Genomic DNA, 115,779 nt, shown 5'->3' on the forward strand with positions numbered 1-115,779 from the left:
AGGGAAATAGCATGCCCATTTTACCACAAGTTGATATGGTTCCTTGGGGTCTTAATGAAATGTCTCTAATATACTTTGGTCAAAATACCACAAGGATCATATAAAACAGCACCCTTTTTACCCTGTATAAAACAGCCCTCCACAGATTGACCTGTTTTGAGTGCCTGAGCCAGCTCCCCCCTCCCACCTCTCCCCTCCCCCCTCCCCCCTCCTCCCTCCTCCACGAGATGCGCTCGCCTAAGGTTTTGTGCTACCCATTAGCTTAAAATAAATATGGCTACTGGAGACGAAGATACAATCTTGGAACCATATCGTTTTGAACCAGAGTCAGACCCTGAACAAGAAGAGGCTCCCGAAGAAGTTCGAGAATTTAGACGTTTCTGAATGGCAAGTAAACTTCTTCTACGTCTCTTCTACGGTCTTGTTGTCGGTGTCGAGAGCATCGCTAGTGACTCGAGTACGTGAATAGTGTGCGTGTACGAGTATGTAACAAATACAGTGTGTTTATGTAAGTTAGTGTTTGCGGGAAGTGTTTACGTAAATGCAAGTAACGGAACGCCATTAAGCTATAATTGCTACATGCTACATTGCTACATGTTATCTGACAACAGTAATTAACCAAGCAGTAGGTGTAGGACATAACGTAACGTTTTTACCTCCATTAATTAGCGTTTAAACATTGTTTTCTCATTAAATCGTTGTATTTGGTGACTTATGTATGTAATATTATCACAACATTCAAATACACTTTACCTGCAATGTTTTCACTTTTTAAAAATTCTTTATTAATACAGGTGTATTTGTGCCAAGTGTGATCAAATGCCTACAGAGCCTGAGAATGTATGCTGCAGGGAGATACCACAGGTAGAATTATTTATGAATGACATTGAAATTATGCAGTCATCACCTGTTGTATATTCCATGTCACTTACACTTTCAATATTCAAGGTTACAAGAAGACTACTGCAGCTTCAGAACCAACCAACGTGCATGGTCGATCATCCGGGCCTTGAACCTGTGTGCTTGAATGTGTTCTCACTACAGAATGCATTCAACATCTATAGGGCAGACTATGGACCTTTACATCTAAGAGGAATAGAGCAGTAAGTTGTTTTTTTTTATGCATGAGTCATCAGTCATTTCTGCAATACAAATATGACTGAGGAAGAAAATACAATAAATTACTCTTCCCTCTGTCTTACTTTGCTTACTGCTCATCTTACACGTGTCAATTGCTGACATGTAACATATCAAACACTAAAAGCACACAAAACTGTTTCTATACACTTTTATTGTCAGAAAGATTGCTAGAAAGAATGCAACACAGCTTTTTAAACATAGTTATTAAATGTACTAGGTGGTACATAGGTAATAAATACAAAAAATACCAAGTATAATAAAAACATTGATTATAAAATTAGTCAGTAGCCATACTGTAAACAAAGGAACACTGTATATATGTGTCACCATTTGTTCTCTAAATACAATGTAAACTTTGCTCAGCCGTTACAGGTATTTGGCGTACAGAAGCTTTGTTAGCTGGTGTTGGGGCTATCTGGGCCGGAGAATCAGGGTGGTCCTGCCCTCCTGCGTGGTGCTCCAGATACGCAGAGTGTTCCCTGATGCTCAGGGAAGGTATACGGGGTTCAGACCTGCCCTTGATTGAACCTCGACACATAGCTGGCTATAACTTCCCGCTTGTCAGGTTTCTCATACTTGGCAGAGAGATCCTCGGGTATTGGGATCTTCAGCACCTCATTCAGATATGGGGCCGGGTCCTGAAAAACCTTGTGAAAGATGAGGTCCAACAGGTTATCCACGTAGTCTGTAATACAAAAAGAAAGTTTTTTTAATAATCAAAACCTGTTACAATGTAGCACATTTTGAACTTTTTTGTATTTATATTGTCTTTCTATAATTATTTTGTAATTATATTATTCTATTTATTATGAAGACCATTTAAAGACAGCAGTTCATTTATATGTTATTTATGTTTCACATACTGTTGTACATTGTTTGACTTTGTGAAATTTTAAATAAAGCCTGTGACACTCACGGAAGGTTGGATCTGCTTTCACCGGCTTTGCTGTGCACTCGCCCTTCTTATATTTTGGGAAGTTCACTGTAAATAGCGGCTCACCAGCTGAAGTTGTTGCTTGGGGACGCCCAGCATTTTCATTGAAATGCAGGGCTGCCAGGTAGAGTCTTTGGGGAGAAAATAATACTTATAAGAGCATGTGTGTATGCGTGTATAATTGTTTGTAAAATACATAATAGCTATACATTTCTTTTAAAAAATGATCGTATTGTTACCTGCATAACATTCCAAGAAAAGGAAAGACAACATTTTTTGGCGCAAAACGCAGAATGACGCTGTGGAAAGACTCCAACGACGAGGTCTGGTAGTGAGGGCTCAGCTTCCCCACATCTTTCAGAACCCTCTTGCTACTCAACACCTTCTCTAATCTGTAGAAGGCTGGTGTCCCTGTAAAAAAAAAGGGGGAAAAACATAACTATAGATTCAAAGTGATTATGGCATTTGTTATTTGTTTTGTTTTACACATACATATATACATATACATATATATATATTGTACATGTATATAAACACAAGCCTTACATTTACAATGCAAATTGGGTGAACATACCTGCTGTCAACCATTTGCTGTTGTCCCTTGAAGTGTGTTGCGGATGCAAACACTGGGGGAAAACAGGGTCTTCATGGGAGTGGATGTCTTGGACATGGTTAAGGATGGAGGTCCACTTTGCCACTCTCTCTGGCCCTGATGTTGACGTAGCGGCTGTCCAGTAGATGTGGTTTTTTATGCTGCGAAGCCACTTCTTCAGTTTCTCACATTCTTTGTTCTGTGAAATCTTGACCAGTTTCTTGGACAGTCCTAACAATAAAAAAAATATTTTAGTCATGCACAGACATAAGTATATAAGTATATATTCAATACAAAATTAATCCCCACATAAGCTCTAAATAATATTCCAAACAGGGCATGCCTTCAATGTATTGTGTGAGTGAGTGAATTAATTACAAAATTGCCAATTATGCGAAATGTCTTCTCTGATTATAGAATAAGGAAATCAAACCTTTGTGATAATTATTTATGTGCTCCATGACTTTGATAATGAACAAAAGTGCTGTGTGGAGAAAGCATACCTAGATTAACCAACATAGAGTTTTCACATGTGAACAGGGACTTTCTTAGCCTGATGAGCCCCCTGGTACACAGACACAGGAAATAATACCTTTTTCCATGTGCCAGACATCGTAGTACTGTGTGATGTTGGCCTCCCTCAGGAATTTCTGGATTTGAGGGTGGCGGTCTGTGACAATGCTCTCCAGAATCACACCACGTGCCTCCAAGAGAGCAAGGCTCCTTTTCAGACCCTCTTTCTCCATGTGGTAACTTCCTCCAACTTCATTGCTCTGATTATAAAGGAATGGTTAACCAGCTTTATTTTTGGACTTTGTTCACATAGAGAACAATGTCAGTGAATTTATTTCATTGCATTTTCATTATTTCAGTAGTCATGACTATCTTCCTCCCTCTGTTTGTGACCATGCCAAGGTTTTTGTGAGCAGCCCAGACTTACTGTCTGTGGTGTTATTCACACCTACCCCCCTTCAAAGCTTTAGCTAATTGTTGTTGTTCACACGTTGCATCCCCCAAAGTGACCCTCCAGACAGACTCCTGTGGATAATCTTTTATGTCATTGTTTAGATGTGCTTATTCTCCAGCCCTGTAAATAGTCATAGGTTCTGTTAGCTAGTGCTGTGTTGTACATTTCCAAGAACATCATGTTGAAGCAATATTGCTATGCACTTTCTGCTGCATGCACTAACCTACTGAGACTTTCTAAAGTTGGCAGTTCTGAATAAACAGATTATCTTCACCAGTTGTAATGAGTTCCCTGCATACTCCATTAGTACATTCATCTAATTCGGGTTGAATCAAGACATACTGCTTTTCCATCCGAAATTTGCCATGGAAATATGACACATTTTCAATAACGTAGTTTAGTTTACACATTGGAGTTTATGTTACTCACCTGAACCAGCTGCAGATCAATAACAGTGTTGGTCGTCAGGTCCATCACCGTGTAACTGCCAAACTTGGCACAATGTCCTTCAAAAATACATGTAATTCTTTTACTTTATATGTCATTTCACATGTCATTGTATGATATGTTTTTTTCTTAGTAAACCTTTGTCTAAACAAAGATATTTTCATAAAAAAGTAACAGTCAGTATTCCGTACCTGGTGAGTCAGCCCTCAAGTCACCACCTAGGATGACTTTCTGTTGCTGACATAGCTGGTCCAACATGCCATCCTGCGCTGTTTTCCAGCTGTGAACGATTGCAGGCTCTATGTACAACCGGGCGTGCCTTCGAAATGTGGCATAATGAAACATCCTCAACTGCATTGCCCGGAAGATCTGAGGTCAAAAAAGACACAGGACTCTTTTCTTTAGTAATGCTTTTCGTATTGTGTGTGTATATACTAATGAACTAATATATATAATTTCACTCCACAAATTCAGATGATAATATTATATGTTCAATTAATTACTACAAGTGAATTAAGTTGTGAATTAAGGTAAAGTCAATTAACAATTACCTTCTCAAGTTTGAAGAAAGAGGCACCAGTGGCATACACTGCAGCTGAGAGTTGGATGTTCCCAACAGGAGTGCTACCAAGAAGAGGCTGACTATTCCATTTTCTGGAGAACTCACAGTGTGTGCACTGCTGTTCTACAGAGAGGAATGTCCCAACCCTTCTTCTTCGCACATCTGTCACCCGCCGACACACAGGGCACACCTCAAACAGCTCCATGAGGCAGTTTTCATAGACAATATATGTGGGTGTCTTATGAACAGGGTCAGAAGATTCAATTCTATTAGAAAGACAAAGATTTCACAAATAAATCAACTTCCATGCTGCTACAGTTAAATTAATTGTAGGAATGTAATCCATCTGATTATTAAAATGTATTTAAATGCATTAAATATTGAGTCACTCACGTCACATCTGCTGATTCAGTCAAGACTGTGACCGAGTCATCAGGATCATAGGTAGCATCCTGTGGCTGTCCGAAGTCCATACTTGAACTTACCTCAAAAGGGCTGTCCTCTTCCTCCTCCAAGCGAGGTCTCTTACTTGGCCTCTTTATTGGTGTCGATGTTAGGAATGGCTGTGATGCTTTGAAGGCCACAGCTGAGGTTTCAACACCGACATCAGTGCAGGGCATATATTTCTGTGTAGCTATGATACATAAAAACATACATTCAGTATCCTTGGAGTCACACCAAATTAAACAATGACAAGTTGTTACAATTAAAACACAGAGACACAATGAATGACATGACGAAGTAACTGAGGGTAAACAAACCTGTACTTTTGTAGTGAGGTCGTAGAGTTTTCACAGAAAGCTGCGTGGCAACTGTGCACATCTTTGGTGGATCCGTTTGGCAGGCTACATGACATACCCTAGCACACGGTCCAGATGTGCTTGCCTAAACAACAAGAGCAGCAATGTTATGCATGTTTTTTCCTGAATGTCATAAAAAGCAAAACACTCCATACTGTAAATAAAAGTTAAACAAATTTTAAAAAATCATGTCATTGACCATTATCCTTGCACTGCCATGCATACAAAATTAACTAAAAGCAAATAAATCTCTTGCATTTGAAGAAATGTAGTGTCATTACACCTAGTATAATTTTCACAACACAGAAGTGTAGGTACAATAACATTGGAATACTATGCATGCTCTACTTGCATTTTTCTTCGAAATCATTATGAAATAATCATATAGTAAATAGTATTTTTAACTTGTGCTGTACTATACACAAAACCCTAAAATGCCCCACAGTGACAAACTGTTTTGGTAAATGCAGGTGAGTCTCTTAGCTGCTAATCACGTCGTTCATGAACAAATAAGTGCCCATTTAACATGTATGACCCCATCATTGTTGTGTCGAAAGGTATCAACAGGAGGGCCTTGAATCATATATGTAGGCGGATTATTAACAACTCCCTCCACCCCAACACAAAGCCTTTTCACAAGGGAATGTTTTTTGGATGAGAGAACTATTTCTCATAAAGACATTATATACTTCGACACAAATTCCACTCCATAGACATCCAAACGAACTATCTACTGTATAAGTAAGCATCGATCAAATAGGCTAGCCTAACTGTTCACACACAAACTCGTTGGCCACATCTTTAGCGATTGCTGTACACCAGCTGGCTCCGAGGCTAGGTCTTACACGCTAATGTTAAAAAAGTTATTGTTCGCGAAAATTACAGATACAAGTACACATTTCCCCAGAACGCAACAATGCTAACATCCCCCCAACCCCTCTACAACATCTGTAACGTCGCTAACCCCCCACACTAAATGGTCAAAAGAAGCAAGTACCAGAATTATTTTTTTAAATACTTACATTTCCCAAGTCTGAAGTACTGCGACGGATAGATGGTACCGACTCCGCTTGCAAGGTCAATCTTGTTGCGAGTCCAGAGTTATACTGGCCCAGGTTGTTAAAACAGTCCAATTCAAAATGGTTTGCGCACACAAACAGACTTTTGCCAATTCTTTCGGGGACATTGCCGTCAAATACGAAATCAATCCATTTCGCTCTTGTGTCTTCAGAGGCTGGAACGTGATGTAGCGATCTGTGCGGGTCTGTGCAGCCGACCACAGCGCATCTTGAGTACTTGATTTGCTTCATGCTGCTAGCTAGCTATTCCAAGAGTATCCGAGCTTTGCTATAACGAAATGAAGTGCTCTGGCAAACGTCTTCTCTGTAGCGAGTGGGGGGCGGGGCGGGGGGATGAGGTGGGGGGTGGGCCAAGACCATGTAGGGAGACTTCCAGTTCCTTGTTACGACACAATAACCAGGAAGCGCAATCGAGTCGCTCAAGCATGACGTTTCTGACTTAGAGGAACTATAACAAAACGCGCGAGTGTTTTTTCCCCAGAGTTTTTGGGTTGGTAGACATGCCAGATACCCACATTAACCTGTAGAAGCACTAACAAAGTGGAATTTGCATGCTATGTCCCCTTTAAAAGAAAGGAAACCATTAGCATCTCTTGACAAGGCCACTTCTTACACAACTCCTTGAAAATGACCTCGTCAAAGATTGTTTTGGGGATGAAAGTTGAGTCAATGTCTTTGACCTCGGCCCATATTCTCTCCAGCAGATGATGACTTGTGTCTGTTATGTCGACATCAGTCCTGGTCACCTTTGCCTTATTATAGATTTGTGATATGAGCTGGTCCAAGAGAACACTGACATACATTTTATATCTGTCTACTGCCAGCATCTTTGCAATCTCCTCCCTGGAGTTCCTGTCTGATGATGCTGAGTTCTCCTGATCTTTGCTGACCTCTGATGATGATGACTGCTTCGATCTTTTCTCCTCAATGCTGCTGACCACTGCTGGTGTTGACTGCTTCGATGTTTTCTCCTCAATGCTGTTGGACTCTGATGATGATGACTGCTTAGATCTTTTCTTCCCTCCGCTGCTGACCTCTGATGATGATGACTGCTTCGATCTTTTCCCCTCAATGCTGCTGACCACTGCTGGTGTTGACTGCTTCAATCTTTTATTCTCACTGCTGCTGACCTCTGATGATGAAGTCTGCTTCGATCTTTTCCCCTCAATGCTGCTGAACACTGCTGGTGTTGACTTCTTCGGTCTTTTCTTCCCTCCGCTGCTGACCTCTGATGATGAAGTCTGCTTCGATCCTTTCTCCTCAATGCTGTTGACCTCTAATGAGGATGACTGCTTGTTTGTTTCCAGTGAGTCGATGGCCATGAAAGCCTCTGACACCCTTTTTGTGTGGCGGTTAACTTGGTTGTTCAGCCACCAGCTTATCAAGGACAGAAAACAAAACACCCTGGTCTGAATTTCTGCATATATGCCCCTGTGTGCCTTAGGAACAGCCACCTTTTTCGCTGCACCTGAACTAATGTCTGAATTCCTTCCAGGTGTGATGTACGCATAGATGAGATCTGAAAGCTGTTCTGTGAATACAAGAACCTTTTCAGATGGAGGCTTTTTCAGTGTTGGGAATGCAGAACTTTCATTTCCACCTCCCGGCTTCTCCTTCTCCAGAAGCACAGCGTCAATATTAGCCATCAATGACTGTATCGTCAGCCTCCTATTGACTTTGGTCTCCTCCTTGAATTTTTCAGCCCCTGTCAGTATTTGAAGCGTCCCTGCTGTGGCAAAAGTCTTTATGAAAAGACTATTGATCGTCCTCATTCCTTTACTGATTGAGAGGTTTGGCTGTGGAGATTCCTTTCCATTTTTGCTTTCCTTATTGATTGACTCAATAATTTCATCTAAAGCCATATCAATCTCTGGAGAAAACGATGAATTGAGAAAGAGGCTGTCATGGAACTCATCAAAGAAGTCTGTGATGTCAGTCAAACTATTGTTGATTGTTTCCTGGACAAGCATCTTCCCACTGTCCATACTGCTTGTTGTTGAACCTCCCTCTGAGGAACTACCTGACTTGTAGCTGACTCCTGAAGAGGGGGAGCTTGAAGAGGTCCTACACATCCGAATGGGATCATATGAAGCGTCCTGTTCCTCTGAGGAAATGGCCCGACTTCGCCTGCGCGATTGACACTCGAGCAAGAGTTTGATTTTTGCATCTTCCTTTAACGTCTCGCAGGCATAACAGATCATCTTCTGGACTTTAGCGGGGTTAATGAGGCGGGTTGGTATAGGCTTCTCAGAGCTCACACAGGTGGAGTTGACAGTCTTCGTCACCTCCTCTACAACCAAGTCTGTGAGCTTATCCAAACTCGTAGACTTTGTTGTGCCTGGTGAAAGACTGTCGTTGAGAGTGTCGCCCAGAATGGACCGAACTTCTTCCTCAGACATGGGTGCAAGGGGACATCGCTTTGCAATGGCATTTGAAACGGTCGTCATTAACTTCAGCAGAAGATCTGCCAACATAAATGTTGTAGCTTCATCCGGTTTGCATGACTTCAACAGCTCCCACTGCTCTGCACTGATCTTCGTAAAAAAGGAATCGAAGTACGGGCGGACAGTCTCTACCTCTATATCCATTTGTTTCACTCTCTGAGTGATCTCCATTGCGACTGTTGTTTGTTTCAATGTGTGTTACGAATTGTTATTTTCGCTGTTCAAGATGTGTTTTCCAAATTCTCATGAAAAATCGCTTATCTTCTTTGTTCTACCAATTCGCTGGTTAGTGCAGACTGATTCTTCACTTCTTATTTTGATTTAGCGCAGCATCACACAAGCCAAGAAGTTAAAACCTGAACAATACGAGCTCTTCACAGAAATATCAGTAGTGGCATATGTACCAATCAGTAACTAACTAAAAGCTGAAGAGCAGGTTCACACTGAACACATGGGGAACATTATGCTGCCCGTACATTCTACAAACTAAACCTTTAAGGTTTCTACATTCTATTGGCCAGGTATTCAGTATCCTAAGATGTCATCAGGCCGGGAATCTTGTCTTACATGTCTAGTTTGGACTCGATTGGACCTTGTATGTCCGAGATACAGAACCTCGTGTTTTGATGGCGTGTAATCAAACTTTGACGCCACGCCACGGTCACACCATGTGACGAAAAATCGATCTTTGAGGTAGTTTTCATCTCCATCTTTTTGTGATGACACGCATCTCCATATGAAGTTGATCTGATGAAAGCCCTGGGACAAGTACATCAAAGTAAAATTGTGGAAAATGGCCAATATGGCCACTAAAGTCAAAATGGCGGGCTTCCTGTTGCTTTTTTCCAATTGGACCTCTGACATGTTTTGTTTGTCTGGTCATGATACACCTGGGCTACGATTTTTGTGAAGATCAGTGAAAGCTAATTGAGGGGCTTTTCCGTAGGTGGCGCTGTTGAGCCATTTTGCCACGCCCATTTCAAATTACTCCAGAATACAATTACTTTTTTGGGCTTTGTACTTCCTGCAAACTTTGGTGAGGATTTGAGCATGTCTAGGCCCTGAAAAAGCCCAAAAAGGGAAATAATAATACGAAAAATCCTTACGAAAAATCCTTACAATTTCAATAGGGCCTCCCACCGGCCCTAATTAGCAGCCTGATCCCCTGCACGCAAACTAAACCTCATGCCAAAACCACAGCCCACACAAATTTGCCACACAGATTTGGAAAAAGTAGTCCGATTCATGCATGATGTAACCTCAGTGCTGTCATCTTGCCCCGGGGCCTCCAGTTGTTTGGTGCTGAGTTTTAGAATTAGATCACGCTGCTGCAGACTGTAACAACACACGTCAATGTCAAACGGATAGATCCTTCCATTTATCTGCAGAGGAAATCCCTATGTAGCCTTCACATATCGTATGAAAAAAATATAAAGTTGCTTTTTAGTAGACATAATCAACATGGTTATAAAATCCACTTTCTATTCCACGTCTTTTAATGCTGTACAGATTATGGTTTTAATGATTCAGTTCACTGTTTGTCTGATTCTCACTTTACTCATCAGCTTCCCTCAACTGTTATAAGCAAAGTGGCTTCACTCCAACTGTACTTGAGAATGGCAGACTAACAAACATGAAGCATTTAGCTAAACAGCCTGGTATTTTTCTCAGGAGAACCTATTAACAGGATGCAAACACAACTCCAAATGAATCCTAATCTTTAATCTTAGTGCGCACTTGGCTGACATGTTTGCCTAATCATTCATATAAACTTACAATAACATATACAGTTGGTGTAAATTGTGTTTACATGGTGTTCTGCTGTCCCCAAGTGGTTCAAAAGTTTAACCAAAACAGAATTGAAAAATAATGTAAATTCTGCCAAAATCATTTTGAGCTTAGTTATTACAGAGTAAATAAATTGTATGGACTTACATCCTACATCATCATTTGCCACAATTTGATCCACACGCAAAACTGAACGTTTATTGCATTGCTGTATGTGATTGTTGCTGAGCAATTGTTTCTTCTATTTCATCAGCACTAATACATGATTTAGTAGAGCCCATCACTTTGACACAGTCCCAGGTGTTCCACTCATTCGATGTCACTGTAGGGCCCCATAAAAATACTCAATCGCCTCCATCTCATCTTAATATAAACTACCACACACCAGTAATTCTGGAAATTTAGGTCAATCACAATTTTAGTTCATACTTCAATAGAATTCTAAGCAAAGGATACAACCTTATAGACTATTACCATAATAAAGATGAAATGATTCCGCTGAATTTCCAAGCACCCCCATGATTGACATCCTTGCACACGCTTCTATATTTATAAGAAAGATTTATGTTTTTCCATCTTGTCTCACTTAAATGTTGTATTCAGTTAAATGTGTGCAATGTCATGAAAATAACGAAAATTATATCCATAGTTAGTTTAAGGGATTAAGTGAGGCAGCGGGCAGGTCGATTTCCTCAAGAACAACAAGCGGCTCATGGAAACCATTACACACGTTTCTGGACAACCTTTTGCACGTGAGCATGTGCAGGAAAAGAGAGCGGATAGGAAAACTTATGCAAAAAACACTGTTAACACACTGATTAATGTTCAGAGAATGAAAGCATTACTGACTTTTTTAAATGTTGACAGATGGTAAATAATTTTACACAGATGTTAGCAGTGATCACAGATCATCTTCCTCGCTTGCCTCTCCAAATAAACAGCCTTTTCTGCTGCTTACCAGGCGGTGCAACCCAGTCCTGCTGAGAGTGGATGCTCAAAGAATCTTGCTGCAAAAGGCTGAATGTCATCCTCTCTCTCACCTGCCTATAGCCAGACCCTAAACCCATCATTTTGAAGTCCAGAATTAATACAGGTTTCAGGATCCGGACAGACAAAGTAATGTTCTAACATTTGTTTTCGGTACAGATGACACAAATCCAGGCCTTGTTTTACCTTTTTACAATTTTGGTTATAGAACAGGAAACACAAATTCAGCCCAATTTCTTGTCTTCTGTTCTTACTGACAAAACTAATTTGTCACTCAAAGTTTAGTTTTCATTGTTGGTCGGATCCTCAGTGCCCCTTCCCTCTGATTGGTTAGTGTACTCAATCAATTATATGTGTGCTATACTGCTGGTTCTAGCCTTCCTTGTTGCCTTTAGATAGTGCAGTTTTAAGAAAAATGCATCATGATTTAATGTTAGTGTATTTCGTATCCCGATACACTAACCCCTTATAGCACCCCTTATACCAAATAAATTAGAGTCAGTCTATTGGAGGGATGGAGAAAAAGAGTGTTAAGTTCCAAAGGCTGGCACACACATGGAACTCTGCATGCTGGGAGTTTATTGTAGTGTGTTTTTAAATTAATATTTACTAAAAGCACTGTACAGATCATAGGTACAGATGCAGATAGTTGAAATGTTTGGTGATTACCATGCCTACAGGCTCTAAACTCTCTCTTTGGCTCCCTCTGCAGTTCAGCAATGGTCAGTTGAGTTGAGCTGTTTCATTAAAGTGGTGGACAATGAATCAGAATGTAAATGATACCCCAGTAAGCCATTACATTAAAACTAGTGTACAGTATACACAACATGTCTGTCAGTTGTTTCTTTTACATTGTCCATGCTTACCACCAACAAACACTTTGCACCCTGCAATTGGTCAATGGTCTGTATATATAGAGAGCTTTTCTATTCTAGATGACCACTCAAAGTGCTTTACAGTACAGGTTATTGCCATTCACCCACTCACAGACACATTCATACAGTGCATCTATGGGCAGCACTTTTTCTTTTCAGTATAATAGTAAATGAGAGTCTTATCATTTCCTGTTATATATTGATATCACTTGCCCCATGTGTCTGTTGGCTGTTTTATATCCTGTCATTGTTTAGTTTTTCTGCTTTTGTGACTGTCTGACCCGCCCTGAGGTGTTTCACCTGAGTGCAACCATCCCTGCCTCACTTGTCTCCTTCTTGGTCAGTTCAGCTCCCAGGTATTCCCTTGTGCTGCTTTTCTCTTCCTAGGGACTGAACAAAGCTTAGGGTGTAGGGGTTAGTACAAATTTGTTTTTTTTTCTATAGTAAAACAAACAAAACAGACAGTAGTTTTTTCCCCTCTCAGATGCAAACAACTAAATGTATTGAGTATTTCAGTCCTTTAGATCACAATATTGCAGATCACACTAATGTGATATGATGGTATCAAGTCAAAGTAAACACAATATAGCTCATTATCCTCCTAAAACATTTAGGAGCAGCTGATATCTTATGAAATCAACAGGTCTTTTACTTACTGGGATAATTGTTTTAGTGGTTTTACAATAAATACATATGGCTATCATCTTGAGAGAGTAACACAAACTAAAAAATAACATTGAGACAGAACTTACATCAAAATGCAAAACTACTATTTACATTAAGAGACACTAAACTTCAAAATAAAACAGGAAACGTTCAACCACATACACAACATGAATCCAGAACACAAGGAAAACAAGATAGTGTCCACAAACCAAAAAGGCCAAACAACAGAAGCTCAGGTCCAATAGTCTTTCAGTAGTTCATAGACTTCAGGGCCCAGAATCATGACACTAATAAGTTTCAGTTTTATCGCTTTTGTTGAGTTTATACTTGACATCCACATGTCTACTTACTACAGAGAGTTGTAAGTAAAAAATAGAATAAATTTAAATATATATAATTGTGTTCAGTTGTTATTGTGAGTGTGTCGAATCAGTTATATGGTCATACAGACTGAAGATATTCTATTGTAGCTAGTTGTGGACTGTAATATGGAAAGGTGAGTGTAACATTAAAAACTTACTTGAAACAAATAATCCAACAGTGCTGCAATAAATCCTCCTTCATGAATGTTGTAATGTTCAGTTTTTTAAATATGTTATTTTATTGTTGATAAAACATGCTAGGCTAAAAAAAATTCTGCCTCCAGTTCTTCAGCTAAGTTAGGTTTAACACACCCAGGGGCCCTTCTTTTACTTTTAGTTTATTTTTATTTAAATACTGTATTTCCATGACGATTTAAAATGTGATCCAGTTGACCTCTGGCCTTGCCTGAAACATCTGGACAACCTCCCTGGCTGTCACAGTGAACTGTCCCCATCCCATTCCCGGATGTCCTTCACTTCTATTTGCTTAGAGTGTAACTTACTGTGGAGGTCAGCAGTCTTTTGGGAGTCTGTATCCTGGACAGACTCAGGAAGCTGGCAGGAAGCTGGCAGACCATGGAAAGGAAAAGCACATGGAGAGAAGAATAGGTGATAGTTCACATTGACCCTAACGGCTGTGATCCATTTATCCTACTCTTTCAAATGGGGTACTTACACAGATTATTGCTCAATATGAATTGCACATCATTCTTTTCTCAAGAGATGGCTGAAAACATACACAGGGTTATCTGTTGAGGTAACAGTTTTCAATCAACATAGTGAAAGGGACGTATTGCTCTTTTAATACAAAAGATGAGCTGAAAAGATGGTACTACCGTCTGAGCTTCAACAGTGGGTGCTGGCAATGCTGTTATTCTCAAAATGAAGGGTCAAGATGATCCACTCTTTGACAAGCAAGAGGTAAGACAAGGCAGAATGAGCATAGTACTGTAGCACAGGGGGTGTGCTAGCTGACTGAACTGCTCGGGCAGACAATAAACAAGCAGACGATTCTGAGCACAGGATTTGCAGGTTGGGTTCCGCATGTTACAAACAGACTGAAAGGACAAGCAAGAAGAAAAACTGGTTGAAGATTTGTGTCACAACTTCAGCCAGATCTTAATAGTTTCATTGTCTGTTTTCTTATTTTTTGCATCACTAACTCTCATGTCATTTCAGATGTCAGCCACTCCCCTCTGCTCTGCATCACGTCGTCACACGGATCCCATTACCTGCCCCACCCCCAGACTCACCTGCTTTCCATTAGTCATTAGTCACCCAGTATATCTACCAGCTCATTTCCCTTGTTCTCTGCCAGATCGTCTAGTGTGTTAGTGCCTAGCCTTCCAGCGTTATCCCTGCTTTATCTGTTTTGATCTCATCTCTGACCTGCTTTCTGGACCCTGGATTCCCTTTTGCCTGCTCCTTATCTGATTTGTTTGCTACCTGACTGACTACCTGGCTTTTGACCCCCGGATCGTTCCAATAAACCTGAACTCTTGTCTTTCCCTAAACCTGCTCCAGTGTCGTGCTTTTGGGTTCACGTCTGCCATTTTGCGCACCCTGACAATTTGGCCAAAACATCATTAAATGGAATGATGTTCTGGCAGATAAGTGGTGATTGAACCAGTACACCTTATCTGTTATGAGTGATAAGATGTTCCAGCAGTTCAACAAGCTATTTGTAGCAACAGTTGGAATCTCAAAATGACAAAATTGAAAGTGAAAGCCCACCAAAGCATCAAGAACACTGGGTCCATACCAGATCCAAACTGAATTAGTGGCGGAGATGGCTGCATGTGACAGGTTTACATTCAATATCCTTATAGGTCATCTCCATCTTCCTTATTGCAGCTTAGCTTGTAGTTTTTCGTATCATTTTCATTTCTGGAGGATGTCTGGAGAATTTGGTCCGTAATTTGCCTTTCACACATGCACAAAGCAGCAGCAGATTCTCTGCTCAGACGTGTACACAACAACACAGAAATCTATGGAGCATTCTGGTGAGGGGTGGTGGAGCAGACTGAGGCAGGATGTAACCGCTGTGGAGATCAGGTGTTTTTGTTTACAGCACATCAGCGTCAGGCCTTATCACTCAAAGCTCTCTTGACATCTTCATCTTTGTCATTGATTTGTCTTTTTATTTATTGTTTATTGTGACAACACCCCGCTCCCGCTCGGACATTTGCATTCACACACACGGTCCCTCCAGAGAATGTCCAGAGGATCTCTGAAATTCAGTGCATGTCTGAAAGCAGCTTTAAGTGCAGCACCTTAACCAAATGAAAAGAGAACGCCGAGAGTTCTCTACCACTTTATGATAAGAGGTCCGTCTTGGACACAAAAAAATCAAACATTACAAAAAGGGGGATTCACTGGAAAACAAGAGGAAAACCTGCAGCGCTAATGAGTTGAGAGGCCAACAGCAGAGTATGATACCACTTCTTACACACACACACACACACACACACACATCCCCTCTCCTCTCTTCCTGTTTTCTCTCTTCTTCCTTTTCTCTCTGATGCAACACCACTGCTGATGACAGTTACTAACTGAACCAACTGTTTTCTTTACAAATTATATTGGCCGATGACATTGCATGTGTTTACAAGACTGCCAGATAAAACCTGTGTTTAAGGTATACAGTCTGACAAGCTCCACAATCAGTAATGAGAAAAACCCCAAACCCCAAAAATATAGCAGGTAATTAATTTATGAGAGAAACTATTATAATCTACATATAGCCCTGCTTGAGTATATAATACAATACAAACTGTGAACAATTGTATTGGTTGTGATTTGTGAGTATGAGCCATATGAATCAAATTGACATGATATCCTCCCCAGATAGTTAAGTCAATTCAAGTCTAAGTTCAGTCTGTGTTTTAACATTATTGCCATTCTTAAATGTATGCTGAAAGAGTTATCACCTGCACCAAGGGAGTTACCTTTTCACCCCCTTTATGCAATGTTTTTGCTTTGTCCATAAAAGTCCAGATTTGACCATTCCCTCACTCTCTTTTAATTTGTCTCTCAAAAGTCCCCAAAATTTATGGACATAAGGTATTCACTGAAGTATTTTTTTTATTACTTAAAGGCATTTTGTTAATAATATTTCTGTTAAAGTTAGCTGAGAGAAGTAAGAGTTTGTGTAATTGCACTCATTCTTAACTGACACCCAAACATTTTCTCAGATTGGCTCTGTGTTACTATGGGTCTGGTATTACATAAATTACAATTTTAATTGTAGTAGAATCTCATTACCCACCATTCTTCCACCATCATTCATTCATTGCCCACAACCAAAAATCAGCATCTTATCTGCAAGTCTGAATGCTGACTGTGTTTAAAATGTCTATCTGTTGGATAAAACCAACAGGTCGGGCCTCTTCATAAATGTTCTCAGGGTTCACAGTATATGAGAAATGTTAACACAGAGAACAATAGAAGTTAGTGTCGTTGGTTTCAAAGTCCAGTGAATCACAAGGTCTCTTTTTCCTGTTGCACTCTCTTTTTCTGCTGACCGTAGCAGGTGCCCTGGAAGTCCCCACATACACACAACTGTGCACACAAACACACAGCTCTTGGTGTCCCCTCTCATAAATGCAGAAATCTAGTCCTCATACTCAGGAGTGTGAAGAGAGAAATGGCCACTGACAGGGTCCATGCTGCTTTACCTGACCCTCCCAGTCAGAATGAAGAGGACAACAGAGAAGAGGAGAAAGTGTTTGGAAATATTTTTGCAGAGTTAGAATCTGTGGACTTGCCCCTAGGAACAACCTTAAGGTAAACTCAAACTCACTTGGGACACTTTTTAACTGGTGACCAAGATTGATGGTGGAGTCATTGATCTGATTTACAAAGTGAGTAATGTAAAATGTGGATTGAACTTAACAACAAGTTCATGAGCATCGATGGATATTTGCACGCAATGTATTTGAAGATATAGTTCACCCAAAAATGAATATTCACTAATTATCTACTCACCAAACAGCATCATTTACACTATGTTTTTAGTCTAAATGCCCACCTCCTCCGGAGCCTCGTTCGTGCATGGATCACAGATCCACATAGTGTAAATGCACTCGTTTTGAGTCGAATTTGAATGCCGGGGCTTACAGACACTTGGATGACACCACAGGAGCAGTATGGAGGCATTTTATCTTTTTTTTCTGTTGTTTTTATACGTTTGAAAAAGTGGTTAACATTTACTTCAATTGTATTGGATTTGGCTTCAACGCTGTTTACACCTGAGACTCCAAAAGTGTTTTGTGGACTCACAACACTTTACCCACCCCTCCATTGGCATAGTGGTGAGTAAATAATGAGTGAATATTTATTTTTGGGTGAACTATCCCCTGAACTAAACCCTTCAAATAGAAAAAGAAATTAGCTTTATGAGCAGCAGCAGGTATCGATTTGCAGTCTGATATTAAAATCTGCAAGGCTGAGTGTGGATGTGTGTGTTACAATATTCTATAAATCTATACTTTGACTTACTGATGTCATTGTGTAGCCTAATTAATATATTAGATTATAAAAGACACTAAAACTGAGTATCAGTCAAAGCACTTATTTCATCAAAGATGCAAATACTGCATTGTTTGTTAGCAGGTCTCATTTCAATAATATAAATTCTATATATATAAATTCTATACATTTATAATAATATAAATATAAATATTTTTTTATGGACTTGTACTTTTTTATTTAGTTTCAACAGAAAAATTAAAAGACAAAAAAAGGCACATACACAAGTCATACAAAGAAATATATATGTACATTAACATGCCCCATGTATATAAAAAATATATAATTTAAATAACATCAATCAATAAATCAATCAATCAAATTTTATTTTTATAGCCCATATTCACAAATCACAATTTGTCTCATAGGGCTTTAACAAGGTGTGACATTCTCTGCCCTTAACCCTCAACAAGAGTAAGGAAAAACAAAACAACAAAAAAACTTGTAGTATATAAATAGTAATAATTCAAATTATGTATTTCGCCAATCAACAACATCTAGCATGTTTGTTTTTTTTATGTTGGCGACATTATAGTTCAGGTGAAGGTCTGATGTGTGGAAACAAAGTTGCTGTCATACAGGTGACACGTGTAGAGCGCCCCCTACAGACCAGATGTCGCACTGGCCTGTGCTCCGCTGCAGCTGCAGCCACAATACACACATAACAATCATGGCGGAGAATGAAACCCTGGAGTGTATAACGGAGCACGAGCGGATTCTACAGGAAATAGAGAGCACCGACACGGCTTGTGTTGGTCCCACTCTTCGGTAGGAATCCACGGCTCCTCAGAGAGCACCTCGACACTATAATATCTGTGTGTGTGCTGTCATCACTGACATTATCAGACCTTTTGTCCATGAGCTAGCTTAGCTAACCTAGCCACCGGCAGGCTAACGGTCTTCGCTATCAGGCTGTATGGGGTTGAAATGAGCCGTCAGCCTAGCTGGCATGCTAGCTAACAGGCTAACGGCTAACACCGAGCAGCATTTCTACCAGTTAAAAGCAGCTCTTATAAATCTGAGTGTGGGGGTTTTCCACCTCCAGTGTTCTTAATGACGGCTGGGGACCTGTCAAAAAATGTAAACATCATTTGTGGGTGTGGCTGTGGGACTTTTCATCTCACTGATGTTGACTGCTAACTATTCCCGGGTTGTCGTTCAACAAAAATAGAAAGTAACGCTACTGACATCCCTGTGTTTCATGGCAGATGAGTCATGGTGACCCCACTAGTGTTGTGTTGTCTGTTTGTCAAAGAGCTTGATGACGGTCTAACTGGATGAGGAACTACTCAGGCTAACCTTCTCTAGCAATGCTGCATCATAAGCAGGTGCCAAGCTAGCTTCCAATGCCATAGGGAACGACATTCATTCAACAAATGAATATTAATGAAGTGACTTCAGGTGAATGTCTGCAGCTCTGTCACACACTGTGAATCACACACCGTGACACAGGCTGTACTGGACCTTCAGCATACCCGGGGCTAATCGGTGGCTTTCTGCTCTGAAGGTACGCACCTCTGGCTGCCTGTTTCATTTCCGTAATTCCTTTATGATATTATCAACACACAAGTCACTTTTTAAAAGCATGTTATCATGGTTTCAGTCAGGACTTTTACCTTCATCGGCTCCTTAACATACTTGGACAAATTTGAGAGCAGAACCTAGAAACCACCTTAACACCAACGTTTCTCAAAGCTTTCTGATTTTTGCTTAAATTTCACGACCAAAGACTCCATTCTTCTGTGTCCTCAATGCAAGTGAGGTCACAGAAGTGTCGTCCACTGTGACCTGGCCCCTGTGCTCCTCTCTCCTGGATGGTGACTAACACTGCTTTCCAGACAGCTTACAAGTCAAGATTGTCTTCACCTCCTGCTAGAAAAAGTACAAGGGACCACCACTCAGCTTAGGTTCCTACCCTCAGCTTAGTTTAATGGCATATTTAAGGATATTTGCCTGTATTCAATGAAAATTATAGAGTATGGTGTAGTAAACATGTTCGTGTAAATTTATGTCAAAATATTATGTCATTGATATTAAGTTAAAATCTCTACTTTATTTATGCCGGCTGTGCAAGGAGGCTTCAGTGCTCAGTTCAATTGTCACATTATGATGTCTGCTTTGTCCCAAAGGAGCACATTTGCTCCTAAGCTCCTTAAATTCAGAAACTTTTGGGGCACAATGTACATTATTCAAATAATATATATTTTCTTACCAGACAATACAAGACATATACAAGCAGAGGGTTTTTTTTATTTTGTTTTGAAGTTCACTAGGTTTTTGACTTTTTCTGTTTCAAGATGTTTGGCACTGATTCAGAGTCCTTTAGTATTATATATCTGCTATTGTCCAGAAGTTATACTTATGATATTTATATCTTGATTAAACAGCCTGTGACATATTCACTTGACGACTAGTTAATCTCATGAACTTGAACTCTTGATCTAAATACTGAAGGTCGTTGTTCAGACATTTCAAGTTTACATTACTGATATGATATGTTATTTCAACTAATGAGAGTAACACTCATTCAGATAAAAATGAGAAACTGCTGCCAAATGTTTTCTGCACAGATTTGTTAATGATTATTATTGTTGAACCTCAGTGAACATGTCTAGCTTTACAACCTCAGTGTCTGAACTTGATAGTAAATTCACTTTGACATTCACTTTTTTTCAAAAGGGCCTGCTCAGTCTGTTTAGACACAGGATTTTACTGGTCCAGTGGCTTTTGTAAGCAGGTCATCTGGCTCACTTTGGGCTCAGTCAGCTGCAGCATAGTTACAGTGATGGCGTCATTATCATAGTTGTGTTGGGTTACATTTTGCAATATGAGTCATGTTATTCACACATAATAAATACATTTTACAGCTCACACACATCTATTTTTAGTCCCAAATGCAGGTGAAACAGTTGAGCTGTGCAACACTTTAGCCATGTTATCTGTGGATACCTGGAATGCTTGGAGGTCACAAATTGGAAATTTTAACTTGACTTCCAAGTAGTCTGGAATGCAGCATGACACATGGGTGGTTAAAAGAAGAAGTTGTAAAAGCTATCAAAATTTATTGTCTGATAAAAATGTATCTGGGGGTTGGTGGTATGACTAACAGACTTTTCACATATTGGACGGTGTCATGTTAAAGCATTGTAACCCACAGGCCACTTAAACTGGCTGAAGTTTCTTCTTGTCCTGGCAGGAAGCAGGACCACAGTGATCTATTTGTTTCAACAAGCACCTGCTCTCAATTATTAATAGCATGAAAGAGGAAGCTCATAAGGCAGCATGATAACTCATAACTAATGATGACTGGACTGCATGGATGGGCTTCTGTCCAGTTTGCATGTGCTGTGCTGGGCATTATATCAGGTCTAATGCACCGCTTCAGTTCTGTGAGGAGCTCTTTAGTAGTTAGTTATTGAAGACAAACATAATTCAGTCCAAGTTTACTATTGTAAGGATTTGCTGCTTATCTTTATGTCATATACTAAACTGAATATCTTTGTTTAACAGGTTAAGCAAACTAAAGCATTTTTAATATTTTTTTTACACATTGTAGATTAAATTAACTTTGGGGAAAAAAAGATATATCATTAATGAAAGTGAAACAAATGTTTAACCCTAAACGGGATTCAGAATGAAAGTAAACATTTGATGAGGTGAGGAAACATCTGATTTGTTTAACAAAATACCTCCTGCTTTGTTGTCTTGACTACTGCAATGCTGGGGCTCACCAGTACCCTGTCTCCTTCAGCTTGTGAGTGCATTATTGCCCCCCACTGATCTGGAGTGTGGACTATGCTCTACTCTCTGTCACCTAGACTTGCTCTCAGGTACCAAACTCTGGCACGGTTTGGTTTAATGTGAGTTGGTCTGTACTAATGTAATCAGATTGGCTCTGAATCCACATTATATTTTACTATTTTACTATTTTACTATAACAAATTCACATGCTCTATTAAGATGGACATTTTATCTTATCTAATATGTTAACAACAGAACAGAACAGCCAGCAGAGTTCACTTCACAGCACTGATTAAAAACCAACAGCACAGGTACGCTCTGGGATTATACATTTTTACAATGTAATGTTGCCTTGTCAGCAGCACTGTCACTGAAATTACTCTGTGCTCAGACTTCTGATTCTCCACGCTGGCGTTGATTGTTTTCTACTGTTTCTTTTTGGGACCCAGAACTACGTCCCCTACTCCTATTGTTTCTATGTGGCCTGAAGATTTTGTGTCACGTGACACATGCTGGAGCTGGAAATTCCCTGCATCACAGCGACTCCTCTTTTGTTAGCATAGATGTACATTTTCCACAGTGGCATCACCAATTGTCCCCCAGTACGATGCAGCTGTGCACCTCTTCACTTTTGCCAGTGGTGGCCTCTACCTCCTCTATATGCTGTAGTTCCTCCACAGTCTATTCAGGCTCATTTAATACACTTACAATATAGTTTTCCTCCATATCTTCCATGCCTTATAGTTGTTCTAACTGGTTGATTTTTATCAGGATGTTTTGATTCCACTGCCCCTCCCTCGATCATACAAAAATGCGAAAGTACATGTTGTAGTTCTAGCACACGGCAAGGGAGCTTGCAGAAGTCCACGATAATGTAACATTTGTCATCTGGCAGAAAAGGATCAAGTATATCTCGGTCCAGTCAACACAGTGGGAATTAAAACATTGCTCATCTTCAAATAGTATTGATATTGTAACAATACAAAGCAGGTTGAAAGTAGGTGAAGTTCCTGTTTAAGGGAATTGCACAGAAAAGGAACTGCACCAGATGAACAAATGCCAGGTTCACCAGCTGTCTCTGCTTCCTCTCTCCAGGTCATTCTGACGTCTGATTTCATTGTGTATTTGAATCCATGTGATTTGAATGGCGGTTGCCTGCACGTGAATATTTACATTCACTTGATTTGGTTGGCGAGTACCCGTGCTACTGTTTTAAAAGTTGAGCTTTTACTTCTTCATTCAGCACAAGTAAAGCAAAGCCACAGAATTACAATGCAGTTTGGCAACTCAAGGCATTGCCCCATTTGAAGTGAATGAGCAATGTTTCCGTTGAGGCCTCCAACATGTGTGAGCGTCCGTCAATACTGCTTGCAGCTTTAATCCAACCTTGATCTTTTACAAAAGTAATTAAATTATTAAAGCCTTTGTTTTACACTTTGTGTGAGACTATGATGAAATGCACAGTTTATTTTAAGAACATGGCAATAGTATCGTGATCATTGTTACTCTTTAAATGACAGAAACTAGCAATGTTCCCTAATTAACAGTTCAAATGTTAACAGACAATAAGTATTTTCAGTTAAAAGTAAAAGAATCATAATAGTATTTAACTATTTTGCTCAATGAAGCAACAGTGCAAAACAACAAGTATGGGATGGTCTATGTTTTTGAGGCTTGTAAAAACTTTTGGACCATGGCAGGATAAATTAGACTATGGAGGCTGCCACAGTCTAGTTGTGTGATGATGTCTTCTGTTGTTTATACTGCCTATAAATAATCCCTTGATAAAAAACGTTGTTGGTATTGTTTTACTGTGACGCAGACACTCGTCCATTCTAAATACAACAATTTGAGCTGGTCCTTTAACTGTTGCTGGTTGGTAAATGTTGGCTATTGCACAGAAAAAACAGAATCTAATACTGTTCCAGTGTATTAAAATGTATAGGCACTTTTAATAATAAGAGCCCATGTGTTATCCTGTTTTAGTGAAAGTAGATATGACGTCATAAAGCCAAATATCAGTGTCAGAGATGTTCAGAATCACAAAATTACAATGTTTACAGCATTATGAATTTAGCATTTCACTCCTGGCTTCACCAGATGGAGCTGTTACTCCAGGAGAAATGAATGGTGATGTCAGTACTGTAGGCCATGGGCTCATAGAATTTGTCAGTTGGACATATCAAGGCTGTTTATTGCAGCTGAGGAACCTCCATCATGCAAAGTGACATAGATAAGATAAGATAAAAAAAGAGGAGTGACTCCTTGTCATTGAGACAGTTATTCTGAAAGTTGTTCTCTGTAATTGTCTATTATTCCTTTTCTTCTATCCCTATTCATCACCTCTTTTGTGTCTTTCAGGTCTATTTACGATGACCAGCCCCATGCCCACAAGCGCTTCATGGAAAAGCTGGATGCCAGGATAAGGAACCATGACCGAGAAATTGAGAAAATGTGCAATTTCCACCACCAAGGCTTTGTGGACGCCATCACAGAGCTCCTCAAAGTCCGCACTGATGCAGAGAAGCTGATGGTAAGATAGATTACTGTAGTGAAGTTTACAATATCTCAGTTACAACTGATAACAGGGCCGTTTGATCTGTATCTCACATTATCTGCTAAATCTATGTAAATGCAGAAGCCATGTCAACTCGAACCAGCTATTCACTAGATTGTCAAAAGAACCACATTATGACATTATACACATATTATTAGTTAGTACAGCATTTGAGTTAAATTGTCATTATTACAGCTTGTGTGCATTCACATTTGACAAGGTCAGAAGGTCATCCTCTTGGTTATCATCTTGGCTTACTTAAGTTACCTAGGAGCTCAATGAATAAAGGCACACAACTACGAAGAAAGATTTGGTAAATTTAAGAAAATATGAGTGTTTTTTTCTGGTGACAGAGCTTAAATATGACGGTTAAACAACGGTCACTAGTCTCTCTCTTCTCTTGGACCGTCCTCTAAGTCTGGTTCTGTTAGAGGTTTCTTCCTATTTAAAGGGAGTTTGTTATTCTCTCCACAGTTAGCAATGGGAACCCTCATAATGGGAACTGTTGGTTTTTTTCATAATATTGTAAGGTTTCCACCTCGACATAATGTATGTTTTGATACATTATGCAAATAAAATTGAATTGATTGATCAGTGTTGATATTGTGGTCTCAGTGGACAGTGAGAAGTGTAAACATATGTTTAAACTGCAGTGGTTCAGTGGACGTCTGCTGAGTAGGCAGTCCATATGTGGCATAGGACGCATTTGTGTTAGCCAAGCTAAAGAACGTGGCCACATGTGTCCCAGACCACCTCCGAATGTGGTTTTAGTGATCGGATCTCAGGACGTGTTCAGGAGACTTTTCTCAACTTGCTTAAAATTTTGACTATCTCCACCAGAATCAGAAACACAAGCTATCTCTGTAGCTTAACGTTTTTGCAGAAGTGCTCGTCAAATCAAACATAATCAAATTTTATGTGTATAACCCATATTCACAAATCCCAATTGGCTTCATAGGGCTTAACAAGGTGCAACATCCTCTGCCCTCAATTCTCGACTAGACTGAGGAAAAACGTTTTAATGTCCGCTGCACCATAACCATGTCACATTTCCCAAAGGTCCTTGGTCTTACCCAGCATTATGTTTTAGGTAACAGTCTTAGTTAAGTTTCTAGCCATGTCACTTCACTCTTGCTCTGGTGCCGTACCCTTGCAGGATGAAGTAAGACATAGTGATTATATAGTTATACCATTTCATTTGAAAGCTTCACTGTTGAAAGAATTGTCATCGAAAAGCCGACTGGTCAATTGGGTCATGGCTCTCAGCCGTGCGTCAAGAGCCGAGAGTTCAAAAATCCCCGGCCAGAATCGACAAGTTTGTCACTGAATCTGTGAGAAAGAGCCTGTCACAAGCCATTAAACCCCATGAAAGGCCCAGTGCACTAGCAACGGGTTCAGGTCCCCATCGCCTGGTTAATCTGAATTGTCCTGCCTTTGTTCTTGACCCTTCATGGACAATGAGCTGATTACAAGGCTGAGCAGCTGCACCGAGGGAAGTAGAGAGGGAAAAGAGAGGACATGGAGAGGGGGAGCAGACAGAGTGAGGAAGAACAGATAGACATGTGACAGCATGTATGGATAAAGCAAAACAAAGGTATTCATACATTCTAAAATAGGATTTGACTATCAACAGAAAACGTGACTTACCAACCATACCAATATGTGAAGATTTGCATCAACTCCACTGTAGGCTATTTCCACACTTACATTTTCGTTTTAAGCTTTTAGCTGTGTATCAGAATTAGTCTTTGGATTAATTACCCTTGAAACACACTTAAATACACTTTGGATAAGGTGCTTTCTTCACTTACATTATTAAAATGTTACGGTAAACATTCACATTAAATCAAACTTAACCTTATATATACAAATATATACATTTTTCTATTTAGCATTTTTTAAATCCTCACAAATATGTTTCATTATGAGAAACAACTGAGTAACTTCCAAAAACAGACCAAATGGACTCTGTAGTTTATAAGAAATGTTGCTCACCCCAGGGCATTTGTTTGGGACCATTACAAGTTGCAGACTGAGCCAGTGGAGCTTGATCTGCAACATAAGATGTTTGTTGATAATAGGAAAAATAAAGTATATCCCCAGGCTTATACTATAAGGTCTTGATAAAATAAGTAAGTCGTGTGAAATTTAAAAATATAGGAGGCAATAATAGAGGAAAAAGAGTGAAAGGAAAATTGTGTTAAACTGATGATTGTTTTTGTTTTCAAAGGGTCAAGTGACAGACACTAATCGAAGACTACAAGAAGCTGGGAGGGAGGTAAGTCTGCGTACGCCTGAATGCATGAATGTGCAGAAGCTTTTTATTGTGCTGTCGGGACATATGCATGCTCGTTAAATGAAAAGACAGTCGTGCGTCAAACATGACCTTGTTTGACCCAGTAGTTAACAGTGGTGGCCTCTTTCTCATTGTCTCCTTCCACTGTGTGTTCCTTCCCTCAGGTGACAGCTCAGACACAGGAGGTGATCTGCTGTCGGATCCAGCAGAGGAACATGGCCACGACTGTTGAGAAGCTCCAGCTCTGTATACCAGGTACCGCTGCTGCCTCTGTGTCAATATGATGGTCACTAATGCACTTAATACCATCATCTATACAGCTTGTCCTCTGAGGTTCGCAAACCCCAGCTGACATTTGGCGAGAATCGGGGTACACCCTATCCACTCCATCACGGGGCTTACATATAGAGACAACAAACATCAGCATTTCCCACAGAATTGATTCACCCATGGCAGTAACAGGGTGCATGTGCAAGAAGATCACTCTCCACATTCCAATTGACAGGCACACAGACTGAACGGCAAAGGATAAGTTACTGTTTGTGTGGACAGTAACAACCATAGTGTGACAACGCGAGCAAGGGGAATGTGAATGGTCGTTTTTCTCTGTACAGTATATTGAGTCTGCGCTGCGCTGGCGACCTGTCCATGGTGTACTCTGCCTCTCGCCCAATCTCAGCTGGGATTGGCTCCAGCTCTCCCTCCACCCTGACAGGATAAGGGTGTAGATAATGTATTGATGGATTTACTTTGGTTACAGATTTGTTGTTTAGGAGCCAAACTGAATAAAAAGCTTGAACCAAAAAAAGCCTTCTACTCATCCACTTTCACATGTTCTCTTCTTTTGCAGTGCTAGAAATGTACAGCAAACTGAAGGAGCAGCTGGAAACCAAAAGGTAACAACAAATTAGAATAAGAATAGTTGGTACCTAATTTCATAATCGATTAGTCAGGTCTGTTATTATACATGGTACACACTGTGGCAACGTCTCCTGAGGTGGGGTTAGTAAACTAGCCAATGCTGTGCCTTGTGTTGCTCATGTGACAATGCTGTCTCCTCTCTGGACAAAAGCTTGGAAAAGTGGCGGAGGCAAAGACTGCTAATGATACAGCAGAGACAAGTCGTCAAAAGTGTGGAAACACTTGTTGGAGACATTTTTCTTTGGTCTTACTGGCGGATCATAAACAGCTTTAAAGTTCATACTGCAGTGATGTGCTGCTGTGGCCTGGGAAATCAGCTTGTCGCTGGTTTTCTATGAGGCTTTAATGTTAACTTTTTCCACACTTTTGACAACTGTTGCTTCCCCAGCTTAATTAGGAAAGACAAAGAAACAGTGGTCGAGAGACCCATAAACTAAATGAAGAGTGAAAGCCAATAGTGAACACAAACCGCTGAAACCCTGAGCCATCTTCCTACCACATAATCTACCTCTTCGACGTGTTTTGTTGCCCAAGTCGATTGTCGCATGTCATGTTATGCCCTTGTTGTGTCAATAGGTGGCAGTAATTAGCTGTGAATTCACTAGAGACCAGAGTCACCAAGTACAGAGCCACTCTGGCTCATAAAGCAAATAACTACTGAAAAGAATTAATCTACCATGTTTAGTCATTGAAAATCTTTCCTTGTGTTATTTTGTTTGGTTATTTTTTCCACTCAAACACACTCACACACACACGGGTGGAAACAATGCCCTGCTTACATGCTGGTGCATAAGGTAGCGATTGATTGTGAAATTCTGGGCTGATGTACAGTAAATGTTAAAAATAACAATTTGTTTATTACCCTGCACACCAACATAGCTGTGCAATAGGGGTATTGTTTTCACTCCTGTGTGTGTGTGTGTGTGTGTGTGTGTGTGTGTGTGTGTGTGTGTGTGTGTGTGTGTGTGTGTGTGTGTGTGTGTGTGTGTGTGTGTGTGTGTGTGTGTGTGTGTGTGTGTGTGTGTGTGTGTGTGTGTGTGTGTGTGCATGGACAAAATAATTCAACAACTCGAGGAAAACTATTTACCAAATTTAGTCGGTATAATATGTGAGAGCAAATGGGCAGATGATTCAATTTAAGAGATGAGATGATATTAAACAATCTAATAATAGATAATCTAACGCTAATGTTGGTTAGACTGTGATTTCACATCAGATGATTTCATTTGATAAGCAACGTCATGAAGAAGTCACTATGAAGTCAGAAAATGAAAAAGCAGTGTCATACATATAGAAGACACCGACGGAGAGGACAGTTTGTGATAAGGGCTGACGGCGGTGTCTGTTTGTTGTAAATAAAATCAAGTTATTTCCGCAGCAGAGGTAATACAGTGCATCCGGAAAGTATTCACAGCGCTTCAATTTTTTATAAATTTTAAACAAACTTTTTTCACTTTGTCATTATGGGGTATTGTGTGTAGAATTCTGAGGAAAAAAATGAATTCAATCTATTTTGGAATAAGGCTGTAACATAACAAAATGTGGGAAAAGTGAAGCACTATGAATACTTTCCGGATGCACTGTACGTCACTTCCTGCCTATACTGCACCCGGTTACTACACCTCTCCAACTCCTGCTGTGTTGTGCATTTGTGAAAAACACACTGGTTTGGAATTTGAATGTCGGGGCTCACGGACACTATAGAAGTATAGCAAATACACATAATCAAATAGTTTTCATTTACAACCCTATTCTCAGTGCTTCTCTAATCTGTCATAATCGGATCAAATGTGAAACAGAACCACAGAGGGCAGTGAAAGATTGCTTTTACAGCTAAGGTGTTGAAATACATTTAAGTTAATAGTAGTGTTAATGAAAGAATTAAACAACTAATAATATGTGGGGCAGCTGTGACTGAGGGGGTAGAGCGGCCGTCCTCTTACCAGAAGGTTGGCGGTTCAATCCCAGTCTTCCCTATCTTCATGCCGAAGGGTCCTTGGGCAAGATACAAGTGCTGCCATAGATGCACTGTATGAATGTGTGTGTGAATGGGTGAATGGCATAACCTGCACTGTAAAGCCTTTTGAGTGGTCAGCAACACTAGTTTTTTCAACATTTTTTTTCGCTCCAAAGTCACTAAAATCTTTGCTCATTATGGGAACTGTTGGGTTTCTCTACAATTTTTAAGGCCTTGACCTTACTATGTAAAGTGCCTTGAGATAATGTATGTTATGATTTGGTGCTATACAAATACAATTTAATTTAATACAATTTAATTTAATACAATTTAATTTAATACAATTTAATACAATTTAATTTAATACAATTTAATTTAATACAGTTTAATTGAATGCAATTTATTTTAATCAAACATCTTATTAAACCAGTATTCATGATGCAGGTTTCCACTAGCTTTTCAACTCTTCCACTGCTCTGCGGGTTTGATTGAACTTTATTCTTACCCCCACAAACTTGATGTTTGGCCACATTTACATGCCTGTCTGTATAAAGAGGAGAGGAGAGTTCACTTTAGACAGGAAAATAATTACCCTTTCTTGTTCATTAGTGTGTACCAAAGGAAAAGGCCATTCACTGGCAGGACAATTGACCCTCAGTGTGCCCTTGTTTAGAACAAGGCCCCCTCACTTCAGCTCTGTCACAGCCAGTTAGACCATGCTGGCCACCCTGTGGGATCTGTGTGCATGAAGGGTACTTTTAGCAGTAATGACATGGCTTATACACTGTTACCATGTATTGGAATGAGTTTGTATTGCTCAAATGCACATTTTTTGAACTGTATGTGCTGATGCCCAGGTCACATTCTATACAATTATCTGCCACTTGCAGCCTTTGTGTCCTCTGTCCTGGTGCCATGCACTCTGACAAACCTTTTCACTGTACAGTTTATGAGTCTGTCTTCTGTTCATGTGTATGCAACACATTTTACACACTCACCGACCAATTAGATCCCTTCACAGCCTGCCTACCAGCCTAACGATGGGAGCTCAGCACACTGACCCAAAGCTGAACCCTCGTGATGTGTGCACACTGTGACAGACCACAGAATGAAACACAGATTTCATTATTATTACCTGCTAGTCCTACGCTCAGAGCTAACTCCTTCACATCCGCCCTGTAACATTTAATTCATTCCCTGCGGTGTATGCAGTTTATTCGTTTTGTCTGCCTCACTTACCTATGTGTAGGCAGACTAACTGACTAGGGAGGTCATGGAGTACTCACGCTCCTCAGCCGAACTTCCCACTGGTGGAAGATGTGATGGGCAGTATCCCCATGCAAAGTGAATAAGTGTCGTGAAAAGAATCCGTGCTCTGGGTTAGGATTCCGATGTGATTTATGGTAAAGAAAACAACATTTCGTACAATTTAGATGAACCACACTAGTGAAAACATCACTAGGATTATTTTATATTCAATTTCTGCCAATAGATCCCTTTCACCCAAATCTTACACACTGGACCTTCAAAAGGATAGTCACAATTTTTCAAGTCTACAGAGAGGAGATTGGAAAGAAAAATAGACTATGGATGTTACATTGTAAGAGCATCAGAAAAGGATCATGGCAGTTAAACTTAAACAAACTTAATATTGGCACCTGACCTTTCTTTTAAGACTAATTTGGAAATCTGTCCTTTAATAAGTTAGAGGACAAAATTACTGTGCCACCTTACTGATACTTTACCATTTGTTTCTGCAGATACTATGCTGCGTTGAAAACCATGGAGCAGCTGGAGAAGGTCTTCATCCCCAGGTAGGATTACAAAATCATAAAAACTCTTTATACCATTTACCTCATCTTAAGAGCTGCATTAATTGCACGTTTGGCCACTTGTTGAAGAAAAAACAGAAAACACAAAAAAGTTATGAGGACAAACATGTTGGAAAGTAATTGTCCACAGATCCAGCACACACAGAGCAACAGTATTATTTAAACTGGGGGCTGTCGCGATACCCTGGTATTGACAATACTAATACTAAAAACTAATGATTGATATGTTGAAAATACACACAGGAAAATGTTCAAGCATCTCTTGCACATTTCTGTCTTTCCATCGTGATGCAGAGTAACTATTTGGTTTACACACCAACATGATAGGTATTAGTTAGAATTATTTCCCTGTCTCTGTCTACCTCGCTCTCTCAAAACCTGTATTCACTACAATAACTACTATTTACAATACTGTTGTCACAACTGTTGGTTAAATAAAGTTAAACATGAAATTTGAATAATATAATTACTATTCATCTTTTTCAAACTTCCTGTAGATATTTTGATAATATTTTTATTGTGAATTTGGTTAAGTAGAAGTTATTTTTGTGTTTCTTTAAACTACAAAATGTGCTATATAAATGCAAAGAATTTACCAATTCTATTGGCCATGACAATCTGATATCATGACAGCCTTAATTACAATATTAACTTATTAGTCTGACACAGGCTGAAACTGGGTTGATTAACTGAGAAACTGAAACGAAAAAGAAAGTTGTGGGCCAATAAACCATAACAATGAGCTGATAGAAGCTAAAAAGGGAAAAATAGAGTTAGTAATGTTTATTAGTGCAGCTGTAAGACTTATTCTGCTTTACATATTGTCCTGTTCCAATTACTTGTTTCAACAGGAATTATATTTCCTTATGGAAGAAATAATGCCATTTCATGGGAAATCAAAATGATCTTCTGTATTAGAGCATCCTTTTAAAAACGTTTTCAAATAGTACTCAAGAGAAAGTACACAAACAAATTGAATAAATATCAAATCAGTTTGGAAATCCAGCTGACTGTAATATTGCCTTAATGGTTGAATGGTCTCACTTGGTTAAATTTCCAGTTGAATTGCATTCATTTGAATACAAAAATAAATGTCAGTTGAATTTAATTGTACGTTGACAACATTTAATTGGCTCTACAGAGTCAGCCAGTACAGGTTCTGTCAAATCATGGCTGAAAACCTCCCCAGACTGAGAGAGGAGATCAAGGAGATCTCAATGTCAGACCTCAAGGACTTCCTGGAGAGCATCCGAAAACACTCAGACAAGGTTGGAGAGACTGCCATGAGACAGGTATGAGCCTTTCAAAGTGTTTTTAACATTTCCTCATTGGCTGGTAATAGCTATTAATCACTTAACTGGTCTGTGTGCATGCGTGCGTGTGTGATGTCCCACCAGGCACAGCACCACAGGACCTTTAACAGAGCCGTAACAAAGCAGGCCAGTATCGGTCACTACACCAAGCCTGTGTACTCCTTTAATGGACGAACACACACTCACAATGGCCTGATGATGGATGACGACACAGGAGATGAGGATGAAGCAGATGAAGAGGTAAGGAATAATTGTGTACACAGTAAAAAAAGAATGTGGCCACGTGTCCCACACCACCTCTGAACGTCCATACAATTGGTTCCGGTTCTCTGGAGTTTGCCTCTAGCATATGAACAACACAGCAGGAGATTCTCCAATCACGCGTGTTCACAACAACAGACGAATCTCCGTGCTGTTCAGGAGAGGGGTCGCCCAGCAGGCAGAGGCAGGAAGTAATGCATACATTCTGAGATCACATTGTTACGAGACTAACTGAACTGGCTAACTATTGATAAATGCTGGCCCTATTCTCATCTCTAGCTCCTTTATGTTCACCAAATAACATTTAATTCAGTTCTTGCGCTGTATGCAGTTTACCTGAATCATGTGCCTCACTTCCCTATGTGCAGCAAGACTATCTGACTAGGGATATTATGGATTACTTGCACTTTTCCGCCGAACCTCCCGACGTCCAGCGGGCGTTGTGGTTTGGTTTTAGTTGATTCAAGTGATGGGGAATTGTCCCCGTTCATAATAAAGTAGCGTAGAAGAAAAGAACCAGCAGGTTAGTTACTGTCTTGACTGGAGGCTTGTTGGGTTGCTATTTGCCGTCAGCTGCCGTTATGCTCCTCGGTCTCTTGGGTGTGTGTCGCCATCAGGTGTGTCAAGTTGTCCACTAAAAAGGGAGTTAGTACCAACCCCTGTGTGGAGTGTCAGTCTTTCCCTACCACCTCGCTCTACGCCTAACATGACACCTCAACCCAAAAATAGATATATTAACAAACCTCCTAATGGGTCATAACAAGCACAGTGACACTAGCGTCGGACCTTATCAACAAAAGTTTTCTTGAAATCTTTGTAGGTGTCTGCGTGTATGGCACTGCTGTTTCATCCCGGGATATTCTACATCAACACGCCCACACACTTGTGGTAAATCTTCCGGAGGATCTTCTTCTGTATTCTCACATGGGCTCATTTGGACATTATCCAGAGTTCTTACAGTGCTGGCAGATGAAACATACAGCCAGTCCGGAGAATGTCAGGAGATTATCTGGAGTTCAGTGCATGTCTGAAAGCAGCTTTACTTAGTTATTAATCTATTGTGTTGGATCATGAAGCCATATCATTCGGGTCCACTTCAAACCTGATGTACTGACTGTATGCGTCTTGTGTGGTTTGAGGCAGATGAACTTTGTGCACACTTTTTTTCATTGTGTGTATGGGAAATGCATGCCTCATAAATTCTAGAACAAATCAAACAAACACAAAGTAATCCCTTCAGTTCTGGTTGGGTCCATAATAATTTCTGATCTGTGTTGTTTTCTATTGTTAAAATGCAGAATTAGTGCAGGCCAGCGGGGGAGTAGGGAGGGAGGACAGTACTCCGGTATGGAACAAGGCAACTGGGCCAATGTGCGTCTTCCCTGATCCTAAAGAAGTGACAGTGCTGTAAATTGTATGAATTGGAAACCCTGCACTTGTGTTTGGATCACTCAGGATGGATATTTTTACCAGGTCTAAATCAGGTTTATGTTTTCTGCCCATTCAAAACCGGCCAGTTAAAAAATTGGAAAAATACATGCTTCCCTGGGATGGTTTCAACGTTGCAAATATTTTATTGGATGCAGTGTCTTATTTGTAGGACTTGTATGTAGAAGGACAGTTAGCCTCATTCAATCTGCTTAGAAGTGGCATCTGAGGTGCCTCACTCTCTTTTTTGGACTACGATAGCATAGCTGCCAGGGACAAGTTGAAAAATGTTAGCCTCCATATGCAGCCACCAGGGGGCCTCAGCGGCAAAGTAACCTGGAGAACATTAGTGCCCAAACATAGGAAGCCCTTCATATTTGGGCGGAAGAGACTCAAACATCTAGGGTCAGTCAATATGGTTGAAAGCCTTCCATCCATCGAGGGATAACATCGATGCTCCACTGGCTTTCCCATGATCAGTACATGTAGAATAAATGTGGCTTCTGCATGAGATGAGGTATCGGGTTGGAAGATAAGTGGGGAGTGTTTATCTGGCTAATTACCTTTCTATCAAAGATATGCAGTGAAATGGGTCTATAACTGGTCAGATCTGTTTCTTCTTTACCTTTCTTTGGAATGAGTCTCTCTTAGAGCTGGATATCATTCTGAGGAGGAGCGGGGTGAGGATGTCAACGAATCTATAGAATTCTCAATCAAATGCTTTTCTATGTTTGGGTCATAAATGTACAGGAAGGTTTGTTTGCAAAAATGAATGGTTCCAGAGGCCATAATACTGTATACCTGCAATGTTGGTCTGTAGTATTGTCAGAAAGAGAACAGCTTCACCAGGAAGGCATCAGAAGTAAAGGTTGACCAGAAAACCTGTGATGTCAAACTACACCTCATTGTGCATTGCTGCATAGCTTGGGCCCAGTAGCCAGGTTGGGTTGGACAGAATGGGGTGCATGGTCCACTTTAACCGTGCGTGACGATAAGTCTTGAAACAAATTCAGCGGGTTTACCTTCTTCTTCACCCTCTTGTATGTTGTGTTACCACAGTCTTAATATTTGACTCAGAGAGAAAGCCTTTATGTCAAGCATTTTAATTTGGAACTGGCTTTTCTCTTTCGTTAGCTTTAAATACTTAACTTCAGGCTTGTATGTAGAACTTACATGGAAATCTCCAGGCAAAATTTAGTGCGGTGGTTTCTCTGATGCAGTGGGAGTTGTTTGTATGCTCATTTTAACAGCTCCAGTGGCTCGGTAGTTGTTGTGCCTGGCTTTGTGGGAAATGTTTGACTTTTCAGAATTTTTCATGCCCTCAGTCCAGATAGAGGGAGTCCTCTGAGAAAAGCATTGACCAAACACATCTAATACATATGCATGCACACTAGCTCCCCCTTCCTGTAGGAACAACACTGTTGCATCAATGTAGAGTAAATATTTGACAGTAATCACATATCCTCATATGTGTTTGACAGGTTCTTACAGCTCAGGACCTTGTGGACTTCTCACCTGTTTACAGATGTTTACACATATACACTGTGCTGGTAGGTTTTGTGCACAAACACACACACACACACACACACACACACACACACACACACACTTTAATGATGGCATTACCACATGTTCCGTGAAGGTTCAATGACATGTATACTATGTATACTGTGTATGCTGATTACTACATTTCTCTGTACAGTTGAATTTGATAAACTGCTCAAATCTGCTAATATCCTGCACCTATGAGCTATGACTTAATGCAGTGGAGGGTGCTATAGGCACCTCTCATCATTTATAGCTTTATTTCAAAAATAAGAATTATTGTAGATTTATCCTTCATGGAAAAAGTAACATTATTACGTTTTAAGATGTGGCTGTTTGGGCGAGTGATTCCCTGTCTGTTTCTCCACTAAAATGAATTTTGTTTTTCTTTTGACAAAAATACAGTCTTGAGCTAACAACTCTCCCCATCAGTATTTTCAGGATGGATATTAAAATGTGTTGTATTTCTCCTTGTCCACAGGGTGATCGAGAAACATTTGAAAACTACTACAGGAAACAGAGGAAAAAACAGGCCAGGCTAGTGCTGCAGCCACAGGCTAACATGGTAAGTAACACACATCATGACACGCATATAATGCATATTTATGAAGTTCAAATAGCCAAATCAAATTTGCTTAACTTAACCCACAGCGATTACAACTTGCAAAACAATCCTGGCTCATTGATGCAATCCTACACAATGATAACCTATGTAATATTATATGCATCTATCCACTCTGTGTAAACATGGCATCTTGTGCGTGTGTCTTTGTGTATCCAGCATGAGACAGTGGAAGGCTACAGAAGATACTTCAATCAGATTGTAGGGTAAGATGTTCTTCCTATTTCTGTACAGAATTTTACCCTGAACATTAGATTAAGCTGACCTTAAAGGTTCAGTGTGTACGATTTAGGTGAAAGGGATCTATTGGCAGAAATCGAATATGAAATAATCTTAGTGATGTTTTCACTAGTGGGTTTCACCTAAATTGTAAGAATTGTTGTTTTTCTTTACCCTAGAATGAGCCCTTTATATTTAAATACTTTATATTTACATCAGGAGCGGGTCCTCTCTACAGAGGCTGCCATGTTTTTTTTACAGTAGCCCAGAAGGAACAGACTAAATGCCTTTTGAGTTTTTGTGACAACTGAGGCTTCTACAAGTTCTCTTTAATATTTGAAAGGGGAGGGTGAGTTGATGGGTATTCAGTTGCAACATGCAACTTCACCACTAGATGTCACTAAATTCAACACCCTGAACCTTTAAAAGCTCAGTGTCATAAGGCAATCAAATCAAGTCTTTAGACAATCAGTTCTGTCTGTTTCAATTTCAATGAACTGTGATAAAAGTATTTGTGTGTGTGTGTGTGTGTGTGTGTGTGTGTGTGTGTGTGTGTGTGTGTGTGTGTGTGTGTGTGTGTGTGTGTGTGTGTGTGTGTGTGTGTGTGTGTGTGTGTGTGTGTGTGTGTGTGTCATCAGGTTCTTTGTTGTGGAGGATCATATCCTCCATGCCACACATGGGCTGGTGACTAGAGCTTTCACTGATGAACTGTGGAACATGGCCCTGTCTAAGATCATCGCTGTGCTCCGCACACACTCTGTAGGTGCTCACACAGAAACATGCATCCACACACACACAAAAGCATGCACGCACGCACGTGCGCACACACAAGCATGCACACACACACAGCCAGCAGGGAGTTGATTTTAAATGAGAAGGAGACTGTTGAGAGTTAAGAGAGATAATAGAGCCTGCTGTGGATCTATTTATCCTGGAAGAGCCTTCATTCACAGTCTGACACACACACACACACACACACACACACACACACACACACACACACACACACACACACACACACACACACACACACACACACACACACACACACACACAGGACACTGTGGAGGTCAGTGCACCCACATACACACCACTGATGTCACTCTCAAGAGAAGAGGTCAAAACACACATACGCATGCAGCCAAAGAGGAGGTCATTGGGGCCTTAATGAGAGACAGATTGCAACAATAACAGCAGATTAAGAAGGCATATTCCTGACCACTGGGTTCCAGTCAGTTGTAAATGACTGAGAGGATTATGCTAACAGGTCAGAGAATGGACTGCACAGCATGGGATGAGAAGATTAACAAAGGACCTATGTCCCCCCCGGCCTGCAGCCCCTCTGCTGGGCCACAGTTCAGGCAGTGCCACACAGGTTCCTGCACTTAGAGCCACTGCATTGTCAGCCCACAGAGAAAAAGTAAGCCAGCCCGCCACTAATTCACTGTAAACATACAGAGAATTTTGTGTTGAATCCTGTAATAAATGTTAATCATTCTCCCAGGATTTGATCAGTAAAAAACTCTAAATACACTGTTACCAGTTCTGTACACCATCAGTAATAACATCAAATAAAAAGAATACACTAACATACTGCACCCTGCAGGACTGAAACATTATGCCATATTCATATACAGTATTGATCATGATATGGAAGCCGTGGACTAATATAGGGAGGGTACATCCTTGCTACTGCTGTGATGTGCTGCTGTTTAGCGGAGTCTCCAGCTGATTGTTGACGTGATTGTGTGTGTTTGAGTAAACAGAGAGGCTGGCAGCCGCTGCTTTACATCAGACCTCAGGTTGTGTTAATTGACTCGGTTGATTTACACACTCAACTCTATTTCTCTCAGGGTCATAAATCACTCTGTCCTCCTGAAAAATAGAGCCCCTCCCTCCTGAGGGACTGTTGTTATTTCCGTCAAGCTGTTACTATAGCCGTTTTCAGACATGACCTCCGGAGACTGTCCGGAGAATTGGGTCAAGACTTTCTGTGGATGTGTCCTTTCACACATACGCAGCAGGAGATTCTCTGCTCAGACAAATTCACAAGAACACATAACTCTACAGAGCATTCAGGTGAAGGTTGGTGCATCAGGCAGAGGCAGGATGTAAAGTATTAATTGTGCTATGAAGATCATGTGTCGATCATGCGTCGGCCCTTATCACCAAAAGCTCTCTTGCCATCTTCATCAGTGGCCCCGTCACGTGGGGGTGTTGAAACCATCATCCTGCAGAGGATCTCCTGCTGTGTTGTCAAATCGGCTCCTCTGGACTTTCTGCAGACTTTATATCAGACTGGCTGGAGAAAGTTTGCCGTCTCTGACCTGGCCTTCTAGTATAGTATAGCGAGCGAGTGGGGGTGGGGGTTGATGAAGGGTTCTAATGCGTGACAGACGCAAAAAATAAAAACTCAAAAAGAAAACAATTATCTCCCGGTAAAAAAGCGGAGACATACACGTAGATGACACAGACGAAGATTCGCCTGAATAATCCTAATAATAATGAAGGATTTGTTGCTGTTGTGAACGTGTCTGTGCCCTACCGCTGTGTTATGCATGTGTGAAACTCTGCGTAAACTCCATAGCCAATTCTCCGGATTTTACACTCAGGTCATGTCTGAAAACGGCTGTACAGTCCCTACGGAAAATGTCTGGAGGTTTTCTAGAGTTCAGTGCATGTCTAAAAGCAGCTTGACTTTACAAGGACAACTGTGGTAGATTTGACTCTTACTTGAAGTAATAGTACTTTTCTTTGCAATGAAGCTGAGTCCAAAATAATGACTTTACTGACGCAGTCACTATTCCCTACATAATAAATACTTTAATTTACATAATTAGCATTTTTGCTAACCATGAGTTATGTTGGCTGAGCTTTAACCATTGCTGGCAGATTTTGCGGACCCAGATTTATCATTTATATTAATAGAGCATAGAAGACCAAAAGTGAAGCTTTGACTTCAAGGAAGTTAATGTTGCTGGCAAACTCCCCACAGCTTTCCTAATTACTCTGATGGTCACACACATTATTATTCAGTGTTTCAATGACTGTAAAAAACATCAAAAGTATAGTGGCAATACCAAAAAAAATAATTCTGAATTCAGTAGTCAAACTACAAGTTTATTACTCATTTTAGTAAAGTAATGGAACAAGTTGCAGATTAACAGACTCAGTCCTATTATATGAGTAATAATTAATCATTTATTACCGACATGCAAATATTGGACAGCCACTGCCTTGACTAATATTTTTGATGATTAGTTTAGGGAAATGGAAGAGAGTAAGGTAATCTGAGTAGTTATGTTCATTTTCTTTTTGTGACTTAATTCACCATGACTGATGTTGAATAAATAAAAATGCTCCCACACTCACAAAGCTTGAGCTGGAAGCATCATGTTGTCTGAGGGATTGTCTGTCTTTCCGTCAGTACTTGCATAAGCCTGTCTCTCTGTCTTATTCTTATGAACAAAATATCTCAAAGGTCATTGTGACCCCACTAGACAAATCTTATTAACATTTCTTCAAAAATGATCATCTTGTTGTTGCTTCTGTTGTCACAGATACTTTTTGTGATGCTGAATATTTGATATCTATCTCCAGTCTTACTGTGATGACCCAGACCTGGTCCTGGAACTGAAGAACCTCATAGTGATCTTCGCTGACACACTACAGGTTGGTCCAGAGCCCAACCTCATTTGAACAGCTTGTTAATCTCAAGTGTTTAGAACAACTGACGTGAACACACTTTGTTTTCTGTACTGTCTGTGTGTGTATGAACAGGATTATGGTTTCCCAGTGAACCGCCTGTTTGACCTACTTTTCGAGGTCAGAGACCAGTACAATGAAACTTTGCTGAAGAAGTGGGCGCTGGTTTTCAGGTGGGCTTTGCTGATGTGTCACTGTCTCTGATTGTATTTCTATCCATCATTTTATGTGAGAGATATTTGCATAATTTTGTGTTGAAAAAAACGTGCAGTTGTGTTGTTTCCTCATATGTTTCTCTGTCAGGAGTGAGTGTTGGTAGTGGTGGTGTCTGGCACAGCTTTACTCATTTGCAAAGTGCATGGAAAAAGAGAAAGCACTCTTAATAGATCAAATCTTCATCAACACATGTGGTATTAAGAACAGCTTTATTTGTCCCCAACGACACTTGTCAGTCTCACAAAAAGTTTGCTCTCAATACTTTATTTGTTCTTTAATTTGATAAATTAAATTAGTTTAATCTGTTTGTTTTACAAGATTGTTACTTAACCCTCTTAGCTGAGGTCCCTCCTTAATAACAAAAGCTGTCAGATAAAGGTGTGTTTCGTTCCTATTGTTGTCTTTGTTTAAATATTGACAGTGATTGTTGTTACTGATTACTACAAAATAATACACCCACAGCATGTTGTCGTCTTTGGATGAAATTTGAAGAGAACCACCAAAAACACAACAAACTACTTTTAGAACAACATATTGTGTAGAAGAAAGAAAGAAAGTTCCACTACTCATACCAAAAATTGAAGTGTACACGAACACTAAACAGTGTTCTTTTCCACAGGGAGATCTTTGAGTTGGATAACTACAGTCCCATCCCAGTGGAGACAGAGGATGAGTATAAACTGGTTATCAGTCGCTTTCCCTTCCATGATGCCGAGATAGAGAAGGTAACAACTACACCAAAGTACCATAGACTCTTACGCTCTAGCTTTACATCGAATGCAAGTTTTTATTACTTAATTCTACAGACATATAGACACATAACAGAGAAATACAAAGTTAGTTAAGAGCAAATATTCATAAAGCAAGTGTAAAAATATTTTGGTTCATTATATGATCGTGGCAGTCTTGGTAATTCATTTAGTAAGTCATTTAATTATTTCACTTAAACATGAAAAAATATAATATCTCTAGAAGCAAAGTTTAAAATGACTAACTAACTAATTAGTGAGTCCTTTAATGCCAGTTCTAAGTTTTTTGAACGTGTGTCTGTGTCCGTATGCAGCAGGACTTTCCGAAGAAGCTGCCAATGTCCCAGTCTGTCCCTCAGATCTACACACAGGTCAAAGAGTTCATTTACGCCAGCCTCAAGTTCTCGGAGTCACTACACCGCAGGTATGTCACTGTATAATTACCTTATGCTCAGTGTGAGTTAATCATGATGGAAACTAGAACACTTCCATATACGTTGGGTCTTCCCTGATTATATGTCTCTTTGTTGTGCAGCTTGAGAATATGTGAATTCAAAGTGAAATTGAGTTTGTGTATCCAGTTCAACAGAGATTGATGACATGCTGCGGAAATCCACCAACCTGCTGCTGACAAGAACACTCAGCAGCTGTCTGCAAAACCTCATCAAGAAACCTCACATAGGACTGACTGAGGTGGGAACAACACTGCTGTTACTAGTCAGTTGCACACAGCGACAGAGGTTTGAGATATGTTACGTCTAAAATTGCATCATTCTTTCTATAGCTGGTGCAGATCATCATTAATACCACCCACCTGGAGCAGGCCTGCAGGTATTTGGAGGAGTTTATAACAAACATCACCAATGTCTCCCCTGAAACGGTACACACCACAAGACTCTATGGCTTATCCACATTTAAGGTAAATTTAATGTGGACTCTTCTTTGTGTCTTCATTTTGTCTTTGTGTTAACTGTGCAGTTTGTTGTTGGAATAATGTCTCATTATTCCTATTTCCAAAATTCTACACACAAGCCCAAATGGTTTTATACAAACATTATTTCTGTTGTTTTTGTGCATGGACGTGAACTCTTGACAAGCTGTCCTACTCATATTGAAAGCACCATGATCTCAGCCATAACACAGTGTTGCAAGTATAGTCTGAGACAGCATGGTAAATAAAAGCAACATAAGCAGAGAGTATAAACTTTCAGCTGTCTCCTATTTTTGGCTGAGGTTTGATAAAACATCGATCTGTGCTTTTTTTTTATTCATTTATTTTGTATTTATTTATTTACCTATAAACCTGCTTATTCATGTAATCAGCCAATCGTGTTTAAGAAGTGCGGTGTATAAACTTGTGCAGTGTATAAACTCCTGTAGATTCAGGTGAGCTTCAGTTAATGTTCACATCAATGATGAGAACGTGATATCAGTGATTGACATTTTTGGTTTGGGTGTTTCGGAAATGATTTGTTTTACTCAGAATGGATCCAAAAACAAATACCATCCAGTGAGCAGCAGTTCTGTGTTGATGAGATAGGTCGGAGGACAGATTGCTTTGGGCGGACAGAAAAGCTACAGTAACTCAGATAACCACTCTTTGCAACTGGTTGAACAGAGAAGCATCTCAGAATTAACAACCTTTAAGGTTGATGGTCTACAACAGCAGGTTTCAGGTTTCACTCCTGTCAACCAAGAACAGAAATGTGAGGCTGCAGTGATACAGACTGTATGAATCTGGATTTCTGCTAAAGCTGCAGATGATAGAGTCAGAATCAACAGCATTAATACTTAAGTCAAGTCCAGATGGCTATTTTATTATTTTATTTTGTACTTATTTTTATACATTTTTTGATTCTAATAAAATGGAGATACATTTTGTCTCCATTGATCTGAACATTTGCTGAAGCGCATGACTTAAATCTACAGGATTTTATACACTGCTGCCACATGATTGGCTGATTGGATAATTGCATCAGCAGGTGTACAGGCTCCTAGTGCACGGTTTGAGGTTTAACCTTTCAACTCTCTGTCAGGATCCAGCTACTTGTGAATAAGCCACACTAATGTTTAAGGCTTCAAGGAAAATGTCAGATAACAAGCTTGTTGGGGAGCGTGAAGTCTGATCAGTGATCTGAGTCTCTGACAGTTGGGACCAGAGACTACAAGTTTGAAAGGGAAAACATTTGGAGCTGTGGAATTAGAAAGTCATCAGATCTCTGTAGCATACTCCTTATGTCTGATTTAAATTACAGTCTGCATTAATTGATAATACCATTACACACCGAATCTGTAACCAAACCTTTGGTGATCTAGTTTCCTTGTATTTATCTAAGTATCAAGTTTAGATGATGGGTTTATTAAGAAGTTACTGTTTTCAAAGATTGCAACTTATTTATTGTTATCAAAGTTGTCCTCTGGGCTTGAATGCGGAAACGTATTTGTAGGCTTCCCTTTGCTTTTGTGTTTATAGAGAGACAGATGCATGTCTGAGACCTTAGGCCATGTTGGCTGACTTCCTGTTGGAGCACTCAGATGAAAGAGATACAATAATTCATTAATATGGCTCTACTAGACCAAATTACATTGGACTAATTTGACCAAGTTCTAATAATAAAATGACTCCTTTTAGCAGCTTAAAATGTATTCATAATTTTTTCACCCCCTTCTCATCCAATGATTGTGAATGGGAAATATTGATTTTAGGCAATGGTTTGTCATGAACATGGATATTGCAATAATCAGTGTTGCAATAATACCTAAGTTAATGGGCCAGCTTTTTTGCCTTTGCTAGGGGACTGGTTTTATGACAAAGAAAAAGAATGCATGGATTTTGGATTTTTTCAAGTCTGACAAATTGCGAATGTTTTTCAGGATGCTCGTCATGCTGCAGAGGGAGAGATCTATACCAAACTCAACCAGAAAATTGATGAGTTTATCCAGCTTGCAGACTATGAATGGGGCATGACTGAGTCAGATGGCCGTGCATCCGGATACCTCATGGATCTGATCAACTTCCTGCGGTCCACCTTCCAGGTCTTCACACACCTTCCAGTGAGTCTAATCCCCCTACTAACTTTGACCCACTGAATCCGGCACCTCTCTTTCTGGGAGCTGTGGGACATTGTCTTTTTGATTTGGGCTATGAATTATAGGAATGTGATAATCCCTTCCTTCTTTCCATGTTACATCAATCCCTGTCTTGCTATCTACATCACATCCCTATTAAAGTGTGTCTACTATCTGAAAGTGAATTGATTTTGTGACTTTGAAGTTGAACTGAGTGTGTTGCATTGGTGGTCTGTGGTTATGCATGGTAACTGTGCTGTTACTGACTCATAGGGTGCCATGACATTATCTACAACTGGATGAGGCACATTTGGAGATAGTAAAGTTTGAAGGACTTGGTCAGTAAATGTGTGTTTTGGCTGTCAGCTGCAGCCTGTTGGTTGGACCGCTATGGACCGCCTGCCTGCTTTTCTCTCCATCCTGTCCGAATTTAACTCAGTTTTATGTTTTCCAAGAATATCTTTTGTCTCCCATCCACACCTTCTGCAGTAGAACTGTGCTTGAACTGATTTGCTTTACTCCTTTATTATGTTGACTTGTTAAGCATGCCAAATATCGCTAGTTGAATTTACCTCCTCCAGTCCATTTATTGTTGCCACCTTTCTTTTCCTGTCCTTTCCTTCCTTCCCTCCCCCTCTTCCATTTTTGCTTGGTTTGGGGTTGTCTGCTCAGAATAACAACAATGACCATGCCTCGATGTCGGTGAGTATTCCTGCCTGACTGTTACAACACTGTGCTGCCATCTGACAGGCAGTGGGGAGATGAAAAGCATGCTCATGTTTGACAGTGGAAGTTCCACTACTTGTTGCCTTGTTGGTTGGTCTGGCTCCTTTTGTAACACTTAGTGAAAACACTTGGAGGAAAGTGTTAACATTGACTTTTTTGCTTTTCAGCTACTTATTATTCAACTAATACATACATTTTTTAAATCCTTTATTAATTCCTGTATTTTTTTGTCTAATCAGATATTGGTGAGATATGAAAGGTGTTATATAACTATTGAGTGAATGCAATTGGGATGCATATTTTATTTACTCGTACATCCTTTGCTTTCATATGACGTCATTGTACAGTTTGTGTTACTCTAAGAAGAAGTAAAAGCACACTTCATAGAAATGCTTTGAGAAAATGCTCAGCCCCCAGTGGTTGATGATACAGAGAAGCAGGAGACACATGTACAACAATGAGCTGGAAAAGGTGCAAACGCTGTTGCACTTTGCATTTGTCTTCATTGCAACTTGCTGCCAAGGCAACAGGACTGCATACACACTAACACTAGCTTCTTTTTTCTTTTTAAAAGGTGTTACAAGCCAAAACATCGCACCAAGAAAGTGCTGTTTGTTTTCGTAAAGCTTTCTGTCTAGATTATAGTGAAGAAAACAGTAGGAAAGCATGTCCTCTCTGTTCTTCTTCACCCTTTCTGTTAAGCAGCTTTCAGACATGCACTGATTTATGGACATTCTCCGGAGGGGCTGTATGTGAGAATGAAAATGCGCGCATGAGAGCCTATATGTACTTTCCCCGGAATTTTTTCAACCAGCCTCCTGGTAAAAACTCATCAGCAGGATTCAAACTCGAATACAAATATCTAAGGATGAAAAAGCGTTTAGAGTAATAGGCAGGCTTTACTGCTGTCGCATCATTTATCACTGCTGTCTTTCTGCTCGTCAATTATCAGCATGAAGGATAGTAACAGAGATGTTGTTGGGCTGAAACAAAGGAAGTTAAACACTCACTCATATACCTTTGATTACACAAATGACTCTGTATAATTTTAATATGGATGTTTCCTTATGAAGCTATTTTTCAATATGACTTTCACTGTGGTTGCATTGTCCTTGCCATTGGGGTCACCACATAACCCCTGTGAGACTTATTGCATGAGTATCTGTGAGAATGACTTGTGTTGATCTGCTGTCCCTGTTCACCTCAAACATTTAACTCATCCTTCAAGTTACAACATGACTGCTCACAAAAGGAGCAAAGTCAAGAACACATCAAGTCATGGAAACACTCACAATTCAATTTCAATTTGGAGTTGTAAACATGATGCTGTATAAGTATGTGAAGCATTGTATGTGTATGGTTATTGATTGATATTGTGCTGTGCCTCATCTGCATGTGTTGGAATCTGGTTTTAATTGTGTATGATGTTTTGAAAAGATCGCATCTTGGTAAATTAACGGCACCGTAAACAGTTTTATATCTTATAGTGAGAGATTTTATAATTTCAGTAATCAAAGCATGCTTTATCATATATTCATGACATGTAAAATGTTGAATGTCTTAAAAATATCCAGTATAGATAAGAATTGTTTGATGCGCAAGGATTGCTATTGCACAGTAGCTGTTCATTACGTTAGTCCAGGGGTTGGGAACCTTTTCATCTTTTGAAGTGTATGAATTGTCCTTCATTATGTTAATGTTATTAATTAGATTAATAGCACATGTAGAGCTGGGCGATATGCCATATATCACGATATAAATCAAATCACTATTTCAATCATTTCTGCTTCAGATGGTAAAAGAGATTAGCAGTATTACCAAAGTAGCCAAAATATCTCCACACTACCTTTTCCTCTGACCCTTCTTTTCAACAATGTCCTCGTCTTTTGAGCCTTGAGCTGTGTTCGTTGGGGGTGTTTTCTTCGGTAACGCTGTCGATCGAGTTTTTGTTAACATTTCTATCGTCATTTCCTCTTTTATCTCACTCACACGCCTGATGTACTGGTAGGCACGACTGCAATAGCCCAAACTTTAGCACGTGTGCTGCTGCCGGCTGCTACTCCTACGCTCTGTACTGTGTGCGTCAACCTAACCTGATGTGGCTTTAACTCTATTCCAGCCATATGATTGGATTAGCGCGGAGCTATTCATTATTATTGGCTGTCCTTGTTGTTTGTCAAAACATGGATGGAATGAGTTCTATCGACCATGTCTTATATTTCTATCGAGGAAAAGTTATTCTGCGATAATTATCTTTATCGTTTTATCACCCAGCTCTAAGCACATTATACAAACCTGTTTGCTGAAGCTTTTCTTTATTAAGTCATAACATATTTCATGTAAATGACTCACAGATGTATTTTGTCATTAATTGTGAACATTCTCTGACCTTCAGACGTATGTCTTGTATCTACATTAATCAATGGTCAGTGGTCATTGATGTTATTTCCTGTTGTGTTTGCCACTGAAGGAAATGTCATCATCAGTATAATCAAGGCAAAGCAAAACAAATTTTATGACTGAACAGCGCATGAATCCATGGATCACGATCTCAGCACTCTGTAGGGGTAGATACCACTAGGGGCAAGTGATATATTTGAGCTTTGGGCTAACAAATCAAAATGAAAACTAAAAAATCTAAATGGAATACTTTACATCACCTCTCTTTCATTGGTCAAATGTACATTGCATTCGTGAGTGGTTCACAATGACATTCAAATGCCATGTGTGTAGCGATGACTGTATATAACAATAGACAGCATGACATGTCTCTAAAAGTGAAGCCAAAACTTCTTGATCGCCCCCTGGTGTCTGGCTGCAGCATAGGTCATAAAGCCTGCCCCCTCCATGTTAGCAGATGGGACATTGGTCGGGCTGATGTATCCTCGATATTAACAGTGGGAGGAAGTGGAGACGTGTCATCTGTCTTTATGTACTGTCTATTGACTGTGCCAATAAAACCTCATATACATACATAAGCCATTTTCTCTGTTGTTTGCATATTGTGATTTTTTCAACATCATACATAATGTTGATACAAATCAGTGCCTTTAAAGCTTTGTGCACCACTTAAGTGTCTGCTCTGATGTAAATATATATGTGGTGTAGAGTAGGTTGACTGTGCATGCAGAGAGTGCTGCCTCTCTAGACTCCAGTCTTGTGCTGCCCTTGCTGAGGAAAGTTCTCTCAGCATGTTTGCAGCAGAGGTTTTTGGGGGGGTTTGTCTGTGCTTGTTAACTGACTGTTGGCAATTGGCTATCCACTTTCCCAGTGTTCTTTCGTCACAGATAATATTCTCTTTATATAAACAGGCATTCTAGCAACAGTCAAATCAAAGATAAGGAATTTGTGGCACAGCAGTGTTCATCCTGAACTGCTGGTGCTAGAATCTTGTTGATGTAGAAGTAGTAGGTTAACTGCTACAGCTAGTCAGTCTAGTGCCGTTAAGCTTTCTCGGTTTAGGGCTCTCTGACTGACCCTCAAAGGCCAGGGTGGGCGATTTAGTTTTCAGTTACTCATCAGTGAAATCTTGCATCTTGCTGTTATTCACCAAAGCTGAAAATGCAGTATCTTTGGATTCACTTTGTCCCTTGAAACCGATCTCATCATCACGCTCAGTTTCCTCCATTCTTTAGATGCAATGTTAGGTCCAAAATTGCTGCCAAGCCTAATCCAGAGCTCAGTTTCAAACTTGTGTTTTTTTTATAGCAGTATATTGTTTGAGAGGGCTTACTGTTTTTTGCTCTGTCTAAGTGGCATTTTGTAGCTGTCAAATTCGCAGAAATGGAAAAGTATCTGTCAAAAAAAAACATTAGAACTTACAGCCCATATGTTCCTGACCCCTGGGCTAATTAGTAGATGTTATAAATTGCTGATTGCTTTGATTTTTTTAAATCTAGAATTCAAGGTGAAGCCAAGACCTAACGCTGAATTATATTTTTTCCTCCTTGCTCTTTATCCCCTAAATCTATTTTTCTCCTGTATATTCTTCTCACAAACCTTTCTCCTGGTCTTTTGCCATTTAACCTTTTACTCCTTTGCCAATTGCTTCAAACTATCTCTTTTATATCTCTGCACTCTCTTCCTTTTTACTCATCTGCCCTTCCTACTCACTTTCTCCTGACCAAATCATTTCTGTCCACAATGCACCCCTCCCTTTTTTTATTAATGTTCACCCCTGTCAATGACCTCATTCCACCTCTTTTCCTTCCTTTGTTTCCTCATTCTCTTTCCTCATCCCCATCCTAATCTTTCCCACATGTTTCCATCTCTTCCCTCTGTCTTCACACCTCTCCCTCCCGCTGTCTCTCTCTCTGCAGGGTAAAGTGGCCCAGACAGCTTGTATGTCAGCCTGTAAGCATCTGTCCACATCACTGATGCAAATGCTGCTGGACACGGAACTCAAACAGATCAGTATGGGAGCCATTCAGCAATTCAACCTAGATGTCATTCAGTGTGAATGTGAGTATAAATATGTGTAATAGTTATGTTTATTTATTTTGCATCTACAGAGCTGGAAAGACATCATTTTATTACTAATTGATTTACTAATCAATTAGACTGAAATGACAAAACACATTTCCAAGGTCTGTTTTAAACATCTGTGAAAGCGAAAGTTAAAATGTGCATTGAGGTGCATGCATAAATGTAATTTGTGCAGTCAATGCAGACATTTTTGTGAAATGTATTGTAATTGTCTTCTTAGTGACAGAAGAGTGGCAAAACTTGTTAATCAGTGTGAAATGTGGCCCATCAGGAATAATATCTGGCATGCAGGATCCTTTTAATAACTTAATTATTATTTAACCACATTGGACTGAAACAGACATTCACAGGGGTCGTGGATGCTGATCTCCATCATGGCAACAACATTCATAGAATCACTTCCTATTTAACAATTTCTCTACAAAGTAAAAGCACAACTTTCGTTGTTTTTGCTGTTATGCTTTATATCAAGGTGAATTACAGAGCTTTTGTATTGAAAAGTTGTGAATTTGGCTCTGAAGATTGTTTCGATTGCTTAATAGACCTCTGAAATAGCCGACATGCAATGTATAAGTAAATCATTCAAACTTATATATGAGCCACACGCATGAACAGTAATATAGCAAATTCAGTTTATTTTTATGAAAAACATTGACTATAAAATTGGTGCGGATTATTTGTGGCTGTTGAGTCTGAGCAGAGATTCCCCCCCGGAGAAAGTCCGGACCCAATTCTGCAAGTTCCTCCATTAGACATGTCTGAAAACGCTACAGACATGTTTAGAAATCCCCCAAAAATGCTTGTCAAAGTACTGAGTTTATTTTTATTAAAGTGAAAATGTTCTGCTGAGTACATATTTGGTCACAATTCTTTAATAATCAAATTCAAGGGGTCCTTATCAAAAATGTTTTTCAAGTTTTATAATTATTCATGAATCGATATTGGTACTGGCCTCTAAATTTCCACTATTTAATCTCCAGAGGCAAACAAGTTGTAAATCTTTCATCCAAATTGTCACATCAAATTTTATTTCAGTATCATTAAAAATTGGAAACATTCTGATGTCACAGGTCATTCTAATTGATTGATTAAAGTTGTCGGCTTAAGAGGAAGTGGTCTTTATTGGAATGAAGCAGGTAACCATGGTGCATTTGTAAGACTGATGTGTGTTCCTTCCGTGACTTAGCTTTGAGTTGAAATAGGATACATTAACACTGTCGTTTTACATGATCCCAGTTATAAAAAGAAGATTTGGAGCTGCAATTTTTGACACTAGCTTTGTGTACTGCATACTGCAAGTTTTAAGTTATGTTTTTTGTCTCTTCTCAGTGTTTGCCAGCTCTGAGCCCGTCCCTGGTTTCCAAGGAGACACACTCCAGCTGGCCTTCATCGACCTACGACAGGTAAAGTTTCTCCCTGAGCTAAAGTTACTTGTTTAAACAGACTTATCAGCAAAAGTTGGTCGTTATTTCATTTAAAGCTCACATTTTCTGCCCGATTTATCCATATCATCTTCCAGTATGTGTAATGTGTTTCTCCTGCACTGGTTCTTCCATTAATAAATACTGCACAGTTGTGTTGTGCATGCCATGATGCTCAAAAGGCTAACTAATTGATGAGCAGTCAATCACACAGCGAAGAGGAAAAGCAGTGTTTGAAGCACTCCATGTTCAGAAGTTGTCTGTGCGTGACACTAAAGGTCTGATGCTAAGAGCTGAGCAATGACAGCACAGAATAATTACGATAAAGGATGCTAAGAACAAACAGGGGACCAAATGGTATTTATTTGTTCTAGAAGCTGATGGCAGACTCACCAATACAGTGATCGCCAAAATAATCTTTGTTGCTTCGATCTTTTTCCACGTTTATACACTTTTCTTTGTACTTCAGCTGCCCCACGTTTCACCTCTCTGTATCACAACCAGCAATATTATGTTTCACTGGCCTTTTCAACGTTCACCTGTACTGTAGTTCACCTGCTCCTGAAAACAGCCCCCCACCAACCAGGCACACACACACACACATTGCCCCCCTTCCCTTTTTGTTGTAAACACCAGTGGTATGTAAAGTGCTGCTTCGTCTCATTAACTTGAGTCTGTGTTGACCTGTTAATCTGAGCCTGAGGTGGAGGCTTAGCGCTTCATCTAGTCCAGGTCACTGCACTATACTGAGGGAGTTTGTTGAAATCACTGCAAGCACACTGAAAAAAGTAAGATAGTTACTAGTAAAGTACTGTCGATGAATCAAATTTCCCTCTCTATTTATTAAATTCAAATCTTAAAGCAAAACAAAGGAAAACCAGTAGTAAGCAATGTGCATATGAAGGCATATTGCTAGAATTCTGTTGTACATAGTGTGTATGTAGTATTGGTGTGTTGCTTGTGTTAACTGAGTCCAGGGGCTTTTAAGGTCTAAAGGCTGTTTCAAAGCTGACATGGCATGACGTGAGTTAAATTCAGGTTTGAAAGACACTGAGTCTTATTTATTTAGTTGACCTAAGTAAGATTTATGGACTGTCATTTCCTGATAAATCCATGTCATGTCATGAAATGGATAACAATGTCTTAGTTTCAGTCAAGTCGCAACATGTGAAATCTTTCCACAAGCAATTCAACATATATGTTAAGCTAAAGTTCCAAATATAAATAAATAAAGAATGAATATTTTTAGTTCTTTCAGAGAAAGCCTACGAGAAATCAGCCACTGCTTATAAGTTTAACACAACTAGCACTGCAACTTACTTACAGTATTTTCATTAAAAGAATAGAAAATAAGAAATAGAAAATTGATTGATAATCCAAACGGTTGATTTATTTTATGTTGACTGATTTATCAACTAAAGTAAAATGAAAATGTTGAACTTTGCATTGTTTTTTGTATTATTATTATTATTATTATTATTATTATTATTATTATTATATTTTTTATATTTGGATAAGAAAATTGTCTCGTTCCAAATAAGATGTATTTTTCAATCTGTAGAAATTGCTTAAATTGATTTTGCCCAAATTCCCAGACAAAATCATATTATTCTGAGGAGACCTTAAGTTTCCTGTGATGCACCTCATTAGACAAGATGTGTCCATGTTCTCTTTCATACATGCTGCTTGGTTGACCTATTAATCCCAGCCTTGGGTAAAGGGGTTTGGAGGCATCCACAGGCTGAGGTTACACACAGGTCATCCTTTTACTTTCCCTTTATCTTATGGCTTTAAATTTCTAAGCTGTAACTGCATTTTAGATTGTTATCCTGTAAGCCTTTAATGACTGAAAGGCAAAACTTGTGTGTGATAGAGGGAATTTCTATAAAGGGCTGGACATTTGAATGGATTTTTGTAGTTGTTGCAGTAGAGTTGATGTTAATGTATCAATTAAAACCATTCATGGTTAATAACATATTACACCTCAGTCATTAAATGCGCCATTTAACAAACATGGTCTTAAAAGAACCTGTAGGTTTTGCTATTGCTATATAGTTGAGATTAGCTTTACCAACCAATCAGAAATGTAAGTGCACCATGAAACTTCATTTCTACGAACCAAGAGGAGTCTCCAGTGGTGGAATGTAACGTCAGTGTTAACTCTCATATTGCTTCTATTACTTTATTGCTTCTCCTGAAGTTAGCTTGCTAAGGAGCTAGCCCCAGTCTGTCTCATCATTGTAGCTTCCAGCCTGCCCTGAAGAAGTAGTGCTGCTCAGAGGACATATTATAACCTCACCACCACCCGGTAACAAACCGTGTTAGGTGGCAAAACAATAACATTCAGAGATATCCTACAACTTAAAAGAAACTAGCTCATTTATGGAGGTTTTTTTTAATGACCATTTCCATTTCTTTACGTGCAAGAAATATTTTAGTTTTAACATTTGACCTTTCAATTCATCATTGATTATTGTACTGCTGGTCTGTGAAGAATAATATGGCATAATATGCAAGTATTTTTCACGCTTTTTATTTTTAGAATACTTAATTGTACTATTTGAATCCATATAATACATTACTTAATGCCAGGACTCTACTGCAGGAAGCTGTGCATCTTCCGGTCCACAAAAACCTTGTTAAAACATACACAGTACATGGATTCAGTCAGAGAGGATTCAGAGTGTTTTACTCTATAACGGGTGAGGAAGTGTTCCAAATATTAATTTTTTGTGACATATTCGACACATAGACATTGAAACTGTGTTGAAATATCATCTTTATCTTCTATTTTGCTGCGAACCACATGCAGCACAGGGAGGAAAAAGGCGAGACTCCGATTCTCTAGAAGAGCAGCATTGCTGAGACTCACGTCTGATGCTGTCTCATGAGTTCCTAAATGAAAAGCAAGACGTTTTGAGATGCACACATGCCGCTCACGCTGCCAATGGGACCCAGGCAATTTTCTGCAGGTTATACAGTTGCAAGTTGTGGTGGCAGCATGCCAGTTCTTCACTGACACCTCACGTCTAATGACGAACCCAGGAATCCATAAAACTCAGTTTCAGCTGCTTGTACCCCCGGCTCTATTCTTTCAAACAGTACTCAAGCTCATTTTAAAAATTGATGATGAGAGTTTGGCGCAAGCTGTGAACATAATGACTCCGAGTAGATCTTGTTCTGTATTCTTACCTGTGAACCCTTGCACAGTGACAGTGGACTACCACTCACACAACACAGAGGTGTTTACTATTTCACTCGTATGATAACATGACTCAGCTTGCCCAGCAGGATCCTGTAAGATAACAGACTGTTTTTGTCAGATATAGACTCACTTAAATCCCACAGGGGGAGATTTTCCTCATTGCAGCAGCAGCTGGATATGGGCAAGGTTAGATATCAAGAGAGAAAAATATTAACTTCAACAGTCTGTTTACATGAGGTTCACATTGTCAACATAAGATTAGTTTTGCAAATACAGCAGGCAACGGTTTGTTAGAAAGAAAAAGTAGTGTCCTTTGGAGATGTGGGCTTGTGGTAACAGTGCTGGTCTGAGAGCAGCAGTAAATAAATGGCTCTGCAATATGGCTCTTTTGAACCCTGCAGATGGTGCAGCCAAATCTGAAGGAGCAGCTTTCTGCTGTTAAAGTGGGTCATTATTCTAAAATAACCACAACGAAGGGATCCTTAACTGAAGTTCATGATTGATAAACTATCATCAGTATAGCTATCCATTTTTAAAATGCAGGATACATCAGGCTCTAGTTTGCACATCTGAAATGTCACTAATCATTGCACAAGAAAACTGTGTTCACAACTATTGCAAGAACTTCAGGCCAAAGTCGAACCATCAAGTAATATGCTTGTGTTCCCAGGTCTCAATAATTAATTTGGTGGATACAATATGTCCATAACTGATAGAAATAATGATAGTTCCTAGTTGTTATTGTACCAAATCACTTGGATCCTGTGAAGTGTTGTGAACTGTGGTGAGTTCAGTGAGTGGCTTCCTCTACGTGCCTGCTCATCACTTAGCTCCAGGTGAGAATCGTGGCATTGTTGCTAAGCCCCTCTCTGTGTGTCAGAGTCTCTCAGTCAGCTGAATAATGCTATTATCACTAAGCTGTTCTTTCACTGCTCTTTCAACATGACCCAAACACCCAGCTGTTTCACCCTGTGACATTAGCATACTTTGTGTGTGTGGGTGGGGTAGGGAGGTCATCTCCATCAGGTTATCCAGGGGTCGTGGGGTGGTCATTTTAAATGTTCCTGTTCACACTTAACACTAATCATGTAGGAGAAGAGGCACCCCCCCCTTATCTTCTTCTCTCTACAACTCTCACTCTTCTGCCTGCTCTCTGTGTCTCTGGCTACATCCACACTAATTTAGACATTTTAAATACTTAACTTCTGCTACATTTGTCAGCCATCCACACTTCTCCTAAGTTTTTGAGACCCTAAAATTTTGGAAATGCTGTAGGCCCTGTTTTAGTTTGAAAACCTGGAGGATTGTGTTTTAGTCTGGACGTACAGAAACTGACATAGACCCCACCCCATTCAGACCTGGTATTAACATCCATCCAATGTCATCGGATAACAAGTGGTCAGCACTAAATTCAGGTCTGGATGCACCCAAATGCGTCCGCATTACATCATGAGATCCAATAACTCAGACCACATTTCAGAGGTGGTCAGGGATTTAAGTGGCCACATGCTTTTTGCTGTGTGTAAAATGCGTCCTGGGCCATATATGGAAATATAAAGTCTTTCGTCATAGTAGATCATTGATTCATAGAGCTCATCCTGTCACATCTTGCTTTCTCGCTATCTCTCTCTTGCATCGACACACCGGTCACCTCAACCTCCACAAGGTAAAATTGGAAGGTGTCTCTCAAACAATCGTATTGAAGTGGTAACTCCAAACCTCTCTTTTCAGCCTGAAACTTTACATCTCTGTATAGGAAATGCACAAGATCCAATGGAAGTCCAGTGTTTTCCCTTAAATATCGACACTGTGGCAGCCCACCACTTCTAATCTGTCCAAATTATTTGACACTAGCATACACCTAGCATAAGAGATTCAGACCTCATAGTTTCAGCTGCAGTCACTATGAATCTGTTTCGCTTGAGAGTGACCTTCGTGCGGTTGCACCCCAGTTACTACCATAGATTGAATTAATTTTGTGGGAAACGCTGAAGTTTGTTGTTTAAATTATATTGTAGACCTATCTCATGATTGAACACTTACAAACAAGTTGTTAACCTATGACATATGGGTTGGCCATGTAGTTACAGGATTTGGTTCTGGCCTCAACTTTGCAACAATAAAACATCTCAGGAGTGTGAAAACTCCCAAATGTCCGTAGAATCCAGGACAGAATCAATTATGTGATGATCAGTGCTTCTCATTTATCAGATGTTATTTACTGCTAATTTCATGACTTAATGTGTGGCAGACTACAAAATGCCACTATTACCTGTAAACATAATTGACTCTTGAATATCTGAAAGAGACGTGGTGTATTCAGAGCTGAGAAGCAGTTGGTGGTATCACTCTGTAAAACTATGACTTCCAGCTCCTCTGGTGAATGTCTACAAAAGTTCAGGGTTGCAGTGCATGTGTGAAAACAGCTAAAGAGATGCAAACGATGATGTCGATCTCTTCTGTTCACACTCCCCCATCAAACTCGAACCTGTAGTACCACCCGGCATCTTTCTTTTTTACCATTCTAAGGTTTTTGTCTTTAATCGACTTCTGCTGTATATCTAAACATTGTATATCTCTGTGTGTGTTTCATAGCTCTTGGACCTGTTCATGGTGTGGGACTGGTCAACCTATCTGGCAGATTATGGCCAGCCAACCTCCAAATACCTGAGAGTGAATCCAGCCACTGCCCTGGCTCTACTTGAGAAGTGAGTGCATTCCATATTGCAACACTACTCGGGACGTGATCTCTGAACCAAGAAACAAATCAGCTAAAATGTCTTTTGAACCTAAAAGTTTTCAGTGCCAGGGTATTTATGTCACCGCAAAGGTGCGCAGTGATAACCATTCTATTTAGACACTGATGAGTCAAGAGTCTGTGATTGGTTCCAAAGTTGCTCTCAGATTAATCTGGGTATATATGCAGGTCTTGAATGTTTAAAAAAGCAATCAATCCAATTTCCTCAAAAAAGGCTTTACGGTTCATGTGAGTGTCCACGACGAACCCTTAGGGGGACGTGTGCATGTAGCCCAACGTTTGGACTGTGCATTGACTTTACATGCACTAGTTTGCATGCTCTACTTTAAATGTGGTCTCAATCTTGTTCTTTCAATTGCCTACACTGTTTTGGGGATAGTGTATGACATTGCATATCATTTAAAAGGTTAAAAGCTAACTTAAAAAGCTTGAGTTGTGTGTGGCTGCTTTGTTTCCTCTCCCTCTGTTTTTTGGTTAAAATTTTCTTACTGCTCCTCTAAATCTTATTTTGTCTACTGTTTTTCCGCTGCTGCTAACGGCTGCTACTCAGAGTCTACAGGGGGTAGGTGCAGCTTCCTAGCTTTTCTTTTGTCTTCTACATTCACACTCTCATATCTAGGAGTGGTTCTACTTCCTATTCTTAAACTCAGCACAAATGCTGCCTAATTGTTTGACTATGCGTAATCTAATTTTTAAAAACCAATTGTTATATATGGAGGTGAAATTTTCATCTATTCAACTTTTTGTGACTTCCTTATTTTACCATAGTTGATCATACATTTACACAAAGTGATCTAGTGGCTCATGGTTGAATGCATTAGCTGCAGTTGTCCACTTTTGTGATTCTTTCATTGTGAGGTCTTTTGTCTTTGAAACTAAACTCTTTTAATGTGTTTTGTATGTCTAATAGTTTTTTCTTAAAACCTATTATAAAGTTGTCTGACTTCGATATCAGGTTTTGTGTATACACATTGACCATTGTCATGTAGCCACTTGCTTGTCAGAAACATTGTCTGTTCAGTTTAATTGATACTCCAGTTTGCAGAAACTTGATAATATGGTGTTCTGCACCTGGCATAAATTTAGGATCATGTGCAGTGAACATCTCTGTCACGAAAAGGCTCCGCAAGTCTATGCGTTCATCCATCCATTATCTATAACGCTTATCCTTTTAGAGTCACTGGGGGAGCTGGAGTCAATCCCAGCTGAAATCTGGTGAGAGGTGGGGTACTCCCTGGACAGGTCACCAGCTTATGACAGGACCAATATACAGAGACAAACAACCATTCACACTCACATCTACGGCCAAATAAGTTCCCCAATTATTCTAACCCCAAATAACATGCCTTTGGACTGTGGGAGGAAGCCAAAGTTTCTGGGGAAACATTTAAATTCCACACAGGAAGACCTCCCAGCAAAACCGGGATTCGAACCGGGAACTGCATATAGTATATCATAAATAGTCAATAACAGATAAAAAGATGCAACTGTAGCATAACATTACAGAGGGATATATCCTGCTACTGTGTGATCACTACGTCTCACTCACTTTTATTCGAGAACTACCAAAATACACTAAGTAGGAAACAAGCAGGACACACTTTTATTTTTTTTATCTCTTTTCACTTATCCCTTTAATTCTATCATATAAAATCTCACGTTACATACATATTGTTTCTATAGTTACAAAATGTTGGCTCCTCACCACTTATATAGTCATATAGTTATATAGTTAATCCACATTACATCACATATCAAACCTCAAAAGAAAATCTTCCACCTCCACTAGTAGACAAAGTCTAAGTCTAAGTCTACTGACCCAAATTAAATTATAATATCACAAGTTTCTTTTGTCAAAATCAAGGCGGAGTTAATAGCAGACAGCTGAGAGAATACATCTGTCTGACAGCCTCTTCCTCTCTGTTTCCAGGATGAAGGACACCAGTAAGAAGAACAACATTTTCTCTCAGTTCAGGAAGAACGACAGAGACAAACAGAAGCTGATAGAGACTGTGGTCAAACAGCTGAGGAGCCTGGTCAACGGAATGTCCTCATGAACACACACGCACATATTGCTGTCACAGAGAGTGGATGAAGCATGCATGCAAACACACACACACACACACACACACACACACACACACACATATAACGGAACAGCAATACACACTGTACAAGGCATGCAGGGAAATTAAGCAGACACAGGATCTGTATGAAGTCATGTCCTCCCCGTACTGTTTAACTAGATTGAATATCCAATGTAAATAACACACACACACACACACACTTAACAGTTTTATTGTACTGAACAGTAAAAATGTTTGTAGTATTTTCATGATGATGATAAGACAAGCTATGTTTGTACATTTGTGAGAGTGCTATGATTGCAGCTGCAGAGGGAGACTGATACAGCACAGGAAGTGACACTCCTAAGTACTGGCACAATGAGGTTAAAGGTCAACAACACTTTCTGCCCCTCACGTGAATGGGATGAACCATTTCCTGTAGATACATTTATTAACACTTGTGCTATAAACAAAATAACAGTACCTCTCTTCTAGATGGATGGTGTCTGGAACACATTGTTTAGCTTTTTAGTTGGAGGAAATCATTGTTAATCTAGAGAGATGGACTTTACAGATGACTGTAATCTAGATTCCCTCGTCTTAAATTATTTAATTTACTGTCTGGAGAAAATTCAGATGCTTAAAGACCTGTACAGATTTTGAGTGTAACGTTAAACATTTTTATTTTCCATTTCAAACACACCTCTCGACAACAATTGGCTCAAGTAATCGTCTTGCTTGATGTTAAGACTTATCGGCCCCCCTCTGACGAATTCTTACCCATAACACCATTCTCTCTGTAAACGCGCAGACTAATTGACATGGATCATTTTATTCTGAATAGTCACATAAACTCCCAGCACAATCGTCATCAGTAAGAAGCACGCTTGTGAAGCTTGGGAAAGTTTCTGGTGTGACCACATGTGCTGCAGATTCTGCTGAAAAATCTCACTGCTTCCACATGGTTTTCACCTGCTGTCTATGCCCACAGAATTATGGGTATGGGACTGTAGCCTTAGATGGCTCTGACCAAGTTAAGCTCATTGTCCCAATACCTGAACTCTTGTTACTGCATGTGTGTGTACGTGCGTGTGTGTGTGTGTGTGTGTTTGTGCGTGCGGTCGTGTGCGTGTGTGACATGCTGAGGTCATGGATTGGTGGAAGAATAGAGGAGTGGATGATGACGTCTTGAAAGACTGATGTTCATGAAAAGAGTGAAATGTTGTCTTTTCTCATTTGTAGCTTTGTTTTCTGTCTCATTTTCTTCATCCTCATATTGTACATGTAAACTTTGCAGACAGAGCCTCACAGTGATTCAACATGGACGAGTTTGTGAGTGTGAGTCTTTGACTCCCAGATTGAAGTTTGAGACGTCACATGTTTTCTGCTTGGAAATAAGGGTGTTTAGTGATTTGGCCCAATATGTGTGTAGAAGTTGGATCACATAACATAACACCTGAACCAACTAATGCAATTCATGCAGACATAGGTCAGAACATTTCAAATTGTTCTAATGGATTATATTAGATTGTAAACATGGACACATCTAGGTTTATAAAGGAAAGGCTCCATGGAGCCCACAATGGTTTTGGGTTAAAGTGTCAAAGTGTGGACAGCATGCAGCCATCCTAACAAAGGTGTGTGATGACATCACATGAGAAGTATGCGTCTGTCACAGCATACTGGCACCTGGTATTAAAATGCAGTCTGTATCTGGCTGCACAGCTTGCTCCAAAAGTCTGGTCCCACTGTGTAACATGTAAAGAAATAGACAGAGCAGTGAGACCTCAGCCTCTGTTATTATTCAGTATAATCTGTTGTGTAGTTTATCTGACAGCAGCGCCAGAGAGGTTATATCTTCACCCTTGTCTGATTGATTGTACGCAAAGACTACAGGACCGATTACCATAAAACTTGTTTGAAGGATGTGTTATGAGTCAGGGAAGAACCCATTCAATTTTGTTGCAGATTTGGATCGGGGTGGATCCAGGATTTTCTTAAACTTTCTATAACTTGGCGAGATAGGGCGATTTTTAACATTTTCACCATCTTCCCAGAGAATAATTCATGGATCTTGATGGAAAAAATGTTTATTTCTATGACTGTGTGCAATTTGGTGCGGCTTGATTGAATTTAAGGGAACTGTTGGCCCTTTGTGGAAGTATGCGATTCTAGTTAACCTATGTTTTCATTCATTTCATAAGACAGTTGTGTCAAAATAAGTTTCTAGTATGCATTTCATTTGAGAGAGAGAGAGAGGGCTCACAGTATCCCTTCAGGAGACTGGAGCAACCACGTGACAGTCTTATTAGCCAAGCCAGGAATAATGCTAATGACCGTCTCTACTGGCTGTGATTACATTTCTTTAGCTCAAATTTAACCACGTCTTCAAGGGACCAGCTCGGAATAAAGATGAGAAAATCTTTTTACAGATGTAACCGACCGTTAGCTGTACTCATTGATTGCAGCTCGAGCTTTGTTGGGCGACTCAGTTGTGAGGGGGGTTTCCTGTGGCAGGTGACAGTGCATGCCCTCTTCCTCCCTCGGTAAATCCTTCAGTTGTACAGTGAAGGGCATTATTTATGCGAAGTTAACAGCTGTCCACCCAAATGATTTGATTCACACTTGTATTAATTAACTTATATATTTAACAGTTTCACGTTCTAAATTCTTTCTTTTTGTTCCTCAGGGTGAAAATAAGCTTTAGAATAAAATAACCCACAGACATCCACAAAGCACAGCAATAATAATTGGTTCCTTTACAGCCTCACAGGCACGTTGAGTAATTAATTAAAACTTGCACAGGACTCCTGATAAAATCATTTTGTAATGAGACTGTTTCTATTCTGTTTATGTTTCGGGTCTGTGCTCTACTTTTAGCATTTTTGCACTGAAGCTGATGATTATTTTTATTTTTATTTTCTTTTTCTTTTGCCTTTTTAATAGTTGCTTGTAAATGCCACTGTATATACTGCATATTTTGTAAAGAAACTATTACAGCAGGTTGTCTGCAACAAACTGAACTGGAGGTTGACACTGTGATATGCCCCTCGGTCAACACCTACAGTAAATATGTAATTAATAAGATTCTGAATTTGCTTTGTTTGCTTACCTGGTGAACACGGTTGAGTGCAGTATGAGGAGCTCAGTGACTCATGTTGGTACCTTCTCTCCATTCAACACAGGCAGACATCCAAACTAGAGTGTGGTTACAGATCAGTTTTTGTGGCAGGGATTCTGTGCAAACGCCTCCTCTCCGGTTCTCCTTGCTGGAGGCCTGTGTCATTCAGTTCTCCATCTCCGGCAGGTATTCATGCCCAGTTTAACATAAATTCTCTTATAATAGCCAATACTCGAATTACAGTCAAGTCTGAAATGAAAGCAGGACTAGTCTAAACAAATACAAGCTCGCTAAAGAACGTTGAGGATAGGTGTAATACCTGTACTCTGAATTTCCACAGCGTAAGCTAAAACAGGAGACACCTCATATTCAATACAACCCAGTCTCCAAGAAATCCTGTGTACAGTATGTGCTACTAATTACCGGAGGCCAGGACTCTTGACTGTGGGTCCTGATGCACTTCGGTTTCGGTTATGGACAAACAAAAACCAATCACCAAAGTTTTACCACAAACAAATAAAATTTAATGTTTTACTGATTTGTACAGTTCAACATTTTGTGGTTTGCTCAATACATTGACAATATGCCCTCATTATATTAATAGAAATCGCAATTGCAAATAATTTGAATACAAATACAATTTTAGCAGGAGACATGGTTGTAAAAATGATCAAATACTTAGTAAATAGTGAAACTGTACAGGGTCACTGCTCTCTCTACCTGAGGAAAATATTTAACAAATAAATCTATGTTGATTTATATAATATATAATGTGTCACATAATATCCTGCTCACTTGAACAGAGCCTTTACTAGTTCAAATATACTAGTATAATGGCACAAATCAAGTTTTTACATGATGTATGTTAGTGATTCTTTGAATTCAGATAAAAGGTGGGACAGTTGTTCTTGCCTTAACAGAGATGGAGAGTGGGTGGAGAGAGGGTACATGTTAACAGCTTTACCTTTGTTGTTCTCAGTGAGACGCCCTGACTGAGATGTTGTTTTCCTACGTTTGTCGTTTTTATTTTGTGTGCTGTAATAAAAACATATTCAACAGGAATGTCTGACATAATGCTGTTTGTCCACATGATTTAACATTTGTCATTCATGGAGCCCTGTAGCGAGTATTCCTGTAACGCTGCCACGAAGAGGAGGGGTCATGAACTTTGTTGTGAATAATTAAGGTTAATTCGAGCTGATTACCAGTTGGCTCTGATGTGGTTTTGGTAATTTCATATGACATGAGAGGTGTAATCGTGCAAAGGTTTGGGGTCACTGTTCTGTTCCGTAACTGGAAAAAACAAGAAACAATGAGAAAACATTTGACATTTGTTTTCAGAATTTTAAATATAACTGTTCAAAGCAGTCTCTGAAAATGAACCAAAATGTCCATGAAGATAAGTATTGCACGTTGTTTCATATTTATCAACCGTCTAAGTGCATATTTATCAATCTTACCAATCTTGAAAATTACCTTGACGCTGTTGGTCGACCCAGCAGTGGCTGACTTTTCATTATTTAATTTTTTTTTATCAAATCGATTTCAGTTTAGACTCATTCTACTCAGTGTTGATATACTGTAGTTCACCAGTATCTCTGCTGGTCCGTCCATCAGTAATGAGATAGATCAACCCTGCACTGGTTGAACATGCACATATGAAGGAGGTGGTGGAGCCTTGTGGAGTCATTTTATCGATGCTGTTTCAAATGATTAATCCGTCATTTTAGTTCCATATGTAGCATCGAGGCTGCAGCTGAATTCAAACATGTTTCTCATGGGTCAGTGGTGCTCAGACACTGGTGACGTGACAGTTACAATCAAATAAGTACCACTAGACGAAAAAAGCCTTCAAACTAAATGTTCAATGTAAAATCAAAATGTTACGTTAAAATACACCCAAGAGTAAGTTTAAGTAGTGCATGAATTTAAATTTGGGCAGATGCAGCCTCTATAAGAAGAGTGTCCAGTTGTATTTAAAGCTGGACATGGAGAATGTCTGCAGAATTTGGTCTGGACTTTCCCCGGAGTTTGTCTTTTACACAAGAACAACGCAGCAGGAGATTCTCTGCTCCGACACGTTCCCAACAGGTGTGTTCAGGTGTGGGGTGGTGCAGCAGGCACAGGCAGGATGTAACGAAGTAACTCCGCTACTGTGAGATTGCATGTTTTTGTTTCAAAGCACATTGACACCAAGCTCTCCTGACATATTTTTGTCTGTGTCTTCTACCTATATGGCTCCTCTTTTTAATCAGGAGATATTTGTATTTGTATTCTATTCGTTTTTTTCAAATTTTGCATCTGTTGCGTGTTAGAAACGTCATCATCATGTCCACTCGCTGGTGGTGAACTCTGCAGTGGATCCCCTCACATCAGCTACTTCGGACATTCTGTGGAGGTTTTACTAGGGGACTGGCCAGAGATAGTCAGCAGAAGTCATGTTCTCACATACAGCCCCGTCGGAGAAGGTCCAGAGGTTCTCCAGAGTTCAGTGCACGTCTAGGAGCTTCTTAGGTTTATCTTATTTCTTGGAGATGAGTATACACCTGTCTCAAAACTTGGGGGAAGAAGTTGTTATATATCATGGAGGCGTTGGTTTTTCATGCTGTTTCCTCACAGAGGGCAGAGGGACAAACAGTCCATGGTTGGTGGTGAGGTCTCAGGGGTGTTAAGTTAGGCAAAGCAGACAATAGCCTGGGGCCCCTGGGAACAGCTGGTTACATTAGTGGTTTATTGGTTTTGGATGCAGGGGCCCCTTGGTCCCTTTTACCTGGAACCCCCAAAGTCTGGTGAAACGCTCCTGCCCTGCTGTCCTCACTGTCTTCTGCAGGGGTTTTCAATGGGATGCTTATTAGAACACTTTTATCAATGCCACCATGATTATTTAGAGTGTTTAATTTGTTTAATGATGCCCATCCAACTACAGCTGAAAAACCTTGGTGCACAAGTTTTGTCCAATCCTCTCTTTGTCCAGAGCTGCTTTGAGTCAGTGGGAAATCCCAGTGCTCCTGGACACTGGATCTGATTCATGTTGCAGGCTCTGCCAGCCCGGCACTGGTTTTCAATTAGCTTTGATCATGTGAGCTAAACATCCAGGAGCTAATCTGACCAGTTTAGATAGCAGACAACAACTTTACTGCTGCCAATGATTTTGGTGTAATGCTCAACATAATATATTTATTGATGCTCCCTTGAGGAGAAACACTTCGAACATGTCACAATCGTTCCTTTATGACCACCTGGGCCCCCTCCCTTGCCGGGGGAGTTATTAAAGCTGCTGCACAATACATCCTGACTGCTTGTCAACACATATTGACCATGTTGATTTAGTAAGACCATCACAACAATGACAGAAACAATGAGTAATGGCTGAAAGTGGAGCTAGCTTCTAGAGACACTAGCCTACTGCAGCCACAAGAGGGCAGTAAATAAAAAAATGGATCCAAACAGGCAACATCATTTCCTGTATGGTATAGAACACTGTTCTGAGGTCAGAAGAAAGAAGAGAAATCCGTGCTTCGGTCTGCTTTTGGTTGATGTCTGTTTTTAGATTTAAACATTCCAGCACCTTTCTTGTCCTGACAGCACATCACTGGTGAAGGCATAAATCTCACAGACAAACCTTTCAAAACCTGGACAAATAAAACCAAAGCTATCTGCATAGAGAGAGACCAATAATAGTACTTAAAAATACTTTTATACAGGAAAGGTTGAGTTTGGTTTTTAATTTGGGTGACGTGGCCCTTTAAAGCCTTAGATTGTAATAGAGGTGCTCTTTCTCTCTCTCTCGCTCTTGCTCACACACTCTCGCACAGAGACAAAGACAGAAGCGCCACTTGTTGTGTGAAGGTTTTCTGTCTTGTGTCTTCACCCTCGCTGTATTCCACCGCACACACGCTAACAAACAGCCGGTGAACTTTGGCCTGGGTCAGCATTTGAATGCGAGGATCCCTGTCGCCACAGATGTAATGAAGCGAGAGACATTTAGAAACCTCTATTATCACTGGACAGCAGCCATCCTGCCAACACACACGCACACGCACACACGCACACGCACACGCACACACAAATGTGTTTGTTTTCCTCAGAGGGCTACTGTGCACTCTCAGCTCAACTGTCTTAACCCTGCAACATTATGACCTTCATCTCCATGGGTTCATCACTTTTCAACACCTAAGCTGTTTTCACATATGAACTCCGGACCTTGTCCCGATTGTCTGGATTGTTGTCCGAAGATGCCCTTTCACACAACTCTACATTGTCCATGTGACACATGCTCTCACCTCCTTTGGTTTAGGAGAGTGGTCATGCCTGGGTAGACTTCATGTGCTTGGACACTTGGGTAAAACACATCAAGACCAGTATTGACAAAGTCCCTCGCAGTCGCACATATGTTCATATGATACAAATCCCCAGATATACAGTAAATGACTCCTGTATTGGCTCATGTTTGGAAATAGTGCAGCGACGAGGTGTCATGCAGTCATGTACAGTACTTGTTAGTACATTTTTAGGTGTGAGTACTCGTACCTACAAATCTGATTGGTCTAATAAAATAGAGCTCAGTCACCACTATAGTGGTTGGTCCACTCTGTACTAAATATCCCATTTCTATATAAATGTATGTAATCAAATACTTATAATCAGAACATGGATATGGTTTGATTATAAGATTCATTGTGCAAATTAAATGAATAGAACAAACTACTACACTAAAATACTTAATATAGATTAAGTCTCAGTGATATTAATATATATTATTATATGGCAGCCATTCTTATGTGGAACTTTTACTTTAAAGCTACTTTCACTGATAATACTTTTTAGATTAATTTTAATATGCAGTGGAGTATTTTCTACTTTACTGCTTCCTGAAATGTTATATATTAAATGTATATATGTTTTAGACCACATGTGGTTTGCCAGTGTTTATTTACAGCCTATTATGACTTATTTATAAGTCACCAGAATAGGAGGTGGGGGTCCTTCCTGTGTGTCAACAGGAGTGACAAGTATTTTAGTGCAGAGATCAAACACTTAAACAAGGCAGTAAACAGCTTTTACATTCACTTCAACAATACAGCAGACAGACAGAGGAGGAGACACATACTTCTACACCTCTGCTTATTCACATGCTCTGACCCACATACTGACTTCACCAGTATTTTAGTGTTTCACTAAAGTCTCACTACTTGAATCTAATGAACCCTCTTCCACTGTAGAATACAGGGTTGAATTGGATTCTTCTATAGATACCTCTTACACAGTTTTTGGTTTCTCTTGTAGTTGAGGTTCTTGACTATTTCATTTTATTCATTGAAAATATAAATATAGCATCAGTCCAACAATCCTACACACGCAGTTTAGTAGACAGGCTGTGTACGGCTATAACTGCATCTGTGGCTCTTGAGGAGGATGTCATCAGGGGTAGCCGAGCTTGGGCTGAGACTTAACATTTTAACAGAAAGTTTAAAGCAGAGTTACAAAGTTCAGGTGTGGAGTCTGAAAAAGAGAGGGCATCTTGGAAGTAGTTGGGAAAAGCGTGGCTACAGTATTTTAACCATGTTGGGAGACTAAAAGTAAAGAAGTCACATTCTCTTAGTTTCAATCTTTTGTGAATCTTCTAACTTTTAAATTTTCTGCAGTAATTTTTCGGCGATTTGTTTTTGCAGATTTTTATGCAGGAATCTCCCCAGTTTGTTTACTTCGGTAGAGGTGCTTCTATTAAGGTCCGGGATCATTTCCATTCAGAGTTCTTGAATACGGATCCAGACTGCATTATATCTGATGATACAGTGCATATCTTTAGTGATGAATAGAATAAGGTCTGGAGAAGAGCCCACTCTGTACCTCAGAATGTTCTGTAACTAGCTGAAAACCATAGATCGTTGGTTTAACTGTTATTATTAAGCAGCTAGTGAACGTAATTTGTTTTTCACTCTCTCCTGTTGAATCCTTAAGAGTTCCACAATGTGAGACAGAGACGCAGAGAGACCGTGACATCAGGAGACAAACTGTGAGTGACCTGGTGTTGAACCAGGAGCCTGACACTCCCTCTGACCTCCTCCCTCTGGGAATGCACCTCAGATTTGCACCTCAAACTACAAAACGCAGGAGTCACGCAGACCAGTTACCATAAAGTGTGTTGTAAATCAGCATAAATGTAGTCTTACTCACCTAGTTGAAGTATTCTTCCACAAGAGTCATGACAGTGACCGGAGGCAGTTATAACATTTCGGACATTTTCAGTCATAATTGGACACTGAGTGGGATGCGTCCAAATGTATTATTAAAGCTGCATGGTTAACATTATACTGACATACAGTATTGTCTTCCTTTAAGTGCACAGTTAAGGATCAAGCACACAGAACAACATTAACGTTCATTCAGTCATTTTTGTGTCTGCCTCCTGAATTCAAGTCAAAGGTAAGACCTGTTTACAGTAAGCTATTTATAAAACACATTTCATACAAAGGACATTCAAAGTGCTGTACGGAATGCAAAAGAATATAATTACAGAAATAAAAATGTTAATTAACTTAGAAAGAGAATATTAAAACAGATACAACGTATATAAATATACAGCATTACAAGGTCAGTGTTAGAGGTAGAAATTACTAAGTGAATGTTTAAAGATGGGTCTTCAATTGAAATGCAGAAATCAGTCAAATATTCCAATATACACTGCTTTTAGCTCTGATTTGGTCTCCACCACCTCCTGAGGGAAACATCTGCTAAATGCTCCACCATGTTCACCAGCTGCTCTCTGACCATGTTCGTGTTTGTTGCTGAGCAGGTGGAGCACAGTTGCTTTTTACAGCTGTTGACAAAGCTATGAGAGCGGTGACAGTGAACCAGAACAGCTAAGTTCTGCTCCGGACAGAAGAACAATGAGCAGAAAGATGCTAAAAGACTTTGAAAAGCTGAGGCAAAGTAACTAGTGCTACCAATGTGCCTGGTAGAAGCACCACCCTGTTTGTCCCATCCTTCCTCCCCCAGCCGCAGTAAGTGTTACTCTCCACCCAGAGCTTCACCTGCATCCTATCATGTCGGCTGTGTCAGCTAATGCAGGAATCAGGAGCTTGCTAGCCTTGAGTCATAAGCTTCTTTCAGACATGCACTGGACTCTGCAGTTCCACCGTATTTTTTCAGGAGGAGGTGCATGTGTGAACCCAAATGTCAGAGTGAGACGCTCCACAGTCTCTGCGGACTCTCTCCACCTGGCCTCCTAGTATAATGTCCAAAGAAATCCAGGAGAATCCGATGTGTAAAAACTGCAGGGGATCTCCTGCTGGATTGACCGCGAGCGAGTGCGGGGGGGGGGTTGATGACGGCAAAAATTTAAAAAGCGAAAAGAAAACAAATTGTAAAGCAGTGACACACACGTAGAAGACACCGAAAAAGGTGTCAAGAGAGTTTGTGGTGATAAGAGCTGACGACGGTGTCAGTGCATTGTCAAGAAAATCACGTGATCTCCGCAGCGGAGTTAATATGTCACTTCCTGCGTCTGTCTGCTGCACCCGGCTGCTCCACCTCTGGCTGGAATAATGAGGAGGATTTGATTCTGTTGTGAACGCATCAGTGCAGAGAACCTCCCGCTGTGTTGTGCATGTGTGAAAAGTAAACTACGGGTAAACTCTCCGGATTTGACCTGCAGGTAACATCTTCTGCAGCTAATACTAGCTGCAAGTCTTGTGCCACAGGAGTATAAGACCAGAGGACCACTCACACACTGATTGAAAGCTGTGAGCACCCACCACTGACTTTCGGCTACTCTGATTGGTTAGAAATTGGAGACTAAAGGAAGAAGAAAACAAATTTCTCTGTGGCAACATAGGGCCCAAATAATTAGAGCTGTCCGTTTGTGATTGGATCACAAACGGACAGCTCAGGCACTGGTATAAACAGTGCCTGAGCAACCACTAAGGGTCCCCTGCTAAACTGTGTTTACTCACATTTTGTTGTGTTTCTCCTGTTTTTACATTTGCACTTAAACAGTTGTTTCTTTAAGTTTTGCTGGGGTATTTACCATGATCATTACAAGGGTCATTTCAAAACTATTAAACAGTTGTGAAAGGAATGAACCATTTAAGTTATTACTTGGCTTGTGTGCTGGTTTGTTGACTCTACAATCATCGTGTACTGATCTGCACACACACACACACACACACACACACACACACACACACACACACACACACACACACACACACACACACACACACACACACACACACACACACACACACACACACAGGTGTGTTTAATGACTCCGGCTGATCAGACCTGCTCAGGTTGGAATGGGTGGAACTATGGAGAGAGTTTATGGTTTCACAAAACTCTAACTACCAATAATGATAATAACAGGTCAACAAGTCGTCCTGCCCAAACGGGTGCTACAAAGTTAACAGGAGTGTGGAGCTGTCAGTCAAAGCCAATTTGTCCACCCACACATGGTCCAGAGGGTCGTGGGAGGGTGCAGAGGCTTCAAGCTGCACTGTACAAGAAAGAGACATTGGTTTTCATTTTACGTGTATGTTGTGTTTTCTTTACAGGAGCCCATTTGCCGTCAAATTTAAAGTAGAACCCCCAAAAAACATTGGAGTGGCCCTGCATTGCCACAGTCTTACAGCACTGAGAAAAGTCATGATGTAGACAGGAGTCAGACATTATTCAATCATTTCAAAGGGGAGTAACCTACCAGTTAATGTCTCTGCAGCACCCCCCCTACCCCACCCAACCTCTCCCTATCTTTGACTTCCAGTGAACTTGGTTGCGCCATGGAGTTCACCAAGATGTCAGGGTCACAAGCAGGTCAGCCAGTGTGCGAGCTGGGGGAGGAGGCAGAGAACAAACGTGTGCACGCACAGTGCTTGTTTAGCGCTTGTGCTGACTGCGCGCTCGTGTGTATCTGCGTGCGTGTATGTGTACTTGTGAGCGTGCAGCTTTGGAACAGAGCCATGCTACCTGCAGCTTCCATCATCACCATAGCACAGATGAAAAGTAAATACATACACTTAGGCAACTTAAGTACAGTTTTACAATTTACTGACAGGTGATTGGTACTCCACTGCATTTCAGAGGAAATATACTCTATAGTTTGTAACTCACAGCTGGGAAATCTACATTCTACGGAGCATATTGTTTAACCTACAAAACATTGTATGACAAGTTTAGAACTGTTGTAAAATAAAGTCCAAACCTATTTGAATTATTCAGACACAGGATCAAATTCTATAGTGACGATTTTAATTTAAGACATGTATATCCAATTATTCTAAATGAGTTTTTAAAAGTCTTAAACTTTTTCTAACCCCCATTCATTTGGTGATAAAGAAAAAAGTGTTGCATTCTTTTCTGTAGCGCCAATAAGTCAATATAGGAAATATTTGGTGGAGGACATAGAGAACAGCTAAAAAATATAGAAAAGTAATTATTTTTCTCTTTTTCACCTACAAATTTAAATGTTAAAAGAAACAATCTCAGTTTTTCACAAATTTTATTTATTTTAAAGTCTTATTCATGAATATATATATATATTTTTAAATAATTTCAATACCTGACAATTCATATTGTATTATTGGTAGCCACATTTTGCTCTAATTGTGTTAACAGGGCAGGCCCTTATGTTTTTGTGACCTGCATTGTTGAAATAAAGAAAATGAAAAGAAGTTACATGTGGACCAGACTACTGGCACGTATCCTTATGCTGCTGCTCCTTAGCTGGCATCGTAACGGGGCCAGCAGTGTTTCCAAAGGTCTCTGGCTACATCCATAATTCTACGTCTGTGTTTGGAGACTAAAACATATCCACAGAAGCCTTTTGGCTGTGTATCAGTTTTAATCCCTGCCAACAATAACAGGCCTGAAAACGCAAATCAGGAATTGTCACAGATTACAGAAAAAACACAGAAGTTTACTGCACAACAGCTGATAGCAAAAAACACCAGGGTCAGCAACGCTTGTAATTGATCCATGTTGTGTTCCACACTGGTAACACTGTTTGTTTTCTTCTGGAAGGGGGACATTTGATAGTGGCCTGACCGAAATGGCCCAATCAGCAAGCGGTTGTGAGTGGCTATGTCATTGTTTCCACCCATTTTACCTGTCCAGAAAAACACGCAGCCACTGAGTTCCAAGCTAAAACGGACCAGCAGCATTTAAAACTTCTCAGTTTTAGCTGTTCTAAAACTCCGGCGTAGTGTGGACCACAGGTGTATTCCGTAGCAGATAGTAGTATGGATGTTGCCTCTGTTTTCAGGGCTCAAAAACTTGAAGCGTTGATGCCAGACATAAATAGAAAACAGTGATGCGTTAAGACTGAAACCCATTAGTGTGGACGTAGTCTTTGAAAGGCCCAAAGACCCTCCTGTGGACCCCATTGGCTACAGTGTCCTTTAGCTCACACAATAATCAGCTGAATGAACATGTTGGGACCATGCTCCATTATTTGATTACTGTTAGACTGTAGGGTACACGGGCGGAGATAATGTTATTAGTGAAGTTGATATTGTTGGTGCTTGATAAGCGTTCATGTAGTGAAATGGATCATCAAAATATTTAAATGTTTCCAGTCTGTAATATTTTGACCTGGAAATGAGTATTTGGACCAGGTTAAAAAAAAGTTGACTCTAAATTAAATGCTACCTTTATGCTCCTATGCGGACATAAACACGAGTGTGGACATATAAACAGCCAGGAAACATTCTCTACACTTGAACTTCGCTTCACCCACTCCTCCTTCCCCCTGCTTTATCGCACCTGAACTGCAGAATCCTGTTTCACACATTCACACTGTGATGAGAAAAACTCACCAGCTACAGCATGACCAGCTGGAAACCCATTCACCCTGAACATGCATCACCCACTGCTCTCTGCCTGAACACACAGTAAACAAGGGTTTGTCCACTACTGCTGCCATCAACACAGTGATCCCTTAGAATCATAAAGCAGCCCACGATTTCCAACGTACTCAGTCATCACATTAAACGATTAACTGGAATGGAAGCCGAAGGTTAAAGTAATAATGACTCTTGTTAATATAACCCAGAGTTTTATATATATATATATTGTTATTTTATACACGTGCAACAGTTAGTTGCTCTATAATTTTTTTACAGCAAACAGTAAGGCATATTTGTTTGGAATGGATGTTCGAAGGACATCCCTCTGAAAACAAGAGTTTATTCTAATTCACATAAATGTAACAATCAGAACATATTATCTTTTGATTAGTAATTGATTATATTGTTAGTTCCGGGGAGTTCATCCTTATCAGCAAAGTGTACACTCATTACAGTATTAATGCTTTATCAGTGAAATGAAGGTCTACTTGCTGTTTCCAAGACTGGGTTACCAACTGGGAGAAAGTATACTATGGACTAACATGATAGATGCAGGGCCAAGGAATATCCAATCTGAGAAATACTCTACATGTTGCACAGAGTGAAAGAAGAGGTGGGGGTCATTTGGCTAATCTTTGCCCCAGGGCCCCATAACATCTAAATGTGGCTGTGCTTTTTCTAATTCTTCTAACTGCTGAATAAAATTCAGGTGGAGATGAACTGAATTGTTTATTTACTGGTTATCCATCAGCAATCATATAGCGAAGAATTAGTATCAGTCTAAAAACAGACAATAAATCAAATCCCTGGAGGCGGCTACAGAGGATGTGTCCTGTGGTTAAAAGAATGTTACATCCGAGCCAAAATGGGAGATCAGATTATATGTCCAGGTTTTTGTGAGAATGTAATAGTGATAGTTTTCGTTCCTTCCCACCAGGGTGAACCTCAGGGCACCCCCTCAGTCAGCCAGAACAGAGGGATCCATCCGCGTAATGTGTCGCAGTAAAAGCAGCAGCCAGGCTGTCTCACTGCGCCCTGGCTCACACACACACACCCTGGCGTTATGGCCGGTCATAAAAAACACAAGAGTCCAAACGCGGGGTGAGGATGTGGTGAACGGCCGATGAGCCTCTGCTCCGTGTTTACTTTTCATGCGCTGGAGCCGGGGATGACCTTGCGTGCGCGTGCGCCAATGTGTGCGCCCGTCCCTCCGGCTGCCTGTGCTGACCCAGGTTTGAACTCGCTGAGAGAGAGATCATTTTTATCACACACACACACACACGCACGCACACACACACAGACACGCGCGCGCACACACACACACACACACACACAGAGGTTAAAGTCTTCCAGATTAGGAAGAGGTCGGATGTGAAAGTGGTGAGATAGAAGCCGAGTCACTCAGAGGACAGGACTGCTTCACTCCACTGTTAATCATCTTTCACTCGTATGCACCCTGATGTTGGCACCACCATCATGTTGGAGTAATCCCAGCTGGTTCAAGTGTCAGTCAGGCAATATCATAAAAACAAATAAACATGTGAAAATAAAACACATCTAAACTCTGAATGGCACCAGCGGGGGCCGCGGGAGACGGATTAAGACGCTCTCCAGCCTCTTCTCCTTTTCGTGAAGCAGCTGAAAATGCGCTGCGTAAAAGCGCTTTGCTCTTGAATGCAGGCCGCCCTGCAGGCATGATCCCTGAGCCTGCCAGCGGCCTTAAGCCAAGGTAATGAGTGTGTAAACTAGCTGCCGCATCGCCAACAAAGGCGTCTTGGGCCGTGCTGCCATTGTCTCGGAGGGAATCGGCACCTTTTCTCAGTGAAATCCGCTGCGGATTGTCTGCGTGCAACAGGAGGTAGGGATTAAAAGATGCGACCCTAGGAACAAATGGCCGAGGCAAGTCAGTCGGTACAGGCCGGAGGCGGAGCCGAGCGACACCCACAATTAAAGATGAACTTTGAGTGAACTAATTTATCTGAGGGAGGAGAAGGTAACGGGCTGTCCGCAGTCCTGGCAGCCTATAAAAGCGCTGGATGAGCAGCCCGGAGCCTCAGTAGCTGACAGAGCTTCACCTGAGCTCCTCGGACAACGACACGCTGCCTGACACCCACTCACCATGGCTCTGAGCGCGCTGCTGGCCACCTTGCTGTGCACCATCGTGCTGCCCGTCCTGCTCTTCCTGGTGGCGGTGAAGCTGTGGGAGGTTTACATGATCCGAGGCAGAGATCCGAACTGCTCCAGCCCGCTGCCGCCCGGATCTATGGGCTTACCTTTCATTGGAGAGACGCTGCAGCTCATCCTCCAGGTAAATGCACGGCCGAGATGCATCTGTCTCAAGGGAACTTTCCACGGCGCCTGATCCACGCGTGGACCAGGCTGCTCCAAACACTGAGGGATTGAACACTTCACATGTTCCAATTTGAGCAGATGCATGATAACTTTTTATTCAGCTTCCTGCGTTTCCACCAGCTGTTTATATGAATGAAATGCACGTTTTTAAATTAACTCCATCCAACTCTACTCAGTGTTAAAGATCTGGAAGTATATGTTTGTAAGATATTCTAGTTTGAACTTACTTTTCATTCTTTTCGTTTTACCTGTCCTTTCCATTGCTGCTGTGTGCTGCCACCAGTCTGCAGGCGTGTCCCACTGTTTGTTTAATGGTCTTGGTGTGTGTGTGTGTGTGCTTGCAGAGGAGAAAGTTCCTGCGGATGAAGCGACAGAAGTACGGTTACATCTACCGCACACATCTCTTCGGGAACCCCACGGTGCGCGTCACCGGAGCGGATAACGTCAGGCAGATTTTGCTGGGGGAGCACAGGCTCGTGTCTGTGCAGTGGCCCGCGTCTGTTCGCACCATCCTGGGCTCGGACACACTGTCAAATGTGCACGGAGCCCTGCACAGGAGCAAGAAAAAGGTACGTCAGGATTCTGTTTGAAAGTCTGCAGGAAGTCTGTGAAACCTCAGTGTCATCATAAACATGGCCCAGCCTGTGGCACTGCTCTCCGATTAAAGCAAATAATAGATTTAAGTGCATAATGTTCAGTGAGGAGAAAGTATCTATATTCCAGCCACACTCTACAGCTTGTCGTATTATAATTACTGCATCTGATATTAATCAGAGACCAAATGAGGATGTTCACAAGAAACCTCTTATTTTCAAATCAAATAAAAAGAATCTGCTCTGTAGCTATTAGAACTTGTTTTCACTTTCTTAAAGCAGTGGTTGATTGTCTTATCATAAGAACAATACACTTTAAAGACTGAACTACACACTATACCTGATAAGATTTTTGCCATGCACTCAGACGATGTATATTCTGAGTTGTCATATCTGTTGATTAAGCACATTGGCCAAAGAGTAACTTTTTGTCATTAGAAGTTAAGTTTGGATGTTCACGTCTCTGCTCTTGTCCAGGCCATCATGCGAGCCTTCTCCAGGGAAGCTCTGGAGCTCTACATCCCCGTCATCCAGGAGGAGGTGCAGGCTTCGGTGAAGGAGTGGCTGGCAAGGGACCCTTGTGTGCTGGTGTACCCCGAGATGAAGCGGCTTATGTTCCGTATCGCCATGAGGATCCTGCTGGGATTTGAGCCAGAGCAGATCAAGACTGATGAACATGAGCTGGTGGAAGCTTTCGAGGAAATGATCAAGAATCTTTTTTCTCTGCCTATCGAGGTGCCCTTCAGCGGACTGTACAGGGTAAGAGACAAAATCATAATTGTCTTGTAGCTACGCCGCGTTTTCAATGCCTTAAAGTGGAGCTAAGTGATCCAAACTCGAAGGACCATACAAGTCATTTCGCACGATATTTAACAATGTTTAACATTTAAAAGCATCAGCGTCAAACACATGATATTCACTGTGGGGGGTTGCCTGACTCACGCTCCTGTCATCCTTCCTATTCTCCAGGGTCTGAAAGCGAGGAACTTCATCCACTCCAAGATAGAGGAGAACATCAAGAAGAAGGTGCAGGAGTCAGACGGGGGCTGGAATCACAGAGACGCTCTGCAGCAGCTTATAGACAGCAGCAAAAAGAGTGGAGAGCCCTTCAGCATGCAGGTAATGACTGCACGATCACATTTGCCTCTATCCTGCTCATAAAGCCTTTGCCTAAGTTGGGTCCTAATGCAGTGTCTGCCTTTCTGTTCCTAGGCCATTAAGGAGTCTGCTACAGAGCTGTTGTTCGGGGGGCATGAAACCACAGCCAGCACAGCCACCTCTCTGATCATGTTCCTGGGCCTGAACCCTGAAGTCGTGGACAGACTGAGGCAGGAACTAATGGACAAGGTGAGTTACATGCATAGCTTGAGCTCCATAAATCCATAAATCAAGGCTGGTAGTTTTTTGGGTAGGTTTAGTATCGACTGTGCTTGCCACAGAGATCACTATTGCAAAGTCAAATAAATTGGTCATGTTTAACCCTGATCAAGAAGGCAGGTCTGATGAACAGCACTGAGCTGCTCACATCAATGACAAACATGCGTTTATTTGTGTAGCTTGCTTTGGTGTGTGATTTGAGTCACTGGATATCAAGTCTTGTCCGAGCTTGGAAGGAGAGCTGGACAAACAAGTGTGTCAGCAGTAAACCAGTGGTGGTTTGATTCAACCAATGAGATTATTTCACTTCTATAAATTAGCAAGTCCGAAAATCAAGCTGAAATGACCAACTAGCACTATTGAATTCCCGACCATTCTTTTCTTAATATGCTCCTTTTTGTGTCATTGTGTTCAGGAGGAGCAGGGGATGGACTTCCAGAATCTGAACATCGAGTCCTTGGAGCAGTTGAAATACACCGGCTGTGTCATTAAAGAGACTCTGAGGATCAACCCTCCTGTCCCCGGGGGCTTCAGAGTGGCCCTCAAGACCTTTGAACTCAATGTACGTTAACAAAGATTTCTGACGTTTGTTTGATTGGCAGATTGATGTGCACTGTTCAGAGATCATGCAACCCTAAGGGTCCCACAGGCATTTGACAGAATGTGTCCAAACTAGCTGCTCACTCATTCTTTTCTCCTCACCAATTCAGGGTTATCAAATCCCCAAAGGCTGGAACGTCATCTACAGCATCTGTGACACCCACGAGGTGGCAGAGATCTTCCCCAACAAGGAAGCCTTCCAGCCAGAGCGCTTCATGACCAAATTCTCAGCCGACTCCTCCAGGTTCCAGTACATCCCGTTCGGAGGCGGCTCCAGAATGTGTGTGGGCAAGGAATTTGCCAAAGTCCTGTTGAAGATCTTCCTGGTGGAAGTGGTCACAAAGTGTCACTGGACTCTTTTAAATGGGCTGCCCACCATGAAAACAGGACCTACTGTCTATCCTGTGGACAATCTGCCAACCAAGTTTACCAGCTATGTACAAAATTAAACTGCGACTACAAGGGGTTGTTTCCTAAAAAGTGGTGTGAAATATGAGGCGTGTATGTTTTTACTTCCAAATCCAAAAGTTTTGGAAGCACTCAGGTGTTCTTAGGAAACAAAGGCTGCATTTTGACGTGAAGAGAAAAGAGGTTCTTTTGGATTTGTGTCCATGTGGTCTTTTGGCATGAACTGTATATACTGTAGATGAATTGAGAATGTATTTCATATTTTATATGATAGTGTTAATTTTGAATTTGTATATATTCATTTTTTGAACATATGAACAAACTAAACAAGAGGCACTATACACAAACATGGATCACTTAAATCAACTCAGAGGTGTATCTATAGGATTATGTACATATATAATGTAGAGTCTGTTTATATAACTTCTTTTTCTTATCCCACCTTATTTAAATGACCTGTGTTACATTGTATCAGCTTTTTATTTAATAAAACTGTTTTGCAATGAATCTTGATTTTAACCTTTATTTTAAACTAGATAGAATAAAGTTAAATGTGTAGAACATCTACTGGAACGCACCTCCCGACAGCAGCCTCTCTCTCATCTCATCGGAGATCCGATCACGGTAAGCATGTGGCCACATTCTTTTAGCGGCGTGATCACAAATGTGTCCTTGGCCACACTGAACGACCGCCTATTCACCAGATATCTCCTGACCCACAACCGATTCCTGATGGACCCGAAAGATGTTTACACTTCTCAGTGTGTCACATACATTGATTTAGTTGTGTCCACCACAGCAATAGTAACATTGACTGGCACATATTGTTTTCCTAAAATAAAAATCGTATTCAATGGTCGAGCTCTGAACAGTGCATTGATTTGCTCAGCCCCTCCTGGCTCCGCCTTTTCTCTGTCATACCAACAGGTACATTTGACCACAGGCCTATCAGTAGAGTCAGACTGGCTAAAAACAACATCATTTGTTCTCCACGAACAGAAATGATATACGTGTTTATTAGCATATACATCAGGGAAGTGAGGTCCAATCACACAGTCACGTTCTAAAGCCAGGTCTGAATGGAGAAACACAAAGAGCTGTCTTCTTGTGATCAGATCGGGACCGATGTTTATACTAGGTGTGAACAGGGCCTGAGATCCGATCACTCAGACCACATTCAGAGGTGGTCTGGGACACTTTATTTTAGCAGTGAGATTGTGTTTGGAATTTGAGTTAATGTTCACTGATGACAGTAATGCACTAACCAGGTGGGTTTGAGAAACACACACACACACACATTCCATAAGCTTTATATAATCAATACGTTGTGAGAGGAAAAGGAAAATAAAAGACAAATCTAAAATCCATCGAAGGGGGGGGGGAGCGAAACAGGCTGATGACCCTGGCAGATGAGCAGAGAGGGTGAAACTGAGTTCAAACTGTTCAGCTCAGTTTCAGGACACTCCACCCCCATTGGAACAGTGGAAGTAAGCCAGTAGTATGGATACATGTTCACTGACAGGGATCATTCTTTCTGCTTATTTAGGGTAACAACCAGAAAATGGATTGTTGTTGAAAGTCATTTACCAAAGTTAATCTTTAGGATCACGGCATTTAAACTATTTTTATTTCAACACTTTGTAAGGAGAAGGGGAGTGGAGCTCAGTCGTACAAAGTTTCATTTGAGACTAGAAATCCTGTCCTGCATTTGTATGCCTCCGCCAACCAATGCAGTTTCAGTTATATACGTTTGTTTCCAGATTCCCCATGACCTTTACCTGTGATCTCTGGTCCAAATTTGAACAAATTCCATAATGGCAGACTTGATGCACTGTGATCAACAGGCCAAAAGCATGTTTTGTGAGGCCACTGTGACCTTGACCAAGGTAATCCTTGGGTCCAAGTGAGTGTTTGTGCCAGATGTATTTAAATTACTGATGAATGTTCCTGACATATCACATTCACAAGAACAGGAAGTCTGGGTGGCCTTGAACTTTGACCTTCGACCACAGAAATCAAATTCGTTCATCTTTAAGTCGAAGGGAATGTTTGTACCAATTTATATTGGCGATTTTGTGTTAACAGGAATGTGATGAACAAGACAACCCCAAAACACAATGCTTATATATATTATACCCATTCTTTTTGTATACCATATCTGCCTATATAAGTATAAACAGTCTAATCTGCACATATGTGGACATATCCTCATACTTATGCACAAATAGAGTTTTACATGCTCGAGTAATCATCCTGTGCCTCTGCACTTTACTCAATAACATTTCTATACAAACAATATTTCTGTAGTGAAAGGTGTATATTATGTACATATTCTGTATTTTTGCAATTTATTTTTTATGTCTGCTACTGCAACAAGTGAACTCTCCTGGTGTGTGGATCAATATAGTTTTATCTTATCTTATCTTAACTTCACACTCCTGCCAGTACCCCTGAAGCAGTGTATTTGTCCACCCAGCACTTCTGTGGAGTATCTGAAGCTGTAGCGAGGCTTCTTGGATACGGTTGGTGAGCACAGATTTTGGTCTGCACACAGGCACAGGCAACGTCACTAAGATGCCAAAACCTCAGGAATCTGGATACAGTCACTGCACCTGCTCACAGAATATATAGTTCCAGCATGTAACACACACACAAATCACACATTTTCATTTTTACATTTGTTTATTCTCTAATTACACAAATTAGGAAAGAATAGACTAACCATGTGCTGGATAATATCCCTCTCTGCTTGGAGGTTAGAGCTGATCTTTGGCATGTAAAACTGTATACACCCCATGTCCCTTACAATGACCCTGCAGTAGATTACCTGGTAATAAGAACAACTCATTGTGGATGTTTTGAGGTGCTGTCAGTCTCAGCTGCAGCACGAAACACTTTCACTGCTTGATTTGTAAGATACTAGTCTTCACTTAGGTGGCCAAATAAAAGCCTCCAGGCTGATGGTGGCCTAACTGGCAGATGTGCCTTTTTCACAGGTTGTTTCTCTCTCTCTCTGGTGCCGCTCTGATTTAAACCCAGCATCCCTCCACTCCTCACCGACTTCTTAGCATTGTACTGTTGTCCCTGGTCATTGTTTATTACTGTGCTACTTGCAATTATTGGATCCACAAATGCTGAACTGTTGTACTTATTGTTAGTCACAGTGGCTCAGAGTTTCAGTTTAATGGCCAGATTATAATACTAAATTGTAGCTGACACCTTTATGTCCAGCCATCCTATCCACGTTGGTTCAGCCCTCGAACGATGTGAATGAACTTTTCTGAACTTTGCCTCCTGTCCTTCCTCTAAAGAACCGTCTGCTTCCCTCCATTGTTCCCCATCACCCAGTGGAGACAAAACTTACCACGGCCAAGGCCATTTTGGTCTACATTTGTGACCATTGTAGTGAATTTACAACACAGTGTTGAAAGAGGTTTGAAACTAGCTTGCTTTCAATTAGATCCTCAGGCCTGAACACGGTCCAGAGTAAATCATTGTAATAGCTGGTGAAGTAGTGTTATTGAGGGCAGCGTGTTTATACACCGAACCACTTGTTGCCATGAACAGGAGAGGTGAGGGGGCGAGTCAAGAGATTGAAGATTCTATTTGAGTTTCAAGATGATAATATCCCTGCAGAAATATCATGTGCATTGATCATCCAGTGTTTGACCACATTATTGCATGTTATCTCTACATCTGCCTCTTACACTACTACAGATATCCAACACAGGAAAATATATTTAGTAAACACAGTTTGAATAGCATTGATTCCATAACAGAAATGAGACAAGGTAATTCGAATGTCGTGCTGCATACCAAAATAAAATCAAAGAATGTAAACACAACTCTTGGCATCTTCAGGGGGACATTTGTGAAACCCCTAATGACAAGTACTAATTGAGCTCTATTATGTAACAACAGCTGGTCAACAACTGGAAATGCAAATGTCTTTTAATGATGTTAATAAGTTGTTAGAGATTTCTAAATATGGGATCATGTGATGGGCTTTTTACCAATTTACACAGACAAAAACTTCTTATGTCATATTTTTCTTTTCTAAAGGCCTTTGTTCACTGATCAGGGCCTAAATGTATGCGTGCATTAAACATATGGTAGAGGGGGCAAATAGTCTTATCAAATGAAAGTCAGTGTGGTTAATCGCGCACAGTAAGGATGCACTTTAATGTCAATGGGCATCTGTTTGGTTTGATGACCGAGTTTCACAGAGAGTCAATTGGCTTATAGCATCTGTGGTGAAAAAGTCAATGTAAGTCAATGAAAGTGTTAATTCCTCAAACTGCGTTTGCACAGCGTCTGCTGGCCCCTTGGCCCCTGCTGTGGAGCTGTATGAGTGCCCAGTAAGAGATGCTAATGGGATCGTTAGCATGGTTGTTAGTGGCTCACTGTGATTATTCATAATTTGAGAGAGCGTTGACAAGTTCAGCAGGTCAGATAGAGGTGAGCACTCTGGGAGAGCTGCTTATTGCGTCAACATTTCTTTATCACACTATCTCTGATCAAGGTTCACCTACTACTGTTTGTTGTGGTAATGGTGAAATGACTGTAACCTCTCATTTAACTGTATGAACCAATGGTTCATCACGATTAGTCTTGTTTTACAGAGGTCAGAGATTGTAATCATTCTTCTTTCTCCTAAACCCATATCACACAGGTATGTGTCTGTATCAAATTTGTGAGTTTAAGGATGACATTAACATTTGGTAAATCTTCGGCACGCGGAATGGAGGAGACTGGGTTTAAGCCACCATCCCTCTGGTTTATGGACCATCCGTTCATCCTACTGAGCCACAGCCGCCCACAACATCATGACAACATAGGATCACATCTTTAGCCGTTTTTCAGACATGACCTCCAGGTAAAATCCAGAGAAGCTACAGACTTCACCCCCAGTTTTCCTTTCACAGCGGAAGGTTCTCTGCACAGACATGTTCATAACAGAAAATTCTCTGCGTTATTCGGATGACCTGCATACCATATCCTCTGCTGCAACCACTGATGTTTGTAAATCAACAGGGAAAAGGTAGGAAAGCCAAACCAGATTTAGGTCGTTTTGTACAACGCTGAGCATTTGGTCTGGTTTGAGGAGAACACTGAATCAACTCTCTGTTTCAGTATCTTTACACACTGGCGCCGTGTTTTCCCTGAGCAACTGAGTGAAATTCACTCTTTAATTATGTAAATACAGGGGGTGTATTTCGTCTACAGATAATGATTATGTTTGTGGTGGCTAATTTCAACTTTTTGAGATCAGCAACGCCTCCTATTTGCGGACCACACTGCAGGCCGCCATCGCGACCACACAAAGTTTTCTGAGTGGGCAGCCCCCAGTCACGAACACCAGTGGTACAGAGGTAATGATGCATCAGTCACTGAATGTGTGCCTCTTCAAAAGCAGACAGACAATCACTGTCGAGACTGAGTCTGGTTGTTGAACGTTTGGATTACGTTTGTATAAAGTTTGTATAAATACAGATGCTGTGTTTTGTCTGCAGATAATGCTACTGTTTGTGGTGGCTGATTCCAACTATTTGAGATCAGTGGTGCACCTTGATAATGCCTGTGCATGAATGTGGATCTGAAGGAGCAGTGAAGGAAGGGGTGTATTTGTTTTCAAATATCCACTGTTGTTCCCCATGAAAGAGTGACCCTACCTTTAAATGTGCTTAGTTGCAGATAACTTGGACGGAACTATTTGACCGTCAGAGTCTCTGGAATCTTCAAGTCACGTCTCATTTACTTTCTGTCAGACACCAGGGCCATTAAGGGACACCCAAAGGGGAAAGTTAAGCTTTTGTTTACATGAGCTGCTTTCAGACTGCCCTGAACTCCGGACATTCAGTTTCAGCCCCCTAGTAAAAAGTCCACAGAATGTCCACAGGAGTCAGTGTGAGAACACAACAGGAGATCCCTCTGCAGGATTCACCATGAGCAACTGGGCGTGTTGGCAATTTGTATCTGACACATGATGCGAAATAAAAACATAAAAATAAAGATAAAATATCGATAAAAAAATGTCTCGGGACCTTCTGGTGATAAGGGCTGACATCGGTCTCAATGGGCTATAAATAATCTCTGCAGCAGAATGAATTTATTACATCCTGCCTCTGCCTGCTGCACCACTCCTCGCCTGAACACTCCAGAGATTTCTGTGTTCTAAAAGCTTCTGAGAGGAGAATCTCCCACTGCGTTGTTCAGGTGTGAGAGGCAACCTCCAAGAAAGAAAGGCTGGGCCCAAGTCTGCGGACATTCTCTCGAGTTTATGTCTGAAAACGGCTATATTGTCACTTTCAAATTCACATACACCCAAACACAGATACATGCAAGAGTGGGCTTACCTGTGCACAGGTCGCTCCCCATTTTTCCCAGCTCACCCCAACCGGTCGAGGAAGATGGCCGCCCACACTGACTCTGGTTCTGCTAGAGCAGTCATTCCAAAAGTGTGGGCCGCAGCCCCCTGGTGGGCCGTGAAGCCACTGCAGCTGGGCCGTGAGAGGTCATCAGAAAATAAATAAATAAATAACGCCTCAAATGTGTTTTTCTTCTCCCTGATATTATTGTTGTGCTCTGTTATACAAACAGCAAGAATATATGTTTAACAATCCACTATTTGCACTTCATGTTTTTTACATTTGTTGCTTTGCAAATTGTTACGGTTAAATGTGGATGTTATTGGATTTGCCCACGTTCATATACAATTATTTTGGCTATAAACTAAATAATATGTATGGTAATAGTTGATTCTAGTCCTGTGTGTGGATCATATAGTTGTGTTCAAAGGTGTGGGTGGGCCTCACACAGTTTTCAGTTTTCAAATTGGGCCGCGGCATTCTTCAGTTTGGGAATGGCTGTGCTAGAGGTTCCTTCCAGTTAATGAGGGAGTTGTTTCTCTCCACACTCGCCAAAGTGCTGCTCATTGTGGGAACTGTTGGGTTTCTCTATGTAAAGTGCCTTGAGAAAATGTATTTTATGATTCGGCACTATACAAATAAAATTGAATTGAATTGAATTGAACTAAAATCAGGTCATGTTTTTGACAACTGTAATTAGATTATAGCTTATATTTTGTCATGGATTCCACAGTTACGTTTAGATTACATGTGTAAAATATGGAAAGTTTTAAATTGATGGAACTTGCTTCAATCTAACCAGAACAAGTGCTGTTAACTAATGAACAGCGTGTCCGACATTCAAAGGTTCTTTATGTTAAATGTCATTTAAACATGTGCTAATACTTGGGCTCCACCAGTGGCCAGTGGCCTTTAAATTCAATCAAGCTGCACCAGATTGCTCAAAGTCCTATAATTCCCCTAACTATGCCTGTTGTATCCCCTTACATTATTATCTGGGAATTTGATTTAAACGTAAAAAAAAACCCTGTTGCCAAGGTAAATAATATTACTGGTTGGTACTGAGCAGGGATAGTTTGTGATATATTGGGATATATTGGAGCAGGGGGTGCCATTCTGATTCACTGTGTCCACATTCAGCTGCTATAGATGATTTCACCGTTCACAGTTGAACATAAAACATCTGACAGCTTGAGAACAACCTCTGTCATCCTGTCAACTAAATAACACAAGTGGAGATGAAGGACAAAGGGGAAAAGGAATGGAAAAGATTAGCTAAAGAATATGTCATCTCCGTGCTTCTGTGTTAGATTTGGATGGATGGTGAAAACCAAAAGTTGTAACCAAAACCAAATGTTGTAATGTCACAGTAAGCTGTTGGACACTGCTCCTCAAAGTATGGTATGAATGAACTTCTGACCCACTTGAGATAGTCACAGGCAAAACCAGGAAACGGATGAAACTAGGTATTGCCATTTATTGTTTTCAGTTTAGCTTGTGTCTTTTCTCCCAGCATCCATCCTATATCAGCCTCTGACTGAAGACAGTGGTCCAGGTGCCTTCACTTCTCACTTGGGAGGGAATGCATGTGTGACTTAAGAATATGTGTAAAATATGTGTGTGAATGGTTGAATGTGTGTATAAATGCAGACCCAGACTTAATCAGGGTTATTCTCTCAGATGATGAAGCTTGTCACAGAAGACAAATACATTGTAACCCTAACCCTATATTGTACTGTTTCAGTTTGAGTTATACAAGGGTTTTCCCTATAACAGGTAATAAAACATGCTTGTATTCATAATTCTAGCATACAAACACAATGTGACCGTCATTATCACTGATGTCATGAGTTTATATTTATCTAGCCATCTGCCAGCAGTAAACTTTCCATAAAAACCCTCCAGGTCAGGTGTGGTCACAGATATGAGAACAGCAGTGTTGTGCATGAACGAGTTCAAAAGAGCGCGTTCATTGAACACGTTCATTTTTATGAGAACGATGAACTGAACGCAACTTAATGACAAATAATGAATTTGAACGGTGAACACGTTCATATTATCTGAGGTCTAGCTAAAACGTTACAGAATGTTTTCCTTCTCCTGAGGAGAGACGCTGTCTAAATCGAATGCTTGCACGATGTCGTGCTCAGTGCCCGTAAAATTTCCGCGATGTAGCCTTACCTAAACCAACTAACTTTCGCACTACGTTACCCATGATTCATCGCACACACATGTAGTCCAAACAAGCAACGTATTCCAAGACAACAGCTCTCGGTCTCATATAAAATGGCAAGTGAAAGCAGAGACGCAGACTCAGCGACTACATCCGATGCACCTTATTATTATTTGCGGGATTTTTACACACTGTCTGATAAAGATCCCGACAGTAAAAATCTCACCTTTCTGTGCAAATTGTGTCCTGCGCTGAAAAAGCAAGTCCGGACGTCAGCCTCATCCGCATCTAATTTAAAACGGCATGTGGAGCTGAAGCATCCAGCTAGCCTAAAAAGTTATCTCCAAGTAATTGAAAGTCAAAAAAAGACCAAGACCCCCTGCCAACAGCCCCAAATGACCCAAACCACATTGTCTGCAGCCTTCAAGGGTAGGATTTCCCAGCAACAGGTAGACAAACTCGTAATTGACTACATTGTTGGAGATTTACAGCCTCTGAGTAAAGTGGAAAAGGCCTCCTTCATCAGACTAGTGAATGGTTTGCAACCAGGCAGACGTGTGCCTTCAAGAAGGCAGGTTCAGGGACTGTTAAATAAAGAATTCAGTGAGGTTATCAGTAACCTTAAAGCTGAACTTGCTGATATTGACCATGTTTGCACAACAGCAGATTGTTGGTCAGCTGTCAACAAAGGATTTATGGGCATTACCATTCATTGGCTGGACAAAAATGATATATCACAGAGAAGGTCAGCAGTCCTTGCATGCCGCCGTGTCAGAGGAGCACACACATAGGATGTGCTGGCAAAAGTGTTGGCAGATGTGTATAAGGAGTTTAAAATTCAAAACAAAATTGTGTGCACTGTGACGGACAACGCTTCAAATTTTGTTAAAGCATTCAACTGTTTTGGAGAGAGTGTTGCCATTACTGATGCAGCTGATGAAGCAACTGAAGATGATGCATCAGAAGAATCTGGCCCTGCTAGTGAGAGCTCAGATGAGGATGATGGGATTGAGCCTGCACCTCTCTCAGATTTCGAGGATCCTTGCCTTCCACCTCACAGAAGGTGCATGGCTCACACCTTAAATCTGGTTGCCAAAGACACAGAACAGGTATCTGATAGACAGTACAAAACGCGAGCGAGGCCCGTCTTTTCAAAGGCGTCTGCTCTATGGAACAGAGTGAAGTCCAAAAGCCTCCGATTTTGTTGAGGAAAAGCTTGGGATTGGCTTTGTAACACCAAATGATACACGTTGGAACTCTATGTTCCTCTCCATGCAGCGACTGTCTAAAATAGCAACTATGATTCCCCAGGCCAGTCTGTCTACGGATCCTGAATATGACAGACTCCTCCTGCACACTGTCTGTGATGAGTTTGGCCTACGTCGATTTACTCCAGAAGAAATCGACTTCATACACAAGTTTGTGAATGTGATGAGCCCCCTAGCCTCTGCCCTGAACATCCTTCAGGGGGAGAAAAACTTTCCTTGGCTCCCACTATTGTCCAGCTGAAGAATGATTTGAATGGCCTATTTCGAGCCTATGGCTACGCAAGGTTTAATTGCATGTCGTCCCCTCATGCAGAACATGATACAGTCACTCTCTACAAGAGTGGAAGGCATGCTCGAAAAGAGAGAAAACATACTGGCACCTATACTACTGCCAGCATTCAAGATGAACTGGGTGGAGGATGAGATTAAGCACTTGCAATATCGCATGATGTTGAAGCAAGAATTTCAATCTGTTGACATAGCTAATGACTCTAATCAGGCCCAGTCATCTGGTGGCTCTGAGAGCAAAAGGTCATCCTTTTTCAAATTTAACCGCCCATCAAGTGTCAAAAAGCCTGAGGTGGACATCTACCTGGATGCACAGACCAATGATGACTTCACAGAGTACATAGTCTTACCAAAACTGACAAAGCTGTTTGTCAAATACAACACAGCACTCCCTTCGAGCGCTCCAGTAGAGAGGCTATTCAGCACTGGTGGCCAGATCTTTAGGCCCAGGAGAAACAGGTTGGGAGATGCCAACTTTGAAAAGCAATTGCTTTTAAATGCTAACAAAAAGCAGTAGTCTAGTCTGTGGACTAAGCAAGCTTGTGTGATTCTTTGATAAGAACATTGTCTACATGTTTGTTTCCTCAGAGTTTTGAGTGTCAGTCCCATAACAGAGGGGCACCTGAGTTCTACAGGGGTGCAGTTTACAGTATAAAGAGTTACAAAGTGTTTTTGATGTTCAAATGCATGTCATCAGTACTTGTTAAGCTGTCCAAGTAATATTTCAGGACTTTGTCTGAAAAGTTAACAACCTACCTCTCTTGAGCTGTTTGATAAAAATGGCCATCTTGATTTTCATGTTTCATTTCATTTAATTTTCATTTCATGTTTTTTTACAATATTACATAGCCTATTTAACTGAATCCATTTTGTAAAGGTAGGTGCAACAGACAAATAAAACAAACCCCCCCCAAAAACTTTTTGTCCTCTGTCCACACATTTATTTTATAAATTTAAATGATAGAATTTAAGGTCTAGCCTAATAATTGGTTTCATAGCAAGGCATAGCACTATGATTTGTTGTGCCTTTTGTTTGCAGGGTATGAATAAATAAACAGGCAAAATTAGAAAAAAAATCTTTTAGGAATTGATACATATGAAGTACAGTTTAAGGCAAGGGGTAGTGATGGATAAAGTTTTCTTTAAAAAACAAGTTAAGTCTTTCATTCTCACTTTCCACCTTAAAACTATGAAATGAACTGAACTATGAACTAGTTCAGAATTTAAATGGTGAACTATAAACGTGAACTATTCATGTTTACTTGTATGAACTGAACTTTGAACTAGTTCATGAGAGGTGTGAACTTGCACAACACTGGAGAACAGTAACCCAGATAGCAAGGGCTGGTTTTCCTGGTACTGTTAACGTGCGTTTAACAGACCACAGTGGTTGGCACCTGATTGGCACTGTTGCTTCACAGCAAGAAGGCTGCTGCGTGTGCCTCTCCTCACACACACAGGTTACGTTCATTGGCGACTCTAAATTGAGTGTAAATGCTTGTTTGTCCCTACATGTCAGCCCTGACGGCTGGTGACCTGACTATGGTACAGAAAGAAACCCACAGGTCAGGTGTCATTACAGATAGAAGTATAATGACCCAGATAGCAGGGGGTTGTTTTCCTGGTAGTGTTGAAGGAGGAGTACACTGCTACTTGAACACTATCTTAGTTAAAGTAACTGTATCTACATCTTGAGAAGTGATGGATTTCCCAATAGGTTACACTGTTGTGTTGTTGCGTTGTTGTGTTGAGATGAACATTACCAGGGCATAGACGTGAGGGATTTGTAAGGTTTAGACTAATCTGGTGTTTATTTCTAAAGAAATGATGACACTCAAACAGCAAACATGACTATGGTCACAAATAAGCTGTTTTCAGACATGAACTGTGGAGAATGTCCTTACAGTTGGGTCCAGAGGTTGCCGTTCACATATATGAACAATACAACAACAGATTCTCCGAATATCGTTGTCTTTCCAAGTAGAGATCTTTGATGGCGTGTTCTATGTGTATGGCACCTCTTTTTCACCCAGAGATAAAAGAGGTTATTACTAGGTCTGACTTTTAGTGACCTCTGCTCTATACTCTATCAGATACAGGAAGTTGAAATATGGACACCATCACCTTCGGTGCTGCACAAGTCAGAAGACTTCAGAAGACAGGTTCAGGGCTAAATCCAAGGCTTAATAAAACAATGAATGCATGCAACTTTGAAGAAGGATTTTACTCATTCAAGAAACTAGTAACCTTCATAATGTGTAGTGATGGTTACGAACAAATCCATTTTTAAACTGTAGAGGCATCAACTCAGTCTGTGTTTGTGTGTGTCTGCGTGTCATCACGAGAGAGAGAGACAGAAGTGAGCCAGTCAAGTAAGATTGGACTGAATGAATGAATATATACAATTTAATATAATAAGTGCAGTTGAGGCGTAGAGACATAGACAGTAAATGGTTTTGTATTTATATAGCACTTTTCTAGTCTTGATGACCACTCAAAGCTCTTTATTCACCCATTCACACACACATTCATACAGTGCATCGATTAGCAGCACTTTCTTGTTCAACATCTTGCCCAAGGACACTTCGGCATGCAGATGGGGAAGACTGGGGATCGAACTGCCGACCTTCAGGTTGGAGGACAACTGCTCTACCCCTCAGCCACAGCCGTGTGGTGTATATGGTAACACAATGATGTGGCTCTAAGGCGGTTCACTTTGGTGCAAAATGGGTATATATATATATGTCTCTGGCACTACATAACATTAGCCTACAGTTAGCTAGTAGTTACCTCAAACACAAAATGCCTAAGACTAAATGGTCTAAAGTGTCCATATTTCAAGCAAAAGGATTCCGATACCAGGATGTGCAAAAAATGTCTGAGCAATAGCCCAAAACTGGAAAGTCCTGGCAGCAGCAGCTTGCAGAGTTGGTGTTGGTATGCACATTGTTATTAGTGATCCGTTAACTGAGAGAAGGAGAAGAAGGAAGGGAGGAACATGACAAAGTTATCACCTGGTGATGCACAGGATACATTTGAAAGTGAAGGATGAACCGTGTTTGACTCTTTGTGTGACTCAAGACAAGCACATAAGTGTGGGCGAGGGAAGACAGTTGAGGATAAGTTCGGACTGGAGACCACTCTCAAAAAATAAGTAAACTGTTCACCTTCAAATTAACATTTACAGATGATGTCCCAGGGTGGAGGATAGGATACCACTGATTGTCGTGATCAATTTGATAAGGTGTGAATCAATTGGTCTGACTACTGTGAACATTAATACTGCTGTGTCACTCGTCATGCTGCATGATGGATGCGGGCAGTGCTGGAGGACTATAGGCTGAAGGAATAGGAGGAAACGAGGGTTCAGCGTCCACAGAGATTTCCTTCTTCATAATGATAAGTGACTCATCAGCGGATTTAGATTCTCTAGGGCTATAATCTTATTGGCCATTCCAGTTTATTTCTTATTGATTATTTCAATCTCTGCCAACAACCACCTCTATCAGCAATCCCAATCTCCATTTTTAAACTTTACCCCTACTTCACCTCTGCAATCAAATCCTGATACACTGGCCAAATTGCTCTCAACAGCAAAGCAAGATCAGTGAGCCTATTGGAAGATTGCAAACCTACGCCCATTAAAATTCTGCACAAATAACCAATCGAAGCAGGCAACTCAGCATCTAGGGAACTCTATTCTTTATTTGCCCCAATTAATTCCCCTAATTTATAGGACATTCATTTTATATTGCTATTTTATTTGGCAAAAATCGGATCTCCCAAAACTAAAAATAACTTTATTTAAAAATTTTCTGACCTTCTGTCATTCATGGCTGCTTGCTCTGATAAAGAGCTCAAACTTGGGGGTTTTAACATTAACATCTGCTCCCTGTCAAAACCTGTGATTAGTGAGTTTCTATCCTTGTAGGGTCATTATTTAATCTTACCCAATCTGTATCAGATCCAACACATCATAAAGGCCATGCCTTAAGATCTTGGATCCACCATCAGGAAATTGTGTGAGATAACAGACGTGTATCTGGTCACATTTGTAGAAGGCATTCAGCTATGTTGTACTGTATGGCAGGATACTGCAATTTGTGAATTTGTGTAAAGCCCTGCAGCCAGGATTCAAAATCTTGTGGACATTCTGAAACCAGAAGTATGGAGAAGTATGGAGCGTGTAACAAGATCAGATGAACTGCCATTGAGTAATGTACTGACAAACAGTTATAATGTCCATTTATCAATATACTTAATAGTAGAGGTGGGACATTTCTTGATTCTGAGATGCACAGGGTGCAAGTAAGTCCATCTGCTTAGAGATTCCCAGCCCTACTTAACAGTATGAGTCTTGAATACAAGAGATTTTAAAGTCTTCATTTCAAGTGAGGACCCTGAACATGAACTGCATACATGGTAATTTTCTAAAAGAGCACTAACAAATACACGTCTGCTGATTTTAAGACCCACAACGGGCATCATGTTAACATTCTCCCTCTGTTTTAGGCTGAAAGAAAGGCTGAGGAAGGATTAGAGGACAGAGCAGGTGAGGAGGTGAGGAGGTCACGAGGGTCACGTCACTGAACTTTTACAAGGATTCCCCACTTTCATGAGCCTGGGGAGCAATCAAACATCTAAAAGACAATAAAGAGGAAATAAAAGACACAAACAACACTTTTCCTCCAGTGATGTTAACAACTCCAACACGTCATTTACATCCAAATACCACACCTTGCCCCATAAGCACTGATTGCCCAGAGTAGACTCTCTGATGTCTCGGAGACACACACACACACACACACACATACGCGCACACACACACACACACACACACACACACACACACACACACACACACACACACACACACACACACATACGCGCGCACACACACACACACACACACACACACACACACACACACACACACACACACACACACACACACACACACACACACACACGCACACACAAAGCATAACAAAAAATCAAGAGTAAATTTGAACAGCAAAAAATCGAACAAATAAATTGTTAAGTATATATTTACACTACAAATCAGTTATCCTTCTTTGCATGTACACATACATGTACATTGACAGACACACACACACACACACCTCAGATTATCTGATGGTGTGGTAGAGTGCCATGGAGAGGCCAAAGGATCTAACAGGTCTATGCCACATCTCAGAGACCATTAGTCCTTTGATGAGAGAGAAAGAAAGAAAAAGGCTATTGTCTTGGGGCAGACGCCAATATAGCTGTTACATCAAACTGACAGGGACGACAGAAAACCCCTCTCGCTCTCTCTCTCTCTCACACACACACACACACACACACACACACACACACACACACACACACACACACACACACACACACACACACACACACACACACACACACACACACACACACACACACACATGCACACATGCACGCAACATTCAGAGGTCACATATGGCCACATTCTTTTAGCTGGGTGAAGGTTAATGCTGGGCCATATTGAACGACTGCCTACTCAGCTGACATCCTTTGACCCACTACAGATTCATACTGATCCAAAAGTATTTTTTACACTTGTCAGTGTTTCTCATACGTTCATGTATTTGGGTTTGGGTCTTCCATGACACATGTTAATGCCTGATTTGAACAGCGCCTTTAAATGAGTTTTTTTTTTTGATGACTTAGCATCTGTGTAAACTTTTATCTTGCTCTAGTTGCATTTCTAGTGATAAAATAATAATGTAATATAATGATCCCTGTGTGGGATGAAACCAACTGACAGATGTGACTATCCCCAGGAACATGTTGCCAGCATGGCACAAAATAAATAGGCCTCACCACTCTTCCCAAAAGTCAGATTACGCTACACATCTGAGCTATCCGGTCCCATCTCTGTTAACAATGTAAAAAGAGTCCCTTTATATAGATATGGGTATTTATGGAATATAGACTAAAGTCCAAGACATATTTGTAAGGCTGAATAAATTCAGAAATGGATGATGACACCACTTAGTTTTATTGCGAGTCATCTCTACGTCGTACAGTCTGCCCACAGCTCCAGGGAACCACATCGGTGTCTGTACAGAGATCGAGGATGACAGAGAGAAAGTTTGATCACAACAAAGTCGTTTCTGTGGTGGGGGGATGTGTGAAGGGGATCAGACACATCATGAAACAAAGAAAAAGAGAAGGTTGAAAAGAAGACAGGGAGGGAAAGACAGAGTAGGCGTGAAAGAATGCCCAGGTCTGGAATGCATTCAGAGGTTACCATCCAAGCACTTTCCACAAAGAGCAGCACTTAGCTACATGTACTGAGTCTGTAAGAGCCGGCTGGTGACAGACAGAGCGTGTTAAGGTGGAGAGCAAGTCTGGTGTAAGCTTACAGTTCAACCAAGGTGCATCAGTTAAACGAATAAACAGCTACAAGTAGGGGAAATGAAATGCACTATTCTTTCATTTGGAGATCCATACTATAAGCTCTCATTTGTTATTGATGTGCAATTACTGATATTTCCATATCGCCTAATGACATGCTAGATTACTTGTGACAGGAGAAAGGGTTCAACTTTTTGTGTTTTTTCTTCTTTTTTGCTAGAACCCCACTGTGTCACTATCGGGCACCATTCAAATGAATGAGAGGTTTAAACAGTGACCAACAGCATTAGAAGCTACCCCACAGATCAAAGGGGGGGGCAAGGGAGTGAAAGCTGACCACCAGTGGTCACTAGAGGCACATTCTGATGTCAGGTGTGAACGGTTTCAACTGGATCTACACACAATTTGCACCTGAATCCAGGATAATGGGACAGAGCCGGACTTCTGTTTGGCATGCTGCCATGTCCCACACACACAGACACACACACACACACACACACACACACACACACACACACACACACACACACACACACACACACACACACACACACACACACACACACACACACACACACACACACACGTATACATGCAAAGCCACCCACCCACACCCACAAATGCACATTTTGTGCAAACACATCTATCATCCAGTTTCACTTTATGTTGGTTCTGTGTATTCCCATGATCCATCACAGTCTGAATGTTTATTTTGCTATCAGCCATCTTTCATTGTCACCTTCAAAGGATTATCTGGTCTTCTGTGTGGAGTGATGTGTTTCAGAGAGAGAGAGAGGAACAGAAAAGGCAGGAGCTGGAAGAAGAGTTTTGTTGTAATGTTTTTAACAACTGAAAAAAAGGACAATTTGCATGAAAGAAATAACACAACAACAATTTTCTGCATCAAATCCCATGGTTTATTTTACACATAATGGTAACTATTCTCACAGCAGCAGTTATAATTTTACAGAGAAACAAATAGCTATAGTTATAATGTCATATAGGTTGGAGGACGAGACATCATATGTGAGAAATTTAGACAATAACCACACAAATGAAAGCACAGCACAGAGCAGTTCAATGAACTGGTCCGATCAGTACACACCAGCAAGCATCTGAGCAACTCTGTCTACGACTCCATTAATGTCTGAAGTAAAAGTCAATATATAATATATGGGCTTGTATATAAATATATACATACATCCTTTTAATGCATTATTCATGGTGCACCTGTTGGGTCCCTGCTGCCGAGTCCTGCTTGATCAGCTGCCACCATGGAAATCCTCCATCAGTTTGGTGCATTTAGCTTCATCTATAACCAACATTTTTCTCTTTTTAATTCTTAATTCTTTCTTTCCTGATGTAAAGTAAACTGCGATTAGCGCCTTTAAAGGTTGTGATCCATGCGTGCAGAAGAAGTGTTCACCATTTACTTTAATTGTATTGGATATGGCTGCAACGCTGGTTACCCCTGAAAGTGTTCTTTGGACCCAAGCACTTCACCCACCCCTACATCGGCATAGGGGTGAGTAGGTTGAGGGGTAGAGCCGTTCTCTAGGTCGTTCTCCAACCTGAAGTTCGATCCTCAGTCTTTCCCATCTGCATGCCGAAGTGTCCTTGGGCAAGATGCTGAACCCAGAATTGCCCCTCATAGAACAACAAAGTGCTGCTAATAGATGCACTGTGTGAATGTGTGTGTGAATGGGTGAATGTAAAACTGTACTGTAAAGAGCTTTGAGTGGTCATCAAGACTAGAAAAGCACTATATAAATACAAAACCATTGACCATTTAGGTAGAGAGAGAATTTTGCATTTTTGGGTGAACTATCCCTTTAAGCCCCCCCCTGTATACTGTCAGTATACTCTCCACTGGTTTGGCCTGGAATGTATTGTTTGGTTGGAGAGTCTTCCTGAACGTCCCAATGGCCAACCCACCCCTGCTGCCACTCCAAGGGATATTCCTGTCACGTTTACAGCTTTGACAGTGAAGGCACGCGATGTTAGGACATCAAATATGAATACATTAATATTTTAACATAGGCCACAGTGGCCTCAAAGGCATGGATAAACCTTTGAAGGCTTAAATACTACATTCTGCTGCAGCCAACAGGCCTTACAATCCGACATTTTCACTTTGATGGCAAGTTGTCTCTGTTTCCCTCTCTCGATATCCTTCTTCAATTATTATTATTCAAGTTGGATAAAGGAACAAGCTTTGTGTTACGTTGAATTGTATTGTATGTCTTCATTCGATGTGACAACAGCACAAGCAAACGTTAACAGTGTTTGGAAAAATCACAACTTCCAATATTCATTTGCATCTGCACACGAAAGACAAAGAAATTAGACAATACTCTCAAGAGACGACATTTGTTTAGTGTACAACGTGAACAACTGCAGATGAATTATGATGCACCGACCATGCACCTACTGTACAGTTGTACGCTCTGCGTGTTACACACACAGGGATGTGCAGTGGTAACGAAGTATTTAGCTGATTTTGACACAACGTGACATTAAGTTTGTTGTCCTTGGAGCAACAGAACAACAGGAAATGAGGAAGTCCAGTTTTTCATCAGCTACAAGAGAGGTCATCTGATCATGCAACATAATACATCAGAGGCTTAAAGAGTTTTGAGAAATATAAAAATAAAGCTATTGTCACCATCATTACAACATTTTGGTTCATTGTGATCATTTCAATAAAGAAAATATGGTTACATATGTAATGCCAGTTTCATAAAATGTATGTCTCTATACACTTCAATCACATTAACTGTACATAATCTTTGTCTGTATTACTTACCTCAATGCACTCCGATCACTTTATCATTCAGTATTTATCTGTGTTCTTACAAATAAAGTTGTTTTGAATTTGAGTTTGGTATTTATCAAACACTTTTCTAGTCTTGATGACGACAGTGATTTACAGTACAGTTTTGCCATTCAGCCATTTAACCACATCCATGAAGTGCATCTATGTGCACAGCGAATGGGGGAGACTAGGCTCGAACCACGACCTTCTGATACAGCACTTTACATTATGACACAAATTTAACCTATGGGCATTGGCGCGTTAATACCCATGAACGTTTGTGTTCTTATTGTTTTCTACAGCTTCGGAACATCAGCGGTTTTGTCTTCTTTGTATTTTGCAAAATGCAACACTGGCAAGACAGTGAGGTGAGAGAGCTTCTCAGTGTCTGACACGTTCGTGACTCACCAGGGGGAAAACCACAGAAATGCCAAACTCCTCGACCAGCAATGGGAAACGGGTCAATCACCTTTTTAGCAGGTTTACCCACATTTCAGAAAATCCTCGTATACCCGCAAATTTTGGTGTTAAAGGGTATATATTGCCTCTGAACATAATCAAGACATAAGTTGCACAGCAATATACTCTCAAGGAGACAAGGTTAAATATGAAGATGCATCAATAGTTTTTAAACTACTTTAAATTCATTCTCCTTTTATTTTGACAGAATTTGATCGGCCTTACTTTAAATTTGATTGATACTAGAGCTGCTAATGAAGGTGAATAAAATCAGTTTTAACCAACATGATATATGAGAATATGTTGAGTGTCATATGTGGTGGCTGATATTAGTTGCATTGTGTCTGCTCTCTTCTTTTTAATCACTATAGCTGTGTACTCAGGCATGTTGAATTCTATTTGCTTGCAATGCTGTGAGATATTGTCTGGTCTGTAAATTGATGATTTTATATATATATATATTTGTATTTGTTTCTTTGACTTTTTTTAGGTTTCTTTTCATTAATTCATTAAATGTATCTGATAAACATGTAAAGTAAAAAGTGAAACCCATCAAACTCCACCACGTCCCTTGAATATACAAAGAAAAACAACAAGATAGTTATTATAGCACATCCTTTCCACATGTGTGACATGTTGGCACTAATGCTGAGAGGCTTTTGCTGACACCAGTAAAAGGTAGAGGCTGTACCCCCCCTCCATGTCATACTGTTATCTGGCCTGCACATGAACCCTGCTCACCTCGTAACCCCAAAGTAGCAGCATGCCTGGCTGTGTGTGTGTTTCTCTTGCCTATCACATACAAACAGATCAGCCACAAGCTTTGGTCATGGATATGTTCATTAGAGAGAGAAGAGATAGACAAAATGAAGTAAACAATGAGTAAGAAATATTTTGGTCTGAGGGATTTAAAGAGAGAGGAAAAGAGGTGAAGGTTGAGAAGAATCAGAAATGGCTTCAAATAGAGACAGATACCTCTCTTCCACCAGATATGCTTCAAGGGAATGTGGAGCTACACAAACTCAACAGTCTGCAGGTCATGTTGGTGTTTCCATCACAGATTTACTGTGCTGGTTCCCTCAGTGGAAGTGAGAGGTTCAAACCGTGCACACATCACAGTATCATCACAGGTTAACTTATTCTGGGGCCAATACATTTTCTGTGCAAATGGGATATTCAGCATTCCAAGAAAAATACCAAAGTTTTGCTGTGTTAGTTTGTTTAGGAGTTCAATGTACAGAGCATTTCTGTATGACTTAGTTCTCCACCCAGATGCTACAAGACGACGGTGGGAATGAGGGATCTGGAATTCCCTATAGCCTTTTCAGACTCGACCTCTGGAGAAACTCCAGAGAATTGGTTCTGGATTTTCTGGAGGTTGCCTTTCACAAATGAACAACGTAGCAAGAGATTCTCGGCCTCGTTTACAACAGCAGAAAACCCTCCGGGGGGTTTCAGGTACAGGGTGGTGGAGCAGGCAGAGGCAGGGTGTAACGTAGATCATGTGTTTTTGTTTACAGCACATCGTCTACTCTTAGCACCACAAGCCTCTTTTTCGGTGTCTTCTGTATGTGTGGCACCCCTTTTTCATGCAGAGATGTTTCTATTCTTTTTCTTTCTTTAATGTTAGAAAACTAAGCAGGATCTTCTGCTGTGTTCTCACATCAGCTCCTCTCTGGACCTTCTGCGGACTTTATACTAGGGTGCCAGACAGAGAAAAGCAGCAGAAACTCTGGAAGCTCTCACTGGGACATTTGCTTTCACACATACAGCCCCTGCGGAGAAAGTGTGGAGGATCTCCGGAGTTCAGTGCATATCTGAAAGCAGCTTATGTAAGGGATGAGAACAGTCTTGAAGGATACATCTACTGTGCGCTGCAGCTCTGAGGAGTAGGCTACAGAACCGATAGGTCTGTCTGAAAGCAGCTTAGGAGAGATTTGTAACACCATGTGAAAAAAATGTATCAATGCCTGGGCCATTGCTGAACTCAGCGTCAAGTTGCAGATAGTTTTGTAATTCAATTCAAAATACACGTTTGAGTCCCTACAGTTCCACCTTGGGATCTGTTGGTTCTGGAGTTGGTTCCTGGTTCTCTCACTGCAGACTGTGATCCTGAAGTGGCTGCTTCTCATCACAGTGTTTCTGTTGGCATTGACATCAGCCAGAGGAAACACCTATCACCTAGATAACCCTCCTATTTTTGCTGCGGGATAGAAACACAATGGCTGCACCAAAGCATAGTTCAATTAACCATGTTTAAGGGCTCAGTTTGTATCACACTCTAAGTTGAGTCCCAAATACAGAAAGATCCGTTTTTGGGCTAAAATTGTTTAGAAACACATCAAGTCACTGTGGGCTTTTTCTCTACTAATCTAGATTAAATCAGACCACAATCTTTCTCTGATCTTAACCAAGGGTTGCCAGTGGTGGGACGTGAGCATTAAAAAGGTTCTAACAGAAAACCAGTATGATGTCAGTGAAGCTTTTACTGATTTCAGCAACAAAATTAGCCTGATAAGACTTGATAGATACATAAATAAGAAAAGCATCACAATTTAGTTGCAGTAGGAATGTAGAAGTGAAATTGACAATGTGTGTTTGCAGTGTCTCATACTCCTTTTTGTTTGAGTCAACCCAATCTAGTGGCTGGAATGGATTGGCGGTTGGGAGATAAGGGCAGGTGATGGCGCCTGGTGGGTTTAACTGGAGCTGGAGGGGACAGCTTTTACCTCATATCCTCAAGTCCAGGACGCTACAGATAATGTTTTTCTTTTCAGACCGTCCTCGGTTTATCTTTGCAATCTTCACCTTCAGCTAAGTTTGTATCCATTTGCCTCTTATAGGGCGGCTGTGGCTCAGGGGACAGAGTGGCTCAGCCTTTTACCAGAAGGTCGGCAGTTTCATCCCAGTCTTCTCCATTCCGCAAGCCGAAATGTCCTGAAAATACTGAACCCTAAATTACCCCTGACGGTTGTGCCATTTTTATGAAAAAGAATCTATAGGGAAAAGAAATGTTTGAGATTTCAAGAACAAAGTTCATACGTTTACAAGAATAAAGTTGTAATATTATGGGGAAAAAAGTCGTAATATAATATATAGAATATAATATCATTTTAGGCTGTGTGTCATTGTGGATGGGTAATAGCAGAGGATCAATCTGTCGCCTGCTTTTAAACGAGGAATGTGGAGCACTTAAGGGTTTTACTTTAGTACAGGTTTCACATATAAGATAATACTTCATCTTATGTCACATCAGCACCATATTGTCAGAAGCATCAGGACTGAAAAGATCGTGCAAGAAATAATAAATATAGAGTAAATACACTATATAGTCCTTCACATTCAATGACAAAATACATTATTTGTCCTATCAGCTGGAACACGTTATTTGTCTGTAACTTCTAAAACTGTTGCAAATTACTTTTAAAAAATGAATGTTTATGTGATGTGATGAAACCTACTGGTTAAGGTTTGGTTGGATTAAGGCACAAAAATAAGAAAAAGGTCATGGTTTGATTAAAATAAGTACATTGGTTACAGAAGATAGATCATGGTTATAATAGCCATAGGGTTATGCTAATGAGGTGGTCATCAAGTACACATCCTGTTTCTAACTGACAGTTAAAAGGACTGAATTTAGTACTTTTACACTACAAGTCACATTCACACACACATTCATAGAGTGCTTCTACACACAGCACTTTCTATCACACACCATTCATACACTGTCGCCACAGCCATGGTGGGCAATCTGGGCTTCATTATCTTGCCCAAGGCTCTTTGGAATGCAGTCTGGAGGTCCTGGGGATTGAACCACCAACTTTACGGTTAGTGGACAACTACCTTCTGAGCCACAGCTACAACAAGATAGAAATCATGGCCTCCGTTCATGCACTTCAATCTCCACCAAATGAAGATTTAGTTGCTTTATATAACTTTTTTTTCTCTTATAAATGTCCATTTCTAGGATGTACTGGCTGCGACTCAGGAGGTAGGAAGGGTCGTCCATTAACCGGAAGGTTGGAGATTCAGATATATTTTGACCTCTGATATAACTAGTATTTCTTAATCCGTGATCTCATTCAGTGAACCTGCCATGTTACTGACCCTGCTTTTACATTTTTTGTCATAATAAATTATTTGTAATGTGGTTGTCTTGTTTTCCACCTAACCCCTAATCAATCAATCAATCAATCATGGTGGGAACTGTTGGGTCTTGACCTTCTATGTAAAGTGCCTTGAGATAATGTATATTATGATTCAGCGTTTTACAAATAAAATTGAATTGTCCTGAATCTTTATCACCCATATTCACAAATCACGATTTGCCTCATAAGGCTTAAGAATGTGCGGCTTCCTCTGCTCTTGATCCTCAACAAGAGTCAGGGAAAACTATCAAACTATTCATTTAACAATTTTGGAAAGAACATGAGGAGGAGTGGAGAGAGGGGAATCAAGAGAGCAAACAAAAATGTCTTCATGACTGGCTGGTAGTCTGAAGATGTGAGGCCTGTTGTGTTTATCACACCACCTCCAGTCTCATCTCCTCTGCTCTTTAAAAGCTCCTCACATGTGTGAAGGGCGTAAAATCACTTCCTGGGTTGGATTGCTTCTGACCCTGTCATCTTGATGGGAGGTGGGACCGCAGCCTGAGCCTTGCACAGGGCTAAAAGGTGACCGCTGTCTCATAGAGACAGACACCGACAGATGAGAGGAGGAGGAGGAGGAGGAGGAGGACAAGATGAAGGTTGTTGACGGTTCCAGATGGAAAACCAGTCAGAGAGGAGAGGTAGAAGGAAGTGAAAGAATTGTATCTGTGAAAAACTGGTATATGGGGGGATTTCTAAAATGATGGCAATAATATGGATACAGATATGACAATATAATGTTCAGTGAATGAAAATAAATTAAAGGCATCTCATTTATGGTTTTATGATGTTTTCAATGATTTTAAAGCGAATGTAATGGAAGTTGTGATTCAAATTAGCAATTCAAATGACTCTTTTAGGCCTGTTTGTGAACTCTCAGCCCACCCCAACAAACACAAACACACACACACCTCCACCCTGTGACCTGTAGCCAACCTCTGTCCTGCTAACCTGTATTTATTGGCCATTAAAGGCCAATAGTTCACTCAAACTGTGACAACTCTGATTTATAGGCAGATTCATCACATGTTTCCAAAGCACATGCACACTTAACTGCCTGGTGTTGAAACACAAGACATGGGAAGAGGTGGAGATGGATGGATTGATACATGGAGGGATGACAGACGGTCAAATTGAAAGTGTTGGTCCATGTCAGTAAGTTGATGTCAGTAAATCAACTTCTCATAAACACACAATTATGAATGCATGTATGATAACAAAGGTGCAGAAAGGCCTTAAGATGAACTATGTGTGTTCTGTGTATGGATGTGTGTGTGTGTGTGTGTGTGTGTGTGTGTGTGTGTGTGTGTGTGTGTGTGTGTGTGTGTGTGTGTGTGTGTGTGTGTGTGTGTGTGCATGTTCATTTACCGCTGTCTGTGTCTTTGTCTTACTATATGACACTGATAGCTATTAATAACTCTGTACACATGTACTGTATTTGTTTGAAACTGTGTGTGTTTGCATTTGCGTTATGGCAACGCCTCGAGAATAAAAACTGTTGAACATCTTAATACAGGGCCGACGCTGGTGTCCATGTCCTGTGAAGAAAAACGTGATCGCTGCAGCGGCATTAAAACGTTCCGTCCGGCCTTCTGCATCTCGACTCAGACTCCACCGCTCGCCTGAATGCTCTGGACATGTTCCTGTTGTTTGAATGAGTCTGACCCAGACAAACTCCTGCTGAATTATTCATATGTAAAAGGCAAATGTTGGAAAATGTCCAGACCCAATGAAGAACCTTGTTTGAAAACGGCTCAAGTGACACCACAGACAGACGGGGCTACAATGAACGAAGTAGAACAAGCTCAAATTCCTTGAAACAATACACAAGTGAATGAGGGTGTGTAATAGTCTCACACAGTACAATGAGGGTCAAGCAGCCACTTCATTAAAACAGGGAGCGGGTTAGAATGTCCGACGATCAGTTTTTAATATTCAAATAAAAAAATGTAAATGTTGATTTGGAGAGATACATGCTGGAACTAATTCAAGAAAAACAACAGTCAGAGCTTGACAGAGGACCAGTAAACATATATTACTATCATTGCATTTCTGTAAATATACTTAAGTGACTGGATTATAATCAGCTTTACCTTTTAAGCTTATTTCTAGTCATATAAAGCCAACTGATTTCTGGGGTTTGGGGATTAAAGTACCCAGTTTTTAAATTGTATTTGTCATATTGTGGAGACTGCTGGTTTCATGGCGATGTCTGTAGGTTTACTGTTGGCATGTTATGTGTGAGCATGTGCAGGACTATTATGAAATAAAAGATTGAGATATAGAGCAACACGAAAGAGAAACACATTTTTACAAATTACAAAAACAAATTACAAAAAAATTACAAATTGCACAACTAACTGATGCTAATTTCTCGATTGAATTGTTGTTTGATATAGTTGGGTCAACCCCTCCTAACTTCCAACTCCTAATACTGCATAGTGGAATCTTTTAAATATTTAATATATCCATCAATCCATTATTTGTACCACTTATCCTGTAAAGGGTACTGGGGGGGGGGCTGGAACCAATCCCAGCTGACATTGGGCAGAACGCTGAGTACACCATGGACAGCACACCAGCGTATCACAGGGCCATCATACTGAGAGAAACAGATGTTCACACTCACATTCACACCTACAGTTAATTTAAAATCTCTAATAAACTTAATCCCAACTCTGCATGGGTTTGGGAAGTGGAGCGAAAACTCAGTCAGACATGTGGAGAACATGCAAACTCCATCCCCTCATAGGAAGACAAAAAAAGTGCTGCTATGAATGTGTGTGTGAATGGGTGAATGGCAAACTGTACTGTAAAGCGCTTTGAGTGGTCATCAAGACTAGAAAAGTGCAATATAAATACAAATTATTTACCATTTATTACTGTTTGTAGTATGAAAGTTGAAACCATGACAGTTTTATATCTGCTAATCGTCCCAGAGCAGCTATGCAGTGCATGACATAATTTGGGTCTTTTGATTTCCACACAGTGTTTTCTTGTGCTTCAATCTTTTTTCCACTCTCACAGTTAGCTTTGTATATATCCTAAAGAGTAGCTACTGTTCATATTTTGTATATAGAGTTTATTGTTAGCATTTTTGATCGTTTTTAGGACATCAAGTTGGGCGCAAGAGTAACAGTCTGGTGTCGACAGGAAGTGAATCTGTAAATATACTTAAGTGACTGGATTATAATCAGCTTTACCTTTTAAGCTTATTTCTAGTCATATAAAGCCAACTGATTTCTGGGGTTTGGGGATTAAAGTACCCAGTTTTTAAATTGTATTTGTCATATTGTGGAGACTGCTGGTTTCATGGCGATGTCTGTAGGTTTACTGTTGGCATGTTATGTGTGAGCATGTGCAGGACTATTATGAAATAAAAGATTGAGATATAGAGCAACACGAAAGAGAAACACATTTTTACAAATGACAAAAACGTGAATGCACATCAATGATTTCATTTTTGCATATTCATGTAAGATCATTGACTGGGATGCACAACTAACTGATGACTAATGTGTGGTGACTGCAGGTTTATAGCTTCTGGGTCAGCAGTGGAGGAACCATTTGCTGTACACCTAAACACTTACTTCACACCAACATAACAATATCACACACACACACACACACACACACACACACACACACACACACACACACACACACACACACACACACACACACACACACACACACACACACATTGAACGGTTGTGGTTTAGAAAAAGACAGATGTTCCATTGAGAGAACCCCACAACATGCCTGTGTGTGTGTGTGTGTGTGTGTGTGACTTTTTCATGACCACAGTCATGCAGAGTTCAGCAGCAGTTCATTCAGGGTAGTAACACAGTGCAGGGAGACACACCTCGCTCTCTCTCCCTATTTTCTTCTGTCAGAAACACACATGTACTTGTACTTACAGCACTCCAGCAATTACTTTTGAAAGAAGTAATTTACTAATTTCAGTAATTTGCCTAACACTGCTGAGTTTCTTCATTTGTCTATTTGTAATTTGTGACCAAAAGTGGAAAGAAGATCAGAGTGTTCTGGCCGTTGTGTTTGAGGTTGTATCTTTCTGTTGAGTGAGAGAAGTCCGGGTTGTTCCAGATGAGGGGGGGTGTTTGGGAGGTGACATTACACTGTGTTGTTTGGTGTCAGGGTTGTAACTATGGTTTTTGAAACAAGCATATGGAACTCTTTATGTCATGTTTGTTATATTGATGTGATTTTTTCCAATTGTGAATGTACTGAAGTATTGGATCAATTATGGTTCCTCCAGCTCTCCTTGTGTTTGGGATTCAGGTTTAGCTAGTTTGATTCTAGGTGTTTTGTTTTTCAAGTAGAATTTTGAGACGGTGGAGTCTAGGGATATGAACCAGGAGGCTGGGCTCATTCTGATTGTAGAACCTCTGGATCTATTGGTAGATTCATCCATTGCTGATGCTTGTCCTCTTTTGATTAGTGAAGTTGAGACTGACTGACTCTGACTGTCTCAGGGACATATTTGCTTCTAATTATGTAATATTACTAGTTTGAATCGTCCCAGCGATAAGGGTTGAGTGGGAGAGTGGTGGATTTTGACCAGTTGACAGTGTGATCTGAGTCTTTATAGCTGGAATTTCTTTCACTTTCCTTAACATTGTGAAATAGGGCATTTTTAACATTCTCACTTTCTTACCAGGGAATAATTCATGGATCTTGATGAACAAAATTTGGCACATCAAGGGGACTGATATCTATGAGTGTGTGGAATTTGGTGCAGCTTGATTGAATTTAAGGGGAATGTTGGCCCTTGGCAGAGGTATGTGTCCTACTGAGTGACATTCTAGTTTGTTTATGTGGTTGATTACTTTAAGTCTTTTTGCCTGTGAACGGGTTCCACAGATGTTCCAGGTTACAAATTTCAGTGAATTTATGGTGACATGATGCAGGAGTCTGTTGTTTGAATGGTTTTTGTTTTTGGTGTACGTACGGACATATGCACATGAAAGTGTGTGGTATTATTCTGGTCCTATGCAGTGTACTTGGTGGGATTCCCTGTAATGTCTCTTTATTGTGAAGATTCTCAGAGGAGCACTCATAAATGCCTTTATCAACTCTTGATGCTGATTTAGTAGGGTTTGTGTAGAGAAAACAGATTAAGCAAAAGAGGTGAGCTGGGCTGTGAGGGAGGATTGTTGGAAGACTTTGTTTTCTTTAGCCACTGGGCTTAGTTGAATTTTATGCTTCAGTATAACTGCCATAATTCCTTGGAGAGCACTTCTAAAAGAGCTTTTATTGCATTGAGTCCTGAAAGTTCATTGTCGATTGAAAATAAAAATGTCCCAGCACTGCATGATTTGTCTCATGGCAGCTGGTGCAGTGGATAATTTGTCCTTTTCTCTCTGTGGTATAGAGTCAGTTGACACATTTATCAATGTAGTCAAATTCATTCAGATTCAACAGTTGTATACATTATCATAAAAAAAAATCTGTATCTACCAAAGCCCCCAATGAACCGATCGTTTGATTATTGACTATAAACCTTTAAATGTTTAAATAGCTTCTATTGACAGACGCAATTCAAAATGGACAGGTGCCTTCGTACCCTTTTTATCTCCTTAAACCTTAGATTCCATCATGTGCTCTGTGTTCTCAGAACTCAGGGTTCCTCTCTGTCCCCAGAGTTGGCACCATGGTCGACTGACCCTCTGCTGTCCCCGGATCACATGAGTGTCCAGGGTGTGTCTGACTCTCCTCTCTCCAATCATGCCCAACCCACTGTTTGTTGTCCCTGAAGCACGAGTTATCTAGGTCATGTTTCCCTTCGGACTCTCTGTGTGGTATCGTCCTCTGACCTTTCCCCCTTGAGCCTAATTCCAGATGTTTTGGATTGATCTTGGTTCCAGCCTCCTCCATGTCCCTTTCTCCTTTTGTGTGTTTGATTTGTTTTCCTAGATGTGTAAATGATCTGCGATATTAGGCTATATAAATAAATATATAAACACAATAATATATATTTGACTTGACTTAATAATTGAGTCTCACCCAGGTCAGTTTTGTCCTTGCTATAGCAAAGCAGGCCCCTTTAGTATAGTTAACCATCCCATGATTTTGAATCAAAGAGAGCTTGGGATAAAAACTGGACTAAGTAGCTTTCTTCACTGTCCGTACATGAGTCGAGAAGATGTTACATGTATATGAAAAACCATGTGTATTGTATAAGGCAGTCCATTCACCCTGAACAGTGGAGACGTGTTCCCAAAGAGAACAATCCAGCAGACCATGCTACGAGGTCAGTAATGGCAGGACAACTTCAAAGCTCCAACAAGGTCCAATTCACACAAATGAAGCGAACCCAGCGAGCTAGTTCAGGCAGACAACACGAGGTGCGCTGCTCCAATCATGTGACATACATCATGTGACATACCTCACTCTCCACAACCATCTATAATACACACCCACCTTATTAGGTGGTCTATTTAAGCAGAGAAAATTCCCCATCACTCTCTCTGCTGCCTAGCTGCTGCGCAGTATTGCCATCAGTTGCTTCAGCCCCTCCACCACCCCAGCATCCACCTTTAGGCTCCGACGGGGGGTTACAAGTATTTGCTCATCACTCCCATCATATGTAATCATATCGGGGGAAGTGATTTAGTCGGAGCCTAGACGCCAAACACTAACTACACTTCTACTGTTTGAACGTGAGTTGTCTGACTGAACTAAGGATAAGGAACTCTTGCCCAATATCACAGTCCTCTTCACACACTAAGGCCATCGCTCTGCTATGACTGATTGCAGAACTTTCTACATGAGCTCACAAAGGCAGAACACATGATCATTTAGTGGCTGCAGAAATGCAGAGGAGATTGGATGAATTCAAACAAAGCGGGGTACGCCCACTGGTGTTCTAAACGCCTGCTCTTTGGGAATGACAATGGCTTTCTGTGGGTAGATGAGCGAATCACACATGACCTGGGAAAGGTTAAGGCTCACCCTGTCCACATGCCTGTAAAGCACCATCTTGTGATTCTATTTATCAATCAATCAATCAGTCAAATTTTATTTGTATAGCCCATATTCACAAATCACAATTTGTCTCATAGGGCTTTAACAAGGTGTGACATCCTCTGCCCTTAACCCTCAACAAGAGTAAGGAAAAACTACTAAAAACTCTTTTAACAGGGTAAAAGGTAGAAACCTCAGAGAGAGCCACATGTGAGGATCCCTCTCCCAGGACGGACAGAAGTGCAATAGATGTCAAGTGTAAAGGAGAACATCAAGATAAAGGTTTTAGCAGCATTGATAAGGGTAAACATTTTGAAGTATAACTGAAGGTCAATGAATTGATGGATTATTGTCATTAATGGTCGAGTATCTGAGGAGAAATACTATGTATCGAGCAGTCCTGCTGCAATCATAGTCCATGGTCAGCTGCCACCACGATCATGATCCACCATCAAGATCGGATGCCACTATAGTCCACAGTCATTGTCCACTGCCGCCATTAGGATCCATCATCAGCTGCCACCTTGATCGTGGTCCACCACCATTATCAGATGCCAACACGATACAGGATCCGCCATTATTATCACGATCAGCCAGCACGATGCAGAATCCGTCATACTGGATCCACCATTACGACCTCTGATACGGATCCACAGATCATAATCCACGATGTGGCCGCAGCCGCCCTGGATCTGCGGCGATAAGGCAAAGGGACTCCGGGGAAGAAGTTAAGTCAGTAACATGTAGTGATGAGATGAATTTCTTTGATGTGATAATGATTGAGAAGAGGAAGGAGAAGCTGGAAAGAGAAGCTCCGAGTGTCATGTGTCCCCGACCTTCTAGACCTATAGCAGCAGAACTAAGAGCAGGTCTAAGACAGGCCTGTACCAGCTCTAACTATAAGCTTTATCAAAAGGAAGGTTTTAAGCCGACTCTTAAACGTACAGATGGTGTCTGCCTCCCGAACTGAAAGTGGGAGATGATTCCACAGGAGAGGAGCTTGATAGCTGAAAGCTCTGGCTCCTACTCTACTTTTAGAGACTTTAGGGACGACAAGTAAGCCTGAATTATGGGAGCGCAGTGCTCTAGTGGGTTGATAAGGTACTAACAGCTCTTTGAGGTATAATGGTGCCATATTATTAAGGGCCTTGAAGGTGAGGAGGAGAATTTTAAATTCTATTCTAGATTTAACCAGAAGCCAGTGCAGCGAAGCTAATACTGGAGAAATGTGGTCTCTTTTCTTGGTTCTTGTCAGGACACGTGCTGCAGCATTTTGGACAAGCTGCAGAGTCTTTAACGACTTACTGCTGGAGCCTGATAATCAGGAATTACAATAATCAAGTCTGGATGGAATAAAGGAGTGGACTAGTTTTTCTGCATCTTTTTGAGAAAGGACATGTCTGATTTTTGAGATATTACGCAAGTGGAAAAAGGCGGTCCTAGAAATTTGTTTTAAGTGTGAATTAAATGTATTCACCATTAGCACAGAGCTATCAGCAGCCTTATGTGTTATGTGCAGGAATAAAAGAGATGATAGAGCAGCAACAGATGTCTGCTTAACCCCAGAGTGCCTACAGCAGGAGCCAACCTTTAGCCACAAATGCAGGGTTGGACCTTTCTGGGCCTTGGGAAGTAATCACATGCCGAGCTAAAGGCGGCACTGCCAGTAGCATTGAGCCCTTAACGTTTCATTGGACAGCACAGACTTTTCTCTCAGGGAAGTGACGAAATAACTGTGGTTGGACTGTGGCAACAAATTCATTGGTGCATCCAAGGACTTGAAACTTTCACTTGAATGTGTTGATGAGACCACTGCAGAGAACTGCTGTCTCACTCTGAAATGCTCTTTCTCAGAAATGCACCTTTTTTTAACCTGGTCTTTAACCCTCCTCACTCATTCAACATGGGCAGCAGTTGGGAGCATAGCATAGAAGTGGTATAGGGCCGCAAACTGGAAATACAAAGCATCCATGAGCTTCTGAGGATGTTTCTGAGTTTACATCCATAATCAATTCTGGGCCAGTTAAAAAAAATGGATTGTTTGTGATCATGTCTACGTGCAGAAATGGCAAAGGAGGCTCAGAATGTGTTCTTTTCAGATCTAAGTCGTTTTCAGACATGAACTCCGGAAAATGTCTGCACAGTGGGGTCCTGATATTGTCCGGAGTTCACAACAACAGAAAAATCTCTGGACAATTCAGCAGGACATGATAATATTTCCGCTGCGGCTCATCACATGTTTTTGTTAATAGCACATTGACACCAGGTGCAAGTTCAACATATCCAGGATATGTTTTCGTTAACTGACTTCTCTGAACCTGGACAACCTGTACTACCTAGATACTTAACGCTGAGCCGATGTGTGGACACAGCAGGAGATCCTCCACAGGATTCACCATAGGTGAGGGAGTGGGGGTGTTGTTGACTATTCTAACACTCGACAGATAAAAAATGAAAAAAAAAAATATGAAAAGAAAAAAATATCTCAGGATGAAGAGGCGATGCTATACACGTAGAAGACACACATGGAGATGTCAAGAGAGCTTTTGGTGATAAGGGCCCACTCCGCTGTCAGTGAGCTGTGAACAGGGTTTTTCAGGGGTAAACATCGTTGCTGGCTAGGAAGATATCAGAGGACATTTAGGTTAAAAACATGTAGTAAATGATGCTGTTTGGAGTCGAATTTGAATGTCGGGGCTTACTGACACTTGGATGACACCACAGGAGCAGTATGGAGGCATTTTATGTTTAATTTCTGTTGTTTTTTTTACGTTTGAAGAAGTGGTCACCTTTTACTTCAATTGTATTGGATTTGGCTGCAACGCTGTTTACCCCTGAAGCTCCAGAAGTGTTTTGTGGACCCACAACACTTCACCCACTCCTCCATCGGCATAGTGCTGAGTAGATAATGAGTGAATTTTCATTTTTGGGTGAACTATCCTTTTTATTATAGCATGCTGATGTTAAGCTGGACCAATAAGCAACTTATGCAGTTTCCTAATGATAACCATAGCTAATTAGCACCAAAAACACCAAGTGGAGATATTTCAGTTTGAGTGAAAGTGGTGGATTGTCTGATGGACGGATTGACATTTCATATCATTTCCAATGGATCAGTGGCTTTGTTAATTAGGTATTGTTTACCATTGTAACTCCACTCAGCAGCAATGTGAAGAAGACATCTGCAAGTTGAGAACAAAGTCGTTCCATGTAGATGTAAATACATTAACACACTTGTTAATGCAAGTGGAGGACAGCACAAACTGTTTAAGAGTCATAAAGTTTGTGTATGTGTGTGTGTGTTTGTGTGTGTGTGTGTACGTGTACGTGTGCGTGTGGTAGCATTCCTACAGGAGGCCATTGAGATTATGTAACATTTGAACTTGAGTCACCTCCTCCACAGTCAAAGAGAGTTCAGCACTTCTCTCCCTCTCCTTTCTTCTCCTCCCCGTCCCTGTAACACCTCCTCCTGCTCCTCCCTGCCCATTCAGTTTACCAACACAGGGGTAAGGCTGTTGGATCCAAGGGTTTGAAATGACAAATATTGGAATGCCACAATACCTCTTGCTTGCCACACTGCATAGTTTTTATCCATAATTCTTTTTAATCCAGCAGGTTTTTCCTCCTGACTCTACTGTACTGTTAACATAACTTTGAAACCAACAGGTTTTTATGTAGATTTGAGTTGTTTCAGTTAAGGAAGCAGACACTGGACCAGCTCTTATTCAGCTTCTCTTTCCTCATCTTCCTCTTCATCACAATTATGTTCCATCAATACTTGTTACTGATTTCGTTTAGCTAAAATGCTTTAAACATTTATTTTCAACAGTGTCTCTACTCGTAAATGTTTTAAATAATGTTATGTGCTCTACTGCATGTGACATCTATTGCACTTGTGTCCACCTTCTAAGAAGGATCCCTCACTTGTGACTCTCCTGTGATTTCTGTGTCCCCCTGTGTTTTTGGTAGTTTCTCCTTACTATCGCTGAGAGGTAAGGGAAGAAGATGCCGCATCTTGTTAAGTTCTATATGAGGCTTAATGTGATTTGTAAATATGGGCTATACAAATAACATTTGATTTGATTATATTTTCAACACTTTCAACTGGGGCAACGCCTGCTGTCAGAGAGAGCAGAGACTAGTGTTGGTTGTAACGATGTAACCACTTTAAGGGTGAGTCCTATTCATGTTTGGATCTTACACACAAGGACAGAGATGCATGGGGGACACGCTCCTGCTCCTGGTGTCATGAGCCAGCAAAGTCAGCAAGGAAGACTGCAAGGTGGCAAATGTGGATGTTAACTACACAGGATTTGAAATATTATTTGAGAAACCAACTTTGCAAATGTTTTGTGTGGAAGAAAACGTATCCATTGTGTTTGTCAGGAGCTCCTATATGATATTACAACTCCTCAGTCTCACATGCACAGATTCCAGAGACAGGAGAGAGAGCCACCCACACACACTCTGCCACACATGTCCTTCCTGTCCACTCTACCAGCTGGAGTCAGGCTCCTGCAGAATGTTCCGGTAAAATGTTTTGGAGCGTGAAACCGGCAGTCTGTTCCATGGCTCCCAGCCCAGCCCAGCTGAGTCTGTGTGTGTGTGTGTTCATATACGTGTGTTCAGTGTTGATTGTACACACCGAAAGAGAAACACCCAATAAATCATAAACTCACATCATATTTCTTTACTGAGTTTGATCTCATCTTTCCTCTTTCTTTCATAGAGCAGCTAAACCAACGAGGTGATAGTGGCACCTGCTTTCCAGTTTTATGAATGGAAGTTCCTCAGCTGCACGGAGAGTCTCATCCTCACATCATTCAACAATCCTTCCATCATTAACTAGAATTCCACTGTGGTGGCAAAGTTTGCAATCAGTCAATAATAATAACAATAATAATAATAATAATAATAATAAATAGGACCCCATTTTAAGCCCTGTAAGACTGACGATTTGTGACAGTACCCCATAACTGCAAAGCAAATTTTAGCTTATTAATTAAAAGGAATAAAACAGAAATGTCACAGTGAAATAAGTATTTAAACACGTTACTATGACACTACCATTTAACTCTGGTTCCTCCCATGTTGTTGATCTTCTTTGAGATGTTTCTACAACTCGGGGTCCCCCTGTAGAAATTCAGTTGATGACACATGGATTGTAAAGACACACATTTGTCTCACAGCTCGCGTGCACATCAGAGCAAAAACCAAGAGGTGGAAGGAGCTGCAAACTGAGCAATCGAGGGACAACGGCCTTGATAAGAGAGGTGACCACTCAGGCTGAGCCCTGGAGATCCTGTGGAGATGGAAGAGGTGATGGTTTCCTTTAGTCTGTTTGCCTGTCAGAAACTGATGAAATGACCGGAAAATGTCTGTGTGAGAATCGGAAGGAAGATGTCTAGAAAATTCACAGAGAGCGAGTGGGCGTGTTGATGAAACTGGAAGAACACAAATGTCTCAGGATGCAAAAAGAGGAGCTGTACACAAATAAGATGCCGACAAAGATGTCAACTTGGAAAGACAATGAGATACAAGAGTTTTTGACGATAAGGGCGGGAGCTGTAGTTGATGTAAACAACAGAAGTGCTTTCTGCAGCAGAATTTGTAGGTCGGCCCCCTTCATGTCTGAAAACAGCTTTATTTAATGTTTTCTATTCTAACCCTCCACATGTAACAAAAGCTGCTTTCAAACATGCACTAAACTCCAGAGAATATCCAGAGAATCTCAAGACATTCTCTGGACGGGCCGGATGTGAGAAGGCAAATGTCCAGAGTTTCCAGAGCCATCACCCTGGTTAAAACTCCAGAGGATGTCAGAATGAGAACGACAAAGAGGAGCCATGCATGAAGGAGACACAGGCGAAGATGTCAGGAGAGCTGTTGGTGATAAGGGCCGACGCCAGTGTCGATGTAGTGTAAACAAAAAACACAGGATCTCCACAGGGTAATCAATATGTTACATCCTGCCTCCTGCCTCCTGCCTCCTGCCTCCTGCCTCCTGCCTCCTGCCTCCTGCCTCCTGCCTCCTGCCTCCTGCCTCCTGCCTCCTGCCTCCTGCCTCCTGCATGCTGCCACACCCCTCACCTGAACAACCTGAACACTTTCCAAAGTACACACATAGCAAGCAGTTCAGATACTGCTGCTGTTACAGTTAACATTAATGGGATTCTATTTTTTATCGTATCTGCTAAACAAACATACACAATAAAAGATGAATCCATCCACTTTCTGTGAGATGAAAAGTCACATGTGGTGGAAACGTCCGTATGACGGGCTGGATCACAGCTTTATTCGTTTTCTGGGATTCAGCAACAGAAATG

At 40.7% G+C, this 115,779-nt stretch overlaps 3 protein-coding genes across 10 annotated transcripts in view; 2 read left to right on the forward strand and 1 right to left on the reverse strand.

The window, feature by feature from the left end:
• LOC124851234 overlaps positions 1–4,135 on the reverse strand; it is a 4,836-nt gene extending 701 nt beyond the window's left edge. Inside the window, exons 1-6 of the mRNA XM_047338420.1 lie at positions 4,063–4,135; positions 3,259–3,439; positions 2,649–2,897; positions 2,314–2,485; positions 2,057–2,205; positions 1,653–1,825 (exon numbers count right to left, since the gene is read on the reverse strand). Of these exons, the coding sequence (XP_047194376.1) occupies positions 1,653–1,825; positions 2,057–2,205; positions 2,314–2,485; positions 2,649–2,897; positions 3,259–3,439; positions 4,063–4,107 (969 nt within the window). The 5' untranslated portion in view covers positions 4,108–4,135. The remainder of the gene's footprint in view (positions 1–1,652; positions 1,826–2,056; positions 2,206–2,313; positions 2,486–2,648; positions 2,898–3,258; positions 3,440–4,062) is intronic.
• A 13,133-nt stretch (positions 4,136–17,268) lies between these two features.
• Positions 17,269–70,600, forward strand: exoc6 (exocyst complex component 6). Of its 8 annotated transcripts, XR_007032305.1 has the most exons (26): positions 17,269–17,429; positions 24,276–24,447; positions 26,702–26,749; positions 26,932–27,022; positions 27,618–27,663; positions 31,406–31,459; positions 32,619–32,769; positions 32,875–33,030; positions 35,961–36,029; positions 36,506–36,589; positions 36,806–36,852; positions 37,504–37,624; positions 40,466–40,537; positions 40,646–40,743; positions 41,406–41,511; positions 41,850–41,959; positions 42,117–42,228; positions 42,320–42,454; positions 44,410–44,589; positions 45,277–45,306; positions 49,650–49,791; positions 51,145–51,218; positions 57,037–57,149; positions 57,750–57,761; positions 59,130–59,345; positions 70,540–70,600. XR_007032305.1 is itself a non-coding variant. In XM_035145208.2 (25 exons), the coding sequence occupies exons 1-25, from the start codon at positions 17,290–17,292 to the stop codon at positions 59,254–59,256; spliced, it is 2,490 nt and encodes an 829-aa protein (XP_035001099.1). In that variant the 5' UTR covers positions 17,269–17,289; the 3' UTR covers positions 59,257–63,455. The 8 variants fall into 8 exon arrangements, 7 of the variants coding, with proteins under 7 accessions (XP_035001099.1, XP_035001100.1, XP_035001101.1 ...); XM_035145208.2 differs by lacking the exon at positions 70,540–70,600 and having other exon boundaries at positions 59,130–63,455; XM_035145211.2 differs by lacking the exons at positions 17,269–17,429; positions 70,540–70,600 and adding an exon at positions 18,795–18,941 and having other exon boundaries at positions 59,130–63,455.
• A 4,604-nt stretch (positions 70,601–75,204) lies between these two features.
• LOC118100144 (cytochrome P450 26A1) lies at positions 75,205–79,067 on the forward strand. The gene is made up of 7 exons (XM_035144903.2): positions 75,205–75,538; positions 75,927–76,151; positions 76,653–76,934; positions 77,145–77,294; positions 77,388–77,522; positions 77,968–78,114; positions 78,263–79,067. The coding sequence occupies exons 1-7, from the start codon at positions 75,350–75,352 to the stop codon at positions 78,599–78,601; spliced, it is 1,467 nt and encodes a 488-aa protein (XP_035000794.1). The 5' UTR covers positions 75,205–75,349; the 3' UTR covers positions 78,602–79,067.
• The last annotated feature ends 36,712 nt before the right edge of the window (positions 79,068–115,779 follow it).

Source organism: Hippoglossus stenolepis, chromosome 21 (assembly GCF_022539355.2).
Source record: "Hippoglossus stenolepis isolate QCI-W04-F060 chromosome 21, HSTE1.2, whole genome shotgun sequence".
Classification (NCBI taxonomy): domain Eukaryota; kingdom Metazoa; phylum Chordata; class Actinopteri; order Pleuronectiformes; family Pleuronectidae; genus Hippoglossus; species Hippoglossus stenolepis.

Bases quoted from the DNA above. Each gene is read 5' to 3' on its own strand.
- exoc6 (XM_035145208.2), top strand. From the start codon at position 17,290: ATGGCCACTGACAGGGTCCATGCTGCTTTACCTGACCCTCCCAGTCAG. The intron at 36,030-36,505 runs GTAGGTTTTGTG...CCTTGTCCACAG, and splicing joins TACACATATACACTGTGCTG to GGTGATCGAGAAACATTTGA. The intron at 37,625-40,465 runs GTAGGTGCTCAC...ATCTATCTCCAG, and splicing joins CTGTGCTCCGCACACACTCT to TCTTACTGTGATGACCCAGA.
- LOC118100144 (XM_035144903.2), top strand. From the start codon at position 75,350: ATGGCTCTGAGCGCGCTGCTGGCCACCTTGCTGTGCACCATCGTGCTG. The intron at 76,935-77,144 runs GTAAGAGACAAA...CCTATTCTCCAG, and splicing joins CCTTCAGCGGACTGTACAGG to GGTCTGAAAGCGAGGAACTT. The intron at 77,523-77,967 runs GTGAGTTACATG...CATTGTGTTCAG, and splicing joins GGCAGGAACTAATGGACAAG to GAGGAGCAGGGGATGGACTT.